The sequence below is a fragment of the Dipteris shenzhenensis genome, chromosome 4 (assembly GCF_047967505.1).
Source record: "Dipteris shenzhenensis isolate YYH24624 ecotype China chromosome 4, Dip_SZ_1.0, whole genome shotgun sequence".
Taxonomy (NCBI): domain Eukaryota; kingdom Viridiplantae; phylum Streptophyta; class Polypodiopsida; order Gleicheniales; family Dipteridaceae; genus Dipteris; species Dipteris shenzhenensis.
This window is the reverse complement of record NC_141599.1, coordinates 39,815,390-39,959,568: the sequence shown is the minus strand read 5'-3', so window position 1 is coordinate 39,959,568 and position 144,179 is coordinate 39,815,390. Positions and strand designations below refer to the sequence as shown.

The 144,179-nt window shown below is 44.0% G+C and overlaps 3 protein-coding genes and 1 pseudogene across 5 annotated transcripts; all 4 read left to right on the top strand.

The window, feature by feature from the left end:
- Positions 1 to 2,909: 2,909 nt before the first annotated feature.
- LOC147902850 (protein NEN1-like) lies at positions 2,910 to 5,896 on the top strand (annotated as a pseudogene). The gene is made up of 6 exons (XR_015540885.1): positions 2,910 to 3,541; positions 3,639 to 3,796; positions 3,880 to 3,926; positions 4,005 to 4,068; positions 4,216 to 5,322; positions 5,463 to 5,896. The product of XR_015540885.1 is annotated as a protein NEN1-like (transcript).
- Positions 5,897 to 23,773: 17,877 nt separating this feature from the next.
- On the top strand, positions 23,774 to 25,793 carry LOC147902849 (protein NEN1-like). The gene is made up of 6 exons (XM_087373954.1): positions 23,774 to 24,095; positions 24,229 to 24,386; positions 24,469 to 24,515; positions 24,593 to 24,656; positions 24,793 to 25,439; positions 25,568 to 25,793. Exons 1-6 carry the CDS (start codon positions 23,774 to 23,776, stop codon positions 25,791 to 25,793), a joined length of 1,464 nt encoding a protein of 487 aa, XP_087230080.1.
- Positions 25,794 to 61,520: 35,727 nt separating this feature from the next.
- On the top strand, positions 61,521 to 114,037 carry LOC147902848 (uncharacterized). The gene is made up of 7 exons (XM_087374224.1): positions 61,521 to 61,774; positions 66,561 to 66,662; positions 66,776 to 66,887; positions 88,889 to 89,004; positions 111,230 to 111,421; positions 113,346 to 113,494; positions 113,689 to 114,037. Exons 1-7 carry the CDS (start codon positions 61,560 to 61,562, stop codon positions 113,880 to 113,882), a joined length of 1,080 nt encoding a protein of 359 aa, XP_087230350.1. The 5' UTR covers positions 61,521 to 61,559; the 3' UTR covers positions 113,883 to 114,037.
- Positions 114,038 to 123,763: 9,726 nt separating this feature from the next.
- LOC147902847 (uncharacterized) lies at positions 123,764 to 134,505 on the top strand. 2 transcript variants are annotated; one of them, XR_015540904.1, is made up of 5 exons: positions 123,764 to 125,892; positions 126,157 to 127,155; positions 127,746 to 128,921; positions 129,242 to 133,175; positions 133,760 to 134,505. XR_015540904.1 is itself a non-coding variant. In XM_087373844.1 (4 exons), exons 1-4 carry the CDS (start codon positions 125,616 to 125,618, stop codon positions 132,643 to 132,645), a joined length of 5,856 nt encoding a protein of 1,951 aa, XP_087229970.1. In that variant the 5' UTR covers positions 123,764 to 125,615; the 3' UTR covers positions 132,646 to 133,711. The 2 variants fall into 2 exon arrangements, 1 of the variants encoding a protein (XP_087229970.1); XM_087373844.1 differs by lacking the exon at positions 133,760 to 134,505 and having other exon boundaries at positions 129,242 to 133,711.
- The last annotated feature ends 9,674 nt before the right edge of the window (positions 134,506 to 144,179 follow it).

The following is a 144,179-nucleotide window of genomic DNA, read 5'->3' as shown; positions in this document are numbered from 1 at the left end:
TTTTAGGGCCAAGCTTTGACTTCTTTTCCTAAACTATCTTGTAGGAAAAAAATGAGTATTTAAAGCCATATGAATGTCTTGGTGTAAAGCCTATGGTATAATGAGCTAGAGAACATTTTAAGGGTTTAAAGTAAACTCCAAGGATGGATCCAATTGTAAATAGGCTTCATAAAGCTTTGGGTGTTTAATGGGAAAGAATACTCCAAGGTGATATTTGGTGGAACATGTTAATGAAAGGTGATGATTTTTTGTTTTCTTAAGATAATATATCGTGGAATGTGTTAATGGAAGGTGATGATTTTTGTTTTGTTTTGGGATTTTGGCCATGCTCCACACTGTGTGGTCAATCTCGACATTCTTATCCATGCTATGCAAGGGTATTGCATTTGGGATGAAATTATTTTTGGGCCAAGCTTGGCTTCTTACTTTTTCGTTTTCTTTTGGGGTTTTTGGTCATGGTGTTCTATCAATTGATAATGGGACTTGGGACTACCGCCACATGGAGCATTGGTATTCTCGTCCTCCATCTTACATACATCATCTCCTTCCATCTTACATACACCATGCCTTACATGATTTCAACAAGAAATTATTTTTCATAATGCAAGCGATATAAGTGGATTTTGAATGCATATTGTATTTGATTTGTACATTTTTTTTAAAGATGGAGCAAGCATAAGTTAATAACAAAGTAAAACAAGCAAGTTATCCAGGTTTTAGGAGTAGTTACTAGAGCAAATGAATAACTTGCAAGAAAAAGAAGATGGAGACCAATAAGCTTAGTGGCCTCAAGTCCCATGATTGGCACAAGGTCTTACAGGTATTCTACATGTTAGCTTGAAAGAAGAGTATATAGCGCTAAGATTTTGATGCTTCCGTGTAATTAACTTATATGATTGGGACACATTGTTGGCCCTCCTTTGTTGCTTGGGTAGGTGGTGGTCAAGCTTGACTTCTTAGTTTGGCCTAGATACTCTTTTGTTGCTTGGGTAGGTGGTGGTCAAGCTTGACTTCTTAGTTTGGCCTAGATACTTACTTCTCAAGATATTATTAATTATATTGATATTCAATACGTACTTCTCAAGAACTTATTAATTATATTCACACTCGTGCTACGTTGAGGATGTCTGGCAGGCGAGTGGTAGGTTTGGTTGCCTATCAGGTGGCGGCCCTCGTTCGATCTCTTGCAACTTTCTGTATAAGCGTAGGCTAGGGCCCCTTGACAACACCAAAAAGGTGGGTGCATGAGTATTTAAAAAAGAAAGCACTCGTGTTACGCTTAACTTTCTCCCAAGCTGAGTGCATATTAATAACTATAGATATAATAGCTATAGTGGTTGTGCTAACGTGTTGTTTTCATTAGTGTTACGGCGTTTTTTCACCTAAAATTATGTTATGGGAGTAAATTTAATACACCTCATTATGTTATGCATAAAATAAGAAACATTGGAACTTTTTTTTTCTCAAAATGGTTTATTTAAACATTGTGAAGTCCACTCTTTGAATTTACACAAGCATCCATGCTATACTCTTTTCATTCGATCTCAACTCTCAAAAAAGCTAAACAAATTCTTAGTTGAAGTAGCATTCACATTACCTAATGTTGAATTAAACCCTTATTTTGTAATACTTCAACATGTGACCTTCGCAAAAGGTCCTTAAAGTACTAGTTTTAAAGGGTTTGAATTACAAGCATTTCTTTGATGCGAGTGTGGGTTTTCTTTCCACCTTCATTCTAGTGTGGGAATAATGGCACATTGATCTTCTGGGAAAATAGTGATGAGTGTTCGAGAGCGTGGGAATATTGGCAGTATTGTTCACAGAAAACCTTTACACTAAGTGCAATGAATCTACAACATTTTCATTGTTAAGTGGGAAAAAATATTTTCACGATTTTGTATAATCTGCAAAATTTTAGGCAAGTTAGTTAGATTTTAGCTAAAAGATTACAAATTCTCAAGAAAAACCTTGGAAATTTTGAAACTCAAGTTTTGTGATTTGTTGAGAAAGAGAACACTTAATTCCATGGAGGCTAATCCCATTCCAAGGCCGATTTCAAAGTTTGCGAAGATGATGCAAAGTTTGTGAAGATGTTTGGTGCATCAAGATCAAAATCTCATTCGTCTCAAAGGTGCTAGTCGTGGGAAACGCAATCTGGGCCGTTCGATCAAGAAGCCTTCATAATGGTAATGTGTGCGTCACACGCTGACGGGTAAAATTATCAAGAATTCACGAGCGTGCTTGGTTAGCGATAGTGCATCCTCCGCCCACTCAAAAACCGCACCCACTGACACGTGAACTGCACCGCGCCGCTGGTGGCTGACATGAGAACGTCGACCAATCACGCATTGCCATGCGGCCGGCCAGCTCTCGGCGCTGTTGACTTTCGGTAAAAATTGCCTCCGGGTGGCGATTCCGGTCGGAAACCGGATGGACAGGCTCCTTGGGGTCGCCGGGAATCGCCTCCCGAAGGCGATTCCGTACAAATTCAGAGCAAAACTGTCGACGGAATTGTCGAGCATTGAATCTGATGACGGAATTGAACCTAGACACCGCTCAACAATCAGATTCAATGCTCGATCGTTTTCGGTACTGCGATTTCCGGCGAAAATCACTTGTCGATTGCCTATATCTCTCGCCACGTTTCGGTACTGCGATATCCGGCGAACATCCCAGCTTCGGTACTGCGATTCCCGACGAAAATCACTCGTCAATCGCCAACGCTTCGGCTTAATCATAGATCGCGCACAACCAATTTTAGTCAAAATCCCAGCTCTCTCGCGAGTGAGCTCGCAGCTCCTCTCAATTCCGGCAAAGTCTGGTCATGCGCATTGCCATCGGTATTCCAAAAGCTTTAAATTTCTTCATGCTCACGTTTCATTTCCAATCGATCGATCGAAAGATACTTTCGCAGGAAAAAAAAAGGCTTCAGATTGGACGTTGAGGATCCTTTTGCCGAGTCTTTTTGCCACTACATTGCTTTCCCTTACCTTGAATGATCTAGTCTTTCGCTTCTTGCTTGAACGACAAGTACTTGTGAAATGCGTTGCGCTTAATCCCCTCCCGACGTGGATGATAAGCCACCGTAACTGTTTGGCTTCTTCTTTGCACGATCAGCCAACGCAATCCGTCCTCGGAACAGGAAATTACTACACAGGCTTCGTAGGAACTGAAGCATAGTTGGCTAGCTTCGCATTCTGATTCGATTTGGAAGTTGATTTCTCTGATTGAACAATGGCGGTGGCTTCATTCGATGGACGAATTGGCGTAGACCAACATGCCGCCAATATCGTCTTCTTCGACGTTGAGACCACTGTGCCATTCCGCACGGGGCAGAAGCACCAATTGCTCGAGTTTGGGGCAATTGTGCTGGATGCCCAGGGTCTTTCTGAGCTCCACTCCTACAACACTCTCATCAGGCCAAAAGACCTGGACAGCCTCAACCGTCGCAGCATCGAGTGCAACGGTATCACCAAGGAAAACGTAGCTAATGCTCCGACCTTCGCCGAGGTCGCAGATGAGATACATCGCCTGCTCAATGGTTCGTGAGGTTTTACCAAAAGACTCACTATCCTTCTGGAGAAGTCGCTCATCTTGCACTGATCCGCTTATGAGATCTTGAATTTTTATCTTTGTAGAACGGATTTGGGCAGGGCATAACATCTTGAATTTCGATATGCTTCGTGTGAGCGAAGCGTTTTCTGAGATTAGTCGACCAGCTCCCCGGCCTGCTGGAATTATTGACACCTATCCCCTGCTGAAGGCAACATTTGGAAAACGAGCCGGAAATTTAAAGGTAAGATAAGCGCCGTGGTTCATCAAGGTTTTCAGTTCAGCCTTACCGGAACTCCGTGCTAAGATGTCTTTCTCTTGTAACAGCTGGAAACCCTTGCAAATTATTGCGGCTTTGGAAAGCAAGAACACAGGTAATGTTGCTTCTTCCACAAGAACGTGATTTTTTCTGTTATGGATGGCGCGTCTTTAATTTACTATTGCACATCCAGAAGCTTGGCGGATGTTCGAATGAATCTGGACGTTCTTAAAAGTTGTGCAGCAGTGCTGTTTTTGGTGAGCTACCGGTATCCTTACGAAATTTTGTCGAACACGTTATTGTGAACCCATTGCTGTTTTCTTGGTGAGCGGTTCTGTTTTGCATGCGATGAGTTGTTTATATACTGTGGTTTCTGTAGCGACCAACATTTGTTGTCTCCACAGGAATCAAATTATCCCAACATCTTCACAGAAAGACGGGAATTCAATGCTTCTCCATCAAACGTGAAGCAGTCTGTTGTGCAAACTTCTCCCACTATCACAAGGCTATCCCAGGAGCGCACAAGAGACCAGCATGTCTCTTTCATTGAGGGGGAGAAGGCAAATGCAGAGGTTTCAAAGTCGATTACTGGCATCACAGTTGAAACTACATATGCAAAGACAGTTGCGCAACTTGCTTTTAGTGAGGTGTTAGATGAGTGTACAAATTCGCACGAAGTCTACCATTCATCAAGTCCAAGCTCAGATGCTGTAAAACAAGCTGAAAGACTTGCTTGCTCGGATCCAATGGCAGTTTCCAGTATAGCAACACATGCCTTCTGTCAAGAAGACATTTTAAAAGGTTGTAAGCTTTCCAACCTGATGATGAGTGGAGCTGGAGTCATAACAGCAGGCCTTGGGGAATCAAATATTGGTTCTTCAAAACATGTAAGAGCTCAGACAGGAGAGAATTGTGTTAAACCAATGAAGGATGACTTCTCATCCATCACTGAGACTGGACTGCCATATAATAAACCTGCACTTGGTAAAGCTGGGATTGATGATGTATCAGATGCACTCTTCTCTTTATTTTTGACTGAAGTGAAGGATGAACAGGATGTAGAGGCCTCAGATTCTGTGAGAAGCACAGTCAATGATTCCTCCTTGACATTGCAGATGAGTGAACACATGATTGATCCAGATTACAGGGTCAAAGAGTTAGAGATTGAAAGAGCCCCCTTCTTGATAGCAAGTTGCGTCTCTCTGGCTTTGATAGAAGCACAGGATCAGAATTATAAATTCGGATGCAAAAAAGTATTGTATCACAAGGGGTACCCATTGCAATTGCTGGAATTTAAAACCAGAATACGATTCACAGTTAATCCAACTTAACGCTTTTGATGACAGAGGCAAACCCAGATTTTCATTATTAATCGAGCCTTCTGAACCAGCATGTAAAGTAATTGATAAGTGTGATGATTTAATGAAAACCATTATGGCAGGGCAGAATGATGAAGCAACTTGGTTGCCTGCATTAAGGAAAGAGGAAGGAGTTTGGAGAGCTCGCATCAGGTGAGGATGTTATTGTGTTTGAACTTGGAGGCAAATTGGTCATGCAGATGGGTTTCTTTGCTCTTTTTTATGGAAATGATTTATACCGGTTGGTGTTTGTTCTTGGTCAGGGACGGTCATAATTTTTTTTTGGTTGGCAGCATAGGAACCAGAGGCTTGGGATGCTTGGCAACATACACTACCAAGTTCTATCGACACATGTCAAATGGATTGGAAGAGATAATCCTTGGTCATGTTGATGTGGTAGCTTTCAGAAATCTATTGCCACATGGCTCAGTTATTGACATTGGCTTAGGGTTTGATGCTTTCAGCATCAACAAACGCTCAGGCATCAGACTTCTTGCCAAATGCATTACTTTACCATGATTCAAAGGTCTCTACAAAAACACCAGATAATGGCATGCGCATGCCTGCTTGCCCATACCATATGTGGGGACTTGTAAGGCAGATTCACATCATTTCATTGTGGGATGGTAAGGGAAGAAATCCTCATACACTCGCTGATCCAGGAATTTAATTTAAGGGAAATTGAAGGTGTGGTAAAGTGAGTTCTACAGAGCCCCTCACTGTTCTCTTTCCATGCATAATTGTTCACCTTCCTGTCTAGTATTGTTTTGCATGTTATTGCATTGTAATTGTTACTTATTGAGAAGAACGTGAGGGGTTCCCAATTGGAGATTGTTGAGGGTGAGTGTACGCAAACGGTTGTATGCTGTTTAAATAAAAATTGATTCTCTTGCTTTAAGAAGTATTAACATTTCCACTTTTGTGATACTTCCATGGCAGGTTCTTTGAAGGCTCTTACCACAAGCACCTCAACTAATCTCTAGAGAGATGTGGCACCTAGATTTGATGAGTTGTTGAATTGGTGTTCCAAATAGTTAAAGAGAACATTTGGCATGTGCATTGCGATTTCAATTTAGCAATTTATGCCTTTAATATGATTCCCAACTCCCCATTGTTAGACTTATTATTTTGGTCCTAATGGCACCATCCACAATGCCATGTAGCAAGGATCATGAGTGATTGTCTCCTTTAATGTAGTGCTCACCAATATTTTTGTAGTAGTAAGTTCATTCACAAATATGCAAAGTCCCCATAAAAAAACATGCCACTATGGTATTGACCTCTCTATAAAGTCCCATATGTGTTTTGTTGTAGAAACCTCACAAAAAACGCTAGACCAATCTACAGTCAAGGTGAAGCAAAAAATGAGCGTGAACTCACTCGTTTTCCTCTGCATGCTTTGGATCGAAGGTTCTCCCAAATAAACACAACAATAAACTCTCGATTAACAAGAAACTTTTAACAAGTTTTTCAAAAGATTTTTCCAATTAAATTACCTTGGGCCATTGATGTGCAAAGAAGTAAAAAAATATTGCCAAGAAAAAGGCGAAGAAACCTAGTTCCCTTTATGGTTGACCAAGTAGATAAATGATGGACTAAGCCAGTCAATCTAAGGGTTGACCAACATTAGGACCTTAGAAAGAAACTTTATGAAAAGGACTGTGACATATTATTTTCGTCCTAATGGCACCTAGTAACTGGAGACATAACAAAGTCTCCTGGCAAAAAAAATAAATTTAGATTAGCAACAACAATAGATGCCTCCAATTTTGCCATCGAGTGTGTGTTAGCCCAACCAAGGGAGCATAACCTAGACTACCTGGTGTACTTTGCGAGTCAGTAACTGAATGAGGCCGAGGTCAACTACACAATAACTGAAAGGGAGGGTTTGGCCTATGCAACCAAGAAATTCAGGCATTACTTGTTGGCCAATAAGTTCGTCTTCTTTGTGGACCAGAATGCTTAATTGACCTTAAAAAGCTAGATGAGACAAGGCTGCATGCAACCTACTGCCTCCAGGTGGAGAAGGCCCGATGCAAAAAGTGGTTCGACCGCAACCTCAAGAACAAAGACCTTGTAGAGGGCAATCTTGCACTCCTCTACAGCATCCGCAATACCAAGCACAAGCTCAACTACCGAGGCATGGGTCCCTACCCCGTGGTAGAGATCATTCCACAAGGGGCGTGCCGAATAGCCACCCTTGATGAAGTAGAAATGGAAGGCTACCTTAACGAGAGCAAATCGAAGAGATATTATGGGCCACTCACCCTACCCTAGAGAAAAAGAACTCAAGGTCGAGGTAGCCCAAATGAAACGCTAGGCCATCGAAGAAGCTAGGGCATGTAACACCAACCTCAGATAGCGTAAGCAAATGGCATTGCTTAAGGCAACGCTTGAACACCTAGGACTAACAGATGAACTAACGGTAGAACCAGCTAGGTTGCATGTTCAAGTGTAGGGTTCAGACTTGCGCATCTGAGCACTTGTGGATCCGAGAGCGAGCCATAACTTACATCTCCCACGAGATATGGGAAAAGCTATATGTACCCCTAAACCTCACTGTCACTTCGGTACGGGCTATCAATGGCCAACTCTTAAGTACCTTGGGTTTTGTGAACTTGAGTCTAATGGTTGTTTGCCAGACAGTCGAAATCCGTTTTTATGTTCTCCCCATAGAAGCAACTGACGAACATATCATATTGGGAAGGACTTGGTGTTATGCCGTGAACTATCAAATTGACTAGCGGGCTAGAACAGCTTCCATCACAAATACTGGTAGAACTGCGGCGGTAATTCCGCTTTGTGAGCCATGTCCTACTCCTTTTGCTACACCCTCACCGGCCTAAGGTAAGGAAGTTCTATAGGAGGGCGGACCTAAAACTCCATCCACCTCCAACCCTCCAAACACCAACCCTCCGAAGAAAGTCCGACCCCTAAGTAGAGGACCAACTATGGCAGCGGCAACTAGGTGCAATGGCCCATTACTCTATCACTGCTATCCCCCTCTCAAAAAACCCATGAATAGCAAGTACAAGAGGCTATTTTCTACGCTCAACGCTACTTCAACAACAACCTATGACCAAAAAAGGTCCAAGTAGGGCATGGCTCCCTAATCACTTCGGGGATATCGAAGGAAACCCCACCTAGGAGAAAAATACGATGCCATCCACCGCCTCGACTCCCAGGACCTAATCCATCCCCTCAACCGCAGCATGCCCCCAAGCATTGGGTCACCACCAAGCTCTTGGAAGACCAAGATAGTTACAATGGCAAGTAGGTCGCTTGGGTACCAAAGTTCAAGTCCCAAACCGCAGGGGTTCTAAAGGTAGAAACACAAGAACTTGTGTGTCAATCTTGGATGCAATACCACAAGAACCTACTTTCAAACCTCGCCATGTGACTATCCCACCGACTATCGCCATCCAACTATCTCGCTAACCATTGCCATCCTGTCGATCGTCACCATCTACTGTCACCATCCGATTATCCCACCGACTGTCGCCATCTGACTATCCTGCTAATCTTTGCCATCCGACTATCCTGCCGACTGTCGCCTTATGCCATCCCCTCGTCGTGGGGATAGCAAAATCTATAAAGGAGCCTTAACCCCTCGAGTCGTCACCATAGCAGTTACCCCTAGACTCTGTCAAAATTCTATCATAAATCTCCCAACCCCCTGCCCTCTTCCACACAACAATCTAGCACTCAGTAATGTCCTCAAGCTCCTCCTCTTCCACTGATTCCCTCATCACTTAGTTGCCCTCCTTCTTCCCAATGGATCCGGAGAACGAATTTTTTGAGTTTGAGTTGGAGCTTGGACTCCACCCCCAACCCCCTATCCCGCAAGCCACCGGTCCCTCTGACTCGCAAAGTATGCTCTCCACCATGATCCGTATGCCCTCCGACTTTCCAGCTGAGGTACCTATAGCAACAGGCATGCCCTCCTCAAGGATGTCAAGAAAGTGCACCCTACCTCCCACACAAGGGGAGTACAAAATTGTGCACCCACAAATGCACTCATTGCTTGGAGAGGCATGGCTCCAACAACTCAACGCATGTGCCATCCACTCTCATTACACGCATACGAGGGCTATAACTACACCCTCCACTACCACACCATAGTAGTGTATCAAGTGCTAAAGGAGCCAGCAGTTCAGGATGCGATCGCAGCTACAGGACTGGGATCCGTGGGCAAATCGCCTTCCTTGTCACTTGGATATGAGGCTCTTGGGAGAGTTCCTCCAGGCCTATAACTCCAACACAAATGTGGGCGTTCTTTGAGACATGACAAAAACTCCCCACTTCTACCACCTCAACGTGGACATGGTGCGAGCCGACCGGTCATTGATGACAAGTACTCATTGAAGAAAAAGATGCCTGAGGCCCTCAGTACAATCTATCGGTACGACTACAAAAAGAGCAAGGGGCGCATCCATTTCTCATAGATTATCAAGCTTGAAATGGAAAAGCCAGCACAAGCCCTCCAATGGTTGACACAAGCCAGGCACACACCACCAGTCAGTCATGCCAAACATCTTGTTGAGACAGTCAGCCCACTGACAACTAGCTCCACAATCTGACCAATCTGATTGTCTTCAATGCTGACATCAATCCCACTCAGTTTTAGGACCTCTACCTCTACATCCGCGTCCGCAATATCCATGGCCACCACATCCGCACGTACGAAGACATGCATGCCGCCCATTTTTTAAAGTTTCGCTCATACCTAACTCGGTTCACTCCATGCCAAGTGAACCACTACGCAATCTTCTAGATGGTCCTCTCCACACACCTCCTCCAACGTGGTTGATCTAACGACGACTCAGCAACAGGAAGGGGGGCATGTTAACATCCAAAGATAACAGTCCCAGATTGTAGGGTAACCAATGATTAGGGGTCCTCCTTCCCCATGCTCTTACACCTTCTTCCTCTCCCACTCCTATGCTTTCCCTAAACCCTTAGTCCCTAAACTCTTGACCTCCATGATCTATGGGGGAGACAAGTTCTCCGCCATGTACTCTACCTTGAACCTTGGATCCTCCTTCTGAACCCTGAACCTCTTCTAAAGCCTGGACCCTCTTCTAAACCCTAAACCCTTTCTGAACCCTGAACCTCCCTCTAACCCTTGAACCCCTCCTAAACCTTTCAACACCCAATGGAGGCAAAAGCCTTCATTGCCCCAATCATGATGTTGTACGTTCCTTTCACACATGCATGCACTATGTTTGCTTACCAAACTTAAGCCTATGTCTCTCGTTGGAATATGACCCAAGCTCACTTATACTACAAATGACAACACTGATGTATTTGTAGGTGACAAAAAGCCTCGGAACCCTACATGCTGAGAATACCCTGCTCTTCTTGTGGAAGCCATGGGAAAGAGCCAACATTTGGTGCCGATGTTAGGGAGAATAGCATCTCAAGTAACAAGTAAACATACGCAAGTATGTGCAAAGAACAAACTACCACGAAATTTTATGAACATATTACTCAAGGGCTAGGAGAGCAAAATCTTTACCCCAAAAGTATCAACCCCAGGCATCAACCTTGGGTTACTACCTTAAGAAAATGTTTATTTCTAAAAAAGAAGCCACTTGAAGTACAAATTAGGCTATCTAATGGACACCAATATGTAGAGCTTGCAATTTCAAACATTTCACATTTTTACAGAAGAGCGATCCAACCTAACCCTTGAAAGTTAATGGCCTAAGAAGAGTTTAGGGTTCAACCCTGATCCTAAACCCATTCCTATAAAACCTACTCCACCCCCTCATTCATCTTCTTCCACATCTAGCCTCCATCCTCTTCCCATTCCGAGCCCTACACAACACCCTCCTCCCTCTCCATCAACCACCATCCTACTCCCATCCTCATCATCGAGTTGCTTCAAGCCCTTCTCGTAGTGATAACCTAGCCATTCACCCACCGTCATCCTCATCATCGAGTTGCTTCGAGCCCTTCTCATAGTGATAACCTAGCCATCCACCCACCGTCAATTTGCCCTCAACAATCCTATTAGATCGAGAAAGAATTTGAAGAGTGTTCAAGGTGATCATCTCCTCCTCCCTTTGAATTTCTGCCAAGATAGCCATCCGTCAAGTTTCCACCACCCCCTCCTCCCCCCCCTCCCTCTCTACCCCCTCCACCTCCCCCCCCCCCCCCCCCGCCCGTCCCTTCTCCACCCCCCCCTTCCCACCCCCTTTTCCCCCTCCACCCCCCCTAGCCCCTTCCACCCCCCCCCCCCCCCCCCCCGCTCCACTACCCACCCACCCGCACCCCCTCCCCCTCCCCCTCCACACTCCCCCCTTACACCCCCTCCCCTCCACCTCCACCCCCCCCCTCTCCACCCCTCCCCTCCACCTCCCACCCCCCTCCATTTCCCCCCCCCCTCTCCACCCCCCCCCCCCTTCCCACCTCCCCCCTCCACCACCAACCACCCCGCCCCCCCCAAAAACCCCTCCCACCCCCCTCCCCCCACTCCCCTATCTTAAGCGCCTTAAGGCCCTACACCAAGGCCAAGGCACGGCCACCTGCGGTGGTGACCACACAAAGCCGTCCACCTATGGTGCTATACCGGAAGCCTCGCCTGTCTATGCCGCCATTTCATCGGTGCAACACCCCCTCTGACGTCACCGCCTGCTCTTCCCAGTGCTCCTTTCATGCTCGCCTCTACCACGTCTCCTCCTCTGCCACCTCGCCACCGGTGGATGCAAAAAGCCACCTCTACAGACACTGCTCCCCCCCCCACCCCCTTCTACTAGCCACCTCCGCCACGGCTCAACACCAAGCCATCGCCGACGATGGCAACTCCCCCCCCCAAAAAAAAGGACCTAACCCTCACCTAAACCCAAACACTAACCTAGGTTAAGTTAGCTACGATTAGGCTAACTAATTTAGGTTAGATTAACTACACTTAAGTTAGCTTAACTACATTAGGTTAGATTAACTACAATAGGTTAGCTTAACTACATTAGGCTAGTTCAACTGAAGTTGGTTAGGTTAAGTGTCATTAGGTTAGGTTAGACTAAGTTAGGTTAGAGTAAATTACTCTAACTAACAGTTAAAATAATTAGACAGTTAGAGTAACTGGTCACTTAGACTAATTAAAAGTTCGACTAACCCCAGTTTCCTCAAATTTAAGGGCCATTCACACCACCCTTAAGGCCCAAGACCCCCCAATAGGACTTATTTTGACCCACATTTTCCCCTCCATAACTCGCTCGTTTGGTAGCCAAATTGAACCCGATTTGGACCATCATTTCACACATAAAAACATTACACTACAAGGCATTTTTCCAGCCCATTGCACACCATTTTTGAATCCCAAGAACTCGCTAATTTGTGTCCCTGTGTGGGTCCCTTTTTGCACTAATTCGCTCATAAATTTCCACTGTGACCTCTGATTGACGATCCGTCTACACCGACACATTTCTAACTCGTGGGACAATCCTAGGCACATTATTAACACGATGGTCCCTACTACACTAACGCATCTCTAACCCCCCTAACATTTTTACATCAACACCCACACTTGTGGAAGAGGCACGCGTTCCACCTCTCAACAAATCTGCATGCAACTACGCTCTGGCCAATGCCTCCAACAACCCTCTACCCCGAATTTCCCCCTTGAAATTCAGCCGATCCCTTTGACTCCAGCAAGTTCCAACATGGTAGAATCGTGATGATGCCGGGAGGCAGATGCATACAATTTCTTCAATGCTTGCAATAATTATGGCCGACCCAACAACAATCAAGGAAGGCGACCCCTGGGCAAACTCAAACTTCCCAAATACAATGGTCGGGATGATCTAGCAAGATTCCTCTAGCATTTTGATGCCGCATGCCGAGCTAGAGGAGATCAATCAAATGAATCCAAGGTCGCATGGTTCCCCATGGCCTTAACTTATGAAGCCTCAGAATGGTACCTAGACCTCCTAATGGAAGAAAGAGCCACATGGGACCTTCTGTAAACTGAATTCAAGAGATTCTTCCAAACGGAGAGTACATGATGATCCAGCTCTCCAACTGAGCAAGATCAAACAAGGTTGGCGGGAAGATGTACGCACATATGTGTGTAAGATGAAACGCTTAATGCCAAATGTGACCCATGACCCAATAATAAGTACCTCATAGCCTCGTTCATTTTGCAGGCCTAAGAAAGATAATCTGCAAAGACATGAAAAAGATTAGCAGTTACGAAACATTCAATGCTGCTCATGTAACTACCATTGACATCGAGGATGGCATGATAGACTCTAACACCAGTAGTAGGTGATGGAAGAGTCAATATGTGCAATAAGTGATCTAAAAAGGGAAAAGCCAAGTCAACTGCTGCAGAAACATCTAATAAGATCATCTAGAGGCCATGACCATGAAGCTCAAAGAAGAAATGATGCATGCCATGGAACAAAAGCTTCACATGCCTCAGCCGCCCCCCTCAGACATATCCAAGGCGAGAAAATGTATGGTGTCCACATTGCATGGCCAATCACACAGCAAATGAATGCCCCATCCTAAGAGCCAAGATCAATGCACAAGCCAATCCACCACCATGGTTGTGGTGCCACATTTGTGTAGTTAGTGGGTGCATGACGAAAATAGTTGCATCTTCAACATGCGTAACAACCTACCTCAACCTCAACAATACCAACTGGCACCCATCCCAGTGTATAGGCAACTGGTACTTGCACAAGCACCCCTAGCTCTGAGGCTGAATCCCGTTCCCATCCGTACCCAAGTCCCTCAATTACTCAGGAATCCAAATCCATGATCATATCCAAAAGCACCAAATCTAGCTACTTTGGTAGTTCCAATACAACAACTTCAAGGCGAGGAAGTGGAATCGCTATTCGCGTATGAAGCTGAGTACCCTGTGTACGATGTGGAAGGAGCAAAAGGTTTAATACCAATCTATGCAAATCAAGTTTGGGCCAACACATATCGAGCACTAATCAAGTGCTATGGTTGTGGATAGAATCACCAGATCGCAGAGTGCCCTCATCCTAGTAGCCCTGCTACTTTCCAACCACTCTATAGAGATTGTGGCATTGGCCATGCCTATATGGATTGTCCCATGAAAAAGAAGGTCCCACAACAAAATGAGGCTAATCTTGACATCCCAATTGGCATTATTGGGGTGGACCATCAAAGTCTAGGGCTGGCAACAAGCATATTATCACAACTTGTGAATGTAATTACACACCAGCAAAAAGTGGCCACCAAGGGCTCTAATATTCCAATTCAATCAAGAAGACCTCTTCAAAAAAAATCACAAGTGCCTATACCTCCACCAAGCAATGAGCAACCAAGATCATCCACATCATCTCTCGATCCTCAAATAAAAGAAGCTCCATACCCTAAGCAGACGTGGAGAAGGCTCGATTTCATGCACTTCAACAATGGGTGCAAAAAGAACAAGCTCAATTAGAGGCTGAGAATCATGAACAATATCAAATCCCTAACTTGGCCCCACCAAGTATTACCATTGTACTTGAGCCTCTGTTGGATTGAATTAGCAAATCCCCATCCACCTATGGAAGACATAGAAGATATCCCTGTGCGAATGTGAGAGAGATGACATACGCAACATCACTGTGCCTTTGATTTGGTGGAGTAGGTGTGAATGTACTATCCAAGGAGCTCTATGATGAATGGGGTCTCCCACCAATGCAAAAAGCTAATTTCAACATACGCCTTGCAGATAATTCACATGCAAAGCCCTTGGGAAGAGTGAATGAAGTGTCCACAAAAGTTGCAGGAGTCTGTTTTACTCTTTAATTCACAATCTTGGATCTCCCCAAGAAATCTTATCAAATATTTCTTGGATTTCCTTGGTTGCATAAGGCACCAGTCCTCCATGATTGGGGAACTAATAGATTGGCAATCCAAAATTGTGACACCATAGTAAGAGTCAATGTGGAAACAGGAATAATAAAACCAATTGTGCCTAGAGCATTGGATGAAACCTCTTCAACGATGATCTCAAGCAAATCAACCCCCTTGCAACAGCATGCCTTAGCGGGTGATACACAAAGCAATGTCACAATTGGATCCAAGCATTGGCGACCATTGATAACTGCCATACACTAGATCCCATCTTCTCGCAAATTGATGCTAAGGTCATGCAGGTAAAACCTCCACTCACACATCAAGAACCAGTTGATTTAGAAGTGCCATTCTTTATGGTTTGAATAGTGAAGCTGAAGAAGCTATCCATTCCAATAAGGACTTAGATTTCCCTTGGGACCTTGAAATAGAAGCTAAAAATGCTCAATTTGAAGACCATGTCTTTGAAATGATTTAACCATTCTCCATGCCCTAATGGCGGTTGAACTTTTTAGAGTTTAAACTCCAAAGTTGACTAATAGCAGAGGATCCCATGAGAAAGCTAAAGGAGGACATTGCCACCGCAACAAAGCCAAGGCTGACCACTTCAATGAGCTCGAATGAGTCCAAACTAGGATCATCGAGTTGTATCTTACCAAGCTAGCTCCCCCAAAATCTAAGCCACCTCCTCTTGAATGTGATGGACTTGAAGGTAGTATGCATAGCAAATGAACCACTACTTGGGAATACTTTACCAGTGGAAAAGTTACCACATAGTTCCCAACATAAAAAGCCTCGAAAGTTTAAGCCACATGTGTGGATGAAGCTTGATAATGAGATAGCAAAAAAAGAAAGTCCACAAGATCCTCCCACGTTGGTTAATGATACTATGCCACCTAGTGCCCATAGCCCATGCACGGCTAGTTCAACACCATGAGAGGCTGATCTTCGAGAAGTGCCAAAGTACTTCAAGAACTACACAAGTGGTAGTGTCCCATAGCAATGCCAAGGCTAGTAATATGATCTGAAGTGCAAGAAATTGATATTATTGGAGAGACTCCAATCTCTGAGGGACCGGCCAAAACTTGCACAATATACCTCGCCCTTGAAGGGGAGGAAGAGAAATTGGTATTCATTGGGAAACAACTCACACAAGAAGAGGAAACAAAAATAAAAGCACTCCTAATGGAATATCAAGACTGCGTAACATGGTCATACAAGGAAATGAAGGGAATTTCACCAGAAGTGGCAGTACACACGATACTTATTAGGGAAGGTGCCCACCCTAAGGTATGTGGACCATATAGAACAAATCCAAAATATGGCACCATGGCCTATGACAAACTAGAAAAACTCTTAGATGCACGATTCTCCTATGAGATAGAGCACATTGATTGGGCTTCACCCATTGTCATTGTGCCTAAAAGCAACAAGAAGCTAAGAATATGTATTAACTTCAAGAATGTGAATGCCGCCACAATAAGGGATCATTATCCCTTGCCCTTAATAGAGACAGTGTTGGAAAAGGTGGCTGGATCGAGATAATATACAACTTCTTAGAAGGCTTGAGTGGCTATAACCAAGTGCAAATTGCCCCCGCCAGCCAATCAAAAACAATATTTTCTATAAAATGGGGCATATTTGCCTATAGAGTCATGCCATTCAGCCTTTGTGATGCCCCGACCACATTCCAGGGAGTCATGTTCACTGCTTTCAAGTCATTTTTGAATAAGTTCCTATGGGTGTTCTTGGATACTTGTGCATCCACTCAAACAAGAAAGACCATTTAAAATGTCTTAAAGCAATTCTAATCAAATGTAGGGAGTATGGCATCCCCCTAAATCCAACAAAATGTCAATTCATGGTCACCCACCACGGAGTTGTTTTGGGACATTGTTTCTCAACATGGGATTGCAAAACTGACATGGACAAAACCAAAATCATCCTACAAATTCAAAGGTGTACAAGTCTTTATGGGACATTCCGACTATTATAGAAGATTTATCTTGCGGTATGTTGCCATGATAGTCAGACCACTTTACAAATTATTAGTGTAATTCTTATGGACAGAAGAGTGAGACCAAGCCTTTGAGATTTTAAAGTGGCGCCTAATCACAACACCCATCCTTATATCTCCCAATTGGGATATTGATTTTCATGTTCATACTAATCGCTCCAAGTATGCAATTGGGAGTGTGCTTTGCTAACCTGGTGAACATAAGAAGGACTACCCATTCTACTTTGCTATTTGACAACTCAATGATGCAGAGATCAATTATACCACCACCAAAAGAGAAGCCCTGGCAATGGTGTATAGTGTTAAGAAATTCCAACACTATTTATTGGCAAATGATTTTTTGTTCTACAAGAAAAATTTATGGAGCATGCCCTCAAATCTATGTGCATAATTTAGCACAACATTGGAGGCCCCTTAGACCACATCTAAGATTCTCAATTAGGTGTGTCCTTTGGTTGAGGAGAAGCTCAGGTAGTGTACTTTTGAATGATTACTTGGTTACATGTACGTGTAGAATAAAATTTTGATATTTTTGAATAAATTATTCTGTTTTATACTCTTTAGGTTGCATACTTCACATGCAACATAGCACTTGTAATGCTTTAATGGACTCATTCCAAATATTCATTCCTCTTTTATTTAAATCTCATGTTATAGTTTGGAATGTGTATTGTAACTTGAAGACCAAGTTTGCCAAATTCCATTGAGCAATGCATAAGTTATGAGTCAGAAAATATACCTATATACAAAAAATGCCCTGACCTTACGAAAAATGGCTACATCCAAGCAAACATTGACCCTCCTTCATTGATCAAAATGGTTAAGGGTAAAGTTAGAGTGAACAATGCAAGAGAGGAGGGGAGTTGTAGTAAAGATGGAGGGGGAGGAGGAGATAAAGTTCAAGTAGGAGGAGGAGGGAGAAGGAGGAGGAAAGGAGGAAGAGGAGGATGGAAGGAGGAGTTGGGAGGAGGAGCAATAAAGGAGGAACGAAGATGGAGGAGGAAATGCAAGGGTATAGGTTGCAAGGGTGAGGGCCTTGGAGTATGGTTTCAAATGGAGGGGTTTTTTAAAATAAAATTTAAGGTACCATCAAGCATTGCTTTATCTGGTGAACCGTCCATGTACAACAGGAAGAATAAGCAGATGGCTCCTCTTGCTTCAAGAATTCAATTTCAAAATAGTGGTCCGCAAAGGTGTCAATCACATGTCTCGTGTCAAGTTGGGAGAAGAAGCCACTCAAGCAGAAGATGACTTGCCAAATGCAACACTATTTCAAATAGATGCTATTCCAGATTGGTGTGCAGATATCATTGGGTACTTAGAGGGTACCTAATGGCAGGAAGACCACCCCCTAAAATGAAAGTAGTGGATGCCAGAAAACTAATTTTAAAAGCTTCACCCTATCAATTCATTGCAGGAAAACTATACAAGATGGTCAAGGACTAGGTTTTAAGGAGATGTGTAATGCCACATGAGATCATGCCAATCCTCAGTGAAGTCCATGAAGGCATTGCAGGAGGACACTTCCAAGGGGAAGCCACATCAAGAAAAGTCCTCCTCGCAGTTTACTAGTGGCCAGCACTTTGGGCAGATGCCTATGAATATGTCAAAAGCTATGATGTATGCCAAGGGACTACTAAACCACAATATAAGGGCTTGAATCCCCTAACAACACTTGCTACACAAAAACCATTTAAAAAATGGGGGATCGATTTTGTGGGTCTCATCCATCCCCAGCAATAGCAAAGGGAACACATGCATGCTACATCATTGTGGCCATTGATTACTTTACCAAATGGGCTGAAGCTAAAGCAGTAAGAAAGGCAGATGCCAGAAGCACAGCAAGGTTCTTACACAAGAATGTGATTACTTGATTCGGATGCCCCATTGAAATTGTGTCGGATAGAGGCATGCAATTTTTTAATGACCCACACGCCTCTCCATAAGATCAATAACTCCTCTATCAACGGTGCCATGTACACGTCCATCAAGCACTCTCACTTCATATACTCCTCCATAGTTTTGACAGGTGTGAAGATCGTCCATTGATGTAGTTTGTGTCACTATAACAACAATGATTTACAGAATATGCTATCCAAAGTGAGAATTGCCTCCAAAGATTGTTTAAGAGGAGGGAATTGACACAATTGTTCAAATGTCATTGGAACCTAAAATTCCTAAACTGATCTCGTACTTCTCTTTGAAATCCCAAAGTTCGAAGTACTAGAGCCAATAATTGATATAGTACGAGTGAAAACAAGGCGTGCACAGGAACAAGGGGATTTGTTGTTCATGCTATGAGATGCTATCTAAGCCTTTCGTTTCTTGAGCACTCTTATTCACAATAGCCTATGCTACATATCTACAGTCAAGGCCCTCATTTCCTTGAGACCATCACCTACTTTCATCAAGATCTTATATGCCTTGAATGTACTCCTCGATCGTTAATGATGACAGAAATAATATCACAAAACTTTAAAGCCCAAAAGAGGAAGTAATATCCTGTCCCTGTGAAACTTGGTACCCTTGGTGAGGAGAGGCTAGATCTCAAGGATTTTGGTATCGGCTGGCCATGTGGGGTATTTTGCACCTTGATTTGGGAGTGAGAAGGCCCTCTGAATAACTATACTATCGAGTATAATATTGATTGGACTCTGATTGATAGTGATGGTGCCACCTGTGCATTGCTGAAGTGGTAAGATTGGAGAAATTCCTTGATGTTGTAGGACTGTCCTCCATCCATTTCGATAGGGTGTACAGTTGATCATTAGATTGGTACATAGGTACGACAGTTGTGTGTGTGTAAGATACTTGTTTCTGTTAAACCATGCCTTTCTTCTTTGTTTTTCTATTGTCATGGCATGGCAGGCGACTAATCTGGTCTCTGTATGCTTCTCTAATTGATAGAGTCTTTTTTTCAGGGATGCATGATCTCCCATGCATTCCTGTACTACTATGCATAGGCTTGGGATTACAAATTCCAATGGGACCACAGCTTCAAGGTCGTACACCAATTGAAAAGGTGTATTCCCTGTACTGACCTTGAGTGTTGCTCGGTATGCCCATAAGGCTGCATTTAGTTTCTCTGCCCAATCAGAATGCTTTGGTTCTACTACCTTGGTGAGGATAATGCATAATATTTTGTTGGCGGACTCGGCCTCTCCATTCCCTTGGGGTTGTAAGGTGTGCTTTTTCTATGGATTATCATAAAGCCAGTCAAGAGTCTGTTGAACGCAAATAGTTTCTACTTTTATCTTTATTTTCTATTGTTGAAACTTGAGCCAGATGACATGTATAGTATAAGATAGTTGTAAGCAATATATTTTGCAATATAAGATGAGAGAGTTGTAGGAAATTTTGTAGCTTAGAACTTGCATTTTGAGTAGTAAATTGAACTTGACTTTTAAGTAGTGAATTTGTTCATCAGGCCAAAAATGTAAAATTCCACACTTATTGGTTGTAATCATTAATAAAGAGATACAAGAACGAGAAATGACTTTGCCCCAGTTGCCAAAACCTATTGAGGATTTGCTTCTCACCAACATGGGAGCTGTCACCACCTTCTCCTACTTTCACATTGGCAAATGTGGATACCTCAGAAGAAATGCCTATTATGAAGGTAGAAAATGAGGAATTGCCCCATGAGATGCAACAGCTTGATGCATTGATCTTTGGACAAAGCATGTGATAAGGTCAAGACTAGGAAGGGGAGCATGTTAACCACATTGGTTGGCAATGTCATTTGATGGATGGTGGCACGTCCATAGAGCTAGGATTGTGTCTTGGAGCCAGATGGGCCCAAGATGATTGTAAAGAAGGAAGAAAGAGAGTGGTAGAGAGAGAATAGGGCCCTCCCTTCAAAAGGTGGCATGTATAAAAGGCCAATTAGTTGGCTTTGGTCTTCACTTGTTTGTGTGCTCATATAACAAGCCCTCTTTCTTAGACTCTTGAAGTTTGCTCTTGTTTCCTCTTCATGCCTTGAACATGAATGCCATGTTCTCTTCCCACTTCCCTTTAACCTTGCCTGCTCTCTCTCCTTTTCCTCTCCCTCTCCCTCTCCTCTTCCCTCTCCCTTCTTCTCTTATGGATTCATGATTGCAACAAGCCAAGAGTGGCTAGAATGACACTCGCGGACGGCATTTGCATGCATTGCTCTTCACTAAAAGTTGCTTGGAGGGAGTACCTCATCAACATATCGGCTAGATCCCCATGACATGTGAGTCACCACCAGAGACCACATAGGGTTGAAGTGTTTGATTTTAGTTGGCTAGTCACAACCATTGTGGTGATGGGCGAAACTAGTTTTGACCATCATGGTGGTTGACAAGGGCCACTGTACCTACACTATAATTTTAGCCATCATAATAGTGTGTATAGTGCCGTGTGTCTTGCATCACCAACCACCATGGCAGTGGAAGTAGATGCATGGGTTGATGTGGCCATCGTGGTGGTCCAACAAGCAAGGTGGTTAGCATGGTCTTATGTCCTCTACCAAGAATCCTATCCATGGCTTCAAAGATGCATGAACAGTGCCACGTGAAGGCACCAATATGGTGGTCAGAATAACATCTTAAGTCCATGTGGCATGTGCATATTGGCATTGACAAAGCCTTGCATGATCATGCTATAATTGCCATCATGGTCTCGCCAGTGCTTGCTACTCTCACGTGATGGCAAATCCATTTGAAAGTGAGTGCTGTCAATAGCCCCACAATGATTTGGCAACTCTCTAAGGTCCTTGAATCAACTTTAATCTTATTCAACTTGGACTTTGTGCGAGTGAAAGTAAGTGCAATCAATAGCCCCACAATGATTTGGTATCCCTCGAAGGTCCTTGAATCAACTTTAATCTTATTCAACTTGGACTTCGTGTGAGGCCATTGGATGAGGTGAGAGGCTTGGCAGTTCAAGGCAACCACAAACTAAGAAACAATTGTGAAAGTGTGGAACGTCCACATCCAAAATGCTTAGACACATGAACCTCCCTCATCCCTCAAGGCAACAATCGCAATCTTCCTCTCCACAAAGAAAATGCAGTCCGGGACATTGACCCAAGGAACAAGGCATTAATCCTTGCTCTAAGTCATCTCGCAACAAGTTTGCAAGTTCTATAAAAAGTTGTTTGGGTAGCCAGAAAACTCCATGAAATCTCTCATCATCCACATGTGCTAAGTTCGGGTAGTGGTTCTACCACCTGATTGACGACCTTGGACGCATGTAATACCATGATGTATCGATGTCTTTATTGTGATTCTGAAAATGTATATGCTTTCCTGCAAGGAAATTTAAAGATTGATTTCCTCATCTAAAATTGTATCGTTCACTTCGGCATTAGAGGCAACTCAAAGATCCCAAGCTTGCACCACAAGAAATAGCAGAAGCAGCATGAGGATCATTTCTCATGGACGGTTGTCTGCTCCTGGCATGCTAGAGTGTTGAGTCATCTCTGGCATCCCATAGATACGTGGGACGTGGGACAGAGCTTGGAAAGTTGAGGTTGTGGAGGGAAGTTGGAAGGATGAAGGAGTATGTAGAGGTCATGGAGAGGCCTTTACCCCATGTGAAAGTGACGAGTGGCGAAGCTGCAAGTTACTTTTACATAGGGTAAAGGTCGACCAATGGCTTCTACCTATCATCAAAGTAGATGGGACAAGGCCTAGTTAAATTTTTGCAAATTTACCTTTGATGCGATGTGCTAGTGTGGAAGTTTAAGACACGTGAGCATGCATAGAGTTTTTAAACCATGATGTGATTGGTGAATTTGGAAGTTCTTGACACGTCATCTATGTCATAGCGCCCACCATTTAATGGATGTTAAACGGACTGGATCAAACGGCTCAGATCGCCCCTCCGAGTCCTAGCGAATGTGACGGGCGTGGCAAGTTCCACATGCTAGGTGAGCGCTATCCACGAGTATTCCTTGAACCAAATGTGTTAGTAAAAATTGGCAATCCGTTCACGACGAGCACAAAATCGCCAAATTTCAAAAGTTTGTGAGATCCCGGAATCTCATTTTAGCAGAATCTCTCTCGAGATTCTGCTTGACACGTCATCCTAGTACCTTGAACTATGCTTTAATCATACCATTTTTTACTACGTAATCTGGAGAATCTATTGCGTTCGTAAACCTCGGTGCATGACGCTGATGAGGAAATTGAAATTAGCGATTACCTGCAAAAATCATTGTCTTTCATCGCGCTTGGATCGACTAATTAGCTGTCTCAAACACCCAATCCTATAACTCAAATCGCAGTTCTCGCTCCTGCGATCAGATATAGCTTGAATGATAAGCTCATTAATTCGCTTCTTGCTTGAACGACAAGTTGTGAAATCCGTTGCGCTTAATCCTGAGATAAACTCTTACGTAGAGCACTGACTCTTGGGCTTCTTCTCTGAAACATCAGCTCAAGCAATCCGTCCTCCGAAAACGGAATTACGACACAGGCTTCCTATAAATTAAAGTACTGGAGCATAGTTGGCAGTCAATTATTTTTGCTGGCGATTCGATTTGGATATCTGTGGGTTGAACTGCAATGGCAGTGGCTTCATTCGATGGAAGAATTTGATAGAAGATATCTAACCTTCTCCGTATTATTTAGATTACGTTAGTCAATAATCAGAATCGTTTGTAACAGTTATGCAAACCGCTCGAACGGAATTGTATCTCATCTGTATCATGAGACGTTCTTCATTCAGACGTCATTCGAATTCAGTTCAACTTTTCACAAGTCTCTTGTATTCTTTCTTTCTGTCTACTTTTAGATGCGCGCATTTCTTTCTTCCTCTTCTTTTCTTCACAGAATTGTCGTAGACAAACATGCAGCTGGCAAGGTTGTGTTCTTCGACGTTGAGACCACTGTGCCCTTCCGCACGGGGCAGAAGCACCAATTGCTCGAGTTTGGGGCAATTGTGCTGGATGCGCAGGGTCTATCTGAGGTCCACTCCTACAACACTCTCATCAGACCAAAAGACCTGGACTGCGTCAACCGCCGCAGCGTCGAGTGCAACGGTATTACCAAGGAAAACGTAGCTAATGCTCCGAGCTTCACCGAGGTTGCCGATGAGATACATCGCCTGCTCAATGGTCCGCGAGATTGTTATACAAAAGGACTTACTATCCTAGTTATTCAGGATCTACTTTCTTCTTATCAGTCTAGACAATGCAAGTCGCTTATCTTTCATTCCGCTTATGAGATCTTGGATTTTTATCTCCGTAGGACGGATATGGGCAGGCCATAACATCTTGAAGTTCGACATGCTACGTGTAAGCGAAGCATTTTCTGAGATTAGTCGACCAGCTCCCCGGCCTACTGGAATTATTGACACCTATCCCCTGCTGAAGAGAACGTTTGGAAAACGAGCTGGAAATTTTAAGGTAAGATGAGCCCGTAGCTCTTCATGGTTTTGAGTTTAGCCTTACTGGACCTCCGTGCTAAGATGCCGTTCTCTTGTAACAGCTGGGAACCCTTGCAAATTATTGCGGCTTGGGAAAGCAAGAACACAGGTAATGTTGCTTCTTCCACAAGAACGTGATTTATTCTGTTACGGATGGCGCGTCTTTATTTACTATTGCACATCCAGAAGCTTGCCGGATGCTCGAATGAATCTGGAGGTTCTTAAAAGTTGTGCAACAATGCTGTTTTTGGTGAGTTGCCGCCTTATGAAATTTGTTAAACACTTTATCGTGAGCCCATGGCTGTTTGCGGTTCTGTTCTGTATGCAATGAATGTATGTATACTGTGATTTCTGTAGTAACCAACATTTGTTGTCTTGGGACACAGGAATTAAACTATCCCAATATCTTCACAGAAAGACGGGAACTTACTAGTGCTTCTCCATCAACCTTGAAGCAGTCCAAGGAGCAGATCAAAAGGTTTAGAAATGAATATCTACCTCAAGGCAACTATTTTCAGTCCGAGTTGTCGGACTATGTTGTGCAATCTTCGCCCACTATTAGAAGGCTATCACAAGAGCACAACAAGGTCCCTTTCATTGAGGGGAAGAAGAAAAATGCGGAGGTTTCAAAGTCAATTACTGGCATCACAGTTGAAAATAAATATGCAAAGACAGGTGCACAAGACGTTGAAAGGGCCCCTTTCTTGATAGCAAATTGCGTCTCTCCGGATTTGATAGAAGCACAGGATCAGAATTATAAATTCGGATGCAAAAAAGTATTGTATTACAATGGGTATCCATTGCAATTGCTGGAATGCAAAACCAGAATACGATTCACTGTGAATCCAACTTACGCTTTTGATAACAGAGGCAAACCCAGATTTTCATTATTAATCGAGCCTTCGGAACCAGCTTGTGAAGTAATTGATAACTGTGATGATTTAATCAACACCATTATGGCAGAGCAGGGTGATGAAACAACTTGGTTGCCTGCATTAAGGAAAGAGGAAGGAATTTGGAGAGCTCGCATCAGGTCAGGGTTTCAAATTGGAGGGAAAGTAGATGAGTTTCTGCTCTTCTTTATCGAAACGGTTTATATCTGTTGCTGTTTGAACTTTGTTCTTGGCCAGAGAAGCTTACATCATTTTTTTTGGTTGGCAGGATAGAAACCAGAGGCTTGGGATGCTTGGCAACATACACTACCAAGTTCTATCGACACATGTCAAATGGATTTGAAGAGATAATCCTTGGTGATGTTGATGTGGAAACTTTCAGAAGTCTATTGCCACATGGCTCAATTGTGGACATTGGCTTAGGTTTTGATGTTTTCAGCATCAACAAACGCTCGGGCATAAGACTTCTTGCCAAATGGGTTACGTTACCGTGATTCAAAGGTAGGCACAAAAATACCAGGACCGGATAATGGCCCATGATGGTCAAGATTTGCATGCTCATGCATGCTTGCCTACAACATATGTGGGGACTTGTAAGGCAGATTCACATAATTTCATTGTAGCTTTAAAGGGAAGAAGCCCTCAGATGCCCATTGATCCAGGACTTTAATTTAAAAGAAAGTGAAGTTATGTGATCTATAGAGGTCGTCATGTTCTCTTCCATGGAGTTTCATGTCCAGTATTGGTTTACTTGTTGAGAAGAACGTGAAGGGTTCACAATACGAGTGTTGTTAGAGTTGAGCGTGCGCAAATGGGTGTATGCTATTTAAATGAAACTTGGTTCTCTCAATTTTAAGAAGTATGAACATTTCCAATGTTGTGATACTTGCATGGTTAGATCATACATTCCTACCTAACAATTGAGAGTAATACCTACCTACAAATTTAAATCTATTGAAGACAAACATATGGAAGGGGGAAAGAGAGAGAGAGAGAGAGAGAGAGAGATGTATTGCCGTCTTTAGGAGGTGTCACGGGCCTATGAGACAAAGTGAGGACAAAGTACAATATCAGAGTGACACATGCTCATACAAGTTGCTATGGGCTGAGGCAAAAGCCTTGCTAAGACCCTTTGCTGAGCACTGTACTAAAATAAGCTCAGAAGTACAAACGCAAACACAAAGTCGAAAATTAGGAGCTAATAGCTAGACTAAATCTCAAAATCAGAGTCACAAGACATAGCCGGCAAGTGCCATGGTGGTTCTCCTATGAGCTATGAAAATATCTTGTATTTTAGTCATGCCACGCTATGTGGGGTGTTTAGTCTCCGTGTTTCTATATCTAGTGGTCCATATCAATAGTGTCACCTCGGTTTAAACAATCTCCACTGAGTAAAGTTGTGATGGGTTGGACCTCCAGCGTGCGTGCTCTAGTCCATGGACCGTCCCTACATCATGTGTGGCTCCTGTGTCTCTAGCTGCATCCCTCCTCCTCCTCATCTCATCCCACTAATCTATCCTGCCCTCATGTCATCGAACTCCTCCTCCACTACCCCAACATGCCCAAGAGTAGAGTAAGGAATCAGCTTGGAAAGAGGCATGAAGCCATGGCCCTCCTGGAAGAGGCAATGATAATGTCCTTAGATCTCATAGTAAACCGGTTAAACTAGAAGGGTACATAGGAAATGCTCATCTCTCCTAGATTGCATAATTTGCAATCCGTTGCTCCCTAGGTGTACCTATGGCTCTCCCTATGTCAATCCTTAGTGATGTGATGAGACCTACATCTATCTTATAGCAATTCGGAGGGCATGTGAAACTCACTTGCCCTCCAGATACTGGGGTCTCACACCATCCTCTGACACTTTAAGAAAATGGTCACGGTAGAACCTGGTCTTAGTGGGAAACTCCTTGCCCCCCCCCCCTCCCCAAGTCTGTGATGTATAAAGTTGGAGTAGCTCCATCATATAATATGGTATTCTCATCCCATAGGACCAAGGGGGATTCAAGAGCATTCAAGTTGTACTGAAAGAATGGGAGAGGATCCATCCCAATGCCTTGTCTATCAAACCATCTAGAAATGTGTGCATACCAGGACATGCGAGCCTCACTCTTAGCTAGTCGTATAGATGGCTCTAGTGCCACCCTGGATAGCCTCCTCTAGGTAGGGCCTAAACCCTACGAGGATAAGTAATCATCTGGAAGATAACACAATCTTGAGTGATATCATGGCAAACTCTACCTATATGATCTGGTAGAGGATTGAAGGCTTGCTCCAAATCATCCTGGAAGCCATAGTCATAGAGATAGCCTCTTGAAGCATTGGTGACTTAATCATCGCTGTCAGGTCACACCATTGCATACAAGGTTGTTGGCCTCACCAACATGCCAAATAGCCATCCCTTCATCAGGGGGTGCTAAAAGTGTGTCTAAAATCACTACCACTCTAGTTGAATTAGAGCTTTCTCCTCTTGTGTAAGATGTGCCCTAGCTACTGCATAGGTCATCATGAAGATTGGCCCCACAAAGACTAGCCCTAAGTAGGTGTATGACTAGACAATCTCCACTGGCTCTCCTCAATAGGTGAAGCTATGTCAATGAAGTGTTGGCCATGAGGTGTTAAAAATCATAACCTTTTGTCTTGCCAAAGTTAATTGTCAAGTCTCTCTCTCTTTGCAAAAGTACATCTCTAGGGCATCAAGGTGTCTCAATACCAAATAGAGAGACCTTCTGGTAATTGTGTATCACCAGCAATGAGAACAAGTTGTTGCTTAGAACTTTGCTCTCTACATAGGAGTTCCAAAATGATGATGTTGAGAATCTCAGACAGGGGTAGTAGCATAGGCATTATGGTAGCAAGCCAATCATTCGCCACCTCTCGGCTTCTAGCCACACATAGCCGGTCATTTGCCACCTCTTGACTTCTAGCCACACATCTTAGAGTCACCTCAATAAAATAGAATTGGAGTGATTTTGCTCCAATAAATGGCACCAAGCAAAGAAGAACGAGCTCCTTCTAAGGACAACCAACTGAGGCAATCGGCTAAGATGAACTGAGAGGAGATTAGCGACTCCTTTTGAGCTTCTAAGAACCTCTTTTGATGATCCAACGTAGGAACGTTCTAAAAGACGCCAGCATAAAAGAATCCTTGGTAGCACCAAGATACAAACACCAGTTTCTTCAACGTTCCATATTAATAAATGACCGATAGCCTTGTTGAGATTAGTAAACTGAACTCTAACAAGAAACATCACAAATTAGTTGTGCAAAAAAACTTTTTGGGAATCGGTAGCTTCCAATTAAACCTTCAAGCAACCACTTCAGATAATGCACTTGAAGTTTTGAGAAGGATTGCGATGCAAGTAGCAAGAATAGTGACTAGTCACCACAGCTTAGAGCTCTTCAAAAACTGCATTGAGAAAAAATAGGATGATGCTTCATTAGACCAGTGAGTCCATAGATGGAGAACTCTAGCATAAGGGGTAGAGGCAGCATGAAGAATGTGGTCAGCTCAGCGTCATCGGATCCTTCTCAAAAACACCACACTTGCAACTTCAAACCAACATCAAGACATAATTCGCAGTCTTGAGAAAATGGCAATAGCAGAATAGTATATGAAGGATCCTCCCCTTGGTATTGCTTGTTGAGGAACATAGTCGAAAAAATCCCAAAGGATAAGCGGCACTCAAAGATGCAAGAAATGGCATCAAAGAAGAAGTGGGAAAAGAACCAGCAGCTCTAATACCATGTTGAGAATAGGAGAGTGCTCATAAGAGGGAGAGGAGAGAAGAAGATGGAGGACCACACAGTAGGAGCTATAAGTTTTGTATCCTTTTAAAAAGTCTCCAGTGTCGGTGGCCTTAGAGCTGCTACTACCAAAAAAAATCCAAACGTGAAAAATCCCTTTTTACAAAGAGCTCATGGCTCCATATTTTGGAAACATGCCAAGTGTCAAAATAATTAACTAAAATTTAATACAATGTGCCACAAAAGGGCAGTCGCTATGGTCTTCCAAAACTCCGTTGTCACACGAACATCTTCTGGTCGCTTGCTAAACTCCTTAGCGCTTGGGAAATCAACCCATCTTAGTACCTGTAACAATTAATGAAAGCATACCACCATGGCACCCATTAATTGTTAGCGTTGTTGCATGCAAATAATAATCTATGGGCTAATCCTAGTCATGGTGGGTGTCCCCACTCAACACATGTGCACACATAAAATATATATATATTCTCTAGTTGATCGGAGTCAATGCTCTTGATCATAATTAAGGGGGCTTTGACCAATGGTCGACGCACCTTAATTGTGGCCAAGTCTCTCCAACCAAAACTGTCACATCTCTCCAACTGAAGTTGGCACAACTTGGTTAACTATAGTTAACCCTCTTGGCACATGCCAAGTCTCATTGACCAAAGTCAACACTCTCTGACCATAGTCAGCTCTGTGGTTCTCTGGTTAACCGCAGTTAACCCTCTTGGTAATGAACCAAGTCTCCTCGACCGAAATCAGGCTTACTAGACCAAAGTCAAGTATCTTTGACCATTAAAAGAACTCTTTGACCATAATTAACACAAATGAAAACTCTTTAATTATGATCAGATAAATGGTCAATTGTACTTTGACCTAGGATATTTACATTGTGGTGACATCCCCTCGACTTCTATTCACTTGACCTCAAGGATATTTACATTGTGGTGACATCCCCTCGACTTCTATTCACTTGAACTCAACTGAAAAGCTTCCTTGTAAACATTCAAAAGTTGTGGATGATCGGACAACATGTTCTCATCCATCCACTTGGCATCCAATGCCAAATAATTCTTGAATTTCACAAAATACCTATAAAATTCCTTGTCCCTGAGGGCCTTTGCGTACAATACGACACACAATCTACTGTTTAGTAGCCGTAGTAGCTCTAATTTCCTCATTGTTCAATGCCACAACATGTTTGATTGAAAACTCACGAATAAGCATTTGAATCTCGAACTTCAGCTTTGCTCTCTCTCTCTCTCTCTCTCTCTCTCTCTCTCTCTTTGGTGGTTGAGGCTCTGGTTTGTGTCATTGTGTGTGTGTGTGTTCGATCCTTGTGGTCGACTTTGGATACGCCTACTGTGTGCATCTTGGCATTGTTGCTATGAAGTAAAAAACTCTCTCTCTCTCATCGTGTATAAGCCATCCTTCCCCATCAAGTTTTGTAAAACCCACGTGGGTCTTGGTGGTTGAGGCTCTGGTTCGTGTCGTTGTGTGTGTGTGTTCGATCCTTGTGCTCGACTTCGGATATGCCTACTGTGTGCATCTTGGCATTGTTGCTATGAAGTAAAAAACTCTCTCTCTCTCTCTCTATCTATCTATCTATTTATCTCTCTCTCTCTCTCTCTCTCTCTCTCTCTCTCTCTCTCTCTCTCTGTTGAGTTATGTGATCCATCGTTGCATGATGATCTAAACCAATCAACAATCATTATGGAAGTACTCTATGTTAAGGGCAAAGGCAGCAACAGCAAAGAGGAACTAGGGGGGGAGTCCTTAGATCATTAGTCCTTAGATTATTATCATTAATACGTTGTATCTAGTTTATAGTGAGATATGAAAAGACGGAAGTTCTAGGGGCAGGCGGAGAACTGAATAGGCACGGCAACCGTCACGGCAACCGTGAAGGAGTTATGTGTGCCGGTTAGATAAGAGAGAAGAGAGCGATCATTCAGGGGGATCATTGGGGCTCATTGATGAGGATCGGAGCAAGGATCAGTGCTATGTATCAGAGAGTACGGTGTTGTACTGCTCGGAGAAATGTAATACAGAGATTCTATTGCATCTACCTTATTGTTTTATCATGAATGATTCTGTCGATCACTGTTCTACTTTATGAATTTTCATACGCAGTTCTGAAGTACGATTACGCATGTAAATCTGTCGCAGTAGTGCGTTTCGAGTTAGTCTTCAGAGTAGAGAGGGCTAACACTTTGGCGACCACGGAAGATTTCCATGTTTGTCGCGGTGGATACCCCGGAGAGGTTGGCTGCTCCCCATCTGTAATACTCTGATTCCTCGGTGTGTGGACTAGCGCATGAATGACGCTGGGAGTGAGCCAGGGGGAACATCGCGCTCTCCGGCACGGCCTCGGGAGCCTACAACTCCAGTATCGGCACGTACAACCCGCGAGGAACGGCATGACAGATATGTGGCTCAACGTGATCTTCTCTTCGGCTTCTTCACGGATAGTGAGAGTAGTAGCCGCTCTGACACACCTCCGCTGATCCCAGGAGAGGAAGGTCCAGTCGTTTCTGGTGTTCAGGAGGATGTTCAGGAGGAAGGCGAATCCTCCGGACGCAGTAGCCCGTTCGATTTAACAGGTACTCCTCCGGAAGACGAAGCGTCACCGTTGCGGAATTCCCCACCACCGAGTCCCAGCAGACGGAGGGGTGGTGTGCCTGCAGGAAGCGGAGCCCCAGGTCCGTCACCAGATCCCGGTAGGGGAGGTGGAGGCGGAGGCGGGGGTGGAGTTCCGGCGGTAAGTAGCGCGGCTATTCCACCACTGGTACCCAGGATGACGGTGAAGTACCCCAAGTTTTCGGGACGGGATAAGGAGGATGCGGATGCACATATACTGTCATTTGAGATGGCATGGATGGTGAATACGGCTCCACCAGTGCAGGCGACAGATCTTATGAAGATGGCGACTTTCATCCCGACACTGCAGAAGCAGGCGGCAGTATGGATCGCGCAATATGGAGCTACCCATTTCGCCACGTTTGATCTACTGCGGGATGCCTTTTTGCTCCGGTTTCGGGAGGACAAGACCCGTGTTCATGTCCTGGCCAAACTGGGGAAACTGGAACAGAAGAACCAAGAAGTGGAGGCGTATGCGGCCAGGTTTCGGTCGTTGATCCGCCGCCTCGATGCAGCAACTACCCCGGCAGTCCCCATCCAAAATGCTTACTTCATGGAGGGGCTGAATAAAGGATTGAAAAGGTCCCTGGCATCGTTGGATCTGGAAGCTCTTTCATTGGAAGAAGTCGTCCAAGCAGCGGTGAGGGCGGAACAAGTCCTGTTTACTTCCAAGGGAAGGAAAGGAAAAGTGAAGTATGAGGAGGCTGAAGGAGACTCTGATACCGATACTGAGGAGGAGTCGGATCAGTCGGATGAGGAGGAGGACAAACGTTCCATGAGGCGGAAGGCTGGAAAAGCGGCAGGGAAGTTATTTCCGGAAGGATCTGCTGCCGGAGCCAAAAGCCGGGATAGCGGAATAGGGTCCTCTTCAAAAGTTCGCAAGGATACTTGGTGTAATCGGTGCCGGAATGCAGGACACTTAGCAGAGGAATGCGGTTTGAATGAGCGGTGGTGTGCGATTTGCCAAACAGCGACGCATACCACGGAGATTTGCCGCTATAACGCACGAATAGCCCCGACACCAGCGGTGGCGGCGGTAGTTGCGGCACCAGCCGCAGCACCAGCCGTGGTACCAGCCGCACCGGCGAAAAGACCTTGGCGGCCGAGAACGGCTGGAACAGGTGCAGATGAACCAGCAGGGGAACGGACGTTCCTATGTTTTTATTGCAATCAACCCGGACATCGAAAGGTAGATTGCGAATTATTCAAGCGCCACAAGGCGGAAAGGGAAGCAACCCGGGGATCCGGAGAAGGCAAGTCCGCACCAGCAGTGAATGCGGTTCTGATTATCGAATGCGATGATGCCAGTCCGCAACAGGATAGCAAGGAGCCTAGTCCGAAGTCCGAAGAAGTACCGGAAGTACCGGCGGGTGTCCCTGTTGAAGGCAAAGTGGGAGGAAGTGCGAGCGGAGATGTGCTCGTGGTCACACGATCCCAGGAAAAGGTGCGGGAATACAAGGCCCCACACGAAAAGGGGAGACCTACGGCGTTAGACTGGCAGGCACAACAAAAGGTGCGGTCGACGGTCGGTGAATGGGTCCAGAAAACCCCAACGGTGTTACCTAGGCCTAGCGCGGAACAGGCAGTCTCGGTGACGGAGAATGGTGCGAAGGTGGCAAGGCGCCTGCAAGGAGACCAGCCAGAAGCGACTTGTCTACCTACCAGTCAGAAGGACAGCCTGATGACCGGCGAGGAGGGTGTTGAACCATATGATTTATGGCAGGATTTGCGGAAACAGCAAATACACATGACAATGGAGCAATTGTTAGCATTGGTACCCAATTTCCGGAGTTCTCTCATCAAACAATTGACGGAACCAGTCAGGGCGATGAGTCGGAGATGGAAGCGGTAACAATGGAAGTGTCGTCAGACAGATCTGCAAAGCCTGAAGCGGAAGAACAGCCTCCTGTTTTTGACGAAGCGGTCCCGGTAATTTCCGTAACACTGGAGAACAGCCGTGTGGGAGGGGTGTTGCTGGACGGAGGGTCTGGGGTCAACATCCTGTCCGAACAAATGCTGGTGCCATTGGGTATCACAAAATGGGAATCCGCACCCTTCGCCGTTCGGATGGCAGACCAACGGAGAGTGCAGCCGTTAGGAAATCTCCGTGGATTGAAAATGGAGGTTTGCGGCGTGAAGTTCGAAATCGCTGCGGTGATTCTCCGGATGGAGGATATTAGCGGGTCATACCCGTTATTGCTCGGAAGACCGTGGTTGCGGCAGGCCCTTGTGAAACAAGACTGGCAATCCGACCGCATCACCATTCGGAAAGGAAAAAAGAAGCTGAAGCTCTCGGTACATACCAAACAAGGGCTGAGGACACCATTCCGACCGACGATGGCGGAAGGTATCCATATGATGGACGGAATGGGGGTCGAAGAGGAGGATGACTACTTCAGTAGAAATACGGAGCTGGTAAGCTTGTTCGAGGTCGATGTGGTTGCCGTTTTAAAGCAATATCAGCATCAGATTCCCTCGGCTACGCAGGAGTCATCCAGTTCCACTAAAGAACCAGTCGAAGGGAGTCTACCGGAAGGCACAGGAGACATGCCGGACGAAGCGGGAGTGGCGGAGGCGGAAAGAGTTTTCGAGCAGGAACTCCGTTGCTCGCGGAGGGTCAAAGAAGACGAGCTGCTGGATCTTAACCTCGGGACGGAGGAGGAGCCAAAGAACGTCCGTGTCAGTGCGAAGCTCGATAAAGGGTTTCGGGGAAAATTGGAGACATTGCTGAAATCCTTCAGAGACGTGTTCGCCTGGGACTACACAGATTTGCTCGGCATCGATCCCAAATTCTATCAGCACAGGATCAATCTGCAGAAGGATGCGATACCGGTTCGGCAACAACGGTATCGAATGAACCCGAACTATGCCCAGAGGGTGAAGGAGGAGCTGGACAGGCTGCTAAAGGTCGGGTTTATCTATCCGGTTGATCGTGCAACGTGGCTTTCGCCAATAGTGATTGTTCCGAAAAAGAATTTGAAGTTGCGGGTCTGTGTTGACTACAGAAAGCTTAACGCGGTGACAATCACGGATCCGTTTCCATTGCCGTTTAATGATACTATGCTGGATACAGTGGCAGGTCACGAGATGTATTCTTTTCTGGATGGCTTCAGTGGGTATAACCAGGTGCAGATGGCACCAGAAGATCGAGAGAAAACAGCCTTCATCACGGAGTGGGGAGCATTTGTTTTCCTGGTGATGGCATTTGGGCTAAAGAATGCTCCGGCAACATTTCAACGCATGGTCCAAGAAATATTTCATGATTATTTACTAATCTTTATGCAGGTATTTCTGGACGATTTCAGTGTTTTTGGGAGTCGCGAGCAGCACCTTGAGCATCTGAAGAAATGCTTAACCCGGTGTAGGGAGGCACGGTTGTGTCTGAACCCTATGAAATGTGCATTCGCCGTGGGCAGCGGTATGCTGCTAGGTTGCATTGTCTCGGCGGAAGGCATTGCGGTAGATCCGGCGAAGGTCGAAGCGATCCGGCAGGCAAAGGTTCCTGGCAACGGTAAGCAGCTTGGGAGATTCCTAGGGCAGGTTAAATGGCACAGCCGAATGCTGCGGTATCTGGCGGATGTGGCGACACCACTGTATGACCAACTCAACAAAGTACCGGTAGTCTGGTCTCCTGCTTGTGACTTAGCTTTTCGACGGCTCAAACTGATGTTGGCGACAACACCGGTGGTTCAGCCGCCAGATTGGACGAAGATGTTTCATGTCTTCGTGGATGCCTCGGACGTGGCTATTGGTAGTGTCCTCATGCAGGAAGCGACAAGCAAGTGGTTCCGACCGGTGTATTATGCAAGTCGCAGGTTGTCAAAAGCCGAACGGAATTACTCTACGACGGAGCGGGAAGCATTGGGGATGATTTATTCCGTAACAAAGTTTCGTCACTACCTGTTGGGGAATCGGTTCACGTTTCATGTGGATCATTCCGCCTTGTTGTATTTGGTACACAAGCCCGAGCTCACTGGAAAGTTGGCCCGGTGGATGCTGCTTTTACAGGAGTTCAACTTCACGGTGGTCCATCGACCAGGAAGTACACATGCCGTAGCGGATTACCTTTCGCGGTTGGAATCTGGCGAAGACCCGATGGGTGTGGAAGACGATTTTCCGGATGCCCAGCTGTTCGAACTGGAGGCGGTGGTACCGGCAGCTCCAAAGACGTGGTACGACGACATGTTTCACTTTGTCGACACGGGCCAGATGCGCGACGGAATGTCGCGAGACCAGCGAAAACGGCTCGCGCTCAAGAGCAGAGACTTCCGGATCATTGCTGACCAATTGTATAAGCAGGGGCTGGATGGTGTGTTGCGACGGTGTGTGTACCCACATGAGCAGGAGGTCATCCTGGAAGAGGCTCACCAAGGAATCAGCGGTGGACACTTCGCAGGAGAAGTAACCGGACGAAAGGTACTCCAAGGAGGTCTGTGGTGGCCAACATTAATGGGGGATGCGCATAGGTTCGTCAAAAGATGCGATGTGTGCCAGAGGTTGGGCCAGCCATCAGGTCGGGACCGGATGCCGCATAATCCCATACTGGCCCTCGAACCGTTCATGAAGTGGGGGCTGGACTTTGTAGGTCCGTTTTCGCCGCCGGCGCGGAGGACAGGTAACCGGAGCAGCTATGTTGGTCGACCTGCGGACAGCATGCCGCTATATTCATCGGATGGCGACAGTAGCTCAGCAGGCGGGGGCGGCGGCACCACCTTTCTATGGACAGCTCCAAATTTTTGTGGATGCCCATGCTCTCAACCCGCAGCAGCTACCTTTACTTCGACCGGTGCAAGCGGCTGCGGCAGTACAAGTACCGGCGCCGGCGGCTCCAGCAGTACCGGCGGCAGCGGCAGCAGTTCCGGCGGCAGTAGCAGCAGCGGCGGCGGCGGACGATGACGGTGGCGATGTCGAGGATGAACCGTAGCGGAGAACCGGTGGGTTCGGATGCGGATCCGGAATCCGATTCACCGGGAGTGCCAAGTGTTAAGGGCAAAGGCAGCAACAGCAAAGAGGAACTAGGGGGGGAGTCCTTAGATCATTAGTCCTTAGATTATTATCATTAATACGTTGTATCTAGTTTATAGTGAGATATGAAAAGACGGAAGTTCTAGGGGCAGGCGGAGAACTGAATAGGCACGGCAACCGTGAAGGAGTTATGTGTGCCGGTTAGATAAGAGAGAAGAGAGCGATCATTCAGGGGGATCATTGGGGCTCATTGATGAGGATCGGAGCAAGGATCAGTGCTATGTATCAGAGAGTACGGTGTTGTACTGCTCGGAGAAATGTAATACAGAGATTCTATTGCATCTACCTTATTGTTTTATCATGAATGATTCTGTCGATCACTGTTCTACTCTATGAATTTTCATACGCAGTTCTGAAGTACGATTACGCATGTAAATCTGTCGCAGTAGTGCGTTTTGAGTTAGTCTTCAGAGTAGAGAGGGCTAACACTCTAGCAAGTAGTACCAGTAATAAATCATAAAAGCTACTCATGCCGTAATAATTCTAGATAAAGTATATTTAATACAACTATTAGAATACAAAGTAACATATTAATTTAATATCAGTACTATCAACATCGATATCATTAAATAGCGAATGAGTAGAAACTTATAATATCGTAATATGGTATATAATCTCACAATGTAATATCAAAGATTAGGCTATACAAAAAAATAGAGCAAGTGAAGTTCTAAAAGATCAGGTTCAAGATCTTCTTCAAGTCTAATTTTGTACAAATTTTATCTAGTAGATAGAACATGCACATTCTAAAGTTTTTTAGGTATGCTATAGATTTATGGTAGCTATATAAGTCTACAAAATTTTCACGACTAGAATTTAGAATGGGCTCTTAGTTATAAAATAACGCTACAAGAACCTATGTAAACTCCTAAATGAATGGATTGTAAACGAATTTTAAATCTTAAATAAATGAAATGTATAGTATTCATATCATAATAATAAAAGAAAATTGTCATGTAAACAAAGGAATTGTATAGTACTTATATTGTAATTATAGAAGAAAACCATCATGCTGATAACAATTAACATTCTAGGATGTAACTAATCATTGTACTGGTGCCCACTTATCTTTCATCAAAGGAGTGCTCAACTTTTACAAAAGACCCGAGTAATATATATCCAAGATTTACTTTTATACATTTTAAACTAGTTTGACATTGAAGTCAGAATAGAAAAAAGAAGTGTTCCATCTCCGTTTGTAGGTTCTTTCACCAAGCAATATGTAAGTTTAGCATTAACTCCGTTAACATCGATATCATTAAACAACAAATGAGTAGAATCTTATAATCTTGTAATATAATATGCAAATCGATGATTTATATTTGGACTGGATAATATGTAAGCTCACCATTAATAAAAAATAATATATGAGTTCGGAATTAATACTATTAACATTGACATCATTGAACATCAAACAAGCGAAAGCTTATAATATGATAATATCATATATAAATGGAGTATTTATATAAGTAAATAGGATATTGATAAAATACACATACATTTATATAGTAAATAGTATAAGATATTTAATAGTAGTATAAATTAGATGTACACTACATAATAGTTATCTATCTTTGGAGCTTTGAAACTCATACCACTTACTAATTACTAGTTAAAGAGATATCATCAAGCTAGTGTGACCTAGAACATAAAACATGCAATAGCGTCACATAAACAAGATGATCTGGATCATTGTTAATGATCACACATCCGGTTGCTCATGCCATAATAATTCTAGATAAAGCATATTTAATACAATTGTCAGAATACACAGTAATATATTAATTTAATATCAATACTATTAACATCGACATCATTAAATAACGAACAAGTAGAAACTTATAATATCATAATATCATATATAATCTCGCAATGTAATATTAAAAATTATGTTATACAAAAAATTAGAGCAGTTGAAGTTCTAAAAGATCAGGTTCGAGGTCTTCTTCGAGTCTAATTTTGCACAAAATTTATCTAGTAGATAAAACATAAGCATTTTAAAGTTTTTTAGGTATGTTTTAGATTTGTAGTAGTTGTATTATAACTCTAGAAAATTTTAGGACTACAATTTGGAATGGGCTCTTAGTTATAAAATAATGCTACACGAGTCTATGTAAACTCCTAAATGAATGAAGGATATAATTTTTAGGCAAGTGGACCCAGGTGAGCGGCCACAGTTTGGTGGACCCAAGCAATGGGTATTGTTTAGGCGAGCGATCACAATCTATGCAAACACAGGCAGTGAAAGGCCTCTCCCCACCATGGGGGCCTAACTCTCCATGCAACAAGCTATAGAATCTCCACCTCCTACCATGTATGTGTGCTCCTTTCTCTCTTAGGTGGGCTTGAATGAGCTATGGAGTTTGTGAACCCAATGCCACATAATCAATAAGCTTTTGGAAGGTGTCTTTCAGATAGGACATAGTTGCGTAACTATGTTGCCTCCACCCAAGTGATGATCCTTGCCTCCAAATGTACTCTTGATCCACCAAACTACATGAAGTCCAGCAAGAAGGGAGCATAGAGGCAGGAAACTACCTTCGGGCAGAGAGGTCCCTGGTGGTGAGCTCTTTCTTAAAAGAGCTTCATACCTATCTTTAGCCAATTTTTACTCTCTTAGCATTGGTCGAGGGTGTGAGCCTATGGTCGAACCCCCTTCCCTTTTTTTTGTACTCCCTTAGTACCATTTCTTTTTTGGTGGCCTAATCAGTCCCACAAAAAAAATAATAATAATAAAATAAAAATGCTCTGGGCCGTACCATTTTTGTCGGGTGCAAATGGCCTTATCTTCGACCAAATTTCTTGTTCAGTTGCCATATCTATCACGCATGCATCATAAACGTTAATCTTTGGCTCGTAGCCTTCCCCTACAAGCCAACTACCATGCATACTTTCAACCAAATTTGTTCTTGGAGTGCAAGCCTCCTCAGCTGGACTTTTTTGCACCTATAGACAGAGGAAGGAGATTGGTTATTACCCAAGTCCAATTGTTATTTATTGATGTTAACCATGTCTAATACTTACTTAAGCCATTCCCCAATGTGCTATCCGAACCTCACATCAACAAACTAGCTATCTAAGGCTACAATATCATTTTCTTCTTTGGTCACATGACTTGCTCACCACAATTCCTTATCTTATGACTTCCTAGTGTGTTGTTGTTGCAAGCTTTGAGCCCAATGAAACATACATGACCTTTCTCGACCGAACATTCTATTCTCGGACCCCCGTTGTAAACAACTCTCATGGCTCTCCAATTTGCTTGTGCTTGATCTGCCATGAACCCATAGAAATTTGCATTTTTAAATCCGTGTTGGTCGCATTGTACTATTCATCAGCATGTCCCAAAAAAGAACTGTGCTTCTTTTATCTTTTTCTTTCATCTCGCATGTTGCAATATTCATGAGCTCTTGCACACTATGAAAGACATGGGAAAAGAAAATACGACACTTAGTAAAGTGGCCTTCATCCAAGGTAAAACTATTACTGAACCCTAAATGATATACATGACGGGCCATTGTGCTCCATTGCAATACCCTATGAGTATAGTCAACTTGGACCCATGACCATTTCAAGTCTCCATTACAATCTCTTCTCATTCTATTTACCAAATCCACAATTGAAACAGGCCCTTTTGTGGGCTTCTTGAACACAAAGCATTGGTCCTCAAGTGTACCTCGCCCTGGAAAATGAGACCCATGAAAGAAGGCATACATGGATCTCTTTTTGAGTAACAACAAGCTATCATAGCCTTCACCCATTGGCATGATTACTTTTTTTCCTCTTTAACAATTCTTCTAAACTTGTCATAGCAGAATAATAATTCAGTACATAGCTTAGAAGATTTTCTACAAATAAGACACTCATGTACCTTTGATTTTCAACAAATGGGCAAAGCTCCTTCAGAAAATTTGAAATCTCAATTTCCCTAATTGGAGAATCATCCTATCGTATCCTCTTCAACATCAAGTCTTAATAGAGAGGTAGCCTATAGGTCATTTGCAACACACATTTGCACCTTTCTTGGTCCACCATTCCTATAAACTTTGAGAACATTTGCAACTAGTTTTCCGGTTCTCTCTATCTGACTCTCGAAAGTGCCAAGTTGCACTTCATGCTTACGGTCACCAACATGAACCATTAACCTTGTCATGGCTAGCATGTGAGGCATGACATAGTACACTTGACAGTTACAAGTGGCAACACAAAAGGCATGCTTTCTACAATAATGACATATAATCTTATTCTTATCCTCTTCTGTCATTAGGCCAATAGCACATTTCTTTTGTAGATATCCATTAAAAAAAGTTGTGTTATACCTCCTATTATTATCATATAATGGACAAGTGACCCTTAGGCACTCAATGGAGCCAATAGAGTAGCTCACTCTCACTCTAGCATCGATAGACATGTTTGTCGTTGTAGGTATAGTCCACAAATGTCCATCATATTTTTTCTCCATGCCATCTATGGCCTTTAGTTTGCCAAAGGTTGATGGAAAATCCATGATAAGACTCCCATTATAGTGCCTTGGAATCTCATTCACACAAATCCTTTGGCTTATCCTTGCAATGTAAGTCCAAATAACACTATTCTTCAAGCTTTCCATTATCGAAGGAATTGTGCTCTGAGAGACTCTAGGGACATCACCATAAGAATCCAAGTCCACCATTGTATTGGAAATGGAGGCCCCAAACTATCTGGGAGTGGTAGAAGAAGATGGAGCTTCCACACTCTCTAAGTCAATTATCTTACTTGTACCCCTTCCAAGGACAACTACATACTTGGTGGACAATGCTGAGTCAATCAAGTGATGCTCCACATCTAGTTGACTTGGAACTTTTATTAGAATGGAAGAGATTCCACCATCATTCTCACTAGAAATAATAGCATTGAAGCTAATGAAATCATACATAGGGGATCGAAACTTCTCAAGATATTGGCGACTTACAATCACCCTTCCCTCAATCAACTTTAGTGACTTACTGGAGTGGATGCCTAAGGTTTCAAGAACCCAATCAATCATAGCTTCCAAATCCATTGCCAAATTAGAGAGAGATTCTCGACTTTCAAAGCTTCAGAGCTACCACAGGATCATGTGATGTAGGAAAAACTTGGAACATCTCACCAGTCAACGCGGTGGGAAGGTAGGCAACTACCACCTGAAGGTAAAACCTGTTTTAAGCACTTGTCCATCCTCGAAAACTCACAAATACGGAGAGAAATGAAATGTAAACAAGCCTTGAACACATGAACAGAGGTGATACATTTCCTCTTTTTCTTGAGTTAAATGTTTCATGAGATGTTTCAAAGAATTAACAAAAGCGAAGGATTACCACACGCCTTCTCACACCAGTAATCAACGATTTAAGGCAGCTATAAGCATTTAACATATGAAGCTGCAAGTCCGACTGGTGCTCCAGAATGACTAGCCGGACGCAGACAACAATGATGTTGAAGAACTGCTAGAAGTGCTTGATCAGCAGAGATTTTCGGCTACCATTCCAAAGACGGTCTTCAAAAAATAATGGCCAATTTTTTCTCTCTCGAGAGTGTCACTGTTATCGAGCAACTTGCAAGATAATGGAAAGATGGAAGGCTTTTAAAGCTAATATTACAAGCTAAGGCTTTTCTAGACAGAAGGCAATGCCAACGCTATTTACGTTGATGCCAAACGCTATCCCAGTCCATTCCCTTGAGAATATGAGGGATGCAATGCTGCTTCAAGCCAAGCTCGATATGTGTTTGCACGAGCAACTTCGGCAAGCCCAGCTCACTGAAGCTAGAAGGCGAATTGCCATCGCAGTGCCAAAACTTGTGATCAGGAGAGAGAGGACCGCGCCACTTGCTGTATGGATGGTCCTGGAGCATTGCGAATGCGTGATTTACAACTGCACTAGGAAGACCTTGATCATAGAACCAAAGTTAGCGTTAAATGTCTTCAAAGTAGCAGAGCTCCATTGGGCTGGGGATGGTGGTCAGAGATATGAGCAACACTAGATTGCCATGAGCCTCATTATCCTTAGAAGCGATTGCAGGGGGCATCTCGACTTTTAGATTTCTCATTTTGTTCCAGGGGCATCTGGACTTTTAGATTTCTCATTTTGTTCCAGGGGCATCTCGACTGTTAGAAGCGATTGCATCGATCAATTTTGTTCCACGGGCGAATACATACGTTTTAGATTTCTCATCTCTATTGGAAAACATTCATTTCAGATCTCTCATCTCTGGAGAAAAACAGATTGGCTTCGGAGAGACCCACAATTGCTTGAGTCGAAAATGCACTCTCTTGACCGGCTCACTACTACCAAGAGCATCTCCGTCGGGGAGATTATCGGTCGGCTGGCTACCTAGTTCATTTCCTTGAGCTTTCGGATGCGGTGCATACTTTTCTCGAGCTCTGGGGCACACTATCAGTCTCGGCTAGGATAGAAGTCGATGCCGGCAGACTGTCAGAATCACCCGGATAGAACTCGATGGCAGAATCACCTGAGAAGAGAGAAAAATTACCAAACTGCTACAATATCTACTAGTATAATGATCATAATCCTCTGAATTGGCACATGCTTCACTTGGCAGACCCAGCTCATGTCATGGCTGTTATGTCAGGCAATCAAGTCTCTTCCCACCAAAGTCTTCTTCCCGGCCACCACAACCTTCTACCCTCCACTGCGGAAGCTCGTATGTGACTTGTGAGAAAGCGTAGTGTGGGAAAGCCAGTGTCACAAGAAACGTTTCTAGATTTTTAGAGGCTTTTCGTCTAGAAACGCCTAAAAATACGATATTTTATAGAAGTTATATATACTTCATAAATAATTGTCTTCAGATTTCTCTCTCTCTCTCTCTCTCAAGAGCTCTCAGTAGAGGAGAGTAGAGGGTAGAGTAGAAGGTAGAGTAGAGGGTAGAGTAGATGGTAGGTACTAGGAGCAAGGCAAGCAATGGAGCGACACAAGAGAGGAGCAAAAAAACAAAAACGGCGGCCAAATGTAGAAAGAAACCTGTCGCAATGGATTTTTTGACAACCAGACGTTTCGCCCTAACTGCCCGTTTCGGACGTTTCTAAGAAACGTTTCTTCGCGTTTCGGTGTCCCGAAACACGTTTTTTGGTGACACTGGAGAAAGCACATTTGATTTGAGCTTAGAGGAGGAGAGCAACGCAAGTCTATCAAGTCGTCGCTGCACAGCCAATGCTTCAGCTTCGTCCAGGTTCCTCTGATTTATCCCTCCAAAGCCACACTTTTGGGCTCCCCAACATCATTCCCCTTGTAATCTCTGGTCAAACCACAACCGGCTGACTTTGCAAGGATCATGAACTCCTAGAGTTGCCCTTCTTTTGCAATGGCATTTTTGCACCTGGCTGAGCATTGTTTGTGGGTTCTGGCATTTTCAGGTACTTATGGGTTCTTGGGTACTCCCATAGGCTTCCACTTGCTAATTCCTCACAAACATTTTGCTTTGCAATATACCTCACTGCACTCTTAGGAATACCCACATTGTTGTTTGCCATCCAGCATGAACTACCTGCGCCTTTACACTACTGCTTCCAAAATAGCAAGGCCCTGAGCTCGTGAAGGACCTACGCTAGTGCAAGCCCTCACCAAGCCTAGAGGCCTCCCATTTTCAGAGGACCATTTCCCTTCCACTTTGTCCTCATATCCTTTCCTTGGAGCTATTACCTCTCTCCTCCCTTTTGGAGCATCAACTACCCTCTTTTGATGTTAAGTGTTGCTCCCGATGGAGAAGATGGATCGGAGCTTCAATATGGCAATCTCTTGCTAAGCTTCAAGTGTCCATTTAAATTTCAATACATAAAAATGTAGGGCCTCCAAACCAAAGCCTTGAACTTCTTTCAAATATATGGACACCCCCGAGCTCGCCAAGGTGCTAAGCCAGCACAAATCTTGGCCAAGCCTTGAGACCACCTTTTTTTTACCATATTTTGATTATGTGAACCTTTCTAAACTTTCAATTGTCCATTTAAACTTCATTATATACAAATTTAGAACGTTCTAACCAAAGATTTGAACTTGGGATTTCTTTCAAAAATATGGAGGCCCCCGAGCTGGCCAAGGTGCTGCGCTAGTGCAGGTCTTAGCCAAGCCTCGAGACCTCCCTTTTTTTGCCATATTTTGATTGTGCAATCCTCGTATGTACATATTGGATTTGCCTATGAAAATTATAAACTCTTTGTGTTTAAGAACCATATTTGTAAATCCTTTGTATTTAAACTCTTTGTAACTCTTTTTTGCCAAAATTTGATCATGCAATCCTCGTATGCCTATAAACTCTTGATGTTTAACTCATTGATGTTTTTCCAAACATCTTGGCTGGACCTTTTATTTATAGCTTGGTATGGAGACACAAAGGGGGCCAAGTCGAGGTAAAATAACTAGCCTCTGCTTGCTTTCTCTCGTTGCTCTAAGAATTTACTTGAATTTTAAGTGAATTCAGCATGCATCTTGTTTGGAAATTGCAATCCAATCTACTTATAAATTGAGGTCTGAGACTGTAAGTGGAAGAAAATGCAGAGATCAGGAGGCTAGCTCCAAGAATATCCAACGTACACCACAGAAAAGAAAAAGTAAAGTGGGAATCATTGAGATTGCACCATGCTTCATATTGGAGGATTATGCCACTATCAATTCCTTACAGCAACCACATACATCTTTACATGAAGATGGTAGGGTGCAAGAAATGCACATGAAGGATAATAGTGAACATGAGGGTGCAGGAGAGGTTATGGAGTCGGGGAAGAAAGATAAAGATGACAAGAGTCATGCGTGGGTCTTCAAAAAAGAAATTCCATTGGGTCTCCTACAGGATGTGCTTGACGGATTTTATGTCAAGTGGATTCCTCTATGCCATTTGGTGCCGAATGAGTCGAATAGGACAGCAACACATGAGGTGAAATCTTTGGTATCTTCTTTTGACTCAAATGGGTATGTGAGAACAAGTGCTTCTTTTCTTGTTTCCACTAGCAAACTTGGGGAAGGATCTCTTGTAGTCACACAGATATGGGCTTGCAAGAGTGGAGTCCCATGTGGAGACATGTCAATGAAGAGTTTGAAAGAGACCTTAATGATGAGTGGGCAGTTTTTTGTATGGGATGGCAACCACCACCCAAAAGCTTGGCTTGCAAGAATACATGAGGGTAAGGTGCTTTATTGTTCAAATTGTGTTTTCTAATGTATTTGCTATATTCAGGAAAGAGAATTGGGATGAAGTGATTCTTTTGTATGTGCATGCAGTCTATTCCATCTCACCATGTGCAGGTCAAGTGTCAATTCTTGGAGGTTGATAGGCATAAATAAGGAGAACTTCTTCTTGCATTGAATGCAACCAATTGGTAAATGTAGCATTAAATATTTTCTTTGCTATGGACACAATCCAGCTTTCTTTATGTGGTGATATCTTGCTTTTGTTGTTGCAAGGACTCATGTGGCCCCTTCCTTTAGCCACGAGATTTTTTATTCCAAAAGTTTGGTATGGCCAACAAGGCCTCCTTGTTGGAACTCTTAACCCCTAAGGATAGGTGGTGGGTTGATGGCTCTTGAGGTTAAGAACTAGCACCACCAGCCTTGGTACACTACTCCAGCAACAATGCTTGCCCAGCTTGTTTGGAGGGTAGTTGACTACCTTAAAATCTTCTTCAATATTTTAAGTCTCACGGTTCATCGCTCTCTAATGTGTCTCTGTTAAATCCTTGTCATAGGATGAGTTCACTGTAGCTATGAGAAAACATATAGGAAACCTTTCAAAAAACTTAGATGAGGTAGGTGAAAGATCTAAAAAGCATGTCCAATGTTTCAAAAGTGTGGAGCATCATTTCAAAGAACGAGCTTACAAGTATCTAATCATAGCAAATTCATCCAATGGTGATGGATTTTTCCAAGTTCTATTCAATTATAATTAGGACACAAAAGGCATGGTTGCTATTACAAAGGACAAGCTTTATCCCTTGACTTCAACAAAGATCACAACAGAATGGTAAGCATAGATTATAGCTACTTACACCATTTCCATTTAATGTTTTGCTCAACTGGGTTTAAATAACATGTTTCTTCTTTCTTTAAGAAGAAAGACATATTGTGAATGCTTTGCAAGTGCAAGGCAAAGAGTGCATCTGCATCCCACTTTGAGAATGTTGGCAAATTTTGCACATAAATGAGGAAAGAAGCCTGTTGGTGCTTCTTGCTAGAAGAGGGGAAGCTCATCTTGAAAGGGTTAGAGGATAAGATGGATGGAGAGATTCCATTTGGATTTCATGCTATTGTCTCTGTGCCAACATGGACTTAGGTAGAACAGAACGTGTGTGTAGAGTAGCAGCAAAGCTCTGCTTGTACTTGCATAAAGCTAGAAATAATCCCTCTTAGAATTCCAACTTGCAAGTTCTACATGCAAGTTCTACATGCGAGTTCTACATGCAACTCCTACATGCAACTCCTATATGCGAGTTCTATATGCAACTCCTACATGTAACTCCTACATGCGAGTTCTACATGCAACTCCTACATGCAACTCCTACATGCGAGTTCTACATGCAAGTTCTACGTATGACTCCTACATGTGAGTTCTACATGAAACTCCTACATGCAACTCCTACATGTGAGTTCTACATGCAACTTCTATATGCAAGTTCTACATGTAGAGAGAGAATGTCTTACAATTCCTACATGTAGAGAGAGAAGCTATCCAACTTGTATAAATATCCCATAATGGAATGAAGCCCACACTCTTTGGGGCATTGTGTTGAGTTCTACTTTGGTATTCCAAGCAATTATCTCAAGTGTCCATGCTTCCTTGCACTCCACGTTCAAAAGCATGTCCTACCCTTGCAACTCCTCCTCCCCTCTCCTCCAACCTTGTAACCCATCCTCTCTCTCTCCTCCTCCCTCCGCCTCCTCCCTTCTCCTCCTCCCTCTTCCTCCTCCTCCCTCCTCGTCCCACTCCTATGCTCCCCCTAAACCCTTAGTTCCTCAATCCTTAACCTCCATGATCTACAAGGAAGATGAGTTCTCCACCATGTACTCTACCCTGAACCTTGGAACCTCTTCTAAACTCTGGAACCTCTCTCTAAACCTTGGAACCTCCTTCTAAACCTTGGAACCTCCTTCTAACCCTAGAACCTCTTCTGAACCCTAGAACCTCCTTCTAACCCTTAAACTCCTCCTAAACCCTGCAACCCCCAATGAAGATGAAAGCCTCCATTACCTCAACCATGATGATACACGTTCCTTTTACACATGCATACACTATGTTTGCTTACCACACTTAAGCCTACGTCTCTCACCGGAATATGACTTGAGGTCCTAAGCTACACGTATACTACAAATGACAGCCCCGATATATCTGTAGGTGACAAAAAGCCTCGGAACCCTGCCTACCAAAAATACCCTACTCTTCCCGCGGAAGCTATGGGAAAGAGCCAACATTTGGCGCCACTGCTGGGGAGACTAGCGTCTCAAGTAAAGAGTAAACATACACATGTATGTGTAAAAAACAAACTACTTCGAACTTTCACGAACATATCACTCAAGAGCTAGGAGAGCTAAAATTTTTTCAACTCAAGTAAAAAATTTTTTAAAAAAAATTCCTAGCTGAAACTCTTCGCTACCGGTTTAGGAAAATGCATGGTTTCTAGAAAAACAACACCTAAAAGAATAAATCAGACCATGGAATGGTTGTCATAGTGTAGAGCTTGAAATTCTGAACATTTCTTCTTTTTACGGAAGCACATTCTGACACAACCACCAAAAGTTATGGGCAATTAATGATTAAAGGTTCTAAATGCCCATGACTCTATATGCAAAAATACCCCATTCTGTAGCAAATGCTATTTTTGATTGGTTAAATGTGTTCTTGGATGATTTGCACATCCATTCAAACAAAAAAGACCACTTCAAATGTCTTGAAGCAGTACTAAAATGCAAGGAGTATGGCATCTCCCTTTGCCACAGTTCATGGTCACCCACAAAGTTGTTTTGGGGCACATCGTCTCTCAACATGGGATTGCAACTGCATGGACAAAATCAAAAAATCAGAATGGAATTGCCTTCTCCTACAAATTCCAAAGGTGTACAGGTCTTTATGGGACATGCTGGCTATGATAGAAGATTTATATTGCGGTATGCCATGATAGCTAGACCACTTTACAAATTATCAATGAAATTCTTATGGACCAAAGAGTGCGACCAAGCCTTTGAGCATTTAAAGTGGCGCGTAATCACAGCACCCATCCTTATATCTCCCAATTGGGATATTGATTTTCATGTTCATACTGATGGATCCAAGTATGCAATTGGGAGTGTGCTTTGTCAACCTGGTGAACATAAGAAAGACTACCCATTCTACTTCGCCAGTCAACAAGTCAATGATGCAGAGATCAACTATACCACCGCGGAAATAGAAGCCCTAGCAATGGTGTATAGTGTAAAGAAATTTCGGCACTATCTATTGGCAAATGATTTTGTCTTCTACACTGACCATCAAGCATTGCTTTATCTTGTGAACCATCCGTGTACAACAGGAAGAATAAATGGCTCCTCTTGCTTCAAGAATTCAACTTCAAAATAGTGGTTCGCAAAGGTGCCAACACTACATTGCCGATCACATGTCTCGTGTCAAGTCGAGAGAAGAAGCCACTGGAGTATAAGACGACTTACTAGATGCCACACTATTTCAAATAGATGTTGTTCCAGAGTGGTGTGGAGATATCATTGGATACTTAATGGTAGGAAGATCACCCCCTGAAATGAAAGCAGTAGATGCCAAAAAGTTGATTCTAAAGGCTGCACCCTATCAACTCATTGCAGGACAGCTATACAAGATGGGCAAGGATCAGATATTAAGAAGATGTGTAATGCCTCATGAGATCATGCGAATCCTGAGTGAAGTCCATGAAGGCATTGCAAGAGGACACTTCCAAGGAGAAGCCACAACAAGAAAAGTTCTCGCAAGCTACTAGTGACCAACACTGTGGGCAGATGCCTATGAATATATAAAAGGCTGTGCTATATGCCAACGGACTACTAAACCACAACACAAAGACTTCAATCCCCTAACAACAGTTGTTGCACAAAAACCATTTGAAAAATGGGGGATTGACTATGTGGGTCCCATCCATCCAGTAGCAAAAGGAACACATGCATGCTACATCATTGTGGCCACTGATTACTTTACAAAATGGGCTAAAGCTAAAGTAGTCAGAAAGGCAAATGCCAGAAGCATAGCAAGATTCTTATACGAAAATGTGATCACCCGATTCAGATGCCCCATTGAAATTGTGTCGAATAGAGGCACACATTTTGTCAATAAGGTAATCCAAGAACTCTTGTTTGGCTTTATGATAATCCATAGAAAAAGCACACCCTACCTGAGAGTGCTCTCAACGGAAGCAAGAACAGAAGAAGGAGAGAGAGAGACAAACAGACAGAGAACCACACAAGTTTTGGTGGGTGCAGAACCACCTTAATCTTCAATTTCATTCATTTATATATGTGTTTGAGTATTGTACATAACCGGGGTAAAGGCACAGTGACCTTTAACCCCCACAACCTCCCACTTAAAGGACAATGTGCCTTTAAGGGAGAACAACTAGTGAGCATACTATCCAATGCCCATCAATACACAACAATACTCAAACCGTTGACTAGGTAGACTCTTCGTCAGCATATCTGTAGGGTTATCATCTGTATGAACCTTGATAAGCTCTATGCGCTTGTCCTCAAGTACCTCCCTGATGAAATGGTACCTGACCTCAATGTGTTTGGTCTTTGCATGAAAGACCGGATTCTGTGCTAGCTGAATAGCACTCATGGAATCACTATGCAATGTCGGCACACCTGTATGAATCCCCAAATCTCCCACTAGCCGATCAAGCCATATAGCCTCCTTGCAACCCTCTGTGGCTGCAACATACTCAGCCTCTGTGGTAGACAAAGCAACGCACTTCTGTGCGCGAGACATCCACGACACTGCACCACCTGCAAAGGTGAACACATAACCAGAAGTGGATCTCCTACTATCCACATGCCCTGCATAGTCTAAATCTGTGAACCCAAGTACACACCTGTCTCCTCTACCAAAGCAGATGCACATCTCCTTGGTGCCCTTCATGTACCTCATGATGCACTTAGCTGCCTCCCAATGCCTCTTTCCTGGATTAGCCATATACCGGCTAACAACTCCCACTGCAAATGCAATGTCTGGTCTAGTAGCTATCATAGCATACATAAGACTCCCAATTGCTGATGCATAAGGAACCTTGGCCATCATGGCCCTTTCCTCATCTGATTTGAGACTATATGTATGACTCAGTTTCATGTATGGAGGCAATGGAGTACTCACTGCCTTTCCCCCCTCCATATTGAAACGCCGCAATACTTTTGTAACATACTCTTTTTGTGAGATCCAAAGGAGTTTCCTACTCCGATCACGCATGATGCGCATACCAAGAATATGACCTGCAAATCCCAAATCCTTCATATCAAAGGCCTTATGCAACTTGGCCTTTAATGCATCTAGCTCATAAGTATTCTTGCTAGCCAATAGCATATCATCCACATATAGTGCCAAGATTATCAGGCTATTATCCTTAGCCCTTTTAGTGTAGAGGCAGTGATCAATTTCACTCCTTCTAAAACCCTGGGACCGAATGAAAGCATCAAACTTCTGATACCATTCTCTAGGTGCTTGCTTAAGACCATAGAGACTCTTCTTCAGCTTGCAAACTAAATGCTCTTTGACCTTTTCTTCAAAGCCTTCCGACTGCACCATGTAAATTTCCTCATGCAAATCCCCATGCAAGAAAGCTGTCTTGACATCCATCTACATAAGCTCCATATCCTCTACTGCCACTAGTCCAAGCATGCATCTAAGTGTGGTCATCTTCAGAACCGGAGAGAATATCTCATCAAACTCCACACCCTTCTCTTGCTTGAACCCTTTAGTAACCAAATGGGCCTTGTACCTAGGCACATCATCACCTGTGACCTTCATTTTGTAGACCCATTTACATGGCAATGCTTTCTTTCCATGTGGCAAAGAAACCAAGTCCCAAGTCTTATTCTTTATAAGTGATCTCATCTCTGATTGCATAGCATACTCCCACTTGCATTGATCCTCATGCATCATAGCCTCTCTATAGCAAGAAAGCTCCCCACAATCAGTAAGCATCACATAGTCTACCCCTGGAACAAACCTATCAGGCGGTCTAGACACTCTAGATGATCTTCTTAAGGGCATTTCAGCTTGCTGTCCCACTTGCATATCAGCCACATTTGGCTCATCATTTCCACCAATAGATGATCCATCATCTACCCTTGATTGTATACCTGTGGGAGTACTTGGTGGTACCGTTTCTTGCACATTTGGTGCATGGACAGCTTGCTGTCTATCAACATATGCAGGTGGATTCACATCCTGGAAAGTGATTTTCCTCATTTCCACATCCCTCATGGGTGCCTTATGCATCTTCTTCTTATTGAAGACCACATCATGGCTGCGTATGATCTTCTTTGCTTCTGGATCCCAGAGACGATAGCCCATCTCTCCACTTTCACCATAACCCAGAAAGATGCATTTCCTAGACTTAGGATCTAGCTTCTTTCGAAGCTCTTTTGGCACATGTGCATATGCCTCACACCCAAATATATGCAAATGAGAGTAAGAGGGCTTCTTGCCACTCCATGCCTCTTTAGGAATACCACCATCCAAACTCTTACTAGGTGATCTATTGATCACATGCATTGCAGTCTTCATTGCCTCAGCCCAAAAACCACCAGAAAGACTTGCATTGGAAAGCATGCGTTGCAACCTTTCTTGAATGGTACGGTTCAACTTTTTTGCAACTGGATTTTGCTTTGGAGTACGAGTGGATGTGAGCTCCCTCTTAATCCCACGTGTATCACAGAAATGCTGAAAGTCATGAGAGAGATACTCTCCACCATTGTCAGTCCATAGGCATTTAAGCATTCTACCTGACTGATTCTCAATCAAGGCCAGCCATTTCTGAAATACCTGGAACACATCACTCTTCCGAGCTATAGCATAAGCCCATACTTTCCTAGTCGCATCATCAATGAATGTCACATAGTATTCAGCCCCGCCTAATGACCGTGTAGGCATGGGACCACATACGTCTGAATGCACCAAATCAAGCTTTTCAAACTCTTTCTTTCCCCTTATTTTATGGGCTGATTTAGTCTGCTTCCCATAGAGACAATGCTCACAAAATTCAAAATCAGAGAAACTCAAATGCAGTACATAACCCAAACGGCATAAGAGTTTCATTCCATTCTGGCTCATGTGCCCCAACCTTCAATGCCACAAAGAAGTGCTTGGTTGCTCGGTTATTGCAACAACATGATCAAATACCCCTGATACATGTAAGGGATACAAAGTCCCACACTTGGCACCCCTAGCCAAAAGCATAGAGCCCTTCTGAATTTTCCAACTCTGAAAGCCAAAAGTGGTGTGAAAACCAGCATCATCTAGCTAACCCACTAAAATAAGACTCTTGGTCAGCTTAGGCACATGTCTCACATGTTTCAAAACAAATGCAGACCCATTTGCAAAAGAAAACTTTATGTCACCTGCTCCCACTATGTCACATGCATAGTCATTTCCAAGATGCACATAGGTTGTCTTTCCACTGTCATAAGTGGAGAACCATTCCCTATGGGGAGTAACATGGAATGAAGCACCAGAATCCAAAATCCAATCCTGGGAATATGCATCATCTGAAGTGGTAAGAAACTCTGCAGATAAACTAGACATGAAGAGAACGTCATTGTCACTATCATGTGTGACTGCATTGATCTCCTTGATCTTCACTTTTCCTTTGTCCTCCCTTGGACTCTCTTCCTTTTGATTTGCACCCCAATTCGCATTCTTTTTCTTATCCTTTTGCTCTCTTTTCAGCTTGTAGCAATCCTTTTTCATATGGCCCTTCTTGCCACAGTGGTAACACTCAATGTTTCGTGCCCTGGATTCGCTACGAGACTTTCCTCTTTCTTGGGACTTTCCCCTAAACTGTGATCTACCCCTTTGCACATTTAAGGCTACATCCTGCTTGTTGTCATCCATAGACTTCCGTCTAATCTCCTCGGCCAACAAGCTACCCACAACATCATCAAATTTCAGTACTCCACCAGGTGCAAAGTTACTGACAGCTGTACGGAAGGTATCCCATGAGGATGGCAATGAACATAAGAGAAATATTGCCTTAGTCTCTGCATCAAAATTCATCTTCTGAGCCTGAAGCTAGCTGAAAATAATATTGAATTCATTCAAGTGAGAAGCAATGGAGACCCCTTCCTTCATCTGCAACTCAAACAACCTCTTCATGAGGTAAACTTTATTAGAGGCAGTTTCCTTTTCATAATTGGCACATAGATTCTTCCACAAATCTTCCGTAGCCTGCTCATTTACTACTGTGAAATAAACTGACTCTGCAAGATGAAGTCTAATAGTAGACTTTGCTAATGCATCCAACTCATTCCAATCATCCTCAAACATATTTGCAGGCTTAGCTTCAATCCCTGCCAACGGTTTAATCTGCTTCTTTTGAATAAGCACATCCCTTATTTGTTCTTTCCACAAAGAAAAGTTTGTCCCATCAGACTTTTTAATGCTGAAAAACTCCTTTTCAGACATGGAAGAGGATGCCATGATGCAAATGAAACAAAATCCCAAATGCTAGTGCCTGCAAGAGAGAATCACACCAAATACCAGGTGCACCCAAATGTGTATGCCACAATAGAGTGAAATATCACCAAAACTCAAAGCTCAAAGCATCAAGAGATGCATTTGACTCATGTGCATATACTATGCATCCATATGAGCAAATCTGGCCCAAAAGAAAATGCCAATAAGTGCCAAACCACTCAAGCATAAACATCGTCCACTGGCATATGCATCAATAATATCTCATCCAAGAGAGCATAGCACTATTAGTGCATCACCTGCAATGTGTCAAAGCTGTCTCTCAGCATAAAATAGCATCCATGTGCAAAGCATCCATAAAAAATAGCATCTCACAAGGCAATTTGGGCCTATCAGCGCATCCAATAAGGACTGTAATGCATCCAAATGGCCTATAAATCATGCGCTGCAACCCAATGCATACCACAAATGAGCGCACACTGCTCAAACTACAACGAGAGTGATCTGCATAAGGTATGCTCAAGAAATCATAGTCCCACGGTTATGACCGCTACTGAAAATAGAACCTGAGATGCCTCAAAACATGGGCGCCATTGCATAATCGAAATCAGCAAGAAAATCGGCAAATATCTCTCTTTTGCCAGAACTCCAAAATCCCAACCGATGAGTGAGAAATGGGAGTCAACACTTATCCACTGCCATGTGGCATAAATCTAAGGTTTCAAAACCTTAGAATGAAAAATGCATAACAGAGAGATGAAATCGAATACACAGAGATCTATAACTTTGAAAATACTCCACTGAATTGCGCAAGAACTGATAGGTAGAGGTTTTTAGGCGTCCGGAAGGCAATGGGACAGACGGTTTTGGAAACCGTGGTCTCAATTACTAGGTCCAACACACGGACTGAAAAACGTTTTTGGAAACAGAGCTGTTTGTAAACTCCACCGGAGTGCGAATGATGAGCAACATAGAAGTTTTAGGACCTCCTGAGTCCATTGGAACTGACAGATCTGCAAATGGTTGCTCCAAACTTGAGTTCCAACACCCGAGCAAAAAACGCAGAAACTGACATAGTGAGTCAAAAATCCAATGAAATGATCCCAGATTCAAGAGTGAAGGTGTTTCCAAGCTCCTGAAGTGAAGTGGACACCAAAAGCAAGCAATAGTTGCCTCTACAAGTCAATACAAAGTCTCTGTCATCGAACAGAACACGGAAAAGCTCAAAAAATAACTTTTTCTTTGAAAACACTTAACAGGGTCTCAAAACCACTTCGCAAAACCAAAGTGACTTTTCCAAAGGTTCTTCCAAGGTCTCTGCACACTTGAATGCAAGTAAAGTCTCCTACAAAGCTTCCCACAGAGCTTCTCCTTTCTCCCATAAAGCTGTTGAGCTTCGAAGCATTCTTATGCTCAGCTAGATCACCCGGGCTCTAATACCAGTTGAGAGTGCTCTCAACGGAAGCAAGAACAGAAGGAGAGAGAGAGACAGACAGACAGAGAACCACACAAGTTTTGGTGCGTACAGAACCACCCTAATCTTCTTTTTCATTAATTTATATATGTGTTTGAGTATTGTACATAACCGGGGTAAAGGCACAGTGACTTTTAACCCCCACACTACCACCCCCAAGGGAATGGACAGGCCGAATCCACTAACAAAATAATATGCATTATCCTCACCAAGGTAGTAGAACCACAGCGTTCTGATTGGGCAGAGAAACTGGATGCAGCTTTATGGGCATGCAGAACCACACTCAAGGTCAGTACAAGGAACACACCTTTTCAATTGGTGTACGGCCTTGAAGCTGTGGTCCCACTAGAATTTGTAATACCAAGCCTACGCATAGCAGTACAGGAACGCATGGGAGACCGTGAATCCTTGAAAGAAAGACTCTATCAGTTAGAGAAGCATACAAAGACAAGACTAGTCGCCTACCATGCTATGACAATATAAAAATGCAGAAGAAAGGCATGGTTTAATAGAAATCTTAAAGCTAAAGACATCAAGGAAGGTGACTTGGTCTTGTTATACAATGCCAAACTACATAAGGGGAAATTGAAGTATCTAGGTCAAGGATCCTACCGAGTAAGAAAGATGAATCCCATCGGAGCTGTGCTGCTAGAAACATTGTATGGAGTCCAATTGAACACAACAATAAACGGGAGCCGACTGAAGTGCTACTACTTCAACACGCAAGCCACCCTCGACAAAAATGAAGATTTGGGAAACCAAATCTTCCTTAGTTAGGATTAGATTGTATCACGAGCACTTACTAACATATGCACGTTTTTGCACATATAGTTTGCACTAGATTGTTACATGCACACTCACTAGCATATGCATGTATTAGGGATGATTAAGTCTTAGTTTCCCTATTAAATCCCACAAATAAGCATATAGTTAGACACATCATGTGCACTCACACGATTTTACATAGGCACATAATAGATTGCATCAATAATAGTATCACACACTTTCATTCCATACTCTCAAAGCATGCAATGAATTCACAAGCAGGACAAGAAGCTATGCCAAAACTCAAGATGAATTGGCAAAAGAGTCTACAGCCTCAGCAAAACGAGACCCCCGCCAAACATCACAGGCGTCTCCTATATGCAAAAATATCAGACTTGCATACAAACTTATCTACAAGCTCAATGATACGGGTACAATCGCATCCAACATGTATGCAAGATAGCAAGAAATGCCAGCCTCAACAACGAGACCCCCACCAAACCTCTTCCCAACAAGATTCGATGGTAGAGTCCGCAACCTCAGCAATGAGATGCCGTCTAAAATTCACAGCCGTCTACCCCTCCTTAAGAGGAGATAAGCTTCCTGACTACAGACCATAAATTATATGGTGCAAAAGCATTACAGTAGGAATGACTCGCATGCCACAAGCTCAACAACCACTAGGTTACGCACATGGCATCCCAACTCTGAAATCAAAATAAGCCATAACCCGAGGATGGGTAATAAAATGGATCTGGGAGTATGTTGTCTCTGTGCCAACATGGACTTAGGTAGAACAGAATGTGTGTGTAGAGGAGCAGCAAAGCTCCGCTTGTACTTGCATAAAGCTAGAAATAATCCTTCTCAGAAATCCAACTTGCAAGTTCTACATGCAAATTCTACATGCAAGTTCTACATGCGAGTTCTACATGCAACTCCTATATGCAACTCCTACATGCGAGTTCTACATGCAAGTTCTACATATGACTCCTACATGGGAGTTCTACATGCAAGTTCTACATACGACTCCTACATGCGAGTTCTACATGCAACTCCTACATGCAACTTCTATATGCAAGTTCTACATGTAGAGAGAGAATGTCTTACAATTCCTACATGTAGAGAGAGAAGCTCTCCAACTTGTATAAATACCCCATAATGGAATGAAGCCCACACTCTTTGGGGCACTGTGTTGAGTTCTACTTTGGTATTCCAAGCAATTGTCTCAAGTGTCTATGCTTCCTTGCCCTACACGTCCAAAAGCATGTCCTAACCTTGCAACTCCTCCTCCCCTCTCCTCCAACCTTGCAACCCATCCTCTCCCTCTCATCCTCCCTCCTCCTCCCTCCTCCTCCTCCTCCCTCTTCCTCCTCCTCCTCCCTCCTCCTCCTCCTCCTCCTCCTCCCTCTCTCTTCTTTCCCCCATGCTCTTACACCTTTTTTCTCTCCCACTCCTATGCTCCCCCTAAACCCTTAGTTCCTCAACCTTTAACCTCCATGGTCTACAAGGGAGACGAGTTCTCCACCATGTACTCTACGATGAACCTTGGAACCTCTTCTAAACTCTGGAACCTCTCTCTAAACCTTGGAACCTCCTTCTAAACCTTGGAGACAAATTGATGATTCAAATAGATCAAAGGTGAATGGAATGGAGAAAGCTTGAAGGAAGGGAGCAAAGATGCAGGAAACCTGCGATTTGCAGAGACGCCTGTAGCACCACTGTTAATTCCAAGGAGAGCTCAAAAGGAAACAGCCTGCATAGCCTGGCTTAGAAGGATGGATGGATTTTAAGGCGAACCTTGGCAGGTTTCAGACTTCTTGGAGTCTACTTGCTATAGATGGTTAAATCTGCATAAGGTGGACCCCTACGACATTCCCATCACTGAACCATTTGGGGGAATTCCAAGCGAAGCTACTCGGTCTCCGATGCATGGACCACAAAGGTCTTCAAGGTTGATGGGTTTGAACTTTGGTGAGTGCGCTCAAAGCACTTGCATTGTAATGTATCCTTGCCTTTCTCCTACGGATGCAGTTGCCATGAGCAATTCTCTGTGCCACTCAATGCAAGGGAAGCCATCAATGGGATCCTAAGTTCTATCAAGAATGCCAATTTAACATTGGATGATTCCATTGGGTGCACACTTGAAGAATTTGGAAAAAAAACCCATTGTAGACAGGTCTAAGTACTCGTATGTAACTTAAAGTATTGACAAGTACAATTGTAGATGAAAAGCTTTCTCCTTGATTTTTCTATTCTAGAAACTTTCTCTTTACCATGTGTATCCATGTTGAGCATATCCTACAATTAGAGAAACCTTATCCATGAAGAGGAATCGTATTCTATAATGGGGGAATGTATCTTTAAGAGGGGGGAGAGAGAAACCAGGGGGCCTTAAGGAAGTGAGAGAGGAGAAAGATAGAAGTGAAAGGGATAGGAGACCACATGAGCAAAAGATGAGAAAGGTTGCTTTGAGGCTAAAGGATGTACAATGATTTAAAATGTATGGAGCCTATGTTTCCAAGTATGTGAGGATGAGAGCATGTTCAAGAGTGTCCCACATCAAACAAGAGCCCCCATTTTTGTTTCCTCATTAATTGACTGAGGTGGCTGAGGGCATCTTCGATGTGAGCATCTCTGCCAAATATCTCTCAATGGGATGTGAGTTCCTAGAAAAATGCATGCTTGTGGGCACGATGCGCACATAGCAATGCTCCTTAGCGCTACCAAACTATTACACCAATGCCTTGACAAATTGCAAGTAAGGAGCTGCGATGATTTGTAATGCCCTTTCTACATCTAATTTACGTTGTACGTTTATACATTTGAATGATTGATGAGAGTATTGTTTTGAGTAGCCTATTGCCTTGTCTTTGTTGAACCGGGGCATAGTTATATTGATCTTCCAGCCTGCTGAAGAGGGTGGAGCTGGAGCAAAGTGCATGATAGACGAAGGAGCTCTTGGAGAGGCAGAAGCTATCTTTGGAATAGATGTGACACATGCCCAACCAATGGGAGTTATTGGTTCAAGGCCCATACAAGCGCAGGTGAGGACGTTGGCATGTGAGTTGGCGTTTAGCGTGCAGAGACAGGAGCCGGCTGGCATGCCAGGAGAAAGAACGAGAGGCAGGGGAGCCGAGGAGAGTGTAGAGGGAGGGGGGAGGAGGGAAACCGAGGGAGGAGTGGAGGGATTGCCAGGAGGGGGAGGGGGAGAGGAAAAGGCGATGCCAGGAGGAACAAGGAGAATTGAGCTCGGCAGTAGTTTCATGTCATCCCTTCCAACCGAGAGTCTTAGCGAGCGTAGCTCAATCTTAGCCCAAGAGATAGAAAGAGCGAAAGGGAGAGGCAAAGAGAAGTAGACAGAGTAGCTGAGTATCGAGTGTGTGTCTGTGTGTATGTATATATATATATATATATATATATATGTATGTATGTATATACATATATATGTATATGTATGTACATATACATACATATACATATATATGTATATATATATGTATGTATATACATATATATGTATATGTATGTACATATACATACATACCTATACATGTATATGTATATATGTATATATGTATATATGTATATGTATATATGTATATACATGTATATATATGTATATATATATATATATATATATATATAGAGAGAGAGAGAGAGAGAGAGAGAGTAGCTCAACATTTAGCTTGGGATGGAGGGAGCGACGAAGATTGATTGATTACTGCCGGTTGCTGTAAGAAAGGGATAGATTATTATGAGAGAGACCCCGAGACGAATGATGTAGTAGCTCCGTATCTAACCTGAGAGATAGAGAGTGATATGTGTTGGCTACCGCCCGAAACAGATTGATAATGTGAGACCCAAGAAGCAGTCTCGGAATCTTTGTTTACTGGTGCGAGACGTGAAGAATGAGATCCGAATAGATGTAAAAATCAGCATGAGCAAACAGACGAACAAGTGAATGATAGAGAAAATCGAAATCACCATACACACAAGACCACCAAGTCGACTTTTCTTCAGAGAAATCCACAGCCAAACAAGAAGAAGCACGAACAAATGAGCAACAGATCGACTTTTCTTCAGAGAAATCCAAAGCCAAATGACAAGAAGCATGAACGAGCAACAATCTGAAAAGGACGAAACTTCAAAGACGAGATTGAGAAGAAGATAAAGGAAGAGAAGCGAAACGATGAAAACAACAAGTTTCCTTTACCAAACGATGAGAGAGAAGGTCACACCCGCTTTAGATGGAAAACAATTCCTGATGCTATAGTCTGCCCCTAGCAGGGCAGTGCTAATAAATAAACAAATAAACAAGTGAGTACAAGTACTCGTGAGCACTGCCTTCAAGTTGGTTCTATCAAAGGAAAACTATTGTCAAGATGAATAAATGATTAATTTACAACACATGTGATGGAAGCCATGTATGAGAAAATTCGAATGATTTACAAACTCCGTGTGTGTGTGTGTGAGAGAGAGTGAGAGAGAGAGAGAGATTCTTAAAAAAAGAAAGTGTGTGTGAGTGAGTGTGTGTGGGAGAGAGAAAGAACCAAAATAGAAGGGGCCACATGGCAACAAAGTGAGTGGGACACTTTTTTAACATTGCTAATAAATATAATGTAGATGTAGATGTAGATATGTCAATGGATATATATATATATATGCATTGATATATCTACATTATATATATATACATATATATATATATATATATATATTGAAAAATGTAAATATATAAACAAATGTATGGGGGGACATACTTGAGAGGTTTTTGTCTCGGTGTGCATGGGAAAGTGCGCGCCAAATTAGGGTATGAATTTATAAATAAACTACTTAAAGGTGAGTCTGCGGAGCATCTCGTCTTTCTTCACCATATATATATATATATACCTATACAACTTCTAAGTTCCAATGCCATGCTCCACTTCTTCTGATCATTGCCATGGCGATCGTCTTCTCAGCGGCTGCTCATCAGCAGCCACCACGATTTGTATCGTCGCTCGCCAAATTCTGGATCTTTGGCATTGCGGCTGCCGCCTTGTTTGCTCTTTCCGGCCATTGGCGATCGCTCATAATTCCGCCATGGCGTCCAACGCTCCAACACGATTCCGACCCCGATCGTGCGGAGCGATTGGCCACCGTCCGAATGTTCAATGCGTGAGTTCGCTTCTTCATCTCCATTTCGTCTGTATCTTGGAATGACCAGCAAAATTGTTACGACGGAATTAGCTTCTTGATTCTTTTGACATCCGTTGTGGAGCGTGCGTTTGTCTGCGCATATTATCGTAGATGCTTAAATTCCCTTTCGTTTCCTTCTAACCGTAAAGCCTGATCGTTGTTCTGGGCTCGTTTCCAGCATTCTCGTTGGCTAGCGTGATCCAGCTACTCGGAGCATCAAAGCGCGTTCTAAATGCAACGTCCGTTGCATTTCTGGAATTTACCTTCTCCCGCCTAAGCTATGGCCTTCCATCGTATTCTTACTAACTCCCTGGCATTCACGGGCCAGTGAGGTGCACTGAGACTTATAGTTCCAGTTTGCCTTATAGCAGTTAGGATCATAGGTGTGGTTTGAGAATGTCTCCAGGAAATGCATACGATACCAAAGTCATCGAAATATTATACCGTTATTGAAATATTATACCTCCTTTGTTTCTCCGTGTCATAGATTTGTTTCCGTGTGCTTGGAATGTGAAGTTGTGTACAAGGAAAGGCCATGTACAAGAGCGTTGCAGAAAAGAGTAATGCCATTTGTCAACTTTATGTGCACGCTAAAGGGACCTTGCTTGTTGTGCCTCGAACGTGTCACTCCTCAAGAGGCCTACTTAAGGGCCGAAGATACCTATCGGAAGGTTCCCAACACTGTACCACATCACTATCTTTTATGTCCAACGAGTCATCCTCAAGAGGCCTACTCAAGGGGCGAAGATATCTATGGGAAAGTTCTTCACACTGCACCACATGCCTACTAATCATAGGGGACCCCTACATCAACTTGCTTAAATCCCCCATGCTCTCCTCATATGGGGGCTTGCTTACAGATGGGGAGGGGATCTTTCCAACACCCCCTCTCACGGACACATCTCGGCCTAATGCCAACTTGTCGATGAAGTTGCTCCAGCAGCTCCCATGATGAAGCCCTTTGGAATAATGTGGTGTCGATTCCAATTCCTGTTATTTCAGCCAGTGGCTCCTGCTCCTCTAGGTCCGGTCCAAGCAAACCATTGTGGTACACAAGTCCATCCAAGTTAGTACTAGATGGCACCACCACCTTGAGTCATGTTTGTGCCTTCGAGCTCGAATGATCAAGATGCCATCATCTTCCATATGTCCCCCTCATAATGAGTGAACAGCAGGGAGTCTTCCAAGCACCATGCTTTCAGGGTCTGTTTCAACCCATCCTCCCTCTAGCAAGGCAGCAAAAGAACCATCTCAAGAAATGAAATCCAAAGAATATCTCCAGATAATCACCTGCCAACGATTTGCTTTTGAGATTTGAAGAAGCACCCACACTTCCCCTTCTGCCTTCCAAGCATATGTCTTCCAATCTTGCATTTTCTGAGACACATGAAGAGCAGATTCTCCCCACAGAAAGTTATAAAGGCTCAAATTAATTTCACAAAGTACATACCAGAACGTCGTCTTGCCTATGTGCTTGCTCTAAAAGCAAACCATGCTCACCTCATAGAGGCACATACCAATGACCTGTGTAGTCCCATAATGCCCCTTCTGAATTACAGCATCTAGCTGAACCTGAAATCCTAAGGCACTCCACGGAATCCACCCTCATGTTAGTATTAATTGCCAAGCACCTGGAGAGTCCAAGCACCCCTTGTTGTCCTTCACCTACACAGAGGTTTTCGACTCCTCATCAGCCCACATCTCAATATCAGACATCCTCACTGCTGCGACTTCTAGGTCTGCATATCTTACCTCAACAACACAATGAGATGTCACCAAGAATTAACCAAAGCTCTTGACTCACCATATGAATCTGAGGTTGGACTCCTTCTTGTTCTTTTGATCCGCCTTCTTCTTTCTACAATCCTTCGCAAAATGGCCTGGCTGATCACAATAGAAGCACTTCTTTTTCTGCTTCCTTTTCTTACTGCTAGAAGTTTCCTCTTCATCTCCAGAGTCATCCTTCTTGGGCTTGCCACTGCTAGGCTTGCCCTGTCCTTTGCCGGCTTTGTCCTTTGCTAACAATGCCTTGTCGTTGTTTTCTTTGTTATAGAGGTTCTCCCGAGCCTCTCCCTGTAGCAATAAGGGACCCAACTTCTCAATGGTCAGAGGTTTGTTCCTCTCTCCTAGTGTCACAGTTGTAACGAAGCTCTTAAGCTCCCCGCTACACAAGTATTAGCAAGGCCAATTGGCTTGAGTCTACCTTCACACCAAGCGATGCTAATTGATCTCTCACCAGCTTGACTTTCGTCAAGTGATCATGAACCGAATCTCCATCATTCATACCCATGTTGTAGAGCTGATGTTGAAGAGTCAAGATCCGGGGTGTATTATCTGTTTCATACAGATCCTTCAGAATGGCCCATGCCTCTACTGACGTATCTGTCATGTGGATATGAGGAATCACCGAGTCCGCCATTGTCCTTATGATCAAGGCCAAGGATTGGGCATCTCTATCCTCCCATGCTTCGAGTTCATCTGCATCTACCTGTGCAAGTATCCTCCCCTTGTTGTCCATCACATCTTCCGGCTTTGCCTTCGTTCTTGTTGTAAGCTTCCATAATTTCCGAGCCACTAAATGGCTCCGGATCTTCACCTTCCAAATAGGATAATTGGTCCCATCTAGTTTCTCGGACTCTCCAAAGTTAAGGATAGTGAAAGAAGGAACATGACTAAGAAGAGCAGTGGATGAAGGGGCTTTTGACTTCGACATCCTTGCTGTAATTCTACACAGCGAATCCGAGAACTAACACCACCGTCCATAGACAACAACTCTTTACACATCTGACTAGACGTTAGTCACCCTCCGTGTTGCAAGGGCACAATCCTCTAGTCGTGGAAGTCAATTCTCTAGAGCCTTTAATCAAGGTCGTCCTTCAGCAAGGTCCTTGCCTTCAAGCTCCCACACTTGTGAGCCTCGTACTTGGGCTTTGATACCATGTTAGAAATCAACCAAATAGAGGGTATGCATAGTGGAAGACTCATAGAATATCCCAGGAGCTCACACATTGGTACTTAATGTGCTTCACATATATGTGCAGATCAGTAAATAGACAATGCTCAAGAGAGATGTAGGACCAACAAAATATTTCCGTCCAATGGACACAGTACAATAGAGGGCCAAAGTCCCACCAAATCGTGGTCCTTTGTCCCCATCAAAACTCCGTGGCACTACTAGATCCGTGAGTCCACGTGCTCCCTGACGAACGTATGTAGACTTTAGTCTCTGAGCCTGATCCCCGCACCTTGCCGCCCTGAGTGTCAGCCTAGGTGTGCAGCCCTTCTTCAAGCTCTTTGTCTGCAGCATACAGCCTGCTTGGACCTCCAGAATGTAGGCCGCAATCTGCTGCTCCTCTGCTCCAAACCTGCTCTCTGAAGGCTGCCCTGGTGGCTGGAGAATGAGGCCCTAAGGGCCCCCTTTTATAGGGGCTGGTAGCCCCCCATATGTACCGACCCAGCAGGGCCAAAATGGCCAACTGCTGCTGGACTGTAAACCAACCTACAGCCCTAGATTTGGGGCTGTGGGCACCCTCCATGGGTCTGTGTGCTGGCCGACCTGGTTGGCCAGCCAACCAGCAAGGGGACTGCCCCTTTGCAGCCCCTTTCCCTGCTGCAGCCTACCTTGGCTGTTGCCCTGCTGGCCGACCTGTTCCAGAGCCTTCTCCAGCCCCTGGATCTGGTCCATAGGCACCTCCAAACAGGCACCTTTGCTCTAGGTCCACTTTTCTGTGTGCTGTCCACATGGCAGCCCATGTGGCAGCCCCATCTTTCCCTAGGTACACCCCCCCCTTGCTCTCCTCATATGGGGGACTTACAGATGGGGAGGTGACCTTTCCAACACACTTGTGATCGGAAGGAACTAGAAAGATGGACCGACAAAAGTAATTTTACATTCATGGCATCTTGTGATCTGCCATCTAGAAGGCAAGAGCCTAGATGGGGGGCTCTTGTGTGTACACTCCTCTCCTCTCAGTCTCTCCCATGCTCTCCAACAGAAGCAAATATGGTTATGGAGAATGGTTCAGCAGAGTGTTTTATAGATCAAACAAGAGAATACAGACAACGCTTATTGCAGAACCAACATAAGCTTTTGCTTCTTATGATCTCTATGTTTTCTAGATCTTGCATTTTCTAATACCTGTAGTGCAGTCGTAAGGGTGTCTATAGGATTTTGGTAGTATTTTGGTTGTTAATTAGACAGTTTTATGTTGTGTTGAGCAATTCACTTCTATGTTGCTGGAGGTCTGTGTGATGAAGTGTAGAAGGAGATGTGTTGTTTGCCTTGAAAGCAATTCATGCCTATATCCATGGGGATTTTAGTTGGGTTGTGGAAGGGAACATGTCGAGCGATCTTGGTTGATGGTCGAGATCATTCTGCCATCAGTGTGTTGTCCTACTCTTGGTTTGAGAGGAGGATTGCTGGATTGAGTCAGGGTTGGCCACATGTTAGTTATTTGCATATTTATGTTTGTATGTGATTGAGAACTTAGTGGCAAGCAGTGGATAAAGATACGAAGTGTTATATAGTCAAATAGTGGGTTTTGAAGAAAGTGTAGTCAAGATACTTGGTGATGCGAGTCTCTTGTGTGTGTGTGTGTGTGTGTGCGTGCATGCGTGTGTGTGTTGTACCTAAGCAGCGAACTCAATAAGTTGTTCCTTGTGTATTAAAAATGCTTATCCAATTGAACTCCTTCCTCCCTGCACCCCCTTCCTTTGCCAAAATTTTGTTTTTTTCTATATGAGTTTCAAGGTATCCATTTTGCAGGCTGCAAAGATTTTCTGGAATCCGAATTTTTCATGCATTACGGATTCCAGATTCAGGTCATCGAGGACGCATGGAAATTGACTTGGTGATTCTTACTAAGAGGTATTTTGAAAGCTTGAATTGAGTATGCTTGCCTAGTTTACGCATGCTGTGTTTGATAGATGCTGTTACGGCCATTTCATTGGATTGTTATCTATTACAATGGATGTTTCTAGAAAACTTTATGTGGTGGAGGTCAAAAATTGGGCTGGAAGTGTAAAGTTGGAGGCTGATGGCAGTTGGTGCCAGATATGCAGAGACGGCTCAGTTCTTAAACATCCAAACATTGTAAGTCATCACCATGGGGACTGTTGTGAACTATATTAAAACTTAAAACTATTGAAGTACATAGGGACTGCTGCATGGCTGGCCTATTGCTGTGGGGTCCATCATAATAAGGTTTTGTGCTGTTTCTTTTCTTCATGATCTTTATGGTCAATGCTTTTGAAGGTTATGTGATACATATAGAAAAATAAACGTGTGAGAAGGCTTGTTTTGCCATGGATTACCTTGCCGAAACAATTTTATGCTGCAACCTTTTAAATGCAAGAAAAAAGGGGCTTTGTCATAGGCAATAAATCTTAAAATTACTTTTATAAATTGAAATTCTATTTAGTATGACCACGATACATAGAATCAAGATGAAATCCTATGAAAAACTTATACAAAATCATGCAAGAATTGAGGCTGTCATAGAGAGTGGAAGTGCCATGTAGGTCCTGTGGCTGTGAGTGAAGAGTAAACCATGATTCCATTCTTGAAAAAAGCTCTTTCGGCCATTGCAGCACGTGAGGAGTTGTGAATCCTGTCCCTTTTATAATATGCTTCTAGATCACTGAGAGTGAGTGAAAGGAAAAGGTATGAGTCCCATTCATTTGGGTCCTTCGACTGCAGTGCCTGTTTGGTTAATGAGAGCGGTACTTCACGGCTTAATTGCGGCTAGTGCGGGAATTGATGGCCTGCAGTAGTCATTGGTGAATTGTCTAAGTATTTGATTGGTGGCTGTGTGTGGGCAGTTGTGTTTTTGGCGGCTGTTGAACCCTCTGACGGGAACCACCTTTGTGGGGAGTCCATTTAATGTGCCTTGTGGTGTTTGGACCATGGGGGGGTGTTGGCAGTATAGGCCTATGTGGCCTTGGTGTGGTCCAAACCCCCACGCGGTGCCTGAGGAATATACTTGGTTGATGGAAATAAAAGGCCCTTGGTATGCGAGCATGACACGTGGCATTGGTGAATATCCCATGTGTAATCAATGAAAGGTGAAGACCCTCCTTGGTCATCCCAGCTGGCTCTTTTGGATGACTAAGGAGGCAGCGTGGCTAGGAGGTGGGGTGTGGGACCTCCGTACTCGGCGCTTCTCTGGCTACCATTTGGCAACATCTGGGCAGATTTCCAACAAAGAAATGATAGTTCCTTGTGATATGAGCAAGAGCTCTTGAACATCTTATGTAGCAGTAGTTTTGAATGAAATTCCTGGAAAGGTCATTCTGCCCCATCTAGGACTCATTGTATGGAAGGCTTATGTTGACACTCTATATGATGTACCCAAGCAGCCCATTCCCCATATGAGAGACATCCCTCGTTCCACTATGCGTGGTTGAAAGAAGTGTGTTTGAGCTCTCTTGACATAGGTGGATACTCGAGCGATCAAGAGCAGATCAAGGCCCTAGATAACAAAGGATCACTGACTTCTTCAAGAGGGGGAAGCCCATACTTGCAACTGCAAGATATGAGATCCAAAGTTGGGATTACATAGGTCACCTCCCCACCTGTGAGCCCTCAAATGAGGACATGGCGGAGGTATACCAGCAGCACGTCAGGGGAAGAGAGATGCCGCATGGACAGAGAGGAAGGATGCAATGGGGCAGTGATGCCACATGGGTAGCATATAGGCTGCCATGTGAATAAGAGAGTATCTGCGTGGAAGGACTGCTATAGGGCAGTAGCAAGGACAGTAGGTACATGCCATTCATAGGCGGCTGCAGATGATTGGAGAAGAGCAGGTTGGCAGATGGCCCAGTGCACATGGACTGTGCCATCATATAGGCCCTGGAGGTGGCAGCAGTAACAACTACCAGGCGGCAGTTTATAGAATCTGGTCGGGGCAGAAGGAAGGCATCAAATCTGTCAACTTATGACATCTCAGGTTGGCAAGCAGGTGGGACCTGCTGGTCACGCCAGTCTGCAAATCTGGTCACTCTGCTGCCGAGGCATTCCAGCCCCATAAAAAGGCCCCTGCATGGGGGAAGTTCTATGTCTTTTTGGTGCCTCAGTTCTAGGCTACAGTTTACATGTCGGCTGCAGTTCCAACAGCAAGGAGGCCTGGAAACAGTGAGCCTTGTGCCTCACCATTGGCTGCAGACAGAAGCAGCAAGGAGGTCAAGGATCAGGGCCCACATAGTACCTCACCTTTGGCTGTCCACTGGAGCAGCAAGGAGATCTGTAAGGAGAGCATCTACCCAACCCACTAAAGCTTTTGGAGAGCATGCTGGCTGATAGAATTTCGAAGGTACCAGGAGGAGGTAGGAGAACAGTTTTGTGGCGCCAGGGGTCCCCATGTAGGTAGTATCTTAACTGCTAAATGGTGGCACACTGTGCACACCTTTGTAAGAGGTTTTGTCCATATTTGGAGCAATACATATATACTGTTTCTACTCTAGATCATTGGCTCATTCCACCCATCTTCTGATGTATCACACCGTTTTCTCTTGGTTACACTACATATGTAGAGATGTGCTGCTGTGTGTGATACCTCTTCTAAAGAAGGTATATCAAAGGCTTCTCCCTGCTCCCGCTATGCGGCCTCCTCCCTGCCATCGCCATTGCCAAAAGCTTCCCCCGAACCCACCCACCCACCCACCTCTGTCTCCCCGCGCCCTCTCATGCTCTGCCATCGACCCCCCGGCCCCTTCTGAGGTCGCACGGGGGGCTTGCTGCTGCGCGCAGATCCGTAGGGGTCCGTTGACCCCATCGGCGGCCCGCCCTTGCGGGTGTGTGGACTCCCACCCCCCCGCCTGGCTTGTGGGCTGAAACAGCAGGGTGTGGTTGCTCCAAAGCAGCCGCTTGGCACTTGGGGCTTCCCCCCCGGGTGTGGTGAGGCAGGCAGCGGCCTTTGCTGCCCTTGGCCCTCCCTTTTGAGGACACAAGGTGGAGCAGGCAGCCCGCTGGTTGGTTCTTCTTCCAGCAAGCAGCCCCTCCTCTATGTCTGCCTTGAGGAGTGGAGGCTCTTGCCTTCGAACCTTGACCTGCCCCTTCCGTTCGAGGTGTCCATGCTTCCGTTCGTGGAGCGCCTCAGGTGACCTCGACAGTTCCCGCTGTTTTTTGGGACTGTTTTTTGGTGGTTTACTCAATCATCAACTAGCAGCCCACAAACCGCCTCTTCCTTGGGGTCGGCTGTCTTTTGTTTTGTTTTTTGGTAGAGGCTCTCAAAGGACTTTGCTCCTTTGCTCCTTTGCTGGGTTTTCCTTCTTCCACTTTCACAGCACAATGGTTGTGTCTCTCTTCTGAAGAACGAATCCTGGTGGCGACCGTTCAAACTGGCTCACATGGCAGCACCCTTGACTCCCCAAGCTATCAAGGTTCTTCTTTTTCCAGAAGATAAACACCAAGCGAAGAAAGCCGTATAGTCACTTCAGGACCTGGCATTGGTAGGGTGGTGCGGAGCTTGCTTCTTTTGGGCCCACACCTTGTTTACCTTAACCCTTGATACCATGGTTTCACGGTTAATGATATGGAGTCAACCCATCATATACCTTGCTTTCCAGTGACGCTCAGGCTCTCGGGGTTCCCCAAGCAGTACAAGTCCATTCTCCACTATATTGGTGGAGCCTTTAGCACAATGCTAGAGCACCACTACAGATGGTTGCGTCAGTGGTTGCAGATGGAGTCCCCAAGCTCAGATTGATTATGGAGAGCCGAAGACTCTTACGGAGGAGATCCTTTTAGAGATATTGGATGGTGGAGAGTTCCAACAGTGTGTTTGAGATTTAGGACAGTGCTTACAGTGTTGGTAGATGGACACTTGACCAGGGATTGCAAGAGGGGCCAGAGCAGGGATCCCCCTCAGCTGCCCGTTGAGCAACAGACTCCTCGACCAGAGGGTGTGCAGCATGGGACAAGTCAACGGATGGAGTCCCAGACACCTTGGGTTGATCCTTCTGGAGGGGCTTGGACTAGAGTATAGCGTAAGAATCCCAACAGAACGCCTTCAAGCAAAAAAGGCAGCGTGCTAGACAACGTGAGCAGAGGAGGATAGAGTGAGAGGCCACTTAGTCTCAGAGGATGCAGGCTCCCCCTCAGCCTCGAGGGAAGTAGATAGAGGAGACTTCAACAGACCGCCCCTGATCACAGGAGATTGTGATTTTCGATTTTGTTTAGGCATCCCCCCCGTCGTCAGTAGGGCAGCTCGGAAGCAGACCTAGCACCAGGATCAGAGGTTTTTGGCAGCATCAGTGCCCTCTAATTCAGCGTCTTCTCCGCCCACCCCTCGGGCAACCTCAACAGTTCTCGCTCTTGCTTTCCCCCCTCCCCGCCCTTCTCCTTCTCCCCCTTCCGCCCCCCAGCCATTGTCACCCTCACCACCCGCCCTCCTGTTTTTAGCCCTCTTTCCCTCCCTGATTCTCCTCCCTCAGAGGAGGGGGCAATTGCTTCTTCCTTCTCTCGCCCCCCGCCCCTGACCCTAAGCCTCTGGGCAAGAGCACAATAGAGCCCTGATCTTCCCCTCAGGAAGCGACCGCGATGTCCTCGTCCGAGCCCCAATCTTCTTCCCGTCTTTAGGATACGGCTTCTTCGCAGAAAACTTCTTTGGGAGACTCCTCTTTTGAGATTTCAGGTCTGCAGCCTCGCCATGGGCAACCTCTGCCTAGGGAATTCTAGAGAATTGGGCCTTGTAACTACTTGGAGATACTCGATGCATACCCCCTCGCCTTGGAGTTGATGGTTATGATCCTGCAGCCCCGCAAAGGGGGCTTGATCGCTGTTGTCGGTCCTCGTACGTGCCCTTTTTCCTTCTCTGTGTGATCGAATGATGAAGGACCATATATACAGCATGATGGAGGAGTGGATGGCTCCATAGGGCGTAGATATGTGGTCAATCATGTCAACTCGGCTACTTTTCAGCTGGGCTTCTCCTCTGAGAGACTCGACATAGGTTATGCCATGGGCGTCAATCGTTTGGGATCGGAGATACACTACTCACAAGTCATGCATTGGTCAATGTGCAGTCAAGTTGAGAAGTGAGGTGTCTTTCGTGATGTAGTGGGCCCTCATGATTGGTGTGGAACTTGTTATGCCATTGGTATGAAGACGCACGGATGCAGAGAACTCTCTGTCCAAACCCCTCTCGAAATCTTAGCGGTCAGATATAGCAGCGCAGGCTCCTTCTCACAAGAGAGCTTTGTTTCCTCAAGATTCTTCTTCATGAGTTGGACACTCGTGAGTTGGAACGTGCATGGTCTCCATGAGCGTGCATGCCAATAGCCATAGTACTTGATCCTTCGTCGAGCTTCAGAGGGCAGTGGTTGGGAGGTCGGTGGATTTCCTTGCGATTTAGGAGCATTTGTTTTCAGCAGCAGATATTAGCCGGCGTCACCATGTTTTGCCATGGAGAGGCCTAGAGGTGTGGTTTCTAGTAGTAGGCAAGAGTGGGGGAGTCTCCATCTCAGTTTCTTAGGAGTTTCTACGGATGTATTCACCAAGGGAGAGCTGATCACAGGCAAGGTAGTTTGGATAGGGATTACGGTTGGGGACTCCAGGATAGGCATTTCCTGGCGTGCAGACAATAGTGTCCCGCCTTCTGGGGATAGTTGACGGAGAGGCTCCCAGATGACTCTTGGATTGTTGGAGAAGATTTCAACAATCCAGAGCATGGGGAGGACAAATATGGGGGTGCGTCCTTCGCAGAGATGCCGGTGGGCTGAGAGGAGCACTTGGGAGCAGTTCATCTTCACAGTTTGCAAGATCCTTGGAGAAAGGCGGAGTTCTCTAGGCTTCCAGATAGCCTCAGCTTTTCCTTTGGGCAGCGTAGGCATCGATGGACTCCTAGAGAGACTAGGTTGCTTCTATGTGGGATAGTGGGCTCTAGATAGGGGCGGAGCCATAGGTATTTTGGTAGGTACCACGATCTCAGACCACTCCTCGATGATACTGCAGCCCCGGCATGGGCTTTCCCCAGAAGGGGATTCACATCCCTAACTCATTATTATAGGAGCAAGAAGTGCAGGAGGTGGTGAAGACATTTGGAGGGAGCCGGACGACAGCCCAGAGGGAGGATGGGCGATTTAGGAGAGCAGCAAGGAGCTGCAATCACAGGCATTGCGGCGGTGATGGCTCTTACATGCACGGAAGAGGGCCTTGAGGTGGGACCTGCTTCCATTGAGTGTTTCAGAGAGTAGGATCCGGGGTCGCAGTGGTTGGCAAACAAATATGGGTGTGCATGGTTGGACCTACAGGATACGAAGATATGCATGGCAGAGTTTTCCTATCACTCCACCAGTTCCCACTGGGTGCAGTAGAGGGATAGGATATAAAGAAAATACTTGGGGACAAATAAAACAATACTGAAGACAATTAATGGCTGAAGAAGATATATATATCACAAACGGAACTCAGTACAAGTGAAGATATGAGAGAAGCTCTGGAGGAAACAAACGTCAGTCCTGACAACTGTAGTGGACTTCTGCACTAGCTCCACAAGTTGGAACTGAACCAAATCTGAGACAGCAAACTGATGCAGGGGTTGCTGCAGATTTGGAATAGAAAGAACATAATCTGGAGCGGAAGTTGGAGGTAGATCTGGAGCAGAAGTTGAGGGCAGATCTTGGAGCAGAAAGGAAGGCTTATCTGGAGCGGAAAAGAGGGCAGATCTGGAGCAGAAAGGAGGACAGATCTGGAGCAGAAAGGAGGGGCAGATCTGGGGCAGAAAAGAGGGCAAATCTGGAGCAGAAAGGAGGGCAGCAGAGGAGGCAGCCAGGAGGCAGAAGTTGAGGCAGCAGAGGAGGCAGCCAGGAGGCAGAAGTGGCTCAGGGTGTGCAGGAACCTCTGGAGCTGGAAGAGAGAAGATAATTGAATACCTAGCCCCCCCCCCTTTAAATAGGAAGGGGCTTTAAGTCGGTCAACCAACAGGTTGACCGACCTGGTCAGATTTGACCGACCAGGTCAATCTGGTCGGCCAGATCTGGTCAGGCCAGAAAAAACTTTTTTTAATAATTTTTTATTTTGTTTAACCTCTGAACCGGGGCTTTTGACAGTTCTTTGGTTGTGGATTTTGCCTCCGATTCAGGGTTTCTTTGACAGGATTTGGAGAGGCACCAGTGGTGTTTGTACCTGTTTATCTTGTCTTGGAGAATTGGAGATTGCCTGGCTTAACACCCCCTCTCAATGTCCAATGTAGACAGGAGAAGCAAAGAGGTGTTCCATGAGTGATCTATCATCTTCATCAGCCTTTTTAAAAAATAAAAAATAAAAAAATAAAAATAAAAATAAAGGGTTTTCATTTAGATGGAGATGCCTACAAAGTAGGTTTTCATCTTCACTAAATGCCCAGATGATGGTACAAAAAAGAAAGACTTGAAGGAGTGCCCTCGCAGGGGATTTGTTCACTTCCTTAAGTACACAAAGAGAAAAAAAACTGCTAAAAAGGAGGAGGAGGTAAACCAATCCCCAACCGTGGGCAGAGATGCTCAAGAGTAGGGCGATTAACCGGCTTGGTAAGAATATCAGCATGATTATCGGCAGCTGGAACATAGATCAACCGATTAGTATCTAATTCCACTTGCTCGCGAGTAAAATGAAAGTGAACACCGACATGTTTGGTGCGGTTGGAAAAAATGGGATTGCCTGCAAGAGCAATGGCACTTTTGTTGTCGACGTAGAGGATCGTGGGTTCAGTACAAGGAAAGTGTAGCTCTGCTAAAAACTGTCGGAGATATATGGCCTCTGTGGTACAATCATACAAGGCCCGGTATTCAGCCTCAGTAGAAGAACCAGCAACAGTCTCTTGTTTACGGCTAGACCAAGAAACAAGTGCCGAGCCAAACGAGAAAATATAGCCGCCATGAGAACGACGATTGTCCGGGTCACCAGCCCAGTCGGAATCAGTGTATCCCTGTAGGGTTAGTCCTGTTCTGAAATGTAAACCATAAGAGTAAGTACCACGAATGAACCACAAGATACGAATACATGCATGCCAATGAGTGAGCTTGGGTTCATTAAAATACTGACTGAGAATAGAGACGGAGTAAGCAAGATCAGGACGAGTGTGAAGGAGCCAGAGGAGTTTGCCAACAACCTGGCGATAGAGATGTTCATCAAAGGGAGGAGACTCCAAGTCTTTTGAGAGCTTTACGGTGGGATCTAAGGGAGTGGCAGCCAGCTTAGGCTCATGAGGAATGATTTGATCGGTTGAAGAGCATATTTCTGTTGAGAAACAAAAATACCACCAGAATGTTGTATAACTTCCATGCCTAAGAAATAGGAGAGCCGACCGAGATCGGTCATTTCAAAAGTGATGCTGAGTTGAGTTTTAATGTATTGAAGTGTAGTGGGAGTGGAGCCTAAAAGCAAAAGATCATCGACATAGAGTAAAATAAAGCAGACCCCCTTTGACGAATGATGGATATATAAATTTGGATCAAAGGGAGTAGAATGAAAACCATTAGTTTTGAGGAAGGTGTCTATCCGGTGGAACCATGATCGAGGTGCTTGTTTAAGCCCATAAAGAGCTTTGCGGAGACGGAAGACCTTATTTTCATGGCCAGGAGGAGAAAAACCTGGTGGGGGAGTCACATAGACTTCTTCATCAAGGTAGCCATTGAGAAAGGCACTCTTGACATCCATTTGATAGATAGTCCAGTGGTGATGAGCAGCTAGGGCGAGAAGAAGACGAAAGGAAGTTAATTGAGCAGTAGGGGCAAAGGTTTCCTCATAATTGATACCATGTTTTTGGCAGAATCCTTGCACTACTAAGCGGGCTTTGTATTTTTCCAGGGTGCCATCTGCTTTGAGTTTTGTTCGGAAGATCCACTTGGTTTCGATGACCTTTTTGTGAGTGGGTCGATTGACCAAGATCTAGGTCTGATTGCGATCAATACTTTCAAGCTCCTGTTCCATAGCATGATGCCACGCAGGATTTTTAACTGCTTCCTGCCAAGTGGCAAGTTCAGAATGTATGATATAGGCCGTGGTAAAAAAAGAGGCAGTGGCAGTAGAAGAAGTTATTCGAGTAGAGCGGCGAGGACTAGAAGGAGGAAGTTCGACATGAATAATCCCGGAATCCTTCATAGTTTGGCGATACCAGCGTGGCAGCGGGTCGTGAGGAGAAGCAATGGGTGGGGAGAGAGATGTTTCGGGAGGAGAGGAAGGAATTTCGGGTGGAGAATTGTCGGAGGGAACTGGAGTAGAGACGTCATCAGGAGAGAGAATAGAGGAATTTTTTAGCACTGCTCTTTCATCGAAGACCACATCTCGGCGAACCAGAACTTTGTTTGTACGAGGATCAAATAATCGATAAGCTTTGGCTTCTGCCGAGTAGCCAACTAGAAGAAAAAGTTCAGCACGAGGTTCGAGTTTACCGCGAGTATCATTGGGAGTATGAGTGTACGCGCGGCAGCCAAAGATACGAAGATGAGAAATAGAAGGACGATAGCCATAGAAGGCCTCAAAAGGCGTCATGTTCAGGATGGGTTGAGTAGGACAACGATTAAGGATATAGACAGAAGTATTGACGGCTTCGGGCCAGAGACGTTCAGGCAACTCGGCTGCAAAAAGCATGGAACGGGCCATGTTCATGACAGTACGTTGTCGCCGTTCGACACGAGCATTTTGGGAAGGCGAATTTGGAGATGTAAGATGGCGTTGGATACCATGCTCTTGAAGGAATTGAGTGAATTCATGGGAAATGAATTCACCACCATTATCACTACGAGCAATCCCAATAGACTTTCCTGTTTGGTTCATAACCAAGCGAGCCCAAGTAGCAAAGAAAGAAAAAGTGTCGGATTTCTCTTTCATGAAAAACACCCATTGATAGCGAGAGTAATCATCCACAATTAAGAAGAAATAATGTGAACCATTGAGGGAAGAAACAGGAGTTTGCCACTAATATCGAGGTGAATTAGACGCAAAATCTCACTGGCTCGAGAAGTGGAATGAGAAGGAAAAGGAGTTCGGCTTTGTTTACCTAATTGACAGGGATGACAAATATCTTTAGCTCGCGATAATTTAGGTAGGCCATCAACTAGATGATCCCGAGACATTTCATATAAAGAGTCATAAGACAAATGTCCCAGACGATGATGCCATAATCGTTGTGTCAGTTGGATCTTTTAGGGTAGCATTACCGTAAAGCCGATGAAACTCAGAACCGCAATGGGAGGGAGTCGCAAGAAATTGATTTATAAAGTACAGACCATTAGGTTGAGCATCACCTCGAGCTAGAAGGAGTCCCGAGGACTCATCTATGATGTCAACATGCATCTTTGTAAATAGCACTGTGCGACCAAGTAGGCAAAGTTGATGAACAGAAAGAAGATTGACCCCTAATTGGGGGACATAAAACACTTGATCCAATTGAGCAAGATTGGGACCTTTGTCAGTATCAAAAGTTATTGAACCAACACCATGAATAGTAGCAACAGAGTTATTGCCACAACGAACTCCCCCTGTTGCCGGTTGGCGAGAAATGAAGAGATCAGGATGAGGGGTCATATGATGAGTGGCTCCACTATCCACAATCCAAGAAGATTTAGAGCCACATGGAAGAGTATGAAAAGCTGACCCAGATAAGGGAGAGGAGGAGTCAAGCTCGGTGATATGGATCAAGGCTTGAGAAGTGAAGTCTAGAGAATCTCCGGTGGACCAGTCAGACAGACCTTCAGGAGTTATAAAGGGAGGAGATGGAGTGAAGTGATTAGTGACATGGCCCTGGGGTCTCCAGAGACTAGTGTTTGAAGGAGGAGGAGGAGGACCACCCCTAGGACGCCAACGAGGTGGCTGAGGAGTCGTGGTAGGGGGCTGTGAAGTCCAACGGGGTGGTTGAGGAGTCGTGGTAGGGAGCTGAGGAGTCCAACGGGGTGGTTGAGGAGTCATGGTAGGAGGTTGAGGAAGAAGGCCTTTGGCTTTGGAGCGACATTCATCGTCAATATGCCCAACTCTCTGGCAATGCTGACAAAACCTATTCTTTTTGGGAAGGGATTGCCAGGCGGGTTTACTACTAGAGGGGTTAGGAGTAGGAGAGGGCTTTCCGGAGCTAGGTTGATCTTTTGGAATCCCGGAGAGAAGAGCCCCCTTTGAAGCAGGAATGCTATGTTTTTGGTGGACCTGAGAGTAAAGACGAGCATAACGCAAAAGTTGACATTCAAACTCATAAAAAGTAGGAAGAGAAGGTTGAGAAATGATTTGTTGCATAAAACTGAAATACTTGGGCGGAAGTTTATTTAAAAAGAAAGTAACTTGGTCATCCTCGGATTTGGGAGGACCAGTTGTGGCAAATTCAGCAACTAACCGCGGGTAATCTGCTAGTTTAACCTTGAGATCATCGTCAGCAAGAATCTGGAATTGTTGGAGATCATGGTCAAGATTGATGCGACGAGTACGATCTCGAGCTGCATAGCGGTCAGTGAGATGTGCCCATCGCTCAGAGGCAAGATCAAAATCCTGTAATTGAGAGTGAAATTCAGGTAAAAGACCTTGCATAATTTCAACAATGGCAGTGGCATTACGATGTCGCCACAAACGAACTACCTGAGGAGGATAAACATGAGGATCAGGTGGCGATTCGGTACCTTGAACGAGTTCCCATAGGTCTTGAGAATCAAGCACATGGCGCATAAGATTTGACCATGTGGTATAATTAGACCCGTTAAAACGAGTCATATCAGTGAAAGCATGTTTGGCTGTTGCAGAGACAGGGTGAGGGGAAGAAAGAGAATGATAGGGATGAGTTCATATACAAGTCCCATGGTAGCTCCTTCCCTATCAGTCAGGCAAAGGGTCTTCAAAATAGGTGCACAAAGCTTCATAATGAGTCTTGCATGTTGCCAAAATGAAGCACCCAATGTGCAAATTTACAGCGGTTAGCTCTTCGAGTGCTCTCGCAAGGCACATGTGCTTCTCCTTGTGAGAGGAATTGGAGCACATTCTCTCTTATCCATACTAAAAGAAGGAATAGGCTGCTTCCAAAGAATACCGAGAAATTAGTATACATCCATACTAATTTGCGTCTCATTTCCAAAATCAAGGAAAGGGGATTTGAGAAGATAGAAGTGACCCTAGAAATGATCAACAAGGAGAAGGATGATGATAGGCTGCTAGCGAGGCAAGCAGATACAGAGGGAGAAGACATTGCAGCCCCTATTGTTACACTTACAGGAACGATGGATGTTGCTGTAGCTTCAAGCAGCTCTAGTCTTTTGGAGTTCCATGGCGAGGCAGATGAGGATGATAGTGATGAGAAGGAGGAGGGTGCGGGCATTGATGCAGATGATGATGAGGATGAGGATGATCAAGAGGATGAGGATGAAGATGCAGCTTGAGGCTTGAGCCTCATTGGTTGTGAATTGTCATGTATGCTTTATTTCCGGCCTGTGGCACAGTGGCAGTCTTTTCTTTATGATGTTTTGCCTTTCATGTTTTGGTGTAGTTACTAGTACGTACTTCCTTTGATCATGATGTTTTGGTGTAGTATTGATTATTGATCTATGATCTATGATTCCATCATTTGACAGTGGACACTATGTATGATGTATTAAAATCTAGAATCCAGATGACTACGGTCTTTGGAGACTGGAGTCTTTCTTGAATGATGAATCGCGATTCACGACTCATGAGTGATGACTTTAAAATTAATACAAGTTTCAAGTTTCAGTTTAATATCTCTATGTCAATTTAATTTGTACAATGATCAATGATCAATCTATATTTTTCTGAAAATTTTTGGGTAAAATTAGGGTCACATATGTTTCAGCCCCAGGGGCTGAACCATACTCCAATCATACTTCCGTACTCGTATGACGTATGCGTATGTTAACGTATGGAAAAAACTATGGCCAGGATCACTGATCTACGTGATCAGCTCAGGAAATAGGAGACAAGAAGCTCTTCTCTATTACTCTCAATAGCTTAGCGTCCTCATATGGCACATTTGTCACTTCATTGACCATTGTTCTCAGGGCAGCCCCACTCTCGTTCGATGAGTTAGTTGGGCTTTTGTTGCAGGAAGAGGAGAGATGCTCAAATTTTGCCAAAGCCTCTCGTCAGGGTGAGCAAGCGCTTGCCATGGGTGGAAAGGGCAAATTTCAGAAAAAGTTTGAGCCAAAACACAGCCATACAACTCAGCCCAAGGAGGGGAATGCAAGCAGTTCAAGCAAAAATCAGAAAAAGGGCAAATGCAATCATTGCAAGAAGCCAGGGCATTACATCATAGAGTGTCAGAAAAGGATTGCCAATGAAAAGAAGAGACAAAGGGACAGCTCTAGCAGTAATTTTGTTGCTCCCGCTGAAACTCGTGCTTCAGGTGCACATGGTGAAGCTCATTTTGCCCAAGGTGATAGAGATTTTGTGTTTGCTGCATTTAATGAGAAGATGGATGCTAGGGGGGATTTGAATGCTGAAAATCAATCAACGGATGCTTCCCTTGTTGCAAGTGATACATGGTATATCGACAGTGATGCTACTAAGCACATGACTCCTTGCCAGGAGTGGTTTGAGAGCATCACACCTGTTCATGGCAGACAGGTTACATGTGCCAATGATGCTTCTCAAGACATCATCGAAGTTGGGCACATTCCCATTCAGCAATGGGAAAGTTAAGTATATCCGAGATGTTTGGTATGTTCCAGATTTGAGGCAAAATCTGATTTTAGTTTCTAACATTGTCCATGATCAACATATGTTGGTCAAATTTTAGGATAACCAATGCAGGATCAAGGATCCAAAGAAAGGGTATGAGGTTGTAGCAACAGGCACATATGACAGAGGCTTATGCAAGCTTGATGCTCAGCCTTATGATCAGAAGGTATTGGCTGTAGCAAACACTTCCCAAGCTGATTTATGGCATGCCAGGTTTGGACATGTCCATCACAGGGCATTGTCCTACTTGTACAACAATAATATGACTCAGGGAATGCTAAAATTACAGCAACCAGCAAATGAAGTGTGTGAGGGGTGTGCACTTGGCAAATTGCATCGCTTGCCATTCAGTAAACAAGGCAAGAATTGGGTCAAGGCAACTAGAGTGTTGCAGATAGTGCACAGTGATGTATGTGGCCCCATGACTATTCCCACGCATAGAGGAGCAAGGTACTTTGTGACCTTTATAAATGACATCTCCAGGTTCACATGGCTTTTTCTCATGAAGGAAAAATCTAAGGTGTTCTATTGGTTTCAGGAGTTCAAAGCTATGGTTGAGAACGAAACCAATTCTAGAATTGGAACACTCAACTCAGATAGAGGGGGAGAGTACATGTCACATGCATTCCAGGGATTTTTGAAGCAGCATGGGATTAAACATCACTTGACATGCCCTTACACACCACAGCAGAATCCACTCCGTGAGAGGAAGAATTGTACTCTCATGGAAATGATGACATGCATGCTGAAATTCAAGAGAGTCTCAAAGGCTTTTTGGGAAGAAGCAGTTGTGATAGCCACTTATATTCAGAACAGATGCCCTACCAAAGCTTTGGTTAATGTGACTCTATTTGAGGCTTTGCATGACTTTAAGCCAAAGGGTAGTCATTTCAGAATTTTTGGCTGAGTGGCATATGCTTTGGTTCCAGATGCACATCAGACAAAGCTTGATGACAAGAGTGTCAAATGCATTTTCGTGGGGTATAGCACTGAAAGTAGGGGATTTAGGCTTTATAATCCGGCTACTAGGAAGGTAATAATCAGCAAAGATGTTTTCTTTGCTGAGAATGAGTGCATGCATCCCGCTAGTGCAGACTTGCCACCATATGATGACACCTCTTTGGACATCATCCAGTTTGAGGATGATGAGATGGAGTCTCCTGATGCTTCCCCTTCTACTTCTCATAGTTCAGATGGCTTGCCACATGTTGAGGATGGCTCTCCTTCAAATGTTTCAGATTTGTAGCCAATTAATGAGAATAGACAGCCTCATGTTTGGAGGCATTATCAACGTCGTGAGGCCACTAAAGATGTTGATGCAGCTCCGAGTGGTACAGCAGAGAAATCTATTCCACGTTGGGCAAGGTTGACCATTCAAGATGCTAAGGATCAGCCTACTTTGAGGAAAACCAGAGCCAGCACTCAGAAAAATAAGAAAAAGGTCAATTTTGCTTTAATGACCTCAGTGATGGAAGCTGAAAATGAGCCTCAGAGCTTCAAGGATGCTCAGCATAATCTGGCATGGCAGAAAGCTATGGAAGCTGAGATTAAATCCATTGAGAAGAATGCCACATGGGACTTGGTTGATGCGCCCATTGGGAAAAATGTGGTTGGCACGAAATGGATTTATAAGGTTAAGTATCATTCAGATGGCACAGTTGAGAAATACAAAGCCCGTTTGGTTGCCAAGGGGTATGCACAAGAGGAGGGGATAGATTATGAGGAGACTTTTGCTCCAGTGGCCAAGATGACCACCATTTGTTCTGTCATCTCTCTTGCTGCGTTTTATGGTTGGTTAGTGTTAGTGTACTAGATGGATGTCAAGACCGCTTTTCTCAATGGAGATCTTAAAGAGGAGGTCTATGTACATCAGCCCCAAGGTTTTGAGGTGAAGGGGCAAGAGCACAAGGTATGCAAGCTCAGGAAGGCTCTATATGGGTTGAAGCAAGCACCTCGTGCATGGTATCAGAAGATACATAAGTTTTTGCTGTCCCAGGCCTTCGTAAACACTCATACAGAGCCAAATCTGTATGTTTTGCAGCAAAAATGAGAATTGGTCATGTTGGTACTATATGTGGATGACATCATACTCATTGGCAGTGATTTGCAGCAAATTACAGCAGTGCAGCCCGCTTTATGTCACAACTTTGACATGACAGATTTGGGCCTATTGAACTATTGTCTTGGCATTGAGTTTTGGCAGACCCATGATGGGATTTCTATGTCACAGACAAAGTATTCGAAGGGGTTGTTGCAGAAATTTAAAATGAAGAACTGTAAGCCAGTGGCTACTCCATTGGAAAAGGGACTCAAGCTGAGTAAGCATGATACTGCTGAAAAGTTTGATGGCACTTTGTACAGGCAGTTGGTTGGTAGTTTGATGTATCCTGTCTCCACTTTGTTCCTACATATGTTCCACGTTGTGATGCTGGCCACGGTCTCCTGCACGCCATCCTTTGGAGAAGAGAGAGGACGTTGTCAAGTGGGTGGGGTCGCCTCATGTAGCTCAATCCAATGAATGCTTTGCTCATGTATCCCGTAGGCTGGGGAGACCTTGTTAATGTGGAAGGCATGGCCTTCCTCAGTCAGCTAGGCCGCCATTCCTGAAGTGAAGTCCCATTGGATCCTTTGTATCCGAGCCACAATCATGGGATCCCAACTAGATCCGCCAAGCACTAGGGCAGCTCCATAAGCACTGTGGTATGTCTCTAGAACTCTATCCCTGCAGCGGTGGCAACGTCCATCCACCCACATTTGCTCCAGCCAAGGACCTATGGGTAGACCGCCGTGGGCGACCAAGCCAAAAGAAAGAAGAGAACTTCCGTGGCCGTAGGCTAGACCATGAACCCATTGAGAATTTGGATCTGACCTTTTGGGGACCTGTTGCTCAGCCCAATTTCTCTCTTGTGAACACTCTGATATCTCAACACTCTGATATCTCCATCTGGATCTGTCACCTTATCTGTGTCTGTAAGAGAAGAAGCCGTTGCTCAGCCCAATTTCTCTCTTGTGAAGGGGTCCACTCTGATAGCTCCATCTGGATATGTCACCTTATTTGTGTCTTTAAGAAAAGAAGCCACCTTTGTCCACTCTTTGTGTGGCTTAGTTGAGCCGCCATAACTACTCTTCTGGGTCCCACTGCACCTCTTGAAGGGGCTGGCCCTCCCAGGATAGAGGCACCATCAGGGAGCATCCGGATGAACAAAATGTTTGTATCCTGAAATTGGTTTGGTTCTCAGCCAAGGCTTTCAACTCTTGAACCAATAAAACACTTCAGATTTAGTCTTCATGAGGAAAGGCCATGTGAATCTAGAATAGTCATCAATGAAGGTAACAAAATACCTTGCCCCTCTATGCATTGTCACATTCATGGGACAACATACATCACTACGTATAATCTGCAAAACTCTAGTGGCTTTTTCCCAAGAGCACACCCTTCACACACTTCATGATCTGGCTGCTGTAATTTTGGCATTCCATGAACCATTTCATTGTTGTACAAGTAGGTTAATGCCCTATGATGAACATGGCCAAACTTGGCATGCCATAAATCACTGGGAGAAGAAAGTGAGACAGCCAAAGCTTGCTGAACATAGGGCTGAGCATCAAGCTCGTATAGCCCTTTACCATAAGTACTTGTTGCCACAATTTCATACCCTTTCTTGGGATCCTTGATCCTGCATTGATCATCTTGAAACTCAACAAGCATGTGTTGATCATGGGCAATAGAAGAAACTGAAATTAAATTCTTTCTCAAATCTGGGACATACCAAACATTACGGATGCATTTTTTATTGCCTGAATCCAAAAGGATGGAAATATCTCCCACTCCTGTGATGTCCTGTGATGCATCATTGCACATGTAACCTGCTTGCCATGAATAGGTGAGATTTCCTCAAACCACTCCTTTCTAGGAGTCATGTGCTTAGTAGCACCACTATCCAAATACCATTTATCAATGGCAGCAAAAGAAACTGAGCATGTGCACTAGGATCCCCCCTGGCATCAAAGCTGTCTTGAATTGCAGCAAATACAAAATCTTTGTCCTCTTGTGCAAAGTGTTCATGTGGTGGAGCATTTGCATTTTCAGCTGGTGCAACAAAATTACTGCTTGTGCCTTTTCTACTCATTAGCAATCCTTTTCTGACACTATGCAATAAAATGACCTGGCTGTTTACAATAATTGCGTCTGCCCTTGTTCACCTTAGGACCCTGATTTGTACTTGCATTCCCCCCATTCTTGGGCTGATATGTATGGCTGTTCTTATCCTGAAAATGACCTCCCTTTTGCTGAAATTTGTCCTTTCCTTGGGTGGCAAGTGCTTGCTCACCTTGATGGAAAGAATAGGCAAAATTGGAGGTCCTCTCTTCTTCTTGTAACAACCACCCAACTAGCTCATCGAACGAGAGAGGGGCTGCCCTGAGCATAATATCCAAAGAGGTAAGCCCTGAGCATAATATCCAAAGAGGTAACAAATGTGCCATAAGAGGGAGCCAAGCTGTTGAGAGAGAGAGACTAATTTCTTGTCATCTATTTTCTCATCAACACTTGCTAGCTGATCTCTAAGATCAATGATCTTTGTAATGTGCTCTATGATTGTCTGACCTTCTTGCATCTTCTGCTCCTTGAGCTTATTGGTCAATGCTATGACCCTTGCCTCATTCTTGACATGATACATGTTTGCCAACTTTCTCACGCATCCTTTGGATCTTTGCATGATTTAATGGTTGTCATAATGTGCCTCTTTACTGATGAGGCAATCAAGAACAAAGCTTGGGCATTTCTACGATCAAACTTCTCCAGCTTCTCCAAAATTGCTGGAGATAGAGGGGTAGTAGAAGTAGTGACAGAAGTAGTAGAACCTGTGGCAGGAGCAGTAGAAGTGGTGGTAGAGGATGTGCTGGATGCAACAGGCCTAGTCTCATCACCATTCACAATATCTCATAAGTTCTTGCCAACCAAAATGTTCTTGAGCATGAATGACCACAAGGCATAGTTGGATCCTTCCAACTTATCACCCTCGATCATCATAATACCAAATCTCTCATTCTGAGACATCTTGTCTGTAAAAACAACACTGACTGCAAATGTACCTGCAAAGAAGAATGCAATTGAACGGAAGTGCCTCTGACTGCTCTGTGCAATCACTGCACGTATGGATTAAACACTGCAAAGTGGAACAGACTGCTCTGCAATCAACCAACTGAATGCACCTCAAGTGCAAATGTGTGCCTGTGGGCTCACCAAAAAATTCCCAAATGCACCTTTACACCAGAAGCCAGAAAAGCTGTACGCCAAAGAAAAAACTGTACGTCAAAGAAAAGTTGTATCCTATACGCCAAAGAAAAGCTATACGCCAAAGAAACCTGTACGCCATAAAAGTGCACGGGCTGGAACAACACACAAACAGAGTGGAACAGAATGCACAAGCCGGAGCAAAGTGCACGGGTCACCGGGCTGCAACAATATGGATGAGTAGGTACGAAAATTTCAGACGGTAAGCTGTACAAATTTATGTACTGATTTGTACGGCGCAAAATGCGCAGAGTGTACGACAGATGTACAACGGGTTGTACGGCCAAAATATGCAGGCTATACGGGCACAACGAGCAGCAATATGAATTTTAGTACAAAATTGTACGGACGGGTGGGATGCCACAGGGCCGAAACGAGCTGCTAGTTCAGAGTGCTTGACGAGCAATGCGGGCTGGAGTTGAGCGTCAACCCCAGATTGGAGCAGGAAGCAGGATGGAAGTAGAGGCAACACACTGACGCCGGAGAACTTGCTTGGTGACGAGAAGCAAGACAGGAACCGGGTGCTAGTGAGTGTGGCTCTGATACCACATGAAGGAACAAATGGAGAAAGGTTGTGAACTCAAGTGAGCAAAAAGTGGTCACACACGAACTCCAATAGAATGCTCAATGATAATGAAGTACAAGTACTTGGTGTATATAGTATCCAAGTACTACACACCAAAATAAACTAAGTCCTAGTCTATCCTACACCACCATATCATTGTATGTGTCTACAAATAAATGTCAAGGTATACTATTTTAGATATCCTCACATGCAAGATACATATTCCGAAGACCGACGAGTGTTGAAGAAGTGGGTATCGTTGAAGTAGCTTTGCATGAAGACTAGGTAGGTCGTAGAAGTCGCTGGGAGCCGCTAGGCTTGTTACTTGCTGCGTTGCAGGGCTGGAGCCATTATGCAGCTCGTGGTTGCTGTTGCTTGCCCGTTGTTGTATAGGCTGAAATAGTGGTTGGCTAGCTTGGTTGAGTAGATGCTTTGTCTTGGGTCGCCTTTGTGTTGAAGTAGGACCTAACTGCGAGGAGTTGAGGTTGTTGTAGCGTGCTCCAAAGCTCTTTCTCTCACACAAAGTCTCACAAGATGGAGAATTTATAGTCGAGGTTTGCTCAAAGCATCTCTCTGTTTCAATTTCTAATAGAGATCTCTCCCTCTCTCAAACATCATGAATGAAAGATCTCTCTCTTTCACACAATCTCTCAACAGAATGAGAATGGATGGAATGATATCTCTCTCAATAAACACAAATTCCTCTCAATGCTCAAGAACGGAATTTCTCAAAGAAATGAACAGAAGTCTCTCACGGAAGAGAACACTCAATCTCACAATCTCTCACTCTCCCACACGGATCGCGATGCCTCAATGAAAGGCAAGGGAGCTCTGATACCACGAACAAATATGGAGAGGGGAGAGGAGAAGAGTGGAAATGATGAGAGAGGGCACAGCTAGAGAGTACACCACAAATGACTAACTGTACACTAGATTTAGTTGAGAATAATGAATATATACAAACCCCTTTAGGGTTAGGGTTAGGGTTTCCAACCCTTTCCTTTTTAGCACTCTTTTGTGTTAGTGCTATGCACAATATTGAACATGATGTTGAGATGAATCCTCAACAAAAAGCACTATAACAATCATTGCCCACGTTTGAAGAGTTAGAATTCAATTCCCACAAGTGAATACATTGGAAATCCCTTCAACAAATCCTAATCCACTGGCTCAACTCAGCTCAGCAATAAAATAGTTAAGCAACGAGAACCCAGATGGTGTCAAAACCCAAGATTATCAACCCAAAGTGATTGGAAGGAGTTTTGAAATAGGAGTAGATATCTGTGGCCCGAAATGAAAAAGGTCAACCAAAAGAAGCTAGATGGTGCTTAGATGTGACTAGATCACAGAAATAGGACCCTGGATCAATTCATAATTGATCTGGGACTGTTTCTAGCAAATTGCAATGTTCCCATATGCTGTTTTTGTGAATTTCCTGGCTGAAACAAGTGCAAGATGCTTGGCTTGGATGACCCAACAATGTGCTTGTCTAGGTAGGAGAACGAGAACATCCCTTGGACCTTTTGCAACTATGCACTCACATACTTGGGTCAAGCTGTTCTACTCACCTGACACTTTCTCTGGATCACAGAAGATGGTTTCATCTAGAGACATGGATATCTAAGATACACGTGTCAAAGGTCTGTCATAGGACAAGTCAAGGTTTCATTGCATAGACTAAATATTGAAGCATGCCAAGGGATGATCCTTGGAGCCATTGATATGAATTAATAGAAACTAAGGGCCATTGGGTACTCACAAGTTCCCATCCCCTTTTCCTCTCTTCATCCCACTATAAAGTTAAATCGTGAATCCATCAGATTTTTAGGAGGGACTCAAAGGCTTATACAAAGATCATAGATGCATGGCTCTTTTTATGTAAAGATAGGATAGATCACATGCCCAACGTAAGAAGGACCCTAACAAACTACAGTGTGTATATCTGGAAGTAGATGAGGACCTTAAGGAAAGAGTAGGCCATGTGGCCATTGTAGAGGTTGAGGGTTTAGTTTGTTGTCTTATAATATGGGATGGTCTTTTAGTTGGCTTCTTGAATGAGACATCTGGTTTTCATGAGTGACTGTGCTACACTTGAGCTAGGCAGGGCATGTGATCACTGTATAGTATATGTAGGTCAAACATCCTTGCACTAGCATCGTAAGGTCAAATCTGGAAGAGTCCTACCTTGGAAGTAATTTAACTAAAAGATTTCTAGCATCGCTAGTCTCTTGCTGAGATCTGAAGTGTCAATCAAAAGGGGGTGTATCATCCACTGCTGTATGTGCAATTCTCATTGATACAGCAAACCGTCATGGTGCAATGATGATGTAGGTGCAGCTGTAGTTTGACAGGATTGTGTCTAGAGTTTCTGATAAATGAGCAGATTATGTAGGCTCACAACAAGTAGGTTAAAGGCTTCGGCATTCTGGTGTACAGAATGTTCATAAAGCAGTTTCGGGCTTCAGCTATAAATTTTACTTTAGCAGAAAGATGGAAAATCTGGCAAAAAGATTGTGGATATTTGGATGATGATGTCTGTTTTTGTACTTCCGGACCATCAGATAAACAACATGTCTATTCCAGGTTGAGGAGACACAACAACGGGCTCTTGTGTTGGAGGACTATATCTTACGAAGAGGACTGACATTGCCCTTATCGTTTCTTCAGTACAAGGTGGTGCTTGTAAATCCCGAGTGCAGGTATACATTTGTGAATGCATGGATTTTTCTGGGACAATCATCTTTGCGTATAACAGGATTTTACATCATTCAATTTGCTACATGTAAGAGGACCTTGAGCAATAAATAACCTGTGGTTGTATGTCTTTTCCAAAAGAAATTGGAAAAGACATTTAATTCCTAAATTTTATTGCTTCCTCAAATTTCTACCCAATGTATCGACACATTTATTCTGTCGCCTGTTTTCAAGTCAATATATGAGCACGTGTACCCTTTTAAACAAATGAGAAATATACGATGAGACTTTGCACGTACCTCACATTGGTTCATATACTGGCTGCATTGGCATTGCTGCTTTGCTTCTGCATTTGACTTGTTGTATGCTGCTGGGATTGCAAACCTGTCTCTTGCAACATTTTTGGTTTCGCTTCGAAATTTGTGTTGCTGGGAGCTTTATAGTGCTTAACTTGCTGCCCGCTTCTGTTTCAACCTCAACATTGAACTGGACTATATTCTTTTCCCTCACCTGTCGTGCAGTCGTGTCTTGCTGGCTTTTTCTTCTGTCACCTTGTGATGGGAAGCAGCCAATATCTAGCTGATTGGATCTCATAGCTGGTATACTGGCTCCTCCTCCTGCTGGGTTGAACAGGCATACTTGCTTGTTGGTGACTGGCCTCATGGATTTGGCTCTCTTTTGATGGGCTTGATGGGCCATGTAGGTATCTGTGTCTCCTGGTCAGAGTGGAGTATGAGACAGCTTTTCCCCCTCTTCTTCTGACGAGCCTTACATGTTTCAACCTAAGCTGACCAGTTACTTGTCCAAGCCCTGTCCGCTACTGTCTGCAGGAATTATTCTTCATACTGCATATAAGATTATAGCTGAAGCCCGCTGCCCTAGCTACACGATTCATGCACAACAACATCTTTTGTGCAAATGAGAAATCTAAAGATCAATGGTGAGGAGGCAGTGCGTAAGTTCCTCGTTAAAGGAATCATTCCATAATCTTTGGTTACATTTTACTTCTTGAGATGTGATTGAAATGGCTCAAATACATAAAGATTTTTGACGATGGGAATGAGATTTTTTTTGAGATATTTGAATTGGTCAAACATGGTTCCCGTAATCCATTGGACCCACTGATGATTGGAAGGAGCAGGTTGAAGCACACTATGCAGATGATTTTTACTTTTGTTTAATAGATGATAATTATTGCTCTCTTGACCAGGTGAAGGTTACTCTTGATCTTATTGCAAAGATAGGTATAGAAGGGCAAGAGATTCTTTATTGAGATCTTTGAATTGGTAAAACATGGTTTCTCTTTAGCCCCGTCTGCATATTGTGCTTCAACCTGCTCCTCACATCGTTGGTGGCTTCCAACATTATCCAAAGTCTCTCTCACAAAAAGAAAGAGGAGAGATTTTTACTTTTCTTACAAGTGATAATTATTCTCTTGACCAGGTCAAGGTTACTCTCGATTTTATTGCGAAGGACAAGGGATTCTTTATTGATAAGGATGAAACTCTTACTGAGCTAAACCCTTAAGAAGCACTGAAATAAGGTGAAGTTTCTAAGGGTGAGCATGGAATCCTCATCAAATATACGTGAATGGAGAGAAAGAAGTCTTTCCATAAGGCTTATCTTGACTGTAGAGAAAGTGACGGGACAGATCTGGAGAAAGGGGGAGAATAGTGGGAAGGAGGGAAGGAAGGGAAAGATAGTAGAAGGAAGGGATGAGTAGGAGAAGAGAGAGAGAGAGAGAGAGAGAAAGAAAGACAGTTAAATTAACGTCTTCGGGAGGCCTCATGGGCCTATGAGACAAAGTACAATCAACAGAATAGCAGCACACTCTCAGAGCTCTCAGGAGACTCTAGTAGGCAGTGCGAAAGCTCCAAGGACATATCCAAGAGTCGTGGTATCTCTCTGATAAGAAGCAAAGATGTCACATATCTGTAGTTGTCGAGCTGTCTCCTGTCGTGGGGGTCGTGGTCTCCGAGACCTCTGTATCCAATGAGCAGCATCTAGGGTGACACCTTGGGTCGATCGGTTTCCTCTGAGTAAAGCAGCAATGGACTGAACCTCTTCATGCATGCTCTGGCCCTCCTCTGTGTGTTACGCTCTAGCCGAGGTAGCATGACCTCGGAAGAATCAGTCGACATTTCCCTTAAAGGATCTATGTTTGTAATTATTTGTTTGCGCTTCATGTAAATGATCGGGAGGGAATTAATGTCAAGGTCCTAGGTGAGGGTTGATAGCACCAGACTAGGTGGATCTAAGGCTAAGGGCCTAATGCAAGGAATGTGCCTAGGGGCAAAGGATATTAAAGCATCCCTAGAGAGGGGTGAAATGTTGCATTAGGAAGGCCCTATGATGATGACATGTGGCATCTAGATCCATCTAGGGAGATGGGGCTTGTTGAAGCTAGAGAGAGAAGAGAATGAGCTCTCACGTACGTGTTTGTTTTCGAATTCTCTATTGGCTCTCTCTCGTTTTTCAGCAAGGTTGGCTGGGTGGAACGATAGTGGTGCTTCTCCCGTGATCTGTCTATAGTTAGTGGTCAGTGTGTAACGATTGGTATCAGAGCCCAGGCTAGGTGAGAGAGGGGATCTGCGGTTGGACTGAACGTGAAGCGCATCATGAGCGGAGAGCAGGAGCACGAATGGTTCATGGAGGGCGGAGAAGTGCGTACGCAGAGCGCACGCTACTAGTGATGGCAGCGTAATCTAAAGCGGTCGTGTACAAGGGTGACGAATCACTATTTGGTGGTCCTCCCGCACTGGCTATCAGGATTTTGTTGTGTGTTAGGTGACTGTTCGTGGGCTTAACAGTAGCTCATGAACGGGGAGACCCTTCAACACAAATAGCCCGTGATTGACGAAATTCAAGAGAGAGAAAGATCGTCTCGTTAGTGACAGCGGAATAGTGGGCAGACTTCGCAGAGAACATTTCGCCAATTACGTTCTGAACAAGGCGATTCTGAATCAAGGCGAACTTTTGCACATGGGCGCAAATCTGAAGCGGACGTTATTGCAAGCGACCTTGGTGTCCCCTGGGAGGATATCCAGTCGGCTAACGGCCTCGAAGATCGCTTCGTTTACTCGGTGAGGCCTGGCGACACGGTTTGGTGAAAGAGAGCGTATTATTTGCTTCATGGAGCTGAGGCGTGTATCCAGTCTGGATGACCTGTGATCCTTTTGGAAGGAATAGAGCCTATCATTCGTTGTGAATTAGCTAGCGGAACTCGGAATCAACGGAGACCAGAGAGATTGCAAAGATCGTTTCATTTGCCGTTATGCAGGAGCGAACGACCAGGGAGCTTTCTTTGGCCTTCGTCAATTCTGTGTTTTTTTTTCCCGATCTTACTCTGTGTTGATGCTCCGCTTGCATGACGAGGGTCTCGTTAATATTTAGTCTGCATGAGGGTTCGATGCTATAGGAAGGTCAGATTATGCTTGAGATTATGCCTGTATGCTTCAGTCAGAGTTAGTTTGCAGGAATTTCCCTAGTATAGGGAAAAGCGCTATTTGGGATATGCATGTGTCAGATGCCTAGTCAGTGTGCATGTGGGATTGCAGGAATTCCCTAGTATAGGGAATTGTGTCAGAGTGTCAGTACACTGAATTGCGTCAGTTTGTAAATACAGTTTTCTAGCGGTGTTTAAAAAAAAAAACAAAACAAAACAAAACACCCATTGACCTGAATGGAAGCAAAAGAAGGGGCTTCCAGGAGGGACCCTGGTGAGTCAGGAGTCCAGCCGACCCAGTAGGTGTCGCGCCCAGTAGATCATACCTTATCTGGCAGGATTGCATTGCTTGAGGATGCCTTGCAACAGTTATTAGCACAGCAGTTACATGCCAATGCAGGGCAATCTTAACTTAGGAGAGCGATACATAGTATGTCTGCCAGACCTTCTCGAGAGGAGAAGGGAAAGGCTCCAATGGAACCGGAGTCTAGTGTCCATACGGTCGAGCATAGGAAGGCTAAAGTACCAAATATTGCTAATTACAGGCCGGAAAAGTATTCTGGTCGGATGAACGACCGTAGTTCTGATGTCATTGAGACCTGGTTACACAAATGGGATGAGGCGTTCGCCATTTGTGAAATCAGAAATGACATCAAGAAGATCCGCGAGGCCACCCACATGTTTAGTGAGGTAGCGGATCGGTGGGGGATTAAACAACAAAAAGATGGTATAGCATCCACTACCTAGGAGGGGTTTAAAAGAGAATTCAGGAAACACTTCTTACCTCCTGACGAAGCATCCCGAGCTTGGGATCAATATAGGAACCTCCGTCAGAGAAATTTATCAGTGGCAGAATACTCTGATAAGTTTCGAGAGAGCGTAATGAAGGTTGATGAACCCTTGCCTCAATCAATCCAAGTGAAAGATTTCATATTTGGATTGAATGATCGGATAAAAATGGAAGTTCGGACTAAGTACGCGAACACGTTAGATGATGCAATAGCCATAGCCCTGGAGTATGAAGATGCCAAGGGCAGCAGGCCAAGTGGGTTTGCACAGGTCGGAACCCAGTATGGGTATCCGAAGAAATCTGGGTTTAAGAAGAAATGGATTAGTAGAGGGAGTGGTTCTCAGCCGAGTGGTCAAGCCAAGCAGGCGAAACCAGCTGAAACTCCTAAATCAAGTACCACCATTGGAGTGAAAAGGAAAGTAACCCCATTGGCAACCCGGGCTTGGTCTAAGTCTCCCTTAAACCCAGAACAAAGAGAAAAGGCGAGGAGAGAAGGCTTGTGTTTTGGATGCCTTCAGCCTCATCAGTGGAAGGATTGTCCACGTAACAAAGATCATCGGATGGCTGAGGTGGTGATCTCAGAATGCGACATGGAAATGGAGGGAAGTCCCAGAGCGGAAGAGATGTAGATTCAGCTAGCGGGATCTTCTCAGAGGTTAGTACCTTGTTTGTTATGTGTGTCTGTCGCTAAGCTAGTAACGAGTGCACCTGATAACATCCTATGTAAGCCCGCAGCAACGGGGTATACAGACTTTAATGATACGGAGTTAATTAAAATGAAAGGGCAAGTGGCCAATCATGATGTCATTGTGTTGTTTGACTCGGCGTCAACTCACAATGTGATTAACTCCAAGCTCGTGAAGAGGCTGAAATTAAAGACAAGTCCATCTGACTATGCGTATACAGTCAGGATGGCAGACGAAAGTTCAACTAAAGTATGGGACCAAAGGGTTACCCAGTTGGAGCTTCGTATTCAGGACTATGCTGAGAAGCTTGATTTTGAAATGACCAAGCTTGCTCATGCAGATATAGCCCTAGGTATGGCGTGGCATTCTAGGAAGAATCCAGCCATTGATTGGAAAAAGCACGTATATCAATTCAAGATGAATGATGTGCTTTATGTCTTGCGAGGTGAGAAAGATACACCTCAGGGACCGTTGGTTTCCGTGATGGAAATCTGAAAAGCTCAAGAAGAGTTTTTATTCCTTTGCACAGCATCGGTAGAGCCGGTTGATGATTCTTCGGCTAGCACTGATGTTACGCAAAGTGGTGAGATGGCCAAGCTGGCTAATCTTATAACAGAGGAGCTCTCTGAATGTTTTAGGGATGAACTACCTTATGGGTTACCTCCAGAGTGGAATATTCAACATAAGATTGAATTGATCCCGGGGGCAGAGTCTGTAATAGACCTCCCTATAGAATGAGTTTTACTAAGGAGACGGAGGTGCGTAGACAACTGGAAGAATACCTCAAGTTGGGGCAGATTTAATCAAGTTTCTCACCTTTTGCTTCGCCAGTGATATTAAAGAAGAAAAAGGATGATACGTTTTGCCTCTGTATAGATTAAAGAGCATTGAATAATATCACTGTTAAGCACAGGTATCCGATGGCTCGGATTGATGATTTGCTAGATGCATTACATGGAGCCGTGATTTTTAGCAAGATAGATCTTAAGTGTGGCTACCATCAAATCCGGATTAGAGCCAAGGATGTGCATAAAACCGCTTTTAGAAGCAGGTTTGGTCATTATGAGTTTTTGGTAATGCCCTTCGGACTTACCAATGTTCCAGCGACATTCGTCATGCTTATGAACGATTTACTACGTCCGTATATCGGAAAGTTTGTAGTACATTTTATTGATGATATTCTAGTGTTCAGTAAAAGTATTACTGAGCATCGTGAACACTTGAGAATAGTGTTCAGTACTTTGAGGAAAGCCAGTCTTTATGTAAATAAAAAGAAAACTATACTGTGTATGGTTAGGCTTGAATATTTAGGATTCATAATTACTCCACAGGGGGTAGAAATGGATCCGAAGAAAGTGGCTGCGATACTAACTTGGCCAATCCCTCAGAGTCTGACCGCGTTGCGATCATTCTTGGGATTTGTCCAATTTTATAGAAGGCATATCAAAGGATATTCCGGAATAGTGTCGCCATTAACTGATCTGACCTCAGATAAAGTACCTTTTGTATGGGGACAGAATCAACAAGAAAGTTTTAACACCATAAAACAAGCTGTGGTCACAGGACCGGTGTTAAAAATAGTTGATCCCCAGAAACCATTGTTCCTGGAAACCGATGCAAGTGGCATTGCAGTAGGAGCAGTTCTCCTTCAAGAGGGAAGGCTAGTAGTGAAAGCAAGAAGCTTTCTCCCTCTCAAAGGAATTGGCCAACTCATGAATTGGAGTTGTATGCTGTTATCCATGCTTTGAAAACATGGAGGCATTACGGCCCCTCAAGTAAGGCTGTTTACAAAAATGTTTCAGAGTATCATGATCCACATCCACATAAAACTTTGAACCATACCCAAGCTAGGTGGGCAGAGCTCATGCAGGAGTTTAAATTTAACGATTCGGTACCGAAGAGGAAAAGATAACAAGGTTGCGGATGCGTTGTCTCACATTATGCACAATATGAGTTTCATGGTATTAGAGAGTGCTCTAATGACCGAGATCAGAGAAACTCAAAAGGTGGATGAGTTTGTCCAGAGCTTATGGCCTAAAGCTCATGTGTTAAAACCCGGGGAAAATAAAAAGGTTGACCTGGCATCTAGACAAGGCCAAACTTACGCAAGATATACCATAAGGGATGGTATGCTGAAAAGAAATGGCAAGGTTATAGTACCTAGTCAGAATGATCTCAGGCAGAGAATCATTCGACAGTGCCATGATAGCCCATGTGCGGGACACCCAGGAGTCCAGAAGACATATGATCTCGTGAAGGGAGATTTCTTTTGGCCAAAGATGAAAAAGCATATTCATGAATATGTGACACGGTGTTTCTCGTGTCAGGTAAGTAAGGCCGAGCGGATGAAGCCACCCGGACTTTTACAGCCCTTGAAAGTACCACTAAGTAAGTGAGAGTATTTCCATGGACTTTATTGTAGGACTGCCTACAACGCAAGGAGGGTATGATTCTATCCTTGTGGTGGTTGATCGTCTAACCAAGATGGCTCACTTCATTCCGACTAGAGAGTCTGTTAGTGCCTCGCAAGTGGTGGATTTGTTTATTAGACATATATTTCGTCTGCATGGATTGCCTAGATCCATAGTGTCAGACAGAGATGTCAGATTTATCGGTCATTTTTGGACAGCGGTATTTGAGACATTAAGGACTGAGTTGGGAATGAGTAGTGGGGATCATCCTGAGACGGATGGTCAGACGGAGAGAGTCAACCAGACTTTAGAGGATATGCTGAGGGCATATGTGTCATTGAGGCAACATACATGGGACAAGTGGTTGCCATTGTTAGAGTTTGCCTACAATGATAGAAAACATTCCTCTACGGGGTTCAGTTCGTTTGAGCTGAACTATGGTTATAGACCAGTGAATCCAACTATAGTTGGAGTACCTCAGAGAGTGCCTAGTGCCGCGAACTTTGTAGTTCAGATGCGGGAGATGCTAGCACTTGCGAGAGCTAATATCCGCCAGGCTATGGATAGAGCCAAGGTGTATGCGGATGAAAACCGGTCTATAAGAGTATTTAAGGAAGGAGAAAAGGTTTTTCTCAGAGTTCCTTCGCACTCGAAGTCGTTAACTTCAGGAGAGTGTGCTAAGTTATCACCTCGATACTGTGGGCCGTGGTTAATTCGAAAGAGTATAGGCAAGGTAGCCTATAAATTAGAATTGCCACAGGGGTATAAGGTGCACCCGGTTTTTCATGTTTCGCGCTTAAAGAAATTTTTACATACAGGTGACTCACTAATCGAAGGTGTGGTTTTGTTTCAGGAGATAGAGGATAATGCGAGGCGCAAACCAACAAGAATCCTGGACCAAGGAACAATGCAAATACGAAATTGGAAGATACCCACGGTGTTGGTTGCATGACATGGTCAGCCTCTATCCGAAGCTACCTGGGAATCCGTGTACCAGTTGCGGAGAGTATTCCCAGACTTTATTATCGAGGACACTGATGCCTAAAGAGGGAAGGAATGTTATGCTCTAGCCGAGGTAGCATGACCTCGGAAGAATCAGTCGACATTTCCCTTAAAGGATCTATGTTTGTAATTATTTGTTTGCGCACATGTAAATGATCGGGAGGGAATTAATGTCAAGGTCCTAGGTGAGGGTTGATAGCACCAGACTAGGTGGATCTAAGGCTAAGGGCCTAATGCAAGGAATGTGCCTAGGGGCAAAGGATATTAAAGCATCCCAAGAGAGGGGTGAAATGTTGTATTAGGAAGGCCCTATGATGATGACATGTGGCATTTAGATCCATCTAGGGAGATGGGGCTTGTTGAAGCTAGAGAGAGAAGAGAATGAGCTCTCATGTACGTTTTTGTTTTCGAATTCTCTGTTGGCTCTTTCTCGTTTTTCAGCAAGGTTGACTGGGTGGAACGATAGTGGTGCTTCTCCCGTGATCTGTTTGTAGTTAGTAGTCAGTGTGTAACACTGTGGCTCCCTATTCTGCCCTCGTGTCAGCTATCTCTTCATCCTCTACTCCAATGTGTCTTGGAGCTGACTCAAATCAGTGGCGTGTCTCTCTGTGCGGTCAGTGTCCCGTGGTGCTATCTCCTCCTGCTGTCTGATTTGGTGTAGCAAAGTCTCCCTGAGCCGTCCCATCTCCACCAGAAAGAGGCCAACACACACCTGATCATGGAAGTGGATCAATCGGGAGAGTGGTCCAAATCTGCACCCCTCCTGGTAGAAGCGGTGGGAGAGTCCTCGGATCTCATAATAAGCTGGGAAGATGCATAGAAAGTGCTCCTCTGTCTCCTCTACTACCAGCGTGCATAACTTGCAAATCCGTTCCTCTTTAGGTGTGCTTGCAGCGCTCCCTGCCTCGATCCTCAATTGGTGTGACAAGACTCGCATCTGTCCTATGGCAATCCTCAGTGCATGGGTAACTCGCCTGTCCTCCAGATATTGAGGCCTTATGATCAATCCGTCATCTGATACCCTCAGGAAGTGATCCCGGTAAAACTGGATCTTGGTAGGAAACTCTTGGTCCCCTCCCCAAGTCACACACACACAGATGTATTAACGTTTGCGGGAGGCCTCGTGGACCTATGAGACAAAATGCTAGACCAAAAGGTAACTCATACAAGCCACTAAGGGCTGAAGCAAAGGGCTCACTAAGGCCCTTGCTGAAAGCTAAAGTGCTAAGCTAGTGAACAAAATAATAGAGTAGCAAAATATCAGAAGAGTATCAAGTACTCAGAGCTAACGCTCCTATTACATGCTCAGGTTCCATATATCTAGGTAACTTGGTGGCTCTTTGATGAGATGTGAGGAGCTCTCGTATCTATGTTTGTTGAGTTGTCTCTCGACGCGGTGGAGGGCGTGGTCTCCTCGATCTCTGTATCCAATGGGCTACATCAAGGGTGACGCCTCGTCTCTGGTGGTCACCTCTAATGAGTGATGAGATAGAGCGGACCTCGATCGTGTGTGCTCTGGTCCCTCTTGTGTCGCATGTGGACTGTGTGTCTCTCCCACTGCTAATCCATGATGCTCTCATCTCATCAAGCTCCTCTCCCTCAGCCTCGCCGGCACAACTGACTTAGATGCATAGAAATATGTAAGAAGTGTCTGTGTTTTGTCGATCTTTTTGACCTGTGGCATTGATCCTGCTTCTCTCTAGTCTTTCGGATTAGTAAATCTCTTTGTCGTCGCATCTCAATCAGATAGAGCGCAACACAAATCTGATCCAGAAAATGAAGACATGCCCCTCGTGAAAGAGGGAGTGATATCGCCCTTGGATCTCATAGTAGACAGGGTAGACACACAAAAAATGCTCCTCTATCTCGACCTCCTCCATTCAACATAGTGTGCAGATCCTCTGCTCTCTGGGTATGCCTACAACTCTCCCTGCCTCAATCCTCAACTGATTTGATGAGACTAGCAACTGACCGATGGCGATCCTCAATGCATGTGAGACTCTCTTGTCCTCGAGGTACTAAGGTTTGATGACGAGACCATTCTCTGAGACCCTCAAGAAGTGATCGTGGTAGAACTGGAGCTTGGGGGGAACTCCTCTTCCCCCCAAGCCCTAGATGTGTGGAGCTGGAGGAGGTCCAACTGTATGATACGGTTGATCTCATCTCGTGGGATCATCTTGGGTGGTGCATCTATGCTGTACTGAAAGGGGGGAAGTTTGTCCATATGAATGATGTGACTACCAAACCATGTGGATACCCATGCGTGCCATGATGTATCAACACCGCTCTCTGCGAGTGGCCTGGAAGACTCCAATGCTAGCCTCGGTAACCTCCACTGGGGTAAGGTCCAGACTCTGTGGAGGAAAGTCACTGTTTGAAAGATGGCATCAACCTGGAGCGGGGTTGGCGAACTCTACTTATATAATCTAATGGTGGACCGAGGGCTTGCTCCAATTCATGCTGGACCCCATAATCACCTTTAGCCTCTCAAATCTCTTTGTCGCTGAATATCACTCTCCCAGAAAGGTGTTGCATACATGGCAGTCGGTCTCACCAGCATGTCAAAAAGCCAACCTTCATCGGAGGGTCCTAGAAGTGTGCTTGAAAGCACTGACTCTCTAGTCGAGCCAAGGCACCCCGTCCTCGTGTGAGTCGTGCCGTACCTGCATGGGTCATCTGGTGAACACTGTCCCTAAGTATGTGTAGGAATGTACTATCCTCACTGGTTCATCTCGGTATGTGAAGCTATGGTGATGAGACATTGCTCTCGCGAGGTGTTGAAGATCATAACCTTGGTCTTCCCAAGGTTAACTGTCAAGGCTCTCTCTACAGAACATCTCCAGAGCCTCTAGATGTTTCTGGAATCCCTCTGCTGAGGATGATATGAGGACTATGTCATCTACGCACAACAGTATTTGCACCATCAGGTCAGCCAAAAGTGAACCCTCTCCACCTACCCTCCTGGGGCCTCTAGATGTTTCTGCAATCCCTCTGTGGAGGATGATATGAGGACTATGTCATCTATGCACAACCCATCAGTTCAGCTAGAAGTGAACCCTCTCCACCTAGGCGATCTACAAAGGAAGTGATCTCATAACGAAGAGAGTCAGTGAGAGGGGGGGTATCCTTGTTTAGTACTCTCAACCCAGTCTGATAGACCTCCTGGGGCACGTACCCTCCCTCAAACAGGCTCATATAGACTCAAGGACCCCCAGATCATGGTCTCTGGAGCTAGCCTCCTGATCAAGCGAGAGCGTGGGATAGTATCAAATGCCTTAAGAAACTCTACGAAGCATGTGTAGACTTTTTGATGCCTCGACTTTGCCTCCTCAATGATAGTCCTCAAGGTGGAAATGTGGTCGAGGGTAGAGTGCTGCCTCCGAAAACCTGCTTGCCCAAGAGTCCAAGAGCCCGTTGCCTGTGACCTTTTGTGTGGCCGTTGATCTCCCTCTCTAGTACCAACCCATATATCTTAGCCAGGGTGTGGCCAATCATAAGAGTGCAGTAGCTCCCAATGTCCATGGGATCACTTGCCTTGTGTATCGGTCCTATGGTGGTGGTACTCCAGATAGGTGGGAAGCAATGGCATACAGCATGGTTGAACAACTGTGCTAGGATCAGGGTCAAGACCTCTTGTCCATGTGCAATGTGCTTAGTGCATAGCCCCTCATGATCTGGTGATCTCCGGTTATGAAGCCGGAGAAGGGCAGCCCGTGCATTCTGTGCAGTAAACAAGTGACATGTAATGGATCTGGGCATAGAGGACATCTGAGGTAGTGCCTGACCCAGGACATCATAGAGAGAGCATGCATATGTATGCCAGACTGCTGGATCTATGATGGGAATGGGCGACTTCCCCTTCGACAAGAGCCCCCTAGTAGGATCTCCTCCGCGAAAGGATCCGATCACCTCATCCATCCTGTGCATGAGGAAAGCCCGCTTCTTACGCCATGTCACTCGGTGTGAGATCCGATGTGCCTCTAGTGAAGTCAAATGTCCTAGTGCTTGCTCACGTGTGAGGTGAGCTCATCTCTCTGCACTCATTCTGAAACTAGGCGTTTTGGGGCATCTTCCCATCAGGGACACATGCATATCGAGTCGTGGGAAAGGATCTGGTGGCAACATCCTGTATCACTGAGACGAGGGTATCTAATGCATGTGCGAGGTCCATACCCTCTCCACGTAAGACTGGGAGCTCAGAGGCTAGGTGGCTCATGTACGTGGGATCAAGAGCATGGTCAAAATGGATCTGAACGTGAGTGGGTGGTGGAGGGGCCCTCCTCATGACTGGAATGGTGGCTGATATATAAAAGGCAAGGTATGAGTCGTCGGAGGTGGAGGCACAATAAAATCGCGCATCTGTGGGGCAAAGGTAAGTGGACCCAATAGGTAGTCCACTGTACTTCTCCCCCCGCCCTGTGAGAAACAAGTGAGCCCACCAGATGATAGCCATCTTTGAAGACCGCTATATATGATCAAGTCATGGATAGCCCCCAACTTGAGTAGATGCCTCTCATATGCTGTCACTAGTGCATCTACATTTGCCGACTACCTCACGATCCCTAGCTCTGCTACATCCATCTCCGGTACTATGATGAAATCCTCGTCGAAATCTAGTAGTTCAACCTGTCTATTCCTAGAACATGCATTGAAGTCACCAAGGAGTGTCCCCCTGTCTAGAAAGCTCTATGATGTCATCATGAATAGTCTCATATGGGTTGTGCCCGTCAATGGTGACTTCTCGTGCATAAGATGATGTGTTTGGGGGAAAGTAACATACTGCAATGAAAATTGGGCATATATCTGGTAGCTGAACTCGAAGACACGAAGCAAAAGAACAGAGAGGCAACTGAAGCGAAGGAATCGGCACATGCAGCAAAAGTTTGTGAAGATATTGCAAGACTATGTGAAGCCTACGGTGTCGACTATGATGCATATGCTTTCTAGGAAGTACAAAGGACTCGGGTGGTCAAATAAGAACTTTGTAATAAAGACAACAATACCCGGTAGGGTTGAGGTCATTTACTTTGTCGTTCGGTTGTGGTCGTTTTTTGTCATCCGATAGTTTGAGATGGCTGTGATTTTCTTAGGGCAGTATGTCTTTGAAAGCACTCACTTGGGTTTGTGAGTTGTTATTTGGTATAACTGTTCGAGTTTTCTATCGCTTGCATGCAAGGTTCTTTGTATTGGACCTTGTACATTTGTTGAGAGTATACAATCACTCTTGAAATTTGCCCACTCGCAGTTTGAGGGGGGTGTTGGAGGCCAGTTGGGTTAGTTTAGAGTGTCTGGTTAGGTTTAAGGGGGGTTGGTAGAACTATTGCCATGTGGCACGCTTGCATGGAATGCATGGAAGAAGTTGAGGCGCTGATCTTTGTTGTGATTTGGCGCAATTCCCCTCTCTCCTCTCATGAAGGCTAGCGTTTTCGCGCTCGGGAACCCGACATTAATGGAGGCTTCTTCTCATCTGATTTCGTCGTAATGGAGGCTTCTTCTCATCTGATTTCGTCATAATGGTCAGGCTACTGGTGGTGGCGACATCTGTCCTACCTCTCTATATGGCTTGGTATTGTGAGTTTGTATGCTAACCATTCGAGATGTTGTTCTCATTACAATGAATTGAATACGAGCTTTGCTTTCGTCTGTGCATCTACTCTTTACTATTTCATGCAATTACGACGAAATGCTCATCTAACTCAATCTTCTGTTTATCATTAAGTGCAGATGTGGCCCTCCCTAGGTATGCCCTTGGTGCGCCCACTCTCAATGCGTTGTTGGTGTGATGAAGCACATAGACAGTGATAGCGACTACAACCTCGAATCTCACAGTACATAGGGCACCAAAAGGTGAAATGCTCTGACTCGCTCTCATGGCAACCACAATGTGTGCATATGTTGCTCTCCCGAGGTACGCCCTCATCCCGTGCACTATCAATGCGGAGTCAGTGCGATGTCTGTCTGCTCAATATCCTCAATGAAAGTGGGAGGTGGATCGGAGTATATCCTTGTGAATCAATGAAGGCCATCTGAATCCGTAAACAGTGGTCCTTGTAGAAGTTGAGCTTCATTGGAAGCTTGCTGGGTGCCAACCAGCCTACCAGGTCCTGAATGTGTGCAGCTGAAGGATGTCCTCCCGAATGACCTGGTTGACCTCGTGGTATGTGAGAGGGACTGATGGAGCCTCAATGCAATGGTGTAATCAATCCATGTGGAGCCCTAGCTCTTTAACCGCCTGCATGTATATGCATAGCATCTCTAATTACTCCCAACTGCTAAGATCATGCAGGAAGATAGGGCCAACCACGGTAGTCTACGTTGTCTTGAGGTGCAAGAGCCATTGTCCTTGACTTGCTAAAGGTACTTGAAATGCCGCATCAAGTTGCAATGGAGATGCAATGAACTTAGCTAATGTGGGACCGATGGCTTGTTGCGGATCATCCATGAACAGCAAGAGAACCTGGAGTCGCTCTATCCCAGTCCAATCTATTTCTAATTAATCAAGCCCCCAACAAGGGCTGCCATAGATACTCATTGGCTGGGCCAAGGAATCAAAAAGAAAAGACTTGGTCTGGGGATCTTGGAAGTGGGAGGGGAGGCACTGTTGCTCTAGTCTGGTAAGTGCGTCATATCCTCTGCTCAGTCGGGCCTGCATTGCCAGTCGCATCTTGAAAATTGGGCTAGAGAAGAGAACGCCTAGATATGTGCATGATGACAAAATATGAAGAGAGGAGAGGAGAAGAGTGGAGATGAGAAGAGAGGGCACAGCTAGAGAGCACACCACAAATGACTAACTATATACCAGATTTAGTTGAAAATGTAGAATATATGCAAACCCATTTAGGATTAGGGTTAGGACATCTAACCCTTTCCTTTATAGCGCTCTATTAGGTTAGTGCTATGCACATACAATCACATGATGGTGCTATGCACATATGATCACATGATGTTGAGCGTGATCTCTCAACACCTTTCTCAAGATCAACATCATGAAGTAGGCCTTCCCTCAGATGGTTATTCTGTGGAATTGAAAAAGGATTGAGCATTACATTCCATCACACCCCTTTAACGGGAATGTCCTTCCTCTACGTCAAATCAAGAGCTAGTTGGTGTTTCTCGAAAAGCTCTTTACCAAGTGGTTTGGTAAAGATGTCTGCAACATTCTCTTTGCTATCACAATGCTGCAATGTGATGTCACCAAGTAACACTCTTTCTCTGATGAAGTACTCTCTGACATCAATGTGCTTTGTCTTGGAGTGATATACTGGATTCTTGGCCAATGCTTGAGCCGATTGGTTATCACAGTATATTGTTGTTGGCATTGATTCATCAAAGTAATATGTTTCTGACAATAGTCTTCTGAGCCATATAGCCTCACATGCACATGTAGTGAAAGCCCTATATTCTACTTCAGTCGAAGACAAAGAAACAATTGGTTGTTTGTTTGACAACCATGATATAGCACCTTGACTAAGGAAAATGCATATCCCTGTGTGGATCTCTTGGTCTCATGATCTCCGGCATAGTCACTGTCATAGTATCCATGCAACCATGGATGACTTCCTCTGTATTCTATTCCAAACTGTCTTGTACCTCTGATGTATCTCAAGACTCTTTTAGTTGCATTCCAGTGAGATTGTTTTGGATTTGCCATATATTATGCTAGTGAACTTACTGCATAACAGATATCTGGCCATGTGATAGTCAGATATATAAGAGATCCGATGAGCTACCTGTAGTATCTGTCATTGACTGTAGGCTTTTTTGAATCTTTAGTAAGTTTCAAACTCTGCTCCATGGGAGTGGCTGCAATCTTACAATCTGCCATATGAAACTTCTTTAGGAGACTGTTAACATACTTGAGTTGACTCATAAAGATGCTATCTGAATCTCTCCAGAACTCAATACCAAGACAATAGTGCATAAGTCCAAGATCTTTCATGTCGAACTGTGCAGATAAGTCTTGTTTCAACTTTTTGATGAAGCTATCCTTGCTTCCTGTCACAATCAGATCATCTACGTACAAAAGTGCAATAGTAATGTCTTCCCCTTGAACTTTGTAGTAGAGTGTATGATTTGCATTGGACTTCATGTATCCTAGATCATCAAAAAACTTGTCGATTCTGCGGTACTAACTTCTGGGTGCTTGCTTTAAGCCGTAGAGACTTTTCTTAAGATGGCAAACCTGATTCTCCTTTCCTAGTTCAACATAACTTGCTGGTTGTTGCATATAGACTCCCTTGTCTAGATAACGATTGAGAAATGCATTCTTGACATTGAGCTGGTACACATTCCATCTGCTGATGAGTGTCGCTAGTGATATCAAGAATCATATGGAATCCATCTTTGCTACTGGAGCATAAGTCTCATCATAGTCCTAACCATATTGTTGTGCAAATCCTTTTACAACTAGTCTCGCTTTGTATCTTTGAATACTTTCATCTGGATTGTACTTCACTTTGTATACCCATTTGTTTGCTATGGCCTTCTTTCCTGGTGGAAGGTTACATAATTCTCAAGTATTATTCTTATACAAAGCATCCATTTCTTCATTCATAGCAGTTTGCCATTCTAGCTTGTCTACTGCGTTTTCGAAGTACACTGGCTCTTCTGTAGCCATGATGGTAGTCATAAGAGCATAGTTGGTAGTTTCAACTTGAATTGCTTTGCCTTTCTGAGCATATGTCAATCTGGCTGGAGGTCTGCTTTCCCTAGTCGAAATCGGTGCGTCTATCTCCTGTGTGTTTGAGGTTTTCCAATCTGATTCCTCATCAAAGATTACATCTCTGGAGATAATGACCTTGCGGTTGATAGGATCATACAACTTGTTTGCTTTGCTTTCTTCACTATAGCCAACCATGATGCATTTGCGTGACTTCGCATCTAATTTTTTGCGATGATCATCATGTATGTGGGCATATGCTATGCAACCAAATATGTGGAGATGCCCAATGTGTGGCTTATGTCCAGTGAATGCTTCATAAGGTGTCATATCCTGAATCGGTTCGGTAGGAAGCCGATTAAGCAAATAGTTTGCAGTGGCTATTGCTTCTGCCCAATACTGATTCGGAAGATGCTTCTCACTAAGCATTGCTCTAGCACTGTTCTTCCTTTCAGCTCTTGCATTTTGCTGAGGAGTATCTGCACAAGTGAATTGCCTTCAAATGCTGTGACTTTTGCAAAAGTTTATGAATGCTAAAGACATGTATTCACCTTCTCTATCTGATCTCATGACTTTGATCTTTCTGCCTATCTGATTTTCTACCATGGCTTTGAATTCTTGAAATTTGGAAAAGACTTCAGATTTCTCTTTCAGAAAGTAGACCCAGTAATATCTATTGTAGTCATTGATGAAAGTCAAGTAGTAAAGTGAACCATTGATGCTGCGGGTCTGGGCATAACTTCATACATCTGTGTGAATCAAATCAAGAATACCTCGTACTCGAGAGGTGCTTATGCCAAAGTTGTTTGCCAAAGCAGCATGCTTCACAAACTTTTCCAAGAAACTGTAGCTTTGAAATCCCGATTGCCATATTCTGATTCCTGAGGTCTAGCAAGCTCTTGAAATTAACATGACTATATCTCTTGTGCCATTTTGCAGATAGTGGCATCTGTTGCGGTTGAGCTAACATGGCATGTAAATCTGGTACTGTAGCTAGCATTCTGTATAAGCGTCCTTCCTACTAGCTGAAATCTTTTGGATTTGTCTTTGATAGTGCATTTATCTCCGTCGAAGATGACTCGGTAGTTGTGTTCCGTCATTTGACCTACTGACAAGAGGTTCTTGTTGAGCTTCGGAACGTAGAGTAGATCTTTCACCAATCCTTTCATACCAGTGAAATTGTTCATGGGGATAATGTCTATTCCTTGAACTAGATTTGGTGTATTATCTGCTATGTAGATGACATTTTTCTAACCTTCTAATGGTTTCAACTCTGTGAACCATTTTTGATGCTTTGTCATGTGAGATGATGCACTGTTGTCGATGTACCAAGGATCTTGATCTGCTTGGTCGACTTGATAGCTGAAATCATCTTTTGGATTGCAATCAGTGTCTAGGTACACTGTGTCAGTCTTCTACATTTCCTCGTTTGCAAGAAACATATTTCCATGTTCATTTACAAAATGACTGTGACTAGAATGTCCACCACGATGATTTCCTCTTTCGCAGAAATTCCCTCGATTACTACTGGATTGACCGCCTTGGTCGTACTGCTTCTTGCGGCAATCTCTTTCATAGTGTCCAAACTTGTCACAGTAGTCGTACTGGATGTTTGACATGCTGGTGGATGCATTTCCTCGTCCTTGGAATCTTCCTCGATTTGAATGATTTTCGCTTTGCTGATTCTGATGTTGCAGAGGATGATGCTGATGCTAATGCTGACTTTGCTGATGACTTTGTTACTGATGATGACCACTTTGTCGGAATGATCTACCTCTGTCTCTGCCTCTGCCTCTGCCTCTGCTTCTATCTGAAGCTGTGAATGCTTGATTCCTTTGCGTGCATGAATGACCTGAGTCCTGAGTTCGAGTCCAAGTAAGACTGAATGAAGTTCTTTCAGTGTTGGGTTCATAGTCTCTCCTGCTGCTGCTACGAGTTGATTGTTATAGTCTTTGATCCGGAGTACATAAGCATGATCGGTTTCGCTGCTGTTACAGAAACTTTGGTTGATGTGAGAATCCTAGAAGTGTTCTTGGACTCCTAGAGAGCTGCGAACATATCCCATGCTTCTTTTGATGTCTTGTTGGTATTGAGTTGTATTAGCGCACTTATCTTTGCGTTGATCAGAAGCATGGGTACTTATCGACATACTCTCATTTGTCTTGATGTACAAGAATGGTCTCCATTCGGTATTTTCATGTGCCGTAATTGGAGTTGTTTAGCTTAGCAGATGCCTCCAGATTGAGGTTGCTAGTCGTAGACATGGTGCAAGAAATGTACTCAAAGTGTCGTGACAATCACTATATGAATCAATTGCAAAACACGGATTGTAGCAAGTGAAATCTAAACTGTCGATGAAGATAGAACTGCAATATATAATCCGATCTGAATTACAAGGCTTGTGGCAAATGATGCTGGGAATAGCCAAGAGGCTTTACAAGGCTGAAATGATGTGCACAATGTCGTGAAATAGTCGAATAGGCTTTACAATGATAGCATGTGTGTGTGAAATCAAATCATGTGCTATTTACCCATTGATCAATTGACAATGTCTCTGAACACTCCGAAGTCTGCTCACTGAACTGATGAACTTCAGGTTTCAGGTAATGTGATGATGTGAAACCGTATGTGAGCATAGGAACTAACTCCGAGTAGGTACAAGGCCGAAATTTTGGGCATGGCTTAGATTGGCAACTTTGGGAAATTCATAGCGTCCCCTCCATGGCGATCTAGTCTATTGTAATCTATCTGTGTGCGTGAAATCAAATCATGTGCTATCTGCCCACTGATCAATCGACAATGCTTTTGAACACTTCGAAGTTTGCTCACTGAACTGATGAACATTAGGTTTCAAGTAATGTGATGATGTGAAATGTGAGCATAGGGACTGACTTCAAGTTAGGTATTAGTCCGAAATTTTGGGCATGGCTTAGATTGGCAACTTTGGGAAATTCATAGCATCCCCTCTATGGCGATCTAGTCTACTCTGATCGAGATCTATACCAGCCGTCGATTGATGAAAGAACAGCAAATAATTTATTTTCTTTGGTTCTTTTTATGTGCTGGGTCAGATGCGTCGATGTCTGATGTGCGTGTAGGAAGTGGATTTGTCGGCGAGGCTCAAAAGTGAGTGATACTTGTGCTGAAATGTGCGCGTGATGTGACGAGCGCATAGAGCACGAAAAATCGATCGTTTCACCTTTTTGTAGCACCCTCAAATTCCTCTTGGATCAAGAGATACGGCTCGATCTAGCTGGAGGGACAAAAAAGAGTAAAAATGTGCAGTGATGATGTGGCACTATGAGTCACATGCAATGATGATGTGGCACTGTGCTTAGGAAGAGGTGTGCCAGTGAAGCACTGTGGTGATGTGGCAGCTGTGTGTCACATGAAGTGCCTGTGGAGCACTGTGTGTGGCTACAAGTGAGGCAATGCCACGTGGCAAGGATGATGTGGCAATGCTGACTGGGCACTGATGACTGGAACAGAGGCAGATCTGTTGCAGATAGAAAAGACAGTGGCAGCCTGCCAAGTGGCCAGAAGTCCTTCTCATACCTTGGCCAGATTTTGGGCTGATACCATTCACTCTCACGGCAAGTTGGGCGAGCATGCAGGGGTCCTCCCGGGCAGCCTCTGTCTAGAGGGTTTTATTCCTTATGGAATGGAGACTACATCAGGGTTGAGGTGGCATTTTCAGCCTCAAACTTGGTTTCTCTCCAGCTCAGCATCCGCATCGAGTGGAAGTCTCTTTCATGAAAAAAAAAAAAAATCCCTTCCACCTTACTGTCCGGAAAGCCAGCCTAGGTGGGCTGACACTCTAGCTGAGCCTACAGCTTCTTCTAGGTCACATTCACCTCCTGAGTATAGGCCGTCTGACTGCTGCTCCTATCTGCTGTCTTGAGGGCTGCTCCAAGTGATGACCCAAATTGCCCCTTTCATAAGGGCTGGTTGCCCCCCAAAACTGGTTGACTTGCTGCACGGAATCCACATCAGCATGTACTGGTCTATATCAGGAGATAGGAACATCCTGCAGAGAACAAGGCTCAACTAGGTGTCGTCGAATAGAGATGGCTCAGGAAGCATCTTGCCACTCATAAAAAATCTGAGGTCCTGACAAAGAGAGCCAAGCCACTAATCCCCATGTCATGAAGAAATGAGAGGGAATAAAAGTGCTGAGAATCCTGGCAGCCCCTATCCAAATGACTCTCGCATGCCTGCAGTCCCATAAGCAATGATGAATCGACTCCTCTGCAAACGAGAACCTGCTCCACCTGGATCTCCACCTGTTCACTGCAATCCCTCCATACATAGAAAGCCAAAAAAATAAAGTAACCTTTCTATTTCTTCGGAATTTCCAGAGCTTTCTCCAAAAGACTCTCTGCAAATCAGCTAACACCTAATAACCCTCCCAATAAGGGGCTCTAGAAGGTCTTCAACCTCTACAACTGATCTGGCATTACTGACCGTGTAACCAAAAAAGGGAAGACGCCTCTTTGGGATTGGATTTTATAGCTTGGTAAGCATTGTTAGCAAAGAGATTCCGGAATCTTCCAAAAACGCAGATGGTAGCTTATGCTTGGGAATTGATGAGAATGTATGGATAGCTTGGCTTACTATGTGATTTTTTTCTACATTCAATGCGAATGTATGCATACTTGGTGTACTAAGTGAGCTTTCTTTCTACATTTGGCTTTGTTTTATGCTTCTCTTGCTTCATTTCTTTTTCTTGCCCCCTCCCCCGGTTTCCTCCCCCCGCCCCTCCTCCATCCCCTTCCCTCCTCTACTCCCCTGCCCTTCCCTGCCTGCCCTGCAAGTCGTGAGATGGATACATGTTTATGAAGGTATATGTGCTTTCCATTCGTCAACTAAGCAGTATATGGTTCTTTAGAAAAGAAGAAATACCAAAGTTGACTGTTTTGAGGTTTTTGTCAGCATTGGGTCGTTTTCTTTAAGAGATAATTGTGCTAATCCCCTCCTTGTCTGCATTTTTTAGAAATTTCCAACTCCCAGCTTTCATCTCTTGAAACTTTTGAGCAGAGTCTTTGCTCTGTTCGAGGACTTGTAAAATGTTAGGCTTGAATGCTTTAAAAAGTCATGTTGCTTTCTTTGTTGATGGTTGTATTGTTGTCTTTCTAAGACTCTTTTCCAAGCAATCACTTTCCTTTCGTGGCCACAAACAAATTTTCTGTTTGATTTCTGGTTTTATCTTAAACACTGGATGACTGGGTGCTTGGCAGAGTAGATAAAGCAATTCTTTCCCAGCCAGAAGTGCTCTCTTTCGATAAGTGGGAATCCTTCATGTCTATGGAAGCGAAGAAGAACATGGTTGACTGGATAAAGCTAGCAGTGCCAAAAAAGCAAAAGGGCTTACGGCATGATCTTGTACAGCAACTTCGTTTTATACTAAGCACAGCCCCAACATGGGACAGGTAAGAGTGAGCTGTATTCCCTGCTCTTTCGTTAAATGTATAGTTGTTTTGGTTATACACGATATGGATTTACCCTTGAGTTGACCCTTATGTTGCGATTGTTTGACTGGTAATCCTTGTGGACAGCCTCAACACTTCTCATAATTCTCATCTGTTATGGTAGCAGTATTAGTGGAGTGAAGGACTAATCATCATTCCTCCCAATTTTGATATAGAACCTTGTCATGCAAATTGATGATGTTCCACTGAAGGTCTAATTTTTTGAATATGGATGATGCATTTGTTATTGTGGCAGTACATCACTTCAAGAAACAAACTCTAAATCAAGGTCCCCAAATCGCTGTAGGGCTTGCAACTTTAGATGTATAATAGTACTTGAATAATTAGAGATGATGATGAGGGCTTAAGTTCGATACTTGTATTTAGTGTCTGGTTGTAAGTGTTAGAGAAAAGGATTGCTCGGTACAGCCTACCCTTAAGTCTTGAGATCTCATAACAAAAACCTTGAGTGCCAAGTCATTCCATGTGCTTGTAGAGAGAACACTTCAGATATGGAGAGAATACACAGAGATATTCGGTGGAAAAATCTTATAAATAGAGGTGATGTGCAAGTACAGAATATAGCCAAATCTGTGACAATACCATCAGCAAAAATACGCTGAGGTAAGCCACTAAGAACATGCTCTGTTTTTTTATCTGCTGTAGACTCCTCCTAGGTCACTGTGTCTCCTATCAGACCTCAGTGGCTGCTCTAGGTTGAGCACTCCTGCAAAATCTGGTCACATTGTCTGCAGACGAGCCCCCTCCATTGCACCACCTTATGCTTTTCTACAGTTATAGGTCTGCACCAAGGTGTGCTGTGGATGTCTGGGCTTCTGCCCTGCAACCAACTGTATGTGTGGATGCTTCGTTCCCTCTGCCCCTAAAAATGAAATGTGACCTGCAGGCTGGGACTGCTGAAGAGTGTCTGCCCCCCAAAGAGGCCTATTTATAGAGGGCTCCAGGCCCTCCAGCTGGCTAACCAGTCTCTAAACAGACTAACAGCCACAAACCAGCCGAACTGGTCCGTGGTTCTTCGTACGCCTGACTGCCTCGTGTAGTCTGCTGCTTGTCGAGGTCCAGTCTATTGCGGCCATTGGCCCATCTTCTATGCAGGTCTACTTCCTCCAGCACCTGTATGCCGACCAGTTGCAGAGGTTTTCTGATGCTAACCAGTGCTGGTCCTTTGCAGATCTGTCTTGCCACTAGGCCTGTTCGAGGCGTCGGCATCCATCTATAGACTTTTGTGCGTGGGCCTACACCCACAGTGTCGATGCATATGCTCCATCACCCTCCCTTAGAAAAGCTCTGTTGAACAAGCCCGGGATGTCAACACGATTTGATCCATGTGCCCACAGTTGACTCGTAGCATCCACGAACAGTCTGGAACACCACTATTATATAGTCTAGTGGATAGTCTTTGGCATGGTTCGCCCAGATGGGACTCAGGTGGAGCATAGTTATGTTTACCTATAAGGGTACCATCTGCTCTCTCTCTCTCTCTCTCTCTCTCTCTCTAAATGTGTACTTTTCTCCACAAGTTACTTGTATATAAAACGCTCCAGTTTGTTTGTGACTATAAATGGCAGTACATGATCTCTCTTTAGTTACTATTATATTTCATTGAGGACCCTTTGTTCAGTTTGGAGTCTTATTACAAGTTGTACTTGCAGTAATTTATTTGAAAGATCAAAGACTCCGCAATTTTAGAAGTTTCAATTTTTGAAGTAAGCACTAGATTTTGTACAATTGGATATGTTTTTAATGCATTTAAATTGTCTCCAAGGCATGTATTGAAATTTGAAACGCCCTGCTGCTTTTAGATTAGAAAGGGGCCTCATAGACTGAACAGTCAAGGGTTATAGTGGTCTTTAATTCCTGCCAGGCTTGAGCTGGAAGGAGGACACACTGTCTTTGGAGATTTTCAAGACTTCAAAGGGCAGGCTTCAGATATAGAGTCTCTCAAAATGGTGAAGAGGTCACATATAAGCCAATTGAGGATGACAAATCGACAATATATGTTCGGTATTCAAGGTAGATGATAGCTGTGCATTTGCTTTTGTCTTTTTATAAATAATGAAAACGTTACAATTCCATACACTTGGTTGAATATTCTTCACAAGCTGTGAATTGAAGGACATATTTCACCTTATTGTTTACCAATTTCCAACTGCTGCTCCCTCTCAGTGCTAGAGTTTTACTGTTTCACATTTTATGCTGCTTTGCAGGGTATGTGGAAGTGAGTTGCATTGCTCGTGATTGCCGTGCGATGGCTTTGAAAAATAGAAATAACACGTACCTGGATTCTGTGTTGAGTGCAAAGGTTAGCCTAAGTATGGAGGTGGTTTTTCGAGTCGCTGGAGCTACAGAGGCACAATATTTTGAGGTGAATAAGGTGGTTGCCATGCACTTAACTGCATGACAATGTGACTGTATGCCAAAGTTGGGGGTTTGGTTTCCAATATTGTACATGCAAGTGCAGAAATTGCATAGTTATTATATACGCTTTACAGCATGGGCCTTTTGGATATCATTCACTCATGTAGATTCTTTTCTGGTCGGTGAAAATGTACTTTGGTACTTTACGATCTCCATTTAAGACGTCTCTTTGTACTTTCAATGCTTATATTCTCAATAATATTTGTTTTAATCAAATTAATGAACTATTGTACAAGGGTACAACAATCCTTTTGAATTCTATTCATTTATAAGAAAATAAAGTAAACATCTCAATAGCTTGAGGGGAAGATAAGATGAAAGTCATTAAATTTTTCCTTAACTTTAATGGAATTTTTTATCCACCATTTAAATGTCTTCCTCCCTCACAATATTGTAATGTTGCTTCAAATTGTGGGGGTTAAAGACCATAGTACTTTAACCCTGGTTATGTACAATACTCAAACACATATATATATGGATGACATAGAAGATTAGGGTGTTTTGCACCCACCAAAAACTTGTGTGGCTCTCTCTTCTAGCTCTCCCTCTCTCTCTCATTCTTTCATTCCACTTCCGTTGTTGAGATCTCTCAACTGGTATTAGAGCGAGGGTGTTCTAGCTAAGCCTGGGTGTGAGCCTAAAGCCTGAAGTCTATTGCTACAGCTCTATGGGAGGAAGGAGAAGCTCCGTTGGGTGTCTTTGCCTCCATCTTGATGTGCAGAGTTTGTGTAGAAACCTTTGGAAAGTTCTCTAAGTGATTTTTTGTAAGGCAACAGGTGGTTTTAGAGGCAAAAAGACGGTCTATTTTAGACCTGAGAGTCTTATGATGAAGATATCTTTCTCTAGAAGCTGAATCTCACCTTAAGATCTAAAGCAAAGTTGTAGAAGACTTTGAGTACTTCATTTTTTGTTCTTAGATCTCTGTCATCCAAGGTTTCAGTGAAAAGTTACAGCTCCTACAAAAAGTGACGAAATTCAATTTTCTGCACGGATTTGTGTATTGAATCTCCATATCCAGGCCACCATTTGCAGTTCAAACACTCCTAGTGAATTTAGAGCAATCCAAAACTATTACCTGTGAAGCTACTTCCGATTCCATGAAGTTCTAAAGCTGTAGTTTGTGTGAGTGGAAACTCAACATCCGGGCCTCCATTTGCATAGTTGTCTGTCCCGTTGGATCTAGGACTGCCTAAAACATATGTGTACAAAGCTACTTGCTATTCCATAAAGAATTGAGGGAGTTGTGATTCTCTGTGTTTTTCCGTCGTCTCTTTGAAGGAAATTTCTCAAAGTTTCTAAGACCTTCTCATTGATTGCCATGTGGCATTTTTGCTAAGGTTAAGTTTCCTAAGGTCCATTTTTGCAAAGAAATGCAAGGGTTGACAGGCTCTTACTCCATCCTTGGATGAGATTTTGGAGTTGTGGCAGAAGAGAGATATTTATAGATGGTCTTGCTGAGTTCGATTATGCAGTGAGTTCGATTATGCAGTGACGCTCATGTTTTGAGACATCCCAGGTTTTATTTTCACTAGCGATCATTGCCATGGGGCCGTGATTTCTTGGACACACCTTATGCAGATCACTCTGGTTGCAGACTGAGCCATGTGCGCTCATTTGTGGTTTGCATTGGGTTGCACTGGTTCCAAAATTAAAAAGTTTGATGGGACAAACTTTTCTTTGTGGAAAGAACAGATAAGAGATGTGCTTATTCAAAAGAAGCAGATTAAACCCTTGGCAGGGATTGAAGCTAAGCCTGCATATATGTCTGAGGATGATTGGAATGAGTTTGATGCATTAGCAAAGTCTACTATTAGACTTCATCTTGCAAAGTCAGTTTATTTCATAGTAGTAAATGAGCAGACTACGGAAGATTTGTGGAAGAAATTATGTGCCACTTATGAGAAGGAAACTGCCTCTAATAAAGTTTACCTCATGAAGAGGTTGTTTGAGCTGCAGATGAAGGGGTCTCCATTGCTTCTCACTTGAATGAATTCAATATTATTTTCAGCCAATTTTAGGCTCAAAAGATGAATTTTGATGCGAAGACTAAGGCAATATTTCTCTTATGTTCATTGCCATCCTCATGGGATACCTTCCGCACAGCTGTGAGTAACTCTGCACCTAGTGGAGTTCTGAAGTTTGATGATGTCGTGGGTAGCTTGTTGGCCGAGGAGATTAGACGAAAGTCTATGGATGGCAACAAGTAGGATACAACCTTAAATGTGCAAAGGGGTAGATCACAGTTTAGGGGGAAGTACCAAGAAAGAGGGAAGTCTCATAGCAAATCTAGGGCGCGAAACATTGAGTGTTACCACCGTGGCAAGAAGGGCCACATGAAAAAGGATTACTACAAGCTGAAAAGAGAGCAAAAGGATAAGAAAAAGAATGCAAATTAGGATGCAAATAAGAAGGAAGAGAGTCCAAGAGAGCGTAGGGGTAGACCCCCGAGGTGTCGCCTGAGTGGATGCAGAAAGATGAAGATCGAGGAGATTAATGCAATCAGTAATGATAGTTACAATGACATTCTCTTCATGTCTAGTCTACCTACAGACTTGCTTACCACTTCAGATGATGCATATTCCTAGGATTGGATTTTGGATTCTAGTGCTTCATTCCATGTTACTCCCCATAGGGAATGGTTCTCTACTTATGACAATGGAAAGACAGGTGTGTGCATCTTGGAAATAACTATGCATGTGACATAGTGGGAGCAGGTGACATAAAGTTTTCTTTTGTAAATGGGTTTGCATTTGTTTTGAAAAATGTGAGACATGTGTCTAAGCTGACCAAGAGTCTTATTTTAGCGGATCAGCTAGATGATATTGGTTTTCAGACCACGTTTGGCTTTAGGAGTTGGAAACTTCAAAAGGGCTCTATGGTTTTGGCTAGGGGTGCCAAATGTGGGACTTTATATCTTACACGTATCAGGGGTGTCTGATCATGTTGTTGTAATAACCGAGCAGCCAAGTACTTCTTTGTGGCACATGAGCCAGAATGGAATGAAACTCTTATTCCGTTTGGATTATGTACCACATTTGAATTTTTCTGACTTTGAATTTTGTGAGTATTGTCTCTATGGGAAGCATACTAAATCAGCCCATAAAAGAAGGGAAAGAAAGAGCTTAAAAGGCTTGATTTGGTGCATTCAAACATATGTGGTCCCATGCCTACACGGTCATTAGGCGGGGCTGAATACTATGTGACATTCATTGATGATGCAACTAGGAAAATGTGGGCTTATGCTATAGCTTGGAAAAGCGATGTGTTCCACATATTTCAAAAATGGTTGACTTTGGCTTAAAATCAGTCAGGTAGAATGCTTAAATGCCTACGAACTGATAATGGTGGAGAGTATATCTCTCATGACTTTCAGCATTTCTGTGATACATGTGGGATCAAGAGGGTCCGCTCGTACTCCAGAGCAAAATCCAATTGCAGAACAAATGAACTGCACCATTCAAGAAAGGTGGCAATGTATACTTTCCAATGCAAGTCTTTCTGGTGGTTTTTGGGCTGAGGCAATGAAGATTGCAATGCATGTGATCAATAGATCACCTAGCAAGAGTTTGGATGGTGGTATTCCTGAAGAGGCATGGAGTGGCAAGAAGCCCTCCTACTCTCATTTGCGTATATTTGGGTGTGAGGCATATGCACATGTGCCAAAAGAGCTTCGGAAGAAGCTAGATCCTAAGTTTAGGAAATGCATCTTTCTTGGTTATGGTGAAAGTGGAGAGATAGGCTATTGTCTTTGGGATCCAGAAGCAAAGAAAATCATATGAAGCCATGATGTGGTCTTCAATGAGAAGAAGATGCATAAGAGGGATGTGGAAATGAGGAGAATCACTTTCCAGGGTGTGAATCCACCCGCATATGTTGATAGACAGCAAGTTGTCCATACACCGAATGTGCAGGAAATGGTGCCACTAGGTACTCCCATAGGTACACAATCAAGGGTAGATAATGGATCATCTATTGGTGGCAATGATGAGCCAAATGTGGCTGATATGCAGGTGGGATAGCAAGTTGAACTGCCCTTGAGAAGAATAGCTAGAGTGTCTAGACCACCTGAGAGATTTGTTCCAGGGGTAGACTATGTGATGCTTACTGATTGCGGGGAGCCTTCTTGCTACAGAGAGGCTATGATGCACGAGGATCAGCGCAAGTGGGAGTATGCTATGCAATCAGAGATGAGTTCACTCATGAAGAATAAGACTTACTTAAGGGGATCTTAAAATAGTTATTCAATGTAATGAGCTTTTGTAAATATATGGAGGGGAACTTTAAATTCAAAACATCCAAACATGTATACACATGGTTTTAAAAATATCAAGATTTGAATGTAGGTCATTTTAAATATATGCTTGCTTGCATGCGTTAACCCCCTTCCGAATCAAGGTTTTACAAATACACAGAGTCAGGGTTTTGCGTCAGTTTACAATTTAGATCATTTGACCTTTTTGCTAAAACTTTTGGTTCTTAATGTAATGTTTTGAATGAGTTTCACTTTGAGCTTCTAATTTGGTAGGCAATTCAATAAGTTTTTGTGAAATAACAAGATTAACTCCCATGAGGCCATGATGTAAAAATTTGACACTTTGCTTTATGCATATGATCATTAAATGCATTTGCATATTTTCTTACCACATGTTGAGTCACTAAAGAGCAACTATCTTCCTGTCTAATCGGGCTTGAATATTGAGTTGCTCTATTAGCTTGATTTGTTTAATTCAATTGTCTCCAAACCTTCTTTGTTTGCACTTGGATTTGCTAGAAATTAGTACCATGTCCTAAAAGATGTTGTGTGTTAAAAGTGTTTGTGTATTTGGTTTTTGCTTGAGTTGCTTTGTTAAGCACTGGTTATGTATAGGTCAAAAACTTTCCAAGGATAGCAAGCATTCCACTTAGATCAAGATTGTATGTGGCTAGTTGATAGGTCAACTTTGAGTACTTAGCTTGAGTAATTTTGACTCCTTGCCTACTGCCTCTTTAATGCATTCGGCCATTCTTACATGTTTCCCTTCTCAAGTCTTCCATGACATTGTCCATGATATTGAAATGTGGAGATAAATGAAAATTCAAACTTTTAGCAAAGTTTCATATATGCAACTAGCATTTGTTTGCTTCTTGTCATTGGAAAGAAGTGTATTCTTTGTTGATGTGCGGAAAAACTAAATGCCACTTGTGGCCTTCATCAAAGAAGATAACCAACCATAAGCTAAATTCTGAAATCAACACCGCAACTATTATGTAGTGACTTGTCACAACAAACAAGTTGAATCTTTGCAAATCTCTTATTCTCTTTCTCTCTCTCTCTCTCTCTCACACACACACACACCCCCTCTCACTCACATACACACACACACACAAGTAAGGGGGAGAGAGAGTGAGAGAGAAAGAGAAAATGTGTGTACGTGTGTGCTTGCATGCGTGCGTGTGCATGCATGCGCACATGCACGCATGTGTGGGGGGGGGGGCGGAGAGAGAGAGAGTCACTCAAACATTTACATGCAAATGTGTTATACACACTCACAAAATTACAAATCCTTGTAGAATTTTTAGTATTTTGGATTGTGGGGGGAGGCATTAACCAATGAAAACTTAAGTGGTTGTCATTATGCTTGTTAACACTAATCAACCAAGGAAGCAATGGACATTTGTTGGTCACCACAGACTCACTCTCATCTCATATTTTTTTCCAGTATATCGTCCTTTCTTTTGATTTCTTTTTGGTTTCTCTCTCTTTAGCCATACATTACATTTGGTAAGAGGATTAAGGTGAGCATATGCTAAGTCCCTTGTCAAGCAATGGGAATAAGGTTGCATACTAAGTGTGTGTCTACAAATCTACCATTCCCTTGTATGTAGCCTTCTTTTTTTTATGAGTGAAATTTGAGTGAGAGTGTTCCATTATCTCCTAATAGAGGCTCTCTTTGCATTTCTTTACATTTGCATGATAAAAATTAAATTCTCTTAGACATGGCTTTAAAGCACACTTCTTTACAAGATACATCATGCAACAACTTGTGTTGGCACACTATTCAAATGGTCTATATTGAGGTACATAATTGGATTTATTAGCTATTTCACAGTATAGAGATTGGATGTTTACAAAGAAATAAAGGATTGGATCGTAATATCTATATGTACCAATATGTGTATATTAGCTCCCTATAAAATATTTAGTAGATTAGATGCATACATGGAGAATTAATACTTGTGACTCGACATAACTTAGTCTTAGTCTTCCAACCATCACTTTAGAACTTCTCAATAGACTTAATATTGGTTCATGAAGGTTATTTTCTACCTAGAGTATATTATTCTCTTTTGTAGTTTCCCCAAAGCTCAAATATGGTAGTTTAACCACTTGTTTGCTTGGATACTTGTAAGTTGGAATAGAATTTTGAACCTACTATCATTTAAACAACTAATGTCTTGTCACACAACAATCCAACTATTTGTAAAAGGTGCAATGCTTTAGTTAAGTGTACATATCTATGTGCACAACATGTGTGAAACCTTACATGGAGATAGAGTCATAGTTACATATACTATGTGCCCAAATTGATATGCACTTTGCTTGGACACAAGCTTTCTTATATTTAACTTAACATTTAAGAAAAAGAGAACGTATTTATAGTGTTACATCTATAATCATGTTGCATGTACTCTGGATTTTACTCCACATGGGACTTAATCAATTCATGGGATTAAAAGGGAAGTATTTAGACTTCAACTTGCACGTGGCTCTATAATGTTTTTTGGGAAAACTTAAGGATAGATAATTATTTATAAGTAGAAAATGAGAGCACAAAAAAAATATTGTTAGTGTTATCAACATAAAATCATAAGATAGCAAGTAATATTCTAATGGAAATTACTTCTACGTCTATGCGTGCCAGTTTTTGTGTGTGTGTTTTAGAGAGAAAGAGAGAGAGAGAGAGAGAGAGGGGGGGGGGGAGGGGGGGGCGCTTGGAGCTCAAATCTAAGTAATACGATGTAATAAGTATGGTCATGCGCAATCGAATATTGTATGCAATTAAATAAAACACTTATGCATTGGGAGAGTGTATAGAAGTTGCCTATTTTGAGCAGATCTGAAGTAGGCAACTGCAAGATAACTTTAGATATTTTATAGGTAAGCATGTACATTCTCCTTTAGTCTTGTAAACCTTGATATCGAACAATAATAACTATTGTCGACTATCACTTTTATTGCAAACATATATAATTATTACTAACTATTTCTATCCCACCAATGCACATTCATATTTCTTGAGTGAAGCTCACGATGCTTTTGACAATTCAGTCTTTTTGTATTGAGCAACATGTCGCTTAAAGAAGTTAGGTTATAATCTTGCCCACGTATGATGCTCGCGTTTCAAAAGCAAGTTTTAAACATTTGAACATGTTGAACTAATCTCCAGATAAATTGTAATGGAGGGTATGGAAGGAATCATGATAGCAACTTGTAGTCTAATTTTCTATTGAGACTTACTTATATAATATTATTTCCCTATATGTGATTCTCGAGAATTATAAGCCTAACGCTAAATGAGAAATAGAAGTTATAATTTTATATTTTGAAACGACATGCATACAATTCGTATTAGGATTTTAAAGGAAGTTATCCCGTATAGGTTTCACCTTCTAATAAGATAAAGTTGCCTTTTGACATGGCAAAATTATAGCTATCGATTATAGAATTGGTGAAGATTTATCATATACATGTGCATTCTTCTTGAAATTTGCACACCACAAGCTAAACAATGTGACAAATAAGATAGTATGAATTCATATCACGTGTCGTAACTAGTTAAGGGAGAAGGAGGCTATCTTGTGTTTATCCATTGTGTGGAATGTACTTAAATAAATTTCAAGAGTGCATGGACCCTTTTCCCTCCTGGGAAGATATAAAAAGAGGGAGAAATTTCTTCATGTTGGATTACCTTTTCCATATTTCAAACAAGAGAATGGGGATGATGTCCCTTGTGTTCATTAAAGTAGCAAAATAAAGACAAAAGATAAAGATGGTGTCTCATTATATTTTTAGGCGCTTGGCGAAGGAGTCTTTGTTATGTGCTTCAAGAACTCCAAACCCTAGAGCATGGGAGCATTGTTAGCAATTGATTATCTTCTGAAATCAAAGACAATATTTCCCTTGATAAGCAGCAGTGACACTGGCACGGTTTTCAATGTTCAAGGGGCTCATAATATGAACCTCGAAGGACTGTCAAAGGGCTCATATAGGGACCCAATAGAGGGTATGCCTATAGTCCCTCCCGCCCCAGAACGATATGGGTACATGGGACAAGAGCAAGGAGCATGGACGATATGAAGGAGCATGGTCGTGAAAGTGTAAAAATGAGAGGAAGGGGGGAAAATTTGTAAAATGGATGGTGAAATTAATAATGGCAAACAAGGGAGTCAAACCGGCAAAACGTCTTGACCAAGACTTAAAGACGGGATGGCAAGGGTGAATGGAGCAAACTTGAGGGTTAAGCAAGGTGGGTGTTTTTGACAAGATGGACCGGGTATTAATTGTTGGGTTTTCAAAAGCGGTTTTAAGGCGGTCGGTTTTCTCGGCCGGGGAAGGCTGTTTTTTCAACACGGCAGTTTCCGCGTTTGAAAGTTTTTGTTTTTCCCTCGCACGAAAAATCCTCCCGAAAATCGGGAAAAACGCATCAAAATCAAAAAAGCGGGGCCAAAAAAAGAAACCCCAGCAATCAGGCCGCCACGTAATCCTGAGTGCGGCTTATAATATGGATATGAATATGAATGAATATGAATATGAATGGATATGAATGTATCTGTAATATGTATGTATAATATGTGCCAGACTGAAAGTACATGTATGGATGTATATATAATATGTATGTATACTATGTGCCTGACAAAAAAATGGGCGGGCCCCACCCAACTCAGCTTTCTGAAAGTTTCCGCTCAAAAACCCACGCCTGCTATGGCGGTGGGTCCGCAAACCTAACCCTACGCATTCCGTGTGGGGTCCGCAAGCCCTACCGTAACCATACCTGACTAGGGTCCGGTTTCGGGCCGGGTTTACGCACCGGTAACCGCAACTGGCTAAAGTTTAGGGCATTGGCCGGCAGCCGTTCACTCCAAAACACCTTTGCCGGAATTCTTTTTTGACAGAGCGGCTTTAATCGTATGTCACCTGCCTATTCCCCCGCCTCCCCCGTACTCTCAGATTTCATTAGTTGCTCTTCTTCTAGTTTTGGGCTCTCCTTTGCTTTGTTCTTCGTTAGTTCGTTTGCCTGTTCTTGATCTTGCCCACTCTTGCTATCGCCCGCTCATGCCTTATTGATCTGCGCGTCATCTGCTTCGCCCTCCCTGCTTCATACGCACGGCTTCTTACAAGAAGATGGACAAGATCATGCAGCGCCCGCGGGAACGTCTGTCGTTGCGATTGTGCTCAGAGGAATTGCAGTGCGAATTTGGGCATTAGGAGCTTGCAATCGGGGCATTGGGCTTGCGATTTGTGAGTCCTTCCGATGGGGAAGCGCTTGTGTTGCGATCTCGTACTGCCTTTCTGCGCTTTGCTGATCTATGATCTTACTACTTCCGCCATGATTTCAGCTCAGGGGCGACGGGTGTGGAGGTTGGGAAGCAGGCGACGGGTATGCAGGTTGAGAGTGCGATGGAAATGGTGGAAGGAGAGGGAGGAGCTGGATGTGGTCGATTGTGTTTTGCGAAGCTATGGTGGGGGGGGGGGGGATGCGATTTTGCCACGACGAGGGTGCGATGCGATGCGGGGGGGGTTGCGATTGATTGAATTGAATCAATCAACAGGGCAGATTTGGGGGAGGAGGACGGGGGCACGGGGGTTGAAACCCTTACGCGGAATTAGAAGCGCGTTCAGTGAGGCGCACGGCGGGGCAGCAAAAGGGGGCCCGTTTATCGGCGGTGATGCGCAGATGACGGCGAGAATGACGGCCGACGGGAGCCCGCCTTCCGGCAGCCCGTCTCCGCTTCTTAACCGCACGACGGCGACGAAGAATGCGTGCCACGTCAAGGGGCCCGCGCCCCTAAATGGCCACGAACCTTCCAGGAAACCCCAGGGGTCATAATAGAATTGCGCGCCAGCGGGGCGCATGGATGGCCTGTGCTCCGCCGACGTGGCGACACATCGCTGGCCACACTTTGCCCACGTCGGACAGTGGCGCATCACGCCCCGGGTAGTTACTGGAGGGTGACGGGGCGATGACTCATGATGGATGGCATGAGTCATGAGTGATGACTCATGACCACCCCATGGGGGCGTGCGTGCCTGCATTGAAAGCAGGAGGAGTCAGCGGGTGGTCGCAGTAAATGAGACCCGTGACGGGCTAGATTTGAACCCGGGTTTAATCTAGCGTTCTTCGAGGGAGTAACCGGTGTCAAGGCAAGGGTGCCACGTGGAGCGGGTAAGCGACAACATGTCAAGATGATATAGAGGGGCGGGCAACCGGGGAGGACTGGCAGCTGGCGGTGGACCGGTGGTGCCCTCTTCTTCATCGTCTCCTCTCTTCTCACTTTCTTTTCTTTGCCTAATTTCCTGCGTCGTGCTGCAGACAATGAACCTTCTTCTTTGGTTTCTTTGCGAGTAGCTTTTCTATGTTTTTTTGGCGGGGTCACCACCCTCTTCGTCGCCGGCATCATCACCATCATCATCATCACCTCCTCCTCCTGCTGCTCCTCCCCCTTCTTCTTTCTCCTTTCGGACAAATCTCCGTCGCACGTTTCGTTGCCACCCGCATCGCGACGCCAGACGATCTAAGTTTCGCCGCCGCCACCACATGCGGAAGGAGCGGGGGGCGAGCGTCGGCGTGAGATGGTCATCATCATCAAAGCAGAGCCAGCCAGATCCAGGCAAGGGCGAGGCAAGGGGAGGGGGCGGATCTAGAGCGTAGGCGGAGGAGGAGCAGAAGGAAGAAGGCAAAGAAAGAGGGGAAGGTGAGAGAGAGAGAGAGAGAGAGAGAGGGATCGACCGAAAGCTGGTGTTTTTGTTGCGGGCGCCAAAAAGCATAAGCAACTGGGTGATATCACTTTAGCGTGCAGTCAAAAAAGAGACCTAGCAAAAAGACAACAGAGAGGGGCTTGTTCTCTGCCGAGCAAAGGGGGGGGGGGGGGGGGGTTGGGGGGTATGCTAAACATCTGTCGTCTATCTTTACCCATCCAAGTCAAGTCATATCTCCACCCTACAACTTCTTGTGCTGAACCGTCCTGTTGATGGGTTCTCTTCTTCGGCCTCTCTCCTCCCTTTCCCTGCTCTCCTCCTCCACCCCCCTGATTTTGGGTCCTCTCCAACACCACCTCCTGATTCTGGGTTCTCTTCCTCTTCCTCCATTCCTTCCTTCCCTGCTTTTGGGTCCTCTCTCCCGCCCTTTCCCTGTCTTGGTTCCTTAGGTTTCCTGCCTCCCCTGCTTCTCTGTTCCCTTCCTCCCTCCTCTTCTCGTTTCCTTCCTCCTCCTGGTTTCCCTCCTCTTCCTCCCCCGGCTATGGCTTCCACCCCCCCTCCTCTTGGATTCCTCCCATTTGCTTCTTGTCGTTTCTCTTCTTCTACCCTCAATTCCCTCTCTTAGCCGCCCAAAACCACCATGTCCCTTTCTAGGGTTCGCCCCTTCCCCCCCCTCTCCCTCCCCTTCTTGCACTTCTTCTGCCTCCTCCTTCGGCTTTACAGTCTCGTTGACACAAATTTGGTTAGATAGAGAAGCAGATGTATAGCTCCAACGGAGGTGATGCTCGATCCGCAGGCGCTTCCTTTGCTCGTGAGTCCTCTTCTTCCATGCCTCCTGACCATCCCTCTGCCAACTGGGAGAGGCAGGTTCTCAGCAGAGACAAGTTTGATCGAGCAGACCGGGATAGATATACAGCAGGGAAGAAGGAGTGGTCTTCCGACAGATCTTCGTCTGGTCCTTCCTCGCACAGGTCCTCCAGCGTGCTTTCTGCCAACGGAAGCCTGCCTGGCCCTCCGAACAAACGACGGGCTGTAGGTATTTCCCCGTCTGTGATCTTGTGGTCGTTCTGGTGCGCGTGTCCCCTTCTTTGTCGTCATTTCCCGAGCCTACGTACACGACGGAAAAGAACAAAATTGTATTTTCCGCAAACCTTAACATTGAAAAGGCAGTTTCGCGTGCAGTTACAGCAGTGAACAGCAACTGACGTCTTAATAGTTGTACAACGTGTGTTGGAAAGACGATTAATGGACGGGGGCCTCACCACTCACCTTGCTTTCCTTTGTGCGTGTGGTTGTGCAGGTCGGCATGGAGTCGTCGTTGAGAACGGCAGGTATGGTGCTGCAGTTGGCCGCTCATCCGATTCTTGTGCTCTCCGGTGTTCAGCTTCACCGGTGGAGAACGGAAAGGCAGAGAGGGATGCGTGCAGCTTGTCTGGCGGCCGAAGCCCAGGGTACAGCAACAGTCCGAGCACAGAACGACCTAGCGAAGAATTGGATGCGCATCATTTTAGAGAGCCGTGCCTTTCTCCTGCTGATGGGAGGCCTGCGTCCAGCCCGAGGTTGGATTCTGCCTCTCGTCCTTATGGATGTCAAAATTCGCTTGAAGCGCTTGGTTCATGGGATCGAGAGAGGTCAAAGTTTGGCACTGGGTTTGGTTGGGATGCGTCTCACAGAGAACGGGATTTCAGAGAGAGGACGTGGAGCAAGGTTGAATTTCACAGGAGAACTGGCCCGCTCCCGAAGCTTGACTCTGGCAGAGACTGGAGTCTAGGAGACAGGGAGTTGGAGGGAAGATTGGACAGATACGGCAGTGCCTCTAACAGGGATCACGTGTTTCCAGATGTTTTAAGTGGCAGTAAGGAACATTCTCGTCATGATTGGAGAGGCCGGGACAGGACTCTTTTGTCCTCATTTTCTTCTCGAACTCCTGCATGCCCTTCCAATAACTTCTATCCAAGAGATTTGGGTGCTCCCTTGCTTGTTTCTGAAGTATCTGGATCCACGGCATCTCCTCAACACTCTCCTTTGCAGAATTCAACTGTCCATGAGAGTGTTCGTGATGATGTGGGGCATGCCTCACCCAAAAAAAGGCCCCGTCTGACCTGGGGTCAAGGTCTTGCCAAGTATGAAAAAGAGAAAATAGAAGAGGACCCAGTAAGTGCCAAGAAACCCGAGGAAGGGCAAAATCATGAACTTAGTCTGATGGATGGACCTGCCAAAACGGATCATCCTGGAGCCTCTTTGCCGAATTGCTGTGTGCTTTCTAGCCAGAGCAGTGCAGACCAAATGCACAGTGCAGGTGAGAATTTCTGGCAACACATTCCCACAAACGCTGTTGCAAATTGTCTAGTCGAGTTGCATGTTGTATGTCCTCCAAACTGTTGTTTTTAATGGATGTGTGTGGTTGCTGGAAAAGCAGCGGTCTTGTGGTTTGCTCACAGTGAGCTTTTGTTTGGTTTTCGTCCTTTCTTGGGTGCCTCAGTCTCTGGCCTGCCATGCCAGAGGCTTCCTTTGCAGTTTCGTAAGCCTGTTTGTGCAGCAGATGTGACACACTTCAACCTTGTAATGGACTATTAAAGCTGCCAAGTCTTCTGAAGGAATCACATGGTGGGCTAGAGGCCTTTAGGTGGTTGTCACAAATATAGGTGTTTATCCCATTGTTGATATTGTTCATCGGTATATTTTCTTAATTCTGTGTGTGCAAAGAATGTCTTTGAATTTGCTTTTATTGTGTATTTTGATTGCATGCACTGCAAAGTAATCAACAGAGCTTGTATGGCCATGATTCCTGTGCGGCCCCTGCTTCTATCTCGTTTTTCCTTGAGCAAGGCTGTTGTTTGGTTACATGTGCCAAATCTGTGTTTCTTATTGGGTTGAAACTTGGTGCAGGGGTTGTGCAACCATCAGAAACGCGAAGTATGGGATTTACTTCTTCAGGACTTCGAAATGCTCTTCCCTGTGCCTGTCCAGAGATGTCTACTATGGAACAGATATCGTATGGACAGGATGCCATTGCTAGAGACTGTGATACAAGGCTAGAGAAATCGCTGCCCCAGAATTCTGAGCAGAGGCTCTTGACTGTGGATTATTCTTCAGCTTTGCTGGATGCCCAAGCTCTCCTTGCAAGTTATCAGAAGAATGCTCTAAACGTGTCCAAAGATACTCTCATGCAGCAGGTGGAGAGACTAGAATTTGAGATTGATCTTGTGGAGAAGGAGCTTGTCAAGCTGGAGAACGATCATGTACCTGAACGTACACTTGTCCAGAAAGATGAAACAGAAGCTATGGCAGATCAGGACTGCAAAATGCCTGCAAACTGTGCTGTCGAATCTTTTAAAACGTCCAGTCCTCAGTATGAACAGGTTGCTTCTCCAGCTTGTGCTGTTGACGCAGCCATCGAGGAAGGTCAGACTATGGAAAAGGCTGCTATGCATTGTGAGGAGAATTTGAGTGAAGGTCAAGCAGCTGCCAATCAGGATGCATTAGCTGTAAGTGGGGCTGAAGTAGCAGTAGGAAGTACCATGTCTGAATGCCAAAAAGCTGATGGGGGAGTTTCTGAAGACATCATGGCTGTTGAAAGTATTGCACTGGAACCCCCAAAGGATTTGATACGTGAGTCTGATCAGGCAGCTTGTGTGGAAAAGGCTGGTGACTTCATTTCCCACATCTTACAAGCGAACCAAGAATTAGTGAAGCATGCTCTGGATTCTTTGGCTCACCTGCTTCCTATTAATTTTACATCAGGCTCAGGGAAACTTGATGATGATGTGAAACACTATTGTAGCCCTCAAGAAGCCAGTATCTGGAAACTCAATGCAGAGAGCCACGAAAAGAAAAGGAAGTTTCTGGAATCCAAGGTTGCAGAGAGAGAATGCTTTTTGAAATTTACAGAGAAAGTGCTGGCTGTTAAATACCGGGCTCTGAGAGAATCTTGGAAAGTGGAACTGGTTGGCAATAGTCAGCGGAAAGAGCATGTAAAGGCTTTTCGGCACTGTGAGCCAGAACACTGTAACGGCAGTGCTCCTCCAAGCCAACGAACCTCAGTCAGACCGCACTCTGCAACATGTAAGCTTATTCTGAGCTGTAGATAGAATTTTCTGTGGCATTTCATTTTCATGATGTTTTTCTATCTTTGTTACTCTTAGGAATCTTACAGTCATAAACTGACCCAAAACTTTCAGAGGTTGAGCGCACATGGAAGTCATTTGTGCATGCTATATATTTTTATCTTTCCCTTTGTTTTTGTGGAAGTTGGAGTTTGCTTCCTCGTGCCTGCTTGCAGAATTTAGTGAAGGGGGTCTACGTGTGCATGTGCATATTTGTATTTCTAATTGCTCTATGTTCTATGTTTAATCGTATGCCCTGACGGTTCCTTCTTTGTACAGGTCCAACCATTCCTGATGTAGATGATGATGAGATTCAAGTAGTCAGCAAACTACTTAGTGATCCACCTGTTGATTATCAGAGAGCTTACCTGAGAATGCCATCAATGCTTGTGGATGATAAAGACAGAGCTTTTCATAGATTTGTAAAAAATTATGCCCTGGTGGAGGACCCGATTGCTGCAGAGCAAGAACGAAGGACAATGAATCCATGGTCAGTGGAAGAGAGAAAGATTTTCTTGGATAAATATTCTTTATTTGGGAAGAGCTTCAGCAAAATTGCCTCTTTTCTTGAACACAAGACGGCTGCTGATTGTGTTCAGTTCTACTATCAAAATCAAAAGTCGGAGGAATTTGAGAAAGTTCATCGCAGGCATCAGCTGAAAAAGCGAAGAGACTATTCACGATGTAGTGGCTCTTATCTTGCAACGACCACCTCAGGAAATAGCCGGCATCGGGATGTGCACTCTGCTCGTGCTGAAGGTCTAACATTGGTGGCTGCTGCAGCAGCTGCCATGTCTATACCAAGGGATTTCTCCAAAGTAGGGCGGAGTACCAGCAAGTTGGTTGAACGTGCCCGGCAATTTTCAGCTGAGGTCCCTGCTGCTAGTAGCTCCCCATCAGCAGCTATTAGCTCTTGTCCAGTGAATAATTCTAGCTTGAAGATTCGAGATAGAAATTCGAATAAGCAAGGACTTAGCTCCATGGTACCTACAGGGAAGGCCAGCCATGGAGAACCTCAATCAGGAGTAAAGGGAGCACGTACCATTCATTCCCGCTCTCTTAAGGGATCCAGTGAAGATATAGACTCACAGTGGACGGATGGTGAAAGGGAGCTTTTTACTGGTGCTGTTGCTATGTTTGGAAAGGATTTCCACAGCATTTCTTTGCGCGTAGGTTCCAAAAGTCAGGCTCAGTGTAAAGCGTTCTTCAGCAAAACGCGTAAGCGCCTGGGTCTGGACCAGTTAGTGGAACGCCATAAAGCCACTGCACAAGCAGGCATAGACCTTGGCACAGATGATGTGATTCAGCCTGAAGACATGAAGCCTTTGCAAAATTCTCAGGACGTTGTAAGTCAGATTTATTCTAAACCATCTGCCCCAGGTGTGGAGAGTCTGCAAGGTGACAGGTCAGAACAGCAGGTCAGAGTTGAGGAACTTATACCTCATGCAGAAGTGACCGTGGTGAATGAGTGCAGCAGTATGCTGGAGGTCCACGATGTGAATACAGAGCCGGGAGGGGATAATGACTTTGAGCATATCACTGTAGTAAGTGCATTGAAATCCTTGCAAGCTGGGACCCAAGTCTCTCCAGTTGATGATTCAACGCCTCTCTCTAATGATGCTTGCAAAGGAGTGCCTAATGCCGCTTTTGATGCTGTGAAAGAAGAGGCATGTTCATCCCTTGACAATGGGGATATGCCACAAGGTATGTCCCAGGACTCTCATTTGATCAATGAAAGTCTAGTCAATGGCATCCACAGCTGCACTCAAGAAGCAAGTTTAGTTTGTGCCGAGACACTGCAGTTCAAAACAGAGCCAGTGAGAATTAAGAAGGAACCTCTTGCAGCATCCAACATTGTGCATGGTATCTCCAACCCTACTCTAGTCCCTGCTTCTGCAATGCCAATGGCAGTGCCAGTGCTCTTACCCAGCTCTCTCACAGCAGCCCCTACAGGACCACCTGCTCTGTTAAAAGATAGAAGCCTCAAATTGCCTGAAACCAAAACCAGGAGGGAGCCAACATCATGGACTCAGGAAGAGAAAGATAAGTTCGTTGACATAATCAGGAAACATGGGAAGGATTGGGACCGGCTGCGTGAAAGCTTGCCTGCAAAATCTTTGACACAGATTAAAACATATTTTCAGAATTCAAAAGCTAAATTAGGCTTGACATCTGAAGGGGCTGTGAGTGGTGGAAGGGGTGGCTCAGCAAGAAAGCGCAAGGCAGATGACTCAGATTCGAGCAGCAATGCAGGTTCAGGAGGGCAGATTGTTCCACAAAAAGTAGGTCTTCACGCTGATGAGGGTAGCTTGAAGGTGAGTCCAGCCTTGTTGGGTGTTACTGGAGCTTTAGGAAGTAATATGGTTAGTGCTGAAGCCCTTGCATATGCGACCCTTTTTGGCCGAAATCCAGCTCAGGTTCTGGAGGATCCAGTCAGTGCACAAAAGGTTTTTCATTCAATGAGCCTAGCTCAGAATTCTACCGCCTCAGGTATTATTCCAATGTTTAATCCGGCTGTTTTCGCTTCCCCCAGCCTTCGCCCTGTACAGCAATCGTATGTTCACACGACTTCTCTCAAGACACCACAGCAGGTTAATCACCAGCAGCCACAGTCATCTTTGACACCCTTAGTTGTTGTTCAACCGCTGCAGCAGCAAGGAACCCCTGTTGGGATACACCAAGCACATCAGTTGCAGCAGCAGCAAGCTGTTGCAAGGAGTCTTCAGGATCTGCCTATTCCTGTAGTTCAGCAACTCCATAAGCAGGCCCACCAATCCCAGCAACAAAATGTGCAGGCTTTACTTCAGCAGCAGCAGCAGCAGCAGCAGCAGCAGCAACAGCAACAGCAACAGCAACAGCAACAGCAACAGCAGCAGCAGCAGCAGCAGCAGGTTGTACAGCAGTTGCAACAGCAGGTAACAGAAGCGGTATTGCAGCAGCAACTACAACCTCCACTCGTCCAGAGGCAGCAACAACAGCAGATTCAACTAACTTCTCAACAAGTGCCACACCATCTTCAGCAGGTCCTCAGTCATCATCAGGCCCAGTCTCACCAACAGTCGTTATCTCAAGGTGTGAGTCAGCAATCACTGGGTACCTCCAATCTAGTTATTGGGCAACAGCACGCCACAGGTAGTCAATCTAAGGCTGCGAGTCAGCAGCAACAGCCAGTGCAGTTTCAGTCTCCGCTTTATCTTCACTCGAAGTCGCAAGCCTTGTTGCAGCAACAACAGATGCCTCAGCAGCAACTGCAGCAATTACAACTTCATGTTCAACAGCTGCAGCTTCACAGGCAGCAGCAACAACCGCCCCCGTCGCTGCAGCAGGTGCAAATTCAGCAGCTCTCGAAACAAATCTCTGGAAGTTCTCAGTTGCAACCACAGAATTTTTATCTTCTTCATGAGCAACAGCAGCAGCAACTTGCTCTTCTCAGGGAGGTGATGCAAACATCGAGTGCTAGTTCTGAGATTCCAAAACAGTGCGACTCTGATCTTCAAAACCTAACCAAATTTCAACAATCTGGCTCAGAGGATTTGGAACCAGTGGTTCCCCAAGTGTCCACTCAAGCCCCATCAAAATCCCAGGTCACTTCTGAAGCACAAGTCCGTGTTGGTGATGTAAAGTTATTTGGTCAGTGGCTCCTTTTGCAGCCAACCTCCAGCTCTCAGGAGACTAATATTTAGTTTATTGAATTCCATTCTTTTTTCCTGGACCCCTCTATTGGGAAAGTGCAAAATTCATTCAACTAGTAGAGGGAATTGAGGATGAAGGTTTAGAACATGAGAGCCAAGGAGCCAGATCAGTAATCGTTTCATTGTTGGGTCCTTTTGGGTGCTTAATTTGCACGATGCTGATTATGATCATGTCTGAACCCTTCTCTTCCATGCATCTTGTTGTGCCTTATCGTTGCTATTTTGGAAGCCCAAAATTTCTCTGCAACGATAAAGATCCTGAGATTTGCAATTCTGTGGAGGGCTTGCTGAGCGATGTGCATTTTAGAACCCTCGTCAAATGGAAGTGCTAGAGAAGAAAGGCGTGAAAGGGGCTTTGGCAAAATCACCTCCTCCCTGCAATGTGAGCTGATATGATATCCTTGCAATTTTGGGAATGCTCAGATTTCACTTCGGAAACGGTGTCATGGGACTTGCACCAGTTGAAGAAAGCGAACATAACTTACAAGTTTGGCTCATGTTCTCAAACACCCTGACTTCAGGCAAGGATTTCCCCATCATTGGTCCTGTGAGAAGCACAGCATGGTAGTGTCATGCAGTGATGTTGTAGAGGTGTAAGTGATCTCCATCGAAAGCAAAAGATTTGTGTGAAATTCCTACAAAGCCTGTGCAGGGGTTGTTTTCTTGAGGTGTCCACGTACATGCTTTAGCACCATTTTCATTAAGGAGAGGAATCCAGGCCTGGCCTTACTGTGAGGCACATAGATGAGTGCACGAAACTACACAGAATTGTAATTATTGCTCTTTTGAAAGCAGCAATCATCTGGTGCACTTTTTGGATAACCAGAGTGTATCATTTTGAGTAGTCATTGCCATCCTCTTGAATATTGCAGGACTCATTCCTGGTGCTTCTTTGCTAAGAATATCCATCCATGTGCTGATGAGTAGTCGTAGTAAATGAGCTGGTGTTTTGACCTTCTGTGTTTTTAAATCTTCATATTTGGTGCTTTAATCTGTTAAGCTATGTAGCTAAATAAACTTGAGAGAGCATTATGGTGGCTTGCAATGTGTTCTGCAAGGGGTATGATTTGCCTGTTCTCTGACAAGCTTTGATAATGTGTTGTAGGTGTTTTCTTCCAGCACGTTGGCTTTCTTGAACTGCAAGCTTAGGGAGGACATCACTGAAAGCAGTCAATGAGCGTCCTCATCTAAGGAGGCCCAAGAATTGGCACTTAGGTAGTGTAAAAATGATAGGTCCTGCTCCATGAGATTGAAGGCTGAGGTGCTTAACAATCAAATGCAATTATCAAGAATGACATTTGCTGTGATGCGAGAGAAAGGACATCTTGACAGGACCACCACATGCGTTTAAATTTTTGCTCAGTTTCTTGCACATTTTGTTCCAGGACAAACATGGCAAGGTGAATATTGCCAAGCATTATACCTGTCTTTAAGACACAGGCATGAAACCTGTAAGAAATGTTTATGAGGAAGGCTGGGAAGTCAGCATGTACATTAGATTGAATCCTCAGATCTGTGAATAAAACGAAAAAAATATTGAAAATTGGAGTATATGCAAAGCACTTAAGATTTTCCTTCTGACTACAGGGATATATTTTCTGCAAAACCTCGATACAATTTTGTAATATTAAAGGATTTGACAAGGCCCTACAAAGCCATACAGTAAAGGTGAGAGAACAATATCAATTTTTCATGTATAATCACTTTTCAGGCTCTTGAATGAGATTAGGCAGCCCTATTGCTGTAGAATCAGCAACACCAATTGTTATGGAACTCTCAGCAGTCATTCATGTCCTTTGCTTCCTCTTCAAGACACTTAAAACAGTTGTGTTGAAGCTCCTTGAAGTTGAGAATGACCATGATGAAGTGGATGAGCAATAATTATTTGAGTTCCTTGAAGTTGAGAATGACCATGATGAAGTGGATGAGCAATAATTATTTGAGTTAATGATGAAAGCAGTTATAAGTGTACCATCCGATTTAGATACTGCATAAACTTGCCAGAAAGATCTGAGGCAGCATGTTGTAGGATGCCTCTAGTTGTATAGGCTTTCTAGGCTAGTTGCAATACTGGCTCTAAATTGGAGAGTATTTGGTTCAGATTACACCAGAGCTACCAACCTTTGAACAAAATTGACAAATTGATCATAACTGAGGCAGCTTGATGCAGCATTTGAAGTTGATTATATGGTTGTTGTATGGTATTATTAGATGGAGTGAACAGCAAGCAAGCCAATATGGTGACACGCATGGTCATGCTGACATAATCTTGTTTCTACCTCCTATGGAACTATCTCCACCTTGCAAATTTCTATAAGACGGGAGATTGCCAATAAAAATAATAGCGCTCTTTGAAGTTGGTGGAGACTGTGTGACGAGGAGTAGCAGTTCTTTGTTATGATTCTGTTCTGGTGTTCAGCATTCACATTCTCAACCAACAAAATCTGTATGATCCAACGTTCCTAACTTCACACAAATCATACTTTATAATTGTAAGACTAACTAATAGCGGGCATTCGAATGTCTTGTCCAAAGTGATTTAACCCCTTTGAAAGCTTGGCCTTTTAAAAAGCCCACATACATCTAAAACTGAGACATGGCAAGAAGTAAACCAACAATCCCTGTTGGTGCAATCGTTGCTCTTATAGACACTAATGCTTTTCCTAAAAAAGGAGCTTTGACACATATTTGCTTGTGGTTTTCAACATGCGTTTTCCAAATATTCCAAAGAGAAGTTAGTGCGGCGAGGCTTGGAAATTCTAGGAAGTCCAAGATTATATCCTTTGTTGGAAATTACAAATAGAGAGCTCTAAGCATTTTCATCGTGTTCATTGTCGTATATTTGGACGTAAGGTTGTTGATGGCCACATGTGCTTTCCTTGAGTCCAACTTGTCCCAAACATAGTCGAGATGGTTGCCCGACACCTAAGTACGTCTTTCTCAGGAGTGGGGCCTCCTTAGAATACCCTTGTCCAGGACTATGTCTGCCTAGCATCATTTGTGCGCAGATAGGGCTGCATGGTATGGGAGACAGTTTTCTACCTGGAATGGACTCTAGTTGAATGTTGCCTAACCTCTAGCTTTGGGGTGATCCTGAGGCATCCACGGTTTGGTGGTGATGCACTAGCCGATACCACATGTGCCTTTATGTAGTTTGTGTTTGTAGGATAGCATGGAGATAGAGGAGATCCTTTCTTAGGGGTTATTTCATTTCTCTCTCTATTTAACCTCTTCCATCAAAATATTCCCATCTCTTGTAGAGTCTCCTTGGCCTATTATTATTGGTCCTAAATGCCATAACTTGAGAGAGCAAGTTTGAAAAGGAGTAGCTCTAGTAACCTTAAAATAGCATCTATATCCAAGAGACTTGTGCTATCTAAGGCACAATGACATGGTGTCCTAACGGAAAATAGAACTTCCAAATGGAATTGAGAAATAGGAGGGAGTTTCAGTCGCTCAAGCAACATGCACTCACGAAACTTCTAGGAAGCCCACAAGCCTTATGCTTGAAAACAAGTATGGTAACTCATAGGAATTGGGCAAAGAATTACATGGTAAATGCCTGAATATATAGCTCCGTTTTCTTCTAAAATTAAGCTCAACGCCTTATGTCCTTGTTTGTATATAGGGTAAAACCCATAATCCACATTGCAACCAACAGGGCCCAACAACACTGTTATCTCCTCGAAATAACAAGTTTATACGTTTGATTATCGTCAAGGAAATATAGTTGTCATAAGACCTCTCCACCCAAAGAAATATTTCGTTCTCAAAATACTTTGTTGCGATAAGCAAGGACTTCTTTGGGAAGGTCAAGATCCATGATATCTATTGACAATTGGTGCATCTTCTCATATGATAGGGACAAGGTATAGTTTATAGAAATACAATTTTTGGAAATGTGATCTATACAATTGACAAAACTTGTTGGAAGAAGTAGATTATTTAGAATGCTAGCATCAATACCGGATCATCAACTTTCAAAATTATGGCATAAAGCATTTTTGACATATGATCTTCAGGAGTTTAACACAACTCAAAGATCATAATATTGCATATGGAACTCCAAGATTTAAATTCCTTGGAAAGGTTTGTGAAGCATGTTGTTTCAGAAAACAAGCTAGAACCAACCTGGCAGAAGCACAAATAGATCAAGAGGTACTCTTGGCTTGATACACTCTGATATATAGGGTTACATACAAACCAAAAGCATGAATGAATTGATCACTTATGGTATTTGACATTCATTGATGACTACTACAGTGGATATTGTTAGGTCTACTTTCTAAAATCAAAGTCTAAATGACAAATTCAAAGAATTAAAAGTCATGGTAGAAAAATCAAAGTCCTCATATCAAATAGAGGAAGTGAATGTTTTTCTATAGAATTTATAATTTTTTGCAAGGATAATGGAATCAAAAGACATAAATACACCATAGAATCTCAGAGTTTTTGGGGGCTACTAATCTTTGAATTAAAAGTCATGGTGAATGTTTTTATACTCAGAGTTTTTGGGGGCCTCAACAGGTGACATTCAAATAAACGGATGGAGTATGACAAAAAATCTATAAGACATAGCATTAGGCAAGATTTTGACTCAATCCAGGCTCTAATCTCAAGATTAGGAAACCCACCAATGAGGAGGGGAGAGCATTTGAAATTTGGAGGATATGAAGGCCCCTCTTGATTGGTGGAGGGAGAACCAGCTCCCCATTCGAACTGCTCGTTCAAAGTAAATTACCAATCTAGATCAAGGGTTGAGGCTATATGGTCTTCAGTGGCCATTGGATCTAATGGATAGGGTGGTAAAGAAGGTCGCTGCATGGAAATCCCAATGTGATCTACAATCACTACTACATCCTGGAAGATCTATTTGCTATGCTAGTGTTTATACTGTAACTTGCCTCTCATCTAGCCACGTGCTACTGCCACGTAAGTCTCTTGAATGATGTGATTGGTAGCTACCCATGCTATGAATGTAGTGCATTAAATGCACTTGAAGGATTCAAGGGTAGCCATTGGTAAAATGGCCCATCTAATTGTCCATCTAAGCATCTCCAATCAGGGCCATTGGATCATAGAAGATTTAATCGTAATGCATGAACATAAGGTTTGTACCCTACTATATACCACCATTTGAGCACGTTGCAAGCTTGCAAAAGCAGCAGTTGTAGGTCTCCTTGAACATGGATACCATCCCATAGATATGCATTAGATGCACTTGAACATTTCAAGGGTAGCCATTGGATTGGCCCATTGAATTCTCCACAAGTGCCGCACTTCACATAGCCTTGGATGATCAAGGTCATCCTATAGCCAAGAAAGGCCCGCAACACATGCACCTTTTGGATTATAGAAGCCATCGTATGGCTAGGAAAGAGCCATGGCTCCCTACTTTTGAATTGACCCTTGATTTATGGCATTCAAAATGCAAATATCTTGGCTCATAAAATACAATGTTTGCCAAAAAACAAAGTTAATACATGCTACCCTTGCTTTATGACTTGTCAAAATCCCCAATGTCCTAACTAATCATATCCCAATGCCACATGAATAGGGCCTAGGTCTATTAGCAAATAAATCCCCTCTACAAGAAAATCCTTCATGACATTAAATACTCCCACATGGTTCGCTCCGATGAGGACGATCCAAACATCTACAGCCTAATGAATGCTCCTCACCAACGACGCCCCTTCCACATTGACATCAAACTCTCTTCGGACGACACAGATCCTAATTTTAGGGTTAGGGTTTAGGGTTTAGGGTTAGGGCTTAGGGTTCCCATCTACATACTCCCACTTGGCTTGAAGTACAAGTATGGTCTCTGTTTGATACTTTCATATACCATAGTTGGAGTTGTCTAGCTTAGCAGATGCTTCTGAATTGAGGTTGCTAGTGATAGATATGATGAAAAATAGTACTCAAAGTGCCTATGAAATACTTGTATCATCTACAATCTAAACTATTACAGAAGATAGAACTATAATATAATCTAATCTATTACAAGGCTTGATACGGCATAGATGCTAGGAATAGACTAGAATGATTACAAGGCTCAAATATGTGCACGAATGCCAAAAAAAAGGTGATAAGGCTTAACAATGAAGGCATGTGAAGTGAAAAATGAATAATGTACAATCTTCCCACTGACACAAATGCCAATGCATCTGGAAACTCTAAACTTTGCTTACTGAATTATGAAAAATTGGGTTTCAAGGCATGTAATGATGTGAAATTACATGTCAAAATACAGACTGACTTTAAAGGGAACTAGTCGAGAATTTTGAGCATTGCTTACTTGGCTTTGTGGAGAAGTTCAAACATCTTCTCTAAGGATAAAATAATATGTGCTAATCTATGCTAGACCAACTATTGTAGTGATGAAAAGCAAGAAATACTTTCCTTTGTTCTTTTTAATGTGCAGGGGCTTAGGTTGTCGATGAAGAGGCTTTAATATGCTAAGGCTTAGATTGTCGATGAAAAGGCTTCAATATGCTAAAGAATTGGCTTTCATGTATGCTAAAACCTATCAAATGCAAGTGTTAAAAGCTGCATGTGAGGTGATGAGCACGTAGAGCTAAAAAAATTAATCGATTGACCTTTTTAAACCACCCTCAATTCTTCTTCGATCAAGAGATATGACTTGATCAAGGAGGAGGGGTCAAATGGGTGATGTGGCACGGTGATGATATGATAGGTGTGTGAACAAAGTGTGCCTGTGAAAAGGTAAATGTGCCTAGCTGGCAATGTGTATGCCACATGGTAGTGGAATGTGGCCTATTGATGTCGCTTGCTGATGTGGCATGTGTGACATGGACTGTCCTAACATGGTTGATGATGTGGTAGAAGAAGATGATGTGGCCCTATGGCCAACTGTCATGATGTGGCAAAGAAGGTGATGACATGGTTGCTATGGATGGGGGTGCCACATGGTACAATAATGTGTTGCGTGTCAACCTACTACCCAACCCTTATTGTGGTTAAAAATCTACCATGTGTTATGTTTAAGACCAACCCTGTGTGATAAGAGTGATGATCTAGCAAAAGATTCCTTAGGAATCTTAAATGATTATGTCATGGCAGAAGATTCCATTGACGAACTTCTCTGCCATCCTTCTTTTTCGTCATTGTTGTTGTTGCTGTTGTGTGTGACATTGGTCATGTTTCTAGACCATGCTAGTGTTCGGTTATGTCTTGCATCTACCTTGGCTTTGGGATGAAGTGTTGAAGTCACATGTGTTTGTATGGCTTTGGCTGCTCATTCATTGTAGGAGCCTTTGAGTCATCGTGCCATGTTGCTTGCTAGTATGCTAGCATTTGTTAGTGCATAAATCACTACTGTGGGAGTAGTTGTTCGTTGCCTTTGGTGTTGCCTTGGTAGTCTGCCACGCAATCCTCCCTACTCGGTTGCCATTGAGTCATTGTTTCTCTCGCTTGTTGCATCTTGAGTCAATCTAGGAAATTGCTAATTGCCTTGATGTTTGTTGACTTGAAGTAGAAGCTTATAGAAGCTAGCAGCTAAGATTATAATCTCTGTTTCTATCTCTTTAATAGACTTGCTAGGTCCACATTTCTCAGACTCTCAGTTATCTAACTCGAGTTGTTAAAGCCTCGTAGTAATAGTTGTGTGCTCTTTGAGTTGGTGTTAGGTGCTACTTGGAGGCTTGGAACTAAGTAAGAATTTCAAGAACACTACCTCTAACCTGTAAGTCATTCGCAGGCTGTCCAATTGTCATGACATGTATGTTATTTATGGGCCCCTAGGGCCACATTCAACTTCACACTCCAGCCTCAGTAGTGTGCATTGATAGTCTTGGTGAGTATGGACTTCACGACTTTGTTTGTTGTGACTCTGCTTAGCCATTGCATCTTCGGTAGTATGTCTTGCTACTCGATGGATTATCACTCCTTCATAATGATTCTAAACACTTTGCTCAAGAGGTGTGTGCCTTAGTTACCGATGAACTCGATTGGACACTTGCATTGACTAATGATATTTTCATAGATGAATTTGGGTGTGCTCCAAACTGAGTTGTCTTGTTGGGTAGACTATTTGAAAGGTCCCATGAAGTCCTAACCCCACCTCTGTGGAAGGCTACCTATGGTGAGCTCGGTTATATGCATCTAGTGTTAAGCTAGGAGCCTCCTTGTTCTTTAGCATGCCTCACACTCTACATGTAGCTTGTGGGCGTCCTTGAATAGAGTTCTCCACCATAACCCCACATGAAGGACCTTGTATAAATGAATTACCAAGACAATACTTCCTAAAAGGCACTAAGCTTTTGGATGTTCTAGACCATGCCGAGGGCCTTGCACTTAGTGGTACTATAATTGCGGACTGTCATCATGTGGTAGACTAGGTATCCAATTAGTCATTGGATTATTGCAGGATGATTCCTATGGCATGAGGCATCAATATGCACATGAAAAATCACATCCTACCGTCATTGACACAGTATTGGTGTGGTTACGAATTGGCTAATTTAGAGCTTAGAATGCCTTTGTGAGCTTGTGCATGATGCTATGATCTTACAGCTCTATCTTTGATTGCTTGGGTCTAATTCCATCCTTAGAGATAACATGTTCGAGCCAACTCCTACATAGAAGACACACAGCCAGATTTAGGGAGATACCGACCTCTCTGCACTTTTGAAACATTTTTCTAAGCAAGAGGGGTTACTCATTTTCAAAGTCTTTTTCTAGGCAAGAGAGGTGACTGGTTTCTTTTGTCTCCACACAAAAATTGTCCAAGTAAATAGCCAAAACTTCAATCAAGTACTTGATGAATGTTTCCACCATGAATCTTTGGAATGTTGATGGTGCATTCCTTAGTCCGAAGGGCATCACCTTACATGTGTGGATGCCCCAATCAATGATGAAGCCATATTTTGTTGGTCTTTTACTAGTAAGGATATTTGGCTATAACCACTATACCCATCCATGAACAAGCACAACTCGTGGCCTACCACTTGGTCCATGAACGAGTACAACTCATGTCTTGCTACTTTGTCCAAGCCCTTGTCTATGAAGGGGATGCAGAATGGGTTCGATATGGTTCTGGCATTCAACCTTTTTGAGACCCCACAATTGGGGGAGCAACCAATCACTCTATGTTGATTGAATAAATGAATCCTACTCTGATGAGTCACACTTGTTCTTAGCATAACTAGGATTCATCATATACCTCTAATAGCATATCGGCTTGGTATTAGGCACCAAGCAGATTCTATCGACCTTGACAGTAGGTACACCCCTCAAGTCGATGAAGTTCCATACAAAGACATTTGAATCTTTTGACTTACTGTATGAGGTTATTCCTATGTGTCCAAGTTCAATTCTTAAGTATGCCCAGAAACCAAGTGTTTTGTGACTTTGCCCTATATTCACCCGGATACTCTTTTACCCACTAGTGAGATTTTCATCTCCATTAGCCTTGTTTTCACATCCTGTGTGACCTAGTAATCCAACTTCGAGTCCTGTGACCTATAGCTCTTCAGGATTTTACTAGGGTTAGTATTCTGATAGCTGTCTCCCAGTTCTAATGGTCATCATCTTTAAACCCCAGTCATGAAACTCCAATCATGACATAGCTCAGCAATTTTGAGCCAAGGTCCATGCAACAGATGTGGACTCCCCAATAGAAGTGGATATGTATTTTCATCCATGGCAATGACAATTAGGCTCACTATGTAGTGGACTCCCCTTACTGTGATCGCAACATCCAAGATGGCAATGACAATGAAGCTCACTGTGTAGTAGACTCCCCTACTATGATCACAACATATGAGACCATTCCTTGAGGATCTACAGGGCATTGATATGCTATTTTTACTTGGAAGAGAGATGGCTTTATACTTTTTATTTTTAACTTTTTTGCCAGGCTTTCCAAAATAATGTTGACTCTTGATCCCCCATCTACCATATCACCTTGTATATTCACTGTCTTTATTTTGATGGTGATGATGGGCACCACCTCGTGGGTGTCAATCACTAGGATGGTGGCCAGTGAGTCAATCACTAGTGTGTTTCCTTGCATTTTGGTGCAAATTGCCTTACTAAAGACTCAAGGTAGTATAGAGTTCGCTACAATAGCTACTGTATTATTATGCTGACCTTTAAGTCTTTGAAGGTTTCCCATGCTTGCATTGCTTCCTACAATAGCTACTCTATTGTTATGTTGACCTTTAAGTCTCTGAAGATTTCCCATGCTTGCATTGTTTCTTTTCTTCGCTCATTACCTTCACTTGGCTTTGGGTTTTATGAAGAGCTAATGATGCCCTCATGGCTTATTATTTTTCTATTGAGGTTGGGTTTCCTTAGTTTTTTGACAACTGCTTGGGATTGCCTTTTGCTTTAAACTCCATTGCAAGGATTTGCTCTTTAGTCCTCTTTTACTATCTTAGCTATGGCTTCAATCTAGTCCTTCCAATTTATGTCTTTTCCTCAATGTTGTGCCTTCTCTTGCTTGGGTGCCTATCCTTTGGAACAAGTCACACATTGGCATCAATTGTCATCTCAAGTACTTCTATGAGTGTTGTGTGGCACTCCACATTGGGTTTCACTTCTCTTTTTTAGAGTTCTTGTAGAGAAGCTTGATGTGTTCTCACAAGATCTTGTACTCAATCTTAACATGACCCTCTTCTTCATAGAAGGAACACTCCACTCTTGCTTTCCTTTTCTTAGTCTTGACGGACTCTCCATCTCGATCACCACAGCTCCTTGGGCCTAACCCTCTTTTCTCGACCTTGGTTAGGACATGGTGGCTTATCATGTCTTGGCATGCTTGCTCTTATGCGACTTGATTAGCATCAACCGTTTGCTTGTTACAGTTTCCACACTCTGAGCTATCATGACCATCTTATGGTACTAGCACTCTGAGCTATCATGACCATGTTTCACATGCCTCACAGTAGTCTGTATGACATTTTTCTTTTGTGTGGGTGCCGTGTAAACACTTGTTGCACCATTTCTCATTGGTTCCCAATCTTACTTGGATGCCTAACTCTTGCAACCTTGCTTGAGTTGTGTGGTTAGCACTTTTTTGTTCCCACAAAGTAGGACTATATGGCTCTAATTCCATTCTCAAACCTATAGAATGTGCCACATGTTGTCCATATATACATTGTATGTACATACTTAACATGTGCACTGAGTCCAAGGGTCCCCCATCCCACCTCCATAGCCATGCAGGGCATTATAACACCCCAAAAATCCCAAGGACACTTAACTTATGGTATTATTAAAGTCCCTTCATGTTGCCACCTAACCCTAGGAGAAGGGGGAGGCCAATTTTGGCAGACGTGTGTGTGTGCGCGCGCGCGCGTGCACACACGCGCGCATGTGTGCTATGAGGACAACAAAGCTGCTTGTATTCTCTCTAGAGACATCTCTGAAGAATGGACTCTTCTTATTCGGCCCGTCAGGGATGTTCCCTTAGTGCTTTTCTATATGCTATGTTGCAATGTATAGACAATTTGATGGATACAGGAATCCTTCATGGCTTGGAAATGGCAAAAAATCGCAGC

Excerpts from the sequence above, each read along its gene's own strand:
- LOC147902848 (XM_087374224.1), top strand. The coding sequence starts at position 61,560 with ATGGCGATCGTCTTCTCAGCGGCTGCTCATCAGCAGCCACCACGATTT. Across the intron at positions 61,775-66,560 it reads ACCGTCCGAATGTTCAATGC|GCTGCAAAGATTTTCTGGAA; the intron begins GTGAGTTCGCTT and ends TCCATTTTGCAG. Across the intron at positions 66,663-66,775 it reads TTGGTGATTCTTACTAAGAG|AAAACTTTATGTGGTGGAGG; the intron begins GTATTTTGAAAG and ends GGATGTTTCTAG.
- LOC147902849 (XM_087373954.1), top strand. The coding sequence starts at position 23,774 with ATGCGCGCATTTCTTTCTTCCTCTTCTTTTCTTCACAGAATTGTCGTA. Across the intron at positions 24,516-24,592 it reads TTGGGAAAGCAAGAACACAG|AAGCTTGCCGGATGCTCGAA; the intron begins GTAATGTTGCTT and ends TTGCACATCCAG. Across the intron at positions 25,440-25,567 it reads ATTTGGAGAGCTCGCATCAG|GATAGAAACCAGAGGCTTGG; the intron begins GTCAGGGTTTCA and ends TTTGGTTGGCAG.
- LOC147902847 (XM_087373844.1), top strand. The coding sequence starts at position 125,616 with ATGTATAGCTCCAACGGAGGTGATGCTCGATCCGCAGGCGCTTCCTTT. Across the intron at positions 125,893-126,156 it reads GAACAAACGACGGGCTGTAG|GTCGGCATGGAGTCGTCGTT; the intron begins GTATTTCCCCGT and ends GTGGTTGTGCAG. Across the intron at positions 128,922-129,241 it reads CAGACCGCACTCTGCAACAT|GTCCAACCATTCCTGATGTA; the intron begins GTAAGCTTATTC and ends TTCTTTGTACAG.